This window comes from Aplidium turbinatum, chromosome 15 (assembly GCF_918807975.1).
Source record: "Aplidium turbinatum chromosome 15, kaAplTurb1.1, whole genome shotgun sequence".
NCBI lineage: Eukaryota > Metazoa > Chordata > Ascidiacea > Aplousobranchia > Polyclinidae > Aplidium > Aplidium turbinatum.
In genome coordinates this window covers 1,847,534-1,991,712 of record NC_137486.1, presented here as the reverse complement: position 1 = coordinate 1,991,712, position 144,179 = coordinate 1,847,534, and the positions used below count along the sequence as shown (strand labels likewise).

The 144,179-nt window shown below is 37.9% G+C and overlaps 4 protein-coding genes across 5 annotated transcripts; all 4 read left to right on the top strand.

Annotated features, from left to right (window-relative positions):
* The first annotated feature begins 921 nt into the window (after positions 1-921).
* LOC145784768 (uncharacterized) lies at positions 922-25,374 on the top strand. Its single transcript, XM_082596616.1, has 6 exons — positions 922-1,059; positions 11,570-11,698; positions 11,959-12,884; positions 13,558-13,666; positions 14,215-14,343; positions 24,534-25,374. Exons 4-6 carry the CDS (start codon positions 13,598-13,600, stop codon positions 24,654-24,656), a joined length of 321 nt encoding a protein of 106 aa, XP_082452742.1. The 5' UTR covers positions 922-1,059; positions 11,570-11,698; positions 11,959-12,884; positions 13,558-13,597; the 3' UTR covers positions 24,657-25,374.
* A 17,476-nt stretch (positions 25,375-42,850) lies between these two features.
* LOC145784675 (stabilin-2-like) lies at positions 42,851-63,641 on the top strand. The gene is made up of 14 exons (XM_082596542.1): positions 42,851-42,890; positions 43,370-43,470; positions 44,031-44,208; positions 44,814-44,969; positions 49,173-49,268; positions 50,859-51,047; positions 53,768-53,901; positions 55,271-55,423; positions 59,397-59,521; positions 60,276-60,398; positions 61,431-61,686; positions 61,879-62,076; positions 62,888-63,049; positions 63,630-63,641. The coding sequence occupies exons 1-14, from the start codon at positions 42,851-42,853 to the stop codon at positions 63,639-63,641; spliced, it is 1,923 nt and encodes a 640-aa protein (XP_082452668.1).
* A 5,370-nt stretch (positions 63,642-69,011) lies between these two features.
* Positions 69,012-72,684, top strand: LOC145784672 (stabilin-2-like). Its single transcript, XM_082596540.1, has 6 exons — positions 69,012-69,032; positions 69,304-69,513; positions 69,639-69,769; positions 70,648-70,802; positions 71,546-71,744; positions 72,456-72,684. The coding sequence occupies exons 1-6, from the start codon at positions 69,012-69,014 to the stop codon at positions 72,682-72,684; spliced, it is 945 nt and encodes a 314-aa protein (XP_082452666.1).
* A 275-nt stretch (positions 72,685-72,959) lies between these two features.
* Positions 72,960-103,638, top strand: LOC145784302 (uncharacterized). Of its 2 annotated transcripts, none has more exons than XM_082596093.1 (4): positions 72,960-73,081; positions 76,924-77,095; positions 78,559-78,688; positions 103,551-103,638. In XM_082596093.1, the coding sequence occupies exons 1-4, from the start codon at positions 72,981-72,983 to the stop codon at positions 103,619-103,621; spliced, it is 474 nt and encodes a 157-aa protein (XP_082452219.1). In that variant the 5' UTR covers positions 72,960-72,980; the 3' UTR covers positions 103,622-103,638. The 2 variants fall into 2 exon arrangements, with proteins under 2 accessions (XP_082452219.1, XP_082452218.1); XM_082596092.1 differs by lacking the exon at positions 103,551-103,638 and adding an exon at positions 92,909-93,379.
* The last annotated feature ends 40,541 nt before the right edge of the window (positions 103,639-144,179 follow it).

Sequence of the window (144,179 nt, the reverse complement as noted above, 5' to 3'; positions counted from 1 at the left end):
GCAAGAAGAAGATTTATCTTGGAAAAATGCTGCCTAAAATTGTCAACAAAAAATACTGTAAATAACGGCAGGGATCCCGAAAGTAGAGTTTGCTCGACTTTGGCATAAATTTAATCAGACATCTAATAATTCTACACATACAGTAACGGGCTCTCAACGGCTGTAAGATACATAATCAACCTGGTTCTGGGCGGTTTGTGTAACAGCTTATTAGGGGAAGACACTAACTTACTAGAAATGATGTTTTAATTAAGATTTTTCGAACTTTTGTCATGTCGCATTTTGTGCCTCGCACTTATTCACGGATAACTTTTTTATGCAGAAAGCGGAAAAATTATTCTGCCAGATTGATGGTGGTGCCAGAATGACGGTGGTGTCAGAATGACGGTGGTATCAAACTTGGAAGCTATACCGTAGCTTATTGTGCACCTTTCTTTGTATGACTGGTACTTTTAATGTTTTGATGAATAATAACCCACTTTTTCAGTCAGTAGCATGTATATATATTGTGTGAGAGGAAATTTGAGAGAAATTTAGTTTCCAAAACGAGGAAATAATTGCTTGGTGATGAGGAAATAAAAAATGAAGTCGTAGAAGCCCCCTCAAATGTTGTTTTGGTAGACTAGTTTAGGAAAATAGCTGATTGTACGCTCCCCATGGTTGTCGTTAGCAACGTGAGATGTCAGCTTTTTTGAAAGAGGTAAACGTTCTTTTTTAAAGGTAAAAATTATATTTTTTATATTTTTGCATGTGGCTCCATGGTGTTTTGAGGCTGTTAAAGCAAAATTTTCTGAGTCCCTTTCGTGCTCATGTTAGGTTCTTATACTGCAGTAGGCTATTGTGTTGTTGCCTGCACATGGCAAAAGGAATATCTGTGCATTTATTTGAGGATATCAAACTCATGGATGTTTTCTTATGTTCAGTTTGCTGTTGATCAGGTGCAGCTAATCTTACAAAAATTCCTTGTTTACAGTAGGCTACTATATCATAATGTCTAATTTTTTGGACTGCTTACAAAATGATAGAAACTTGGAAAACAACTTGGAGTTATTACAACAGGTTAGTGTCAAGGTACTCTTTCAATTAATGCATTGGTTGATGGGGATGCCACCTGATGGGGTTGACGGGGATGCCACCGATGTCGTCTCCTGAACACGTCGTCCCCCTAATGTCGTCCCATGCCGATGTCATCCCACGTCGATGTCGTCCCTTGAAAGCAGTGTTGCCAGATATTTAATTCTTTTTTGTCCATTCCAGTGGTTCTCAACGGGGGCGGTACCGCCCCCAGGGGGCGTTTTGATTTTTCAGGGGGGCGGTATGATTACCTCGGCTTAAGGGGGGCATTTTGATTATTAGGAGGCATTCTTTAACCTATCTACAGCCCAGCATAACGATTTCGTCAAAGAGCTCGTATCTTTGTGATCTGCGTTTTTTTTTTTGGTCATTTATCGGTCATTGACCGATTTTTTAGCAAAATGTCCGAAAAAAATATAGTCAATTCGGTCAAAATGTCCGAAAAAATATATAGTCAATTGACTATTAATGACCAAAAATGACTAAAAATGATCGAAATAAATAAAAAATGACCGAATTTTTTCAAGTCATTTCGGACAAATGACCGAAAAGTCTCAGCAAAAAAAAAAACCCAGTTTGTGATAACATTTCCTGCCTCATCTGGTGGAAAAGGGATTCAGCTGTGATGTTGTGCTACATACTGTACCAAACAGCGAAACCCACTTGACATATCCATAAGAGGTGATCTTCGAATGTTTCTCACTGGCTTTACACTGGATGTGAAGAAACTGGCACTTTATCACCAAGCACAAGGTTCACACTGACTACTACTAGGCCAATCCTGTTTTTATGCTCGCAAATATATATTTGCTTTTCATCAAATATAGTTACTATAGTCTCTAAAAATCCTTACAGCCTGTTTCGCTCTAACAAGGGGATCATCAGAAGGTCCTTATATTCTAATAGAAATAGAAGTATTTGAATAAGGAGTAAGGACCTTCTGATGATCCACCTTTTAGGGTAAAACGGGCTGTAAGGGCAAGGTGTAAGGATTTTAGAGACTGGTTAGCCTATATTGGATGTAATTCGCTGTGCTTGGCTTGGTGTCTGACGTTTTTTCGTAAACAGTTGTTTGTAAAATTAATTCTTCGTAAAACAATTCTTCATAAAGCATTTCTTCATGCATCCAATTGAGAATTGATGTGTACCAAGAAATGCTTTACGAAGAATTGTTTTAGGGATTTAATTTTACGAACAACTGCTTAAGAACAATTGTTTTACAAACAACTGTTTACGAACAATTGTTTTACGAACAATTGTTTACGAACAATTTACCTATAACCGCTTGGCTTTAAGCTTGGCATTGAGCACTTTTTGTAATATTAATAGTATTTATTGTTTTATATTCGCTTTTCGTAATGAATCGTTATTGTGGGGGGCGGTAAAATTTTGCCAGTTCATGAAGGGGGCGTTGGGCCAAAAAAGGTTGAGAAACACTGATTTAGACGTAGGTAAAAATTAGGGTTCGAAACAAACTTTATTTTGAGCTATTATTTTGGCATGCCATTAGGCCTACATTCTTTGTATGTCTTTGCCTAGACACACCCATGTGCTCTGGAGCGGTGTCGAACCGATACCCTTTCAAACGTCACTCACAAATGTTCTCACCACTTGGCTGTGCACCAGTTGGTGCCTTGGCTTGTTTGTCTCATGAAAAGATCATCCTGTGTTAAGTTTTTGTTGTTTGATTTAATTTTATCAATTGAAAAAGTGCTACTAATGTGGGTCTGCTACTATTCGGTGAGTTCCCTATTCGGTGAGAGCCTTTTTCGGAGAGTTCCCTATTCTGTGATTTTTTGAACTTTTTATTATCGGGTACCGTAGCCTAATTATGATTGCCGCTTTTACATCGTTTTAACGTCGCTAAACGTTGAAATAAGACCCTAATTTCTAACCCTAAAACGGCAATGATACCTAGGCTACGGTACCCAATAATAAAAAAATTCAAAAGATCACCAAATAGAGAACTCTCCGAAAAAGGCTCTCACCGAATAGGGAACTCTCCAAAACGGGCCATTCTGACTAATATAACAGAACTTAGATGGCTCAGAGGTAACTTAATCATTAAAAGTGGCTACATCTACTGTGCCGTAAATGTAGTATCGGTATAGCTTTTGTAGGAATACAACTAAGTTTTCAATTTCAATTGACACAGTGAGCACAAGATGTATAAGAGTGCACTTCGATTTGTTGTTATGGTGTGACCGCTGTCTCTGTCGCTAAAGCCTTTTCCGACCAATTGGATTATGCCTGCCACTACGCAACATTTATTTTAACCATTTTATTCTACATGAAGCTAACCAAAAGAATGAAACAGTAGATAATCAGTGGGACAATCTCAAAACAAGTATTCTAACAGTAGCAGATAAAGTTATACCAAAAGAAACCAGACGAACTAAACAGCCTCACTGGATGACTGAAGAAATAAAAAATCTTATGTCAGAAAGAAGACAGTCAAAAACAAACCGAGAAAAATATAACAAAATTCATCAATCTATTCAAGAAAAGTGCAAATCTGCGAAAGAACGATGGTTAGAAGAAAAGTGTGAAAAAATTGAAAGGCTTAAAGACATCAGCCCGAAGGAACTGTTCAAGGAAATACGCTTAATATCCAAAACCAGTCCTGTATTAACCTCGAAGTGCATTCGATCTTCTGATGGCAAAATTCTCTATGAACCGAAAGATGTGAAGAAACGTTGGGAAGAGTACATTACTGACCTTTTTCAAGATGACAGAGAAAATATGGATCATAATATGATTAATTGTAAAACTGGACCACCAATACTAAAGGAATATCTGTTTGCTAATACGGATTCATGCCTGACAGAGGAACCAGAAATGCACTTTTTGTAGTTCGCATGCTGTGTGAACGTTTAATTCAACACCAACAAGATGTATTTCTGTGTTTCATAGATTATCAGAAAGCTTTTGATAAAGTACGCCATTTCCAGCTTCTTTCATCACTAAAACGAATTGGGATTGATGATAAAGATTTCCGTATGATACACAATCTATACTACAAGCAGCAAGCCGCTGTCATGCTTCCCGATGGAATCACTGAATGGATGGAAATATCAAGAGGTGTTTGACAGGGCTGTGTCATGAGCCCAGATCTCTTCAATTTGTACAGTGAACTCATCCTTAGAGAACTGGAAGATATTGATGAAGGAATTAATATAAACGGAAAACTTATAAATAACATTCGATATGCAGACGACACAGTCTTGCTTGCAACGTCACAATGTGGTTTGCATATTTTACTAGATGCAGTTCAAAGATCCAGTGAAAAATATGGACTAAAAATAAACATTAACAAAACTAAAACTCTGGCAGTCTCGAAATGTCTTCCTGAACCAACAATTTGCGTGTACTGCAATGATAACAAAATTGAACAGGTTCAAAAATTCAATTATTTGGGCTCAATACTGAATCCAAGTACCCGACGTGAAGAAGAAATTAGACGACCCATTCCATTATCAAAGTCGAGTTTCAATACCATGACAAAAATCTTTACAGATCGAAAGCTCTCCAAAACTTTAAAAATTTGTTTGTTAAAATGCTTTGTTTGGTCAATTTTGATGTACAGATGTGAAACCTGGACGCTAACAACAAAAACCCGAAAAAAGCTTGAAGCTGCAGAAATGTGGTTTTACCGAAGAATTCTTAAAATTCCATGGACAGCTTTTCGAACCAACAGAGCAGTTCTCCAACAGATGGGCCAGGAGCAGCAGATAATGAGATCTATAGAAATGCGGCAACTGAAGTTCTTGGGTCACAGCATCAGGAAAGGCGAACTTGAAGATTTATCTTTAAGTGGAAAAATAATAGGAAAACGGTCAAGAGGAGCTCAAAGATTCACATTTTTGCACAATTTTCAACCACAAATCAAAAACCCTACTAAAATTTGGCAAGACGCACGAGATCGATCAAACTGGAACATCATTGTACATCAAGGGCTGTATCAGCCATGATACCTACTGAGAGAGATTCTACATGATTATTGAAGCAACTACATTGACTTGACTTGTAAAAGCTTTTTGCTTGACTCTGGGAACATTTCAACATCGGCATATTCATAGGCGTCGATTTTTTCTTAGAAGAGAGGAATTCTGGGTGGACAAGAGTTTTCAAACAGATGTCATTGAATGTGTATGTTCGCAAATTCGCAATGGTTAATCTTTCTCACAAAGACTGCGTTTAGCGTCGCTGCAGCAATTAAGCTTTAATAGGTTCGATGTTTCTTTCTTGCGCCTTTGACTTTGCTTTATGTTTAACTTTTCAATAATGAAGTGACCATTGTCGGGCGGTGCCCCAATTTATACCCAGCAACAAGTTTGTGAGGAAAGATTTGTAAAAAGCGATTGTTTTAGTACGGTACGTCTTGTATCGGTTATTTTATTGTCATGTTCATTATGATGTCATATTCATATTCCCTTACGCCAGGGGTCACCAACTGGCCGGCCGCATGTGGCCCGCCACTCTGTTATGTGCGGCCCGCGGAAGGTATCAGCGCACAAGTATAACCATAAATACTTTTCTTGAGGAGTTATTCAGTTAAACAGCATGAAGGTAAAAAATACTTTCCAGGAAGCATATTTTCGCTCTGCATATGATTCTACCAACCGACCAATCAGATTGTAGTTCTAGGTAGGGGTCGTTTAAAGTTATTCCAATGGGTAGCCATTTTAACAAGTTGAAATTCTGCCACTAAAAATGACTAGAATGAAACCGCCAACCAATCATAAGCTACGGTTTAAGTGACGTAAAAAATAGCGAAAAGAAGATGATAGAAAGCAAATTAAGTGATGGATTTTCTGTCAACTGGTTGGCTTAGGGGTTCGGAATGGCCGTTTTGGTGAGTCCGATTCCTTAACGGGGGGTTTTTTCAATTTTTTTTTTTTTAATTATTGGGTACCATAGCCTAATTATCATTGCCGTTTTAGGATTAGGGGTTAGAGGTTAGGAACTCACCGAATAGTAGCAGACCCTAGGGGTTAGAGTTAGGGCTAGAAAGTAGTCAATTCATTGATGCGGGTTCGATTCCCCCCACTGCTATTGCTCTTTTTTCTTCTGTAATTACCAAATAAGGTTCAAAACAAGCATTAACTCTCTGGCTGAGTGATAGCGGGGTCACAATTGGACAGTAGCCTCTTATAACATGTTCTGATTGGTTGGCGGTTGCATTGTAGTCATTCGCAGTGGCAGAATTTCGACTTGTTAAAGTGGCTACCATTCCAATGCGATGTTCAGCCACACTGTTCCAGTGGTTGATTATAACATCTGTTTTCGAATTTCGAAATTGTCTGAGCATAGGGTTGCTTATTTTAAGTTTGTAAATGTTCTGTAAGCACCAGTGTTCGTTTCACCGTTATTGGGTTTCACAAGCAGTGTTCCTTTATGCAAGTTTTTGTTGGCAAAATAGGTCGGTGTGCCAACTCAATTTATAGTAAATTGGAATAAAATTATATACTGTATAAATTTAAAGACTTTTTCTGGTATTATGGAAATATTTAGCTTAGTACTGCAGTGCAAAATGTTGTTAATCAACAATTCTTGCCATGCTTATAAGCACTGCAAGTGACATTTGTCTAATAATCAAAGAAAGACGGTTTTATAGACTCTCACAAAAAGGATGAAAAACCAACTCATTGCTTTTTTAGAGGGAACACTACTGTTCATGAGTTACAATAGAAACGTTTTTTCGGTGATTTTCACAAGCGTTTGTTTCATGGTGCCTGATTTGTTTCTCCCTGTTATTGGAGCCTATTTTTCGCTGATATGTTTGCAGGTCACTATTGTTGCCTGTATTGCAATGTGTCAAATATTTTCTTGTTTACTGAAACTGTTAATTGCAAGATATCTTTTGTGAAGCGAAGTGAAAACACCACTCTTTGCTTGGCAATGAATATTCGATGAAACCGCTCGCCTCACTATAAGTGCGCAAAACAAGTGGCCTTGTTTATTAGGTAATGTTAAAGAAGTCAAACGTGTTGTTAAAGGAGTTTGGCCTGGCAGTAGCGTTGTTCGACTAATTTTTTTGCTGCGGTATTCTGAGATAAATATTAACAACAAGTAACGCTGGATACTGGGTACGAAATGATGCGTTCTTTTCTAGCATAAGAGTCAACCTACCTAAAATTTTATTAGTGCGGCCCGCCACAGCTCTCCTAAGTGCCAAAGTGGCCGCATACAAAAAAGGTTGGTGACCTATGCCTTACGCTGACCCGGAACTGAAGTTTGATTGTGACGTAACGAAAGTGAGACCGACCATTCGGAGAAAAGATTAAACGTGACTTTCTCACTAGGAATTGCCAGCCTGTGGCAGTTGCCGTAGCAACAACAATGCAGTGAGTACCGTCTTTTTTTCAATGCAGCGTTGCTGCGGAATTGCTTTGTTCTGTCGCATATCTAGCGAGTAACATAGCGTAAAACAAGAACTTGCGCTGCAGTTGGTTGGATAATCCAGCATTCCAGCGTTTAACAAAAACGGAAATAATTCAAAAACGGAAATAATTGTAACAAACACTTTATAAGTGTCATGAAAACAGGGTGGGCGAAACATATTTTGCCCACCCTATTTCGACGCCTACAGGCATATTTAGTCGTACAGATGTGCAGTAAGTTATTTCACATAAATAAATTTGATAAGCATTAATTTCATGCGGTGAGATGGCGCAGCGGATATTCGGATAAGGCGCTCGCTTTCCAATCATGCAATCCTGGTTCGACTCCCGGCTTATGCTGGTTGTTGACAAACACCGCTCACCTTTACCCAGGGTGTGATAAATTGTGTGGGCGTAGTTGCTGAAGGAAAGGGGGCCGAGAGAAAGGAACTGGCTACCCTACTCTTGTTAGTGCGAAGGCTTAGTGTAATGAGAACCTTATCTTCTCATCCCCCGATGCTTGGATCAAGTATGGGACTTTCCTTTACCTTTTTATTGATTTCATTTATATATACAGTATTCTGATTTACTTTTTTCAAAGAGTTTAAGATAAATTTATGTTTGGCTTACATTTTTGCACCAATAGGCACACATCTTTAATTAGTCGAAGTCTCTGAAGTTTTAAAAGGTAATGAACCAAAACCCAAGCAATATCAGTCACTAACATATTGCTGTGTTTCAAGCCTTGCCTGTTAACCATCGCAAGTTAATGCTGTACAACTCTGCAATCTGCATTATGAACTTATTTCTGTATATAGGCGGAAGAAAGGTGATTAGTTACAGCAGTGGTTTTCAGCCTGGGGTCCGCGAACACCAAGGGGTCCATGAAGCGATTTCAGGTGGTCTGTAAAAGTTTCCAAGTTTTCAGCAAGATTGATAAATAGCAAAATTTAAAAGTTGTTTGTGCTTTGTTTATGTATTAGCATACAGTGATTCTCAAACTGTAAGTCGCAACGCACTGGTGCGTCGTTTGAAATTACGAACATTGCACAAAGGTTTGGTTTCTTAACTAAAAAACATCATATAGATGACTTAAACCTTTTAATAAGGCTATGTTCAACTTAATTCTTTTGAGACAGCAAATTGTTGATCAATGATTTACTTGAAATTGCAAACGTTAGTCAGCAGTTCATTACCACTCACAGTTTTGCCCGGGATTGTGATTATAACGAATAATGTTGATTACAAATGAAAAAAGGGAGAAGTTCTTTGTAACGGTCGCAAATTTTCTATTTAGTAATGATAAAATTTATGGAAAAACATCAATTGAGCGTATAGATTACTGATGTTTGATCCTGTGTGCGAACATATAGCTCATAACATAATTTCGTCAATCTCATCACTCGTCAAGTGCGTTGCGAATTTAGCAAATTCCTCTTAGTGTGTTGCTTCGAAACTTTGTTGTACGCGTCAATGAAATAAATTGACGGCGTCAGCGCGCAAATTGAATTAAAACTTGACGGCGTAAAGTACTGCGTCAGCTCTTAAAGAAGTTGACGGTGTCAGCGCTAATTTCTAGCGTTATTTTTGCGTACAACGTAGATCAAAGCAATGATTAAACTAACGAGAGTGCAAAATTTAGGAGGTAGATTATCACTTATCAGTGACTAATTATTCTACGTTTTTTTTTTTCTGACCCCGACCTGCCGTCTGTAACAACAAAAAAGGCAAACTAATAGCAGCAGGAAAACATAATATTTCGAGCTTGGCTGTCCGTTACTACGTGATAGGGTACCATTGCTGCTCTTTTTTTTAACTAATTGTTACGAATCCATCTATTGTTTTGCTTAATTGTTACGTTATGGAAAGTTACAAAAAAAGTTGCAGCAATATTGATAATTAAGATGCTAATTAAGAAGTGCCATCTTAGATTATATCGGAGAGCCAGATGCCGTCATCAAAAGAGCCAAATATAGCTCGCGAGCCATAGGTCATAGACAAAGGTTCTTTATCGTTGGTGCGCCATTCTTGTGTATTCGACTTCTAACGAGATTGGTTTTTGAGACTGTTTTGAGCTGCGAAAAACGATTTCGTCTTTTCTCGACTCAGATTAACCCAGGTTACGATAAACAAACTTGAAACTGCATAAGAGGCATTCCATTATAATTCAACAAATCCAAATAACCACTAAGTCTTCAATTTTGATGACTAAAACATATGTTATAGTATGTGAAAAATGCATCTCGGCAAAAAAAAAAAATTGAAATTTGGGCAAGTGGTTTTCAAAATATCGCGTTCTGAAGTTTTGTGGCTGCCACAAGGTGGCGCTGTTGATGTGCCCAATGTTTTTTGATTTTAGGGATATATTTGAGGTAGAAAGTCGATTGAAGTGTCTATTCCACCATTTTTCATGATGCAGAATTCAAAAATGATGTCAATTTTAGTCTACAAGCATTAGCTAAGGAGTTGTGTGGCAGTTAAAAAAAATTGGGCGACCAAATGTCAACCCCCAAATTGTCATGTGGGTAACAAGATATCCCAAAAAATATTTTTGTTCTTGAAAGTTTCTTGCATATACTTCATGATAATATAACGTTTATTTATGAGACTTTTGTCCTTCTTGCACAATGCAACCTTTTATCAAAGACTTGCATGAGAAGTTATATGATCTGTTAATGCAATATTTGAATGATGCGTGTTATGACGTCACAATAACAAATTACAGATTTTTCCAAAAAAATGTTTTCATTGTGAAATTTGCCCGGGAAAACCAGTCCTTGTTTCAAAATTGCAGTCAAATTTTGTTTTCCTGGGTACATAATTTTCACAATGAAAAAAAAGTTTTTTTGGGAAATCTGTAATTTACTATTGTGACATCATAAGCAAGCATCATTCAAATACTGCATTAATAGATCATTGATATAAGGTTGCATTGTGCAAAAAGGACAAAAGTCTCATAAAAAATATTGTACTATCATGAAGTATATGCAAGAAACTTTCAAGAACAGAAATTTTTTTTGGGATATCTCGTTACCCACATGACAGTTTGAGGGTTGGCATTTGGTCCCCCAATTTTTTTTAAATGCCCCATAACTCCTTAGCTAATGCTTGTAGACTAAAATTGAGACCATTTTTGAATTCTGCATCATGAAAAATGGTGGAATAGACACTTCAACCAACTTTCTACCCCAAATATAACCATAAAATCAAGAAATATTGGGAACATCAACAGCGCCACCTAGTGACAGCCACAAAATTTCAAAACGCGATATCTCAAAAACCGCTTGTCCGATTTTCAAAATTGTTTTTTTTCAAATTTTCTCAAGTTCAAATTGCTCAAGTTCAAATTTTGAAAACAACAAAATATATCAAAACCAACACCTTTTGAAACCTAGTGGTTACATTTCTTTCTAAAATTTGTTGAATTATAATGGAATGGACTATAATTGGATAGACGAACAGTTGCCACAGAAAAAGATTGTTCATTGCTATCAGTCTGAAAGTCAAAACGTCAAACAAAATTTAACTCTCATTATGAAACGAGATTTTCCATGAAAACGAAAAATGACGCATAGCGTGTGACGCTTAAAATCGGCAAACTAGTTGACGGCGCTATCACTTCCGTCAAGTAAAAAATAAACTGACGGCGCTAGACTCAGCGTCAACGTACAACACTGAATATATGATTCCATAAGAAGACGCGATAGCCTATACCAAAATTTCAAATAGAAGTTTTTAGGGGTCCGCGTGGGTCCGCGACCGCTTCGAAGGCACTAAAAGAGGTCCACCAAGACAAAAAGGTTAAGAACCACTGAGTTACGTTACAGGGTTTTAATTTTTCAGTTCAAAATAAAAACATTTCGATTCAATATTAACGCAAACTTTCATCTTTGTTTCGCATTAAATTAACCACGTTTATGAATCTCACAATACAGAAAACATAAAATGCAATGTTCTAAAAAAAGTTTTCAAAACATCTTTTGTGCTTTTTATGTCACAAATTTCTATGTTTTGCTTTTGTTGAAAAATGCGTTGCTTGAGGAATTAAGTTGGCTTCGACAAAATGAAGTTTGCTGCTCGAGAACTAAATTGTTCCTTTTACGAACTGACAGATTGCTCTGCAACGATACAACGTTCATGGTGACGAGTGCAAGCCTTTCTATACCATGGTAACTTCGTTTCGAATTGCCAATGAGTTCTATCAAAGAGTCAGTGGCCAAAGAAAGATAGCTGACTTGAAGGTAGCGTTGTATTGACATTTATTTTCTGCGACTTTTTCATTGTAATTTATTTTATTTTAGGGTAGATGGTCAGCTTTGTTGCATTGTGCTTTGTTTCGGACAAGGTACTCTATTTAAATTGTAGTAACTTACAAATAAATAGGTGTGGGTTGTTAAGCAGCCTCATTACACAGCTATCGGCAATGTGTCTCTCTTAACTAGATTGATTTACGTTTGTGGAGTTGTGCAAGCAAGAAGTCTTCTTTATTTTAATTTCACAGAAGCAATGCATCGTTAACATCGTTGACTTCATCAACAAGCACCCGCAAGCATCAAGCAACGCTATAAAGGGCGAAGTGGAAAAGCAAATCACTATCTTTGCGACTCGTGTTGCGAGTTTGTGAACCTCTGCGCCAATTTGGATTACAGTCAATCAAAAAGAAAAATCTTAAGTTTCAAACTTCAATTGTAAAAGTTTTCTAATTACCAAGTGTTTTACAGCGCTATGCAGTATGCACATTGCACAGCCACAAAAGCCTCACCACAACGTGCAGTTATGTTTACAATTCAGTAGTAACTTGTGGACCAAGATGTTTTTGTCAACTGTTTTGATTGTCTTCAATGTCAGTGTGCTTCTTGCATTTTAATAGACCATTCATTTTTGTTTTTTTCTTTTTGTCACTTTCTTGTACATTGATTCGACAATACGTACCCAGTGCCTGACTCGATGTGCATAACTTTGTTGTTAAAGATATGTTTTTATATCGCAACTATAAATCAATTAAAAAACATTTAATAAATGATGTGTTGTGAGTTGTGACCAACTCCTACTCGGGGCTAGATGGAGTTCGGTCTTTTGCTTCTCAATGTCTAAGCCATAGTTTAAATTCGTGGGAAGGGAAGTGACAATACGCTCATGACGACTGGTTAGTTGAAAGATCATACTGTGCATGTCACAGAATAGCTTACAGCTAATACCTTAAATAGTAATGCTTGTAATATTTTAATCCTAGTTCTGAAAATGCTAGCCTTATCCACTATGCCCTTTTAAGCGCAGATTTTTTATTATAAAAATGGAATTTTGTCTTTATAGGTGGATATTTTGAGCTGTACTGGTTGTGTAATTGATAATGCGAAATTACTTTCGATCCAGCAAACCGTTGAACTTACATACTTATAAATAACAAAGTACGACTTGTAGACCTAGGTGAGCACTTGTGGCGCTGAGTGATTTCGACGCTATTCCGGGGAAAGTGTTTTTTGTTGAGTTCGTGGTGATTAGGCTTTACATTGTTATCACATTTTGTTTTTATGTATTAGGCTTAGCATCAACGCTTTGGTAAAGCTATTGTCATGATTTTTGTTTGTTTTTCACCTTGGTAGGTCAATGCATTTCGTACGAAAGTTTGTAGTCTATTAAACAATATATATATATATATATATATATACAAAAGCTGTTATCAAGTTATAAAGATCCGTTTTAAATAACCCGATTACGTACAAGACTCTGGTGTAGTGTTTTATTAATTCACTGTGGTTTCGTTTGTTTTTCTCATAACCATTAACCACGCATTGGTGCTGTAACCATTGGTAACCACGCAGTCATTCTGTTTGAATTTCTACTTCATCATTCCCTATGCTGCTGTAGCTGGTGTTCAGTCTAAATGCGACAAGCCAACTTTTTGCTTGGGGTTTGGAAACCACTTCAAGAATTATTTTAATTGAGTGCTTATTGCTAAATACACTCGCAGGTCAAAGTGCAATTAGATGCTCCAATAGGTTGCAGAATGAACATTTAATTTCGATATATTTTCTGAAAAGAGAAATCATCTTTATGGTATGTTGCATTGCATGTTATTAATTGTTTTGAACTGCTTTAGGTTTTATTGATCGCTTAGCTAGTTGTCGTTGCTTGCCGCGATGGACCAATTTGTAGCTTCGCTAACAAAGGACAGAACGCTTGAGAACAACTTGGACTTGCTGCAGCAGGTTGGTCGGAATCTCAAACTTTTACCATGTGGACTGAGACGGAAGCAGCCCAATGTTTCACACCACACAAAATCGTCCATTCCGCGTTTCATGTCTTGAGTGGTGCAACTACTATGTGGCCATACTTTCAGACACAAATCTTACAGCTGGCTGTTTAAAAAGTTGCAGAGTGTTTGAATGCTATTGTTAAAATACCACGAATTGTTATAAATAGCCTATATGTATATATACTACTTGAACGCGGCATTAAAATGATAAAGGGAGAAAAAATTCAATATTGCATTCCATGCTTTACACGATCGACTATAGTCTAATGATAAATCAGCTGAAACTGACTTTGAACTGTCAACCTTAGTGACTTGACCTGGGTGAGAGATCCGGAGCCTCTAAGTGAAACTTCCGTGGGTAAGCTTCGGAAGAGGCGTTCTCCAATCAAAACAAATATTCTACAATCTGTGTTGTTTTTAAATTGTTTCAATGGTTTCTCGTCTCTGCTAGAATGCTAGAAGGAACCCAGCTAAGTTATTGTGTTGTGTGCTTCGCTTTAGATCGCGCTGCGCAACTTCCTGGTGAATGGGGAAGAGTCGAAGCCCTTCTACAACTTGGTGACGTCAGGACGGATCGCGAACGAGATCTATCAGCGCTTAAGTGGAGAGCGACAACTCGCCGATTGCAGGGTGAGTCCGTCGCTTGCCTGTTTGTGATGAGAAATACGTCATTGCCCACGAGCTGCGGCGCTGTCGTTTGAAGGCACGTTTCCACTTTTCGTTGCTATTTAGAGACACAAAGTGTTTTCGAACTGTTCAGGTTGGTAGCTTCTTCTGACAGTGACCCGCACGGACTTCACATTTCAGTGACCAATATTTTCTTTATTTTTCATCTTTCTGGAGGATTATGACTGAATTGAATGGGGCGTGCACTAGGGTGTGTCGTGTGCCCCCAAAAATTTAAAAAATGGTTGAAAGCAAAATTATTTTTTTTTGTGGGTGAGGCTTGACTAAAAAAGCAAAATTACAAAATTTCAAAAAATTTGGTCAAGGTTTAGGTGCTCCACATCCCAATTGCCAGTATCCCCTTGTTGGCTTGACAATAGGGTGGATTGAAAATTTTTTTTTTTTAATTAAAAAAAAGGGGGGTCTAGACCACTGACAAATTGGCTAAAAACAATAACAAAACTGGTTTCAGGGAGTTGTACCACATATTGGCCGTTCTACCCCCCATTTTATGGGGGAATACCCCCCAAAATTCTCAAATCGGATGTAACTTTGGAACTGCTGGTGCTAGGAACATGAGTTTGGTATCAAATAATGCAGATTGCAGAATCATAATGTTTCTATCTGCTCTATGAGGATTTTTTGCCTTAATTTCACTAGAAAAAAAGTTATGACAAAAAGCGTATATTATTTGACAATGTTTTGGACAAAACGGTAGCGCAGGCACAAGGTAATGGGTAAATGTACATGCTGTACTGCATATGTTGATGCAGGTCACAGATGACTTGGATACTTTTGCTTATTGCATTTGCAATAAATATACAGCATGGTATGCATAATATGTCTGCTACTATTCGGTAAGTCCGATTCGGTGAGTCCGATTCGGTGAGTTCCTAACCTCTAACCCCTAACCCCAAACTCCTAACCCTAAAACGGCAATGACAATTAGGCTACGGTACCCAATAATTAAAAAAAAAATTGAAAAAATCTCCCGTTAAGGGATCGGACTTACCGAATCAGACTCACCGAATCGGACTCACCGAATCGGACTCACCGAAATGGGCCATTCCGATGCATAATATACGGTACACACTACACATGATGTAGAGAATACAAGGGTTAATCGAGAGCATGGAGGCAGTGGTCTAACGGTACAGTAGTGTGACTGGAAATACAATATAGTGCTCGTGTCATGTACACACACAGTAGCAAGTAACAACTTTACTGCACGACCTGGGGGTTACTAACTGGACTGTTCAAAGTGTAGGTGCATAAAACAAATACTGTAATTAGTAGACATAATTGGTGATGGGTAGACTGTGATCTGCCATGAAATCATTGTCAAGGAAATACCAGCACACAGATTGATATACTCCATACTGCTGCATGTGCTAGACTACCTGTACTACATTGAGACTTTAGCAACCAGCACAAAAAGGTGAACATGTCAATCTAGTGTGAATTCCTTCTTGCTGTTGAATTCTTTCATAAGTTGACGAGATTGCACCTTCTGACGAATCAGTCCATCCCTTCTTTCAAAACCTACAGCATATAAGCTTGCTTTAACAGTCACTAGCTTAACGTGACACTCCACTGCTTGGTTGTGGCAAGGATAATCCAGCCGCAGAGGTTTGTCGATGACATTGTCAAGCTGTTGATCTGCTAGCGATCTAATGATAGGTGGCTCAGACTTATGAACTGTGCCAAGCTTCACAAGTTGGTGGTATGATTTTGCTTTAGTATTAAGCTGTGGCACAAGAAATCTGCATATTGCAGGTGGCACGGCTGGTGAAATTTCCTTTCTCAGCTTTCGATTTTCATCTTCTGCTTTTTGTGAGGAGCCAACATGATTCTTGCTTTGCTTTTCCTGTGCTTGTGCACCTAAGGAATAGATTTGTTGGCCTGCTGCTCTTCTAACTTGGCAGTCTTCATCACCTAGCATTCCAACAATGACATTTTCAGAGTGAGCGAATAATGCATTGCATTCCAAAACCTTCTTGGAAATCTTTTACTTCTTGGTTTGGGAAGATTTCTTTGCAACATGTTGAAGAAGTTTTTTGACCCATCAGATAATGAATTGTGGTGTTTTATTTCAAATCAAGGTGGGAAGCAAACCTTGATGCAGTACTCAGACAAGTTCATGAAACTTTTGGAAGGGTTGATTGCATGAGTGTATTTACGAAGTAGCCTACAAGCAAGTGTTAGCCACCTTGAATGACATAATTTCCCGACTGACAAAAACTGCAAGTCTTCATCAACATTCAACATGCCCAAGCACAATGCAGGCATAATCCATATATTACACTGGTAAACAAAAAAAGATTTTTTTTTGCTCCATGAACTTTGAAGACTGATTTAGAGTAATTTTGCGGTGCTGAATCCGAATCTAACCTCAGATCACGTCAGGTTTGTGAGATATGATAACAACAAATGGTTACTTTTGTCAAAAGTGGAAGATTTGGCATTGCGTTCACCACCAACATATGCAGTGCTATAACGAATGGTTAGTGTTAGACAGACCAAAACAGCCTAAGTAAGGTTACTGTACAAGCATTGCCACAGGCCTACTTAATCCTTTGTGGTTTCATGCAAACCTTTGACGGGGGGGGGGGGGGGGGGGGTCAGTTATACTTTTAGCTTCCCTTTTAGATTGTTTTTAGTGCATGGTTAATAATGTTGCTTAGAAGACAAATTGGTATCAAAATTATATTTGGTGTATTTCAGCTACTTATGCACGACATGGCCTGGATTTCTGCATATAGCAAAATATGTATGTGCAATAAACGCAACGTCAAATCTTCCACTTTTGACAAAAGTAACAATTTGCTGTCATCATATCTCACATACCTGACGTGATAGGATAAATCTGAGGGCAGATTCGGATTCAGCACCCCAAAATTACTCTAAATCAGTTTTCAAAGTTTATAGAGTAAAAATCGTGTAGACCAGTGTTATGTTAAAACAAGGTATTTATGGAGTAGGCCTATGGGGGTCGAAATTCCTGTATTTTTAACTGCAATGTGGAGCACCTAAATATTAATATTTTTTGCTGAAACTTCATATTATTGTTGTTTCAGTGAAACCTCACCATTGAAAAAAAATAATACAAAAAATATGAACATTGGGGCACACGACGCACCCTAGCGTGCACTGAATATAAATAACCACTTAAATTGTCATTCTGAAAAGTTCTCGTTACGCAGAAACTGTTTGACTGGTGTGTTAAGCAGCCACTGTAGGTGGGTCAAGTGGTTGTGAAATGGCAACATCTAGAAATGATTTTGAACAATATATCATATTAGATCAGGAGGAATAAAAACGTTTAATTCCTTCCAATACTTTCATAGTCAGGTTCAAGTAATGATAAACTACTTTTTCATTATTAAATATATCATACCAAAAAGTAACGTATAAATCGCACGTTAGAACTGTCTTATCCATTCCTTTGATCCGTTGAATCACATCATATTACACTCGCCTTCCTGTGGTTTTCTTGTTCGACGCCTCTTAACCTGAAAGTTTTTCCCTCTTATGGAAAGCAATCCTGGTGACCGATTTAGCTGGCTGTAGTTACTGGATGTACTATTACGTATATTCCAGAGACTTATGCCAGGTCATACACAAACTGAGCCCACCGTGCGATGCTTCATCTTGTTGCTTGTATTTGTGGGCACACACAATCACACATGGTCGTAACCGGTGATTTCAATGCCTGCAGACTTGGAGAGGCTACTGCAGTTTGAAAAAAATTTTTTTTTAGAGTTATTTCAGTCCAGCAGGCCATAACCCTAAGAAGGGTTGTAGCCTAAGCATTTCTCTCTAGAGCAACGTACTGTTTGTAATCATGAGAGAAATCAAGGCCTGTAGTCGAAGGGGCGTCACTCCGCAATCGACTGCACGCCTTTAAGTGTCTTGCCAGAGACGGCCACATGCTTTTAAACGGTGCCGAACCGCGCCCTATCGAAAGTCGAACCAGGGCTCTTACCACTTACCAATATTTCTGTATTTCTGAAGATACTTTTGCATTGCCTGTCAGTTGGCGCGTCAACTGTAAGCGGTAAGTTGCTGACACCCAGGGTTGTCGGTATTTTACCCGACCCAAAAAAAACCGGGTGTTTTTTTTTTCAAAAAACCCACTTAAAAAAAAAAACGTAAAAAAACCAGAGCATCATATTTGTCCAATTTTTATCAGAAAATTGAAAAAATGAACCAAAGTACTACAAGGTACTTAAAACAAACTTCAAATTAGGACTTAAGGATGTGATTGTGAAGGAAATTTCCAAGGATAAACTGAAAACACAGTGGATATTTCTGTACACAAAAATCAAGTAATGCCACTTTGTACTACAGTGCCGGCAAAAAAAATCTTTACATTCAGTCCTCGAAATTAGCGGCGGCACACGGCAATTGCCGTGGTAAATGCCGCCGCAAACGTCATAATGGCCATTCTGCTACGGCAATAAAAATGCCGTCGCAAAATGAGCATTTAATTCCGACAAAAATTGTTCAAAATTTCTTCCTGTTTGATTTACTCGCAGCGGGAGTTTAATCAGCAGAAACGTCGTACCAAGACCTCACCTCGGACTATTTTACTTGCTGTGAATACTCAGTCTTCAAAATTAACATACTTTTACTTCGCAAAAACGTTGACGAGGCCAAACGGCAAAAGTTGAAATTGCCTCGGCAATTGCTGTGAACGTTTATTACGAAAAAATTGTTTCAAAACATGTAAAACGAGAAGAGAAAAAAAATAATCGAATAGCCTAGCACGACCGCACTGTTTGATTTGTTGTGATGTAATAATACCAAAAGTAACGATAAAGCGATCAACGCGATACGCACGCTGTTACGGTGATTCACGTTATAACTCATTGGGGGGAAAGTAAGTTAATTTTGGGTTGATTCAACGTTCGAGTCAGCACAAATCGATTTAATTTTCCCGCAAGTTATATCGCGTAACAACAATGCCCAATAAGAAATTTACTATGTTGTTTGTTCACATTAGAGCTTCGGTAGAGAGTTTGTCTTGTTGAATCATAGGCATACGAAGCCGAGCAACGTGATCAAGTTTAACATCTTCAAGTTTATTACATTTACATAAACATAAAACTACGCAACAAATTAAGTATCGAACGTTTTCGACATCACAAGATGTCCTCTTCAGGAATAATATACATACAAATTAACTACAGACGTAGTTAATATTTTTTCAGATGTAGTTAATTTGTATGTATATTATTCCTGAAGAGAACATCTTGTGATGTCGAAAACGTTCGATACTTAATTTGTTGCGTTGTTCACATTAATTCAACATCTAGCGACGTTAAATTATCATGAAATAACGTTAATTGCTTAATCAGGTACCGATAACAAATCAATAGCTCCCTGCGAGAAGATTGCCTCGATTTACGTATACAGTACACTGTACACTAACATAATTTCGGCACAATTAGGATACTGCGAGCAACACAAAGTCTGTTGGATAAAGAACTAGTCAGAATCGGAATCATCGGAGGATGAGGTTGTCGCGTCGTCACTGGAATACTTGAAGACGCACAACTGCCCGTGCATGAACGCGCGATGCCATATGGTCGGAAGCATTACTTTTCTTTACTGCCGAAGAACCATTTATCAGTCTTCGAAATTAGCATATTTTTACTTCGGCAAAAACGTTGCCGAGGCCAAATGGCAAAAGTTGAAATTGCCTCGGCAATTGCTGTGAACGTTTATTACGAAAAAATTGTAGGCTACCACAACATGTAAAACGAGAAGCGAAAAATATACTAAAGTAGTCTATCAAGACCGCATTGTTTGATTTGTTGTGATGTAATAATACCAAAAGTAGCAATAAAGCGAGCAACGCGATACGCACGCTGTTACGATAATTCATGTTAAATAACTCACGGGGGGGGGGGGGGGGAATATGTTAATTTTGGGTTGATTCAACGTTCGCGTCAGCACAAATCGATTTAATTTTCCCGACCGGTTGTATTTACGTATTGCGTAACAACAACGCCCAATAAGAAATTTACATTAGTTTTACATTAATTCGACATCTAGCGACGTTGAATTATCATAAACTAGCGTTAATTCCTCAACCAGGTGCCGGTAACAAATTAATAGCTCCCTGCGAGAAGATTGCCTCGATTTACGTTTACACTAACATGATTTCGGCACAATTGGAATACTGCGAGCAACTCAAATACTGTTTGATAAGAACTAGTCAGAATCGGAATCATCAGATGCTGCATCGGAGGATGAGGTTGTCTCGTCAATGCATAACATTAAAAGCAAATGATCGCCTACTTCTGCCTTTTGCAAGTTGAACGCGGCCTTGTTCACGCTGGCTCTATCGGACCCAATGCCTATCAGTCGGCTGTTTTTCGGAAATTCGAAGTTCCCCTTCAATACGCTTCGTCGAATGCATCCTTCAAATCTTTCGCATTACGGTCCTCTGGTTCCTCGACAGATAGCACGTGACAGGTAGGTTTTCCCAAAGAACACGTCTTAATGACGAAAACTTCTTTTTGTCCATAGTTTTGGCATTTGACGACCCATCGTACAAAATACTGAAATATTGCTTGCTTTTACTGTTTAAAGGCACAGTAACCTCGTCTTGCATTAATGCGTTGGATAAAAAATGAATGATTTCTCTACAAGCCTTATCAGTAGAGTATCCAATTCTCAAGTCAGCATTAAAAACGTTTTTTTTTTCAAATTTATATAGTTCTTTGTAAAATTTGAAAGATTTATTGTTCAAAGCCAAGAAATGGGCCATTTGGAACTTTTTCATGAGTTGGTCCCGTTGCTGCAAATTTTGTACTACTTTTTTAACTTGGCCCCGTAGCTTTTCTAATTCCGATTTGTTTCCGTCATAAAATTCTTTACAAATTTTGCAAAATACTACACTAACTTTTCCCTCGGTCCCCTCTGTTTCATAACATAAACTAAATTCCACTTTTTAACTGTATCTTCCTTTACCACAATTTATATTGGCAATGACACTGGTAAAGAACAAGCATTCGATGAAACAATAACTTTTGCGTAACAATTAAGCCAGTATTTATAAGGTTGCCAACTTTTTTTATAGTTCACATGAGCATTGTTAGCGCATAAAATTGCACCTGTTGTTGTTATGCAATCAGACATGGACTTCTAAATAGTAGTATATTTAGAAGTCCATGAACCAGACATCTATCACAAACCGCAATTAACAAAGCTCACTCTAAAGGTTAACGCGTTAACCTATTACTTACATGTATTCGACGTCTGTTGATGTTGTGTGGTTCGTTGTGAAAGCGGCGCGATCGTTTCTGATACAGCTGGACGAGATAACGGAAGGCGAAGCGCGATAAGGAGTAAATGCTTACAATAATTTGACGTCTACTGGCGTTGAATCAATGCAAATAGGGTGATATTTCTATGAAAGATTCAATTTTCCCAGCTGGGCACGTGTCTAAGCGCCGGCGAAGTAGAAAGTAACCCAAATAAAAACATCAAGCAATAGTAAGATTGAATCAACCTCCTACTCTGGTGTGGTCTAAGAAAATTAGGGTTATTTTTGTAATCTTGTGGTCCTTACAAGCGCTCGTGTGGCCTCGGCATTTTTATTGCCGAGGCTAATGTGCCATTCATGCATCTGCCTCGGCAATTGCCGATTGCCGAGGCTAATTTCGAAGACTGATTTATCCAATTTTGTACCACTTTTTATATTCGCAACGATACCGGTCAAAAATAAGCATTCGATGAAAGAATAAGTTTCGCGTAACAATTAAGCCAGCATTTATAAGGTTGCAAACTTTTTACAGCTCACAAGAGCATTGTCAGCGCTTAAAATAGCTTGCGTGATGCTCTGGGCTACCGCCGTGTGACACACGATGAAGAAGAAGCGCATAAAATTTCGTTTGATTAAAGCATACAGCAATTGCCACCGTAATCCAGGGTTTGTTCATTTGGCGACGGCAATGTTTTTGCCGTCGTAGATGAAAGCTAATTTCGAGGGCTGACATTCATCATCATCATCATCATCGGCCATGCCTGAATAAGGTGTCGGCTACCGTGAGTCTCCACAACGATCGATTGTCCATACTTCTAATTAGGTTTTCAAAATTTTGCTGTTGAAAGATTTTTGAAGATTTCCAAACGTGGACGTCCCCGGTGTCTCTGACCAGGAAATCGCCCCATCATTACCGAGTGTTCAATTCCGCGTTTGCGGTAGACATGCTCGATAAATGTCATTTGCCTTTTTTTGATAGTTGTGATGAGGACGCCAGGGGTGCACCCAGAGCGTCTCCACACTTCTTCGTTAGTGATTTTATCCGTCCAGTTAATTCCCATCATTCTACGAATGAACCAAATTTCAGCACTGTTGATCTTCTCTATCTTCGGGCATACAGTCCAGGATTCTAGGCCATATAGCAGAACTGACCAAATGTACAGATGTAAAATTCTTATTCTAGTGTTTAGAGAGATTGAATTAGATTTCAGTATTTTGTCCATTTTGATGAAAGCTTGTTTGGATTGTGCAATTCTTGATTTTACGTCGCTCCAGCATCGACCATTCGAAGTGACCATAGAACCCAGATAGTTGAAACTATTTACTTGTGAGACTGTTGTATTTTGTATTTTGATAGTGCATACTGGAGTTATTTCTTTTGATGAGATGGTCATGCAGAAGGTTTTTGTTGCCTTCAAATTAAGTCTAAGGTTCTCACTTTGCTGACTATGTCGAGTAAATTTTGTAAACTGGAGTTTGATGTGGCGATTAGTACTGTGTCGTCTGCGTATCTTATGTTGTTGAAGTGTTGTCCATTCAGTCGGCAAAAAAAAACTTTACATGTAAAATCTGCACAAGTTCTTAGCTTACTGTTCCCGCCAAAAGCATTGCGTCACAAAAACGCTTATAGTTACATCATTAGCTACTCTCTGGCAACACTTCACCGTAAAGCCATTGCTCTGCGTGCCTAGTGTTGCTTTCTAGCTTCGTGAATTAGTAAGGGGGGTGAAATCGCACAATATTTTTCATTTTTTCAAAGTTTCGAGGTCTTGCAAAAAAAAATTTAAAAACTAAAATGGGTCGAAAAAAGAAGCAAATGGAAGAAAAATCTCGTGCCTTGACTTTGTGAGAGAAGGGAGATTCTGTGATTGCTGTAGCCAGATATATTGGGGTCTCCAGAGAGGCAATGTATCAACTAAAATCTTTACAATGAGTGAATATGTCACCTTTTTAATTGATACATCGCCTCTCTTGAGACCCCAATATCTCTGGCTACAGCAATCAAAGAATCTCCCTTCTCTAACAAAGTCAAGGCACAAGGTTTTTTTTTTTCATTTGCTTCTTCTTTCGACCCATTTTAATTTTTGAAAAAAAATTTGCAAGACCTGGAAACTTTGAGAAAATGAAAACTATTGTGCGATTTCACCCCCTTTACTATTCACGAAGCTGGAAAGCAACACTAGGCATGCAGAGCAATGGCTTTACGGTGAAGTGTTGCCAGAGTGTAGCTGATGATGTAACTATAAGCGTTTTTGTGACGCAATGCCTTTGGCGGGAACAATAAGCTAAGAACTTGTGCAGATTTTACATGTAAAGTTTTTTTTTGCCTACTGAATGTAAAGATTTTTTTTGCCGGCACTGTACACTAAAACCCATTTATGCAAGAAGGCCTCATAGTTAAACAGCCCTAGTGCATTATTTTATTGAGTTATGCCAGCATGTACTGTGAGTGAGAGGCACTTCATTGGTAAAAAGTAGTATTTGAGGTGAAATAAGCATAAATCTACCTTTTTTGCATCTTTTTTAAATAAAACCCCAAAAAAAAACTTTTTAAAAAAAAAACATGCGGGTTGGGCTTTTTAAAAAAAAACGGGTTTTTCTCAACCCCGCTGACATCGTTAACAAACCGCACTCTTTTTTGGGCCATATATACGTGCTAATGATTCTAAACACATTGTAAAGTGTTTCAATCAAAACTCACACACATAACGAAGTTTTCTTTAAGTAACTTGAAAGTACCTTAATGTGGCTTGCAAGCACCGCTTTTCTTTATAGAGCCGCTATTGTGATGCAGCTAGTGATGTCATCATTGTAGTCACTGTGTACCAAGCAAGATCTGGCTTGTTCGCGACTGTTCTTATTGTCATCTTGTTTACAGAAGCAATGCATCGGTAACATCGTCGATTTCATCAACAAGCACCCGCAAGCATCAAGCAGCGCTATAAAGGGCGAAGTGGAAAAGCAAATCACCATCTTTGCGACTCGTGTTGCGAGTTTGTGAACCTCTGCTTGGGAGGATTGGCTATAAGTCTCAAAGATATTCAGGTTGTTCAACTGCAACTATATTGACTGGCAACTAACATAGCCTTTCCGTTTATGATGCTTTCACTACTATGAGTCGGATCACTCTGTCTACTATCGCCAAAATGAGAGCTTTATTTTATGATCTTTTATTAAAAACCTCACTTTGGAATATCAGTTCATCTTTTTTCGGCTTTTTCTTGACAAGGAGTTGCCACCTATGATCTGCTTTTTAACTTTTTTCGAGTAAATCAAATCTATTTGTTGGATTTACTGATTAGTTTAAGTAGCTCCTAGTGTTACCTTATTTGCATGTTCATTTATAATGTCTTGTGTATTATATTGCATAAACTTGTGGTGTATGTAGCCATTGAACCTGTGTTTAACTTTGCGACATATTGCTTGGTGATCTTTTGCTGTAGCTGCACTGCACTTATTACACACCTCCTTCGTTACCTGATGGGGCAATGCGTTGAGATATATCATCCCACAACACAATCATGTCATTAACCCACGATTTTATAACCACTTTTGAATGATGGTCGTCCGATGTTGCTACCGACATTTCAGTAAAAGCGCTTCCAACATCCCTAAACCTCGTTCAACGATAGATTTTATTAGCATGTCCTACATCGTTACTGATTGGTTTGGTTGATTGATTAGATGTGGTTTTCTTATATTAAAGAACTTTCAATGTGGCTGCTTGTTGTGGATGGTAGACCGCCATGTGTTAAAACTGACCGCTTGGGAGCGCTGTAGGTTAGGCATTCTATTGACTGGACTTGTAAAAACAGAACAAGAACAAACTTTTGAAACTACTGTAATTGAGACGACGACATCAGTGAAAACAATATTTTGTTTTAGGTATAATTTGCCTAGTTCCTCACCTCAAGGAGAATAGATAGAAAGTAAATAACGCAGCATCTGCATGGCCGAGTTGTGGGAGCCCGTGTTTGACGCCCGAATGGCCGCCAGTTCGATAATGTTAAATCGAAGAGCACATAACTGTGTCCTCAGCAAAATATCTTGAAAGCGCGTAGATTGGCTTTTTGGACCTCAGAGGTTGGGTATTAGGTATTAGGGTATTGGGTATTAGCATTAGGTTGGGTAAAAAAAAACTTTCTTCCAAAACATGGCGGTAAGGGTAACCCCCTCAGATTATGAGGTTGGTTCGAGAAACCCCCCCAAAAAAAAGCTTGATCAGGTTTGTTCAAGTATTCGCCAAGCAATGGCCCTTTTAAATTTTCAGTACAGGAACATGATAGGCCATATGGGAAAACGCATTGTAAAAAAAATTTTTTTGGGAGGGCTTTTAAGGGGTTTCTTTATCTCTATGGCCTTGCTAACGTCTAAAATAATCATTTCTGACTGAAATCACCACATATCTGGTATCAATCGATGTTTAAAAGATACAAGAAAAGTTCAATTGGATAAAAAAAAATAGTAGTAATATTATGCCTATTTTTGTAAGGGCAATCTTAGTTGAATGCCTGAACACCGCGTTAAAGTGCCTCTGACAGGTAAATAAATTCGCTAAATTTACCTAAGATACCAAAAAGATTACACCAACAAACTTCCCTGACCAGCAAATCGTAAAAAATATCAACAGGCTACTAAGCATTGCATCAACACGCTTGCAAACTTTCGTTGACATCGGCGAATCTGGCACTCATTTAATTGCGAAAATAAAAACGGCAACACCGCTGTGACGTCACAGTAAGCGGGAAGGATGCATTCTTTCTCTGTGATGACTTGGTAAAGTATGGTACGACTACCGCAAAACGTGAATGTGTGGGGCTCTGTTGGTCTAAAGCATGTGCAAATTAGGAATTACCGAAATGAAAAAGTGAAGTTATTATTACGATCAGGTTTCGATCAAATAGGTTGAGTTTACTTTTATCAAACAGCATCTCAATTCAATTAAAATTGCAGTTTCATAGGGCTACAATTTTCATACTTTTTTCCTTGTCCTAATCTGGCTATAGCCATTTGCACTGTAACAACAGTATCTCACAAACAGTACCTTTAATTTATGGTTGAGGCAATGCCTACAAATTGCTGTTTATTTGACATTGTCAGTGACAAAGACCGGGTACTTTCTTTTCACACTTTCCCACAAAACAAGGTGCTGAGAAGAAAATGGTCAAAGTTTTCTTCAAGTATTCGAAAGTGGGATGGGCCATACAAATCTAGTCGTATATGTTCTCTTCACTTCACTGAAGATGATTTTGTTAATACCACTCAAGTAAAAATGCCTACAGGCATGTGTTGGAGTGGATACTCCAAGGTGATGCTCTCGGAAGCAACAATCGGATTGTGATGCCGTCATGCATTGTTTGGCGAATCCGAAACAATTTTCTAGATCCAGATGGCCGTTACACCGGATTTCAATGGCCAACTGAAGACACATTATGAGAGAGAGAGAACTTTTATTTATTTTTGAATAGTGATGATGAATTAAATATGAATGATGATTCGTACGATTTCTTCATTTTTCACTTCAAGTATATTTAGGTTTTGTAGGAACGTATCAGTAGGCCTACAGTTTTATTAAACTGCAAAAAACAATAAATCTTCGAAAAAAGCAACCGCTTGTACCAACTCCGACCAAACTGTGATCCACCAATTACATCTAGGAAACGTTTGTTTCATCCGTTGCTAACAACGCCCACTTAGGATGACGTAATACCACCAAAGTCGTCCCAGAGCAGTGAAATATGGAGTTTCGCCTGTGGTGGCACTGCGGAGCAGTCGTTTGATTAAATTACGCCCTATCCAGTCGAGCTACGAGGTTAAGATTAAAAAGTTCGCTAAGTATAATTCTGCGCTAAGAAATGCTTTAAAAAGTTACTATACTTGGATCCAACCTGTCAGGGGCACTTTAAGGTGTCGCCCGTCATCCAGATTTCTCTTATTTGCTGTTAGTTCAGGCAAGGAAATCCTTTTTACCGTTAACATATAATTGGGGTGATGAGGCAAACGAAACTGAAATAAACTTCCAATACGTCGATAATTACATCTTGGAGGATGAAAATGTGGCTTTTTTGAAATCTGGATAATCCCGCCGTGCTCTTTCTACACAATGAATAATTACATTTCTTTCTTCTGCATCATGGGTTAAAATCCCTTTGTAGCCTACTCTTAAATAATTCTCACTCCTGGTCCTGCCGCATCGTTCACAACTTTAATACTCTTTATCACATTTTCTCATCTTTTATAATTCTGAAACTCCGGCCATCTTTCTACTGTGGTAACATTTATTTTACATACGGTAACTTATAAAAATGGTTTTATTGCGATTTTATACGTTAATTGGCTGTCTAATGAAATTCTGTCTGTCTAACGGATATTCTAGCTAATTTGACTATCTGACTCCATTATCTATTTCCACACAATTGTTATTCGAATTATAATTTTTAGTTATCAGAAGGTGTTCATATTATATTGTAGGTTTACAGTGATGTAACGCGCATACAAAAAATATTGACGCCGTCAGCGCAGGGGCGCCGGAAGCGGGGGGGCAGGGGGGGCGAATGCCCCCCTGCCCTTAAATTTTCTGCAGATGGAGGGGCAGGGGGGGGCAATGGTGCCCTTTTAAAGTCATGTAAGCCACTGCACATTTTGCAATATAACAATTTCTGCTATTCGCTTTTAGCCTAATTATAATCTTTCATTTTTGCCTCAAAATAATATTTACGGCACAAAATTTTGCAACACAGTACAGGCCTTAAAACTCGTTTTTTTTCGACAGCCATCGTGGCCTAACGGGAGCTCCTTCTCGGCGGCCAAATCTGAGTGCTTGGAGGCCAAAATACAAAATAAAAATAACGATAGCACAAGTAAATAGAATTAAACTTGCAACAATGCTAAAATGATCACTTAGCGTTGTTGAAGCCTGGGCGACGTCCTACAATAGAATCGCTGCACCACGCAATAACTGCTTTATCGGGATTGTAATCCAGTAGCCTACTATTCAAACGACACTCGCACGAGAGTCTCCAATGTGGCTGATTTTATAAAAGTTCGCTACTCTCCTAGAATTCTTTTTAGCAACGAAAAACAACATTCGACATGTGTTGACGATGACGGCAAGGTAATAAAATAAGTATTTCAATGATTAAAACATTACTTGTAGGCTTTAACTGCCCTTTATCAGAACTGACGATGCACTAGCAAGTGCGAAATATTTTTTCTGTTAAATCTACTGACATCTTATCCTGTTGCCTTAGCAATTGAGGTTTTAGCTATTTCAATAATGTACATTACTAAAAGACATTACTAAAAGAAGCATAATTTTTGCAAAATATGATCAAAAAATGTTTTCCCATTGATGTCAACTAACTTTGTTCTCCTTTTTAACAACGGTTCAATGTCCGACAACATCGAATCGACATAAAAACGACAATATTGCCAGCCGATGTAAATTAGCAATTCGGATTAAGACTTTGTTAAAATAAACGTCGGGAATTACAAACAAGACTTACAGCGCTGGCGATCGCAGATAGATATTCCATCAATAACAAATATTCCCCACACAATGCAACAGTGGCGATTATGACGCGCTGATCTAACTTTGCGTCACTCTTTGATACTGCATGTTTTCGACAGTTAATCCACGATCATTGTATTGCGAAATTAAATAATTGGCTAGGAGAGACCGGCGGCCAAACTTGGCCGATTGAGGAGGTAGCACCGGCGGTTCATTCAAGCACTACTTAGCGGCCATGGCCGCAGGCTGCTTTAAGGCTTGACAGTAGGTTACATCATTATAAAATAGCATGATGCCCTTCTTTGTATACCGGACACTTGTAGGCTATCATTACTCAATACATAGTGAGCTGATAGATTAGCATTATCGCTATGTCTTATCTTAAAACTTGAAAAAAAATTGGCCTTTTAGTAAACAAAAGTGCCCTTTTTTCGTAATCTTGCCCCCCCAGTCAAAAATCGTTCCTGCGCCCCTGCGTCAGCGTTAACGCAAACGTTCGAAAAAACATACGCCGTATGTGTCAACGTAACTTGTAAAAAAAAATTGTCAACGTCAGCGCATACACTAGCGTAAACTAATTTTGTTTGCTAGGTGCCAAACATTCACAAGGTATAAACCACTCGAAACAAACAAGTTTTATTTTGAATTTCCACGAAGAAACACAAGCATCTGAAAGTGTTCATCTGCCATTTTGCTGTGTTTTGATTCCAATAGGCTATGTCTTTGCCCATTGAAAACATTCTTTCAACTGCAGCGCTGGAAGGTATTGGCGTGTTGTAGCGAAAAAAAAGACGTTAAAAAGTATGCGTTGACGCTATGCGCTAAAAAACCGCAAAAACTTTATGGCGTAGCCTCAAGCGCAAACTATCCAAAAAAATGTGGCGCAAGCGTTAGCGTAAACAAAAAGTCTACGCCGCAAGTATGCGGCGTAGACTTTTTGCTATTGCTATCTCTGTAGGTTTATGACAAAAGTTGAAATTGAACATTACAGGATAGCGAAACTACAGGACAGTGAAACATCATCACGAATTATTATATTTTAACAGTCGTCCAAATTGTTACATAAAAGTAGGCTACACGATCAATTTGGTGTTTTCTAAGCGGGTCTGACTGAATGTGTTCAAAAGGCGAATGTGAACAGTTTTATTTTCTGTCCTCTTTTTTTCTATTTAAATTAAGTTAGCTTAGGCTATAAGGAAAAATACAAAATCTTTGGAAGATGACGTGTGGGTTAAAATGGTTCACTTGTTAGGAAGTAAAACTTAGTCTATCTGACGCAATAATGGATCGCTACACTAAATGTTTTATACAGGGGAACAATAACACTGCTAAAGTTCAATTTAATAAAAGTAGACATATTCTTGACAAAACGTTTGGATTCTTTACCAATAAGAGGGACAGTGAGAAAGTTTTTTAATTCGCGTTCACATTCCTCTGTCTGAGCATAGTTAATGAATATACCATTAACTATGGTCTGAGAGTCAGTAGAAGTTGAATCCAAAAACCTTCTTAGCACTACATTAAAAAACCACGAGGGATAGTCGCTAGCATTGAAGTAAGAACGTAATCAATAGACTTCATTATTAAAACTATTGGAAGCCACAATGGTGCAGGATGAGGCCTAGCCTTTTTTTTTCATTTTTTGCAACAGAAAGAAAGCTTATGATTGCCACCGTGATATTCAATTTTAATTGATCCACTGATATTCCTGTACTATTTTTGTAATTTTAACAAAGGCTATCAAGTTGGGTATTTGCGACAGCAATGTCGCTTCACTATTAAGCTAAATGTGTTTCTGATGAACAAATGACTGGCTGATGTTGATGCAATGTAACTGTCAGATCATTATTGACAAAAATTGTTGTTGTGATAGAAGGTAGTTGTTGTTCTGACCAATAAATCAAGTAGCCTACGCTCTTGTGCGTGTTTCATAGGGAAAAACTTTTTGACGTTTAAGCTCTTTCGGCAGCTTAGCTAATTTTACCTTTTTTCCAAAAAATTTTCGCAACGTTCCTCCAACCGAACTGCTTCATTTGCGTGTGAAGAAAACGATGTTGACAGACCAGAACGATTAGGGACACTTTCATAGGTAGGCTATATTGCTGTATATAGCCTATGCTAGCAAATTTTTGAAAATTGAAGAGCCTATACATTTTCTTTCATCCTCTTGTTTGTCAATTGTGAGGTTTCTATTTTTGTTTTGCTTGAACTGTGATCAGTAGGCTGAAAATGCATTGAACAAAGTCGAGAGAAGGCTACTTTGTTGGAGTAAAGTGTTTTCTTATCTAAACTGCTTCAAACAGAAAACTGCTTCAAATCACATTTCGCCAACAATTTTACAACATTGTTACATGCCATAAGTTATTGATGGTTGTGATGTAACAGCTTATGCAAGACCCAGTATGGCAACCACAACATCTTAGTTATTGTTGACAGAAGTGGTTAGGATAGGATACTGCTTTAAAGTAAGTTCTTCAATCGATTTTGTAAGATATGGAATGCCAAAGTCGCTTGTTAATATTACTTACTTAAAACGTTCATTGAGATCTTTTCAAGTAAAACGCAAAATGTATGGATTTCAAGCAACTCATGTGTTTTAGATGTCCATGCAATGTGTTTTTACCTTGTTTCTCTTCATATCATGTTTGTAGCTTATCCAAGGTATAATTTTGTCAAAATTGTGCAACTCAAATGCTTCCGCTTCGGGGAAATTGCTTCCGAAACCTGGTTATTTTAAGCTTGATTTGTCCACAGAGATCAAGCCTCAGGTTGTCTTGATTAACAATTGGTGACGCCAACTTTGCGTGAAACTGATGCAAAAGTTTATGACGCGTTGCTCCAACTGCGTGGCATTACAATTTCACTTCATGGTTCTTCATTGCAATTTCAGGGGAGTGACCAGGCAATTTCACATTGATACAGCTTGCATAGAAGTCATAGGGTTAATAGGCACTATGCTGTAGATGGTGTTCCATCAGAAGTGAAAGCTACTACTAAAGTATCCCATTGCAGTCATGAAGCCACTACAATTGTTGGTGGTTGGGGGAGGCTTGTTTGGGATTAGGCACATTAACTAACAACTTTAGTAACGTTAGACTAAAATAACTCTAAGAACGCAGAACGCAATATTATGGAATGATCAATAGAATTATGTAAGTGCCTTACAAATCCATCAAGCTCACGTGAAGCTATAAAACGTTTTGCGCTGACCATGTGCATGTTCGACCGTATTAGCTGAGCACAACGAGTAGAAGTTTACCTTGAAAATCTTATACGTTTTTTCATTGTTGACAACAACCAGCGACCTGGTGAGAGCAATTCAAGTGACGTAGTCTACAGAAGGATTTTTTGAAACATGGAACACAAACCTGAAAACTGGTGACGTCCAGTTACTCACAAATTATTTTTTTTATGAAAGAAATGTCTATTTATTAATATTAATCAGCGCAGATAACCAGCTATAGGTTTACACAAATATCCATTTTGTGTTCACAGTACCAACTCACGAGTTTAAAAGACCTAAGGTCCGTCGGATTGATTTTGCAGTCTTGTTTCGTTTGAGACAGGGTTGTTCAGATTTCAGGGCAGGTGATGGAAAGCCAGGTGAGTGTAGCTTCGGCGAGTGCTGCTATGCCATGCGTTCCATTTCACGCCTTGTAACTTCAAGAACGACATAGTTAGCAGTTTGTTCTTCCACGCCGCACTTGCAGGCCGATGAAAGAGCCAGACCCCACTTGTACATATTGGAATGGAATTTTGTTGGAATTTAACTTCGACTCCTGTTGGAATTTTGTTGAGCTTGACCGTTTTGAAGTTTTTCCACAACTTTGTGGAATGGTAAATTGCTAGGTCGTCCGCATATGCATATTTTTGCGGAGACCATGCTTGGCAGGTTGTGGGTGTAGATGTTAAAGAGAAGTGGAGTCAGGACTGATCCTTGTGGAAAACCATTTTTCAGGCGTCTCAGTCTGCTTTGCCATGAATTGCTGGTGGTGAGGGTAAAGCTTCAATTCCTGACAAGTTCCATAATTATATGGACCATATGTCGGTCTGGAAACAGGTGAAGCAGCTTGCAAGTAAGGCCATACAGTGTCATAGGCAGCTGTGAGATCTAGAAGGACAGCGCAGCCTTCTTTTTTGCCTCAAAGCAATCCTAAATGTCTTTGGTCAAAAGTGTGACCTGATCTTCGGTGGATTTTCCGCGCCGAAACCCAGCTTGCTCCTTTGAGAGGAGTGGGTCGATGATTGGATTGATGCAGGCATAGATCAGCCTTTCCAAGATTTTGAAAGGAACACAGAGGAGGGATATCGGACTATAACTCCTTGAGTCCTCTGGTGGCTTGTGAGGCTTAGGAATCGCAACCACCAAATCTCTTCTCCAGATTTTTGGGATTGTGAGGTGGTGCAAGCAGAAAGAAAGGAATCTACGTAGCCAGGACGAGGGTAGGGCCAGCATGGAGCACAAACTCAGGGCAGATCTTATCCGGCCCTGGAGACTTGTGTGGTTTCACTAGGCGGAGGGCGGTGGCGAATTCCTCTGGAGTGAAATCTCCAGAGATTGTTTCTTCTTGTGATGTTTCCACTCGCCACAGAGCAGATACTTCCTTGGCAACAAGGCGGGATGCCTTGCGGTCCTTTGTCTTGTAGACCCCGTTCTGCACTAGCTGAGAAGCGATGGCATTTGCAAAAACTGGACACTGGCGAGAGGGGAGTTTGCTGAACGCCCAGTGAGGTTGTTGATGATGCTTCATTGAACCATCTACTTCATCTTACCGTGATAACCCATAACTTAATGTGTTACTTATGAGATCAATTTAAGGTGAAGCTTTGTTTTCGTATATGTCGACACAAACGAACAAGCAGTAGGTAACTTTTGTATCTAAATTTGCTGCCTAAACGCCCAGTGAGGTTGTTGATGATGCTTCATGTTTGGGTGACGATAAAAGTGTTCATGATCGTCTAGCAGTGGAATAAAATACTTTAGTCTTGTGTTACTCTGCAACAGGCAGTTGGATTATTATATGATCAATTGAACATAAATGCCCACATGGTCATTTAGAGCTCTAAAAAGGGATGTTTCTGCCTGATAGGGTTTTCAGACCCTCATAAGATCTCTGTTAATAGCAACACAACTCTCAAACTTGATTTGGTAGGAACAAAGTTTTCAAGTATTACAAATAATCATGCTTTAGAGTTTAGACAAATATTCTGATTGGTTTAGGTGTCAAAAGCATTTAAAAATTGAAAAAAAAAACACCTTTACGGGGCAAAATATTTGGATTTTCTTGACCCACCTAATAACCATGCATCACAAAATGTTGTTTTTTATTGTTGAATTATGTAGTATAGTGTATAATGAGCTAGCATAGAAAATTTTAATTTTCCATTATATTTGCAATTGCAATAGAATTTATGGGGCCATGAAATGGCAAAAATTGCCATGCGCTACCTCCACAGGTCAAAAATGAAGGTGGTACTCGAAATTCAAATGGCCGCCATGGACAAACCCTTTGAGATATTGATCTAAAAGTTAGAATTCTTTCGTTTGGTAGCCTAAGACATAGCATGACAACTTTTCAGCAAAATCTGAGAGGTATCGTATTCGAGACATCTTCATATTTGCTGTTTTCATCTGGAATGACCCTATTTTTCATTTTTTCAAGCTCGTAGTAGACCCGGTACAGTTCATTCAAATTTGGTCATATTTTACACAATCGCTTTTTTGTAAGGGTAGTACAACTTTAATATACAGCCATGAGAAAATGTTTTCATGAAGGAGTTTAATGCACCTTACTGAATGGGTCGTGCACTAAATATGAATAACCACTTTTGTCATTCTGAAAATTTCTCGTTACGCAGAAACTGTTTGACTCGTATGTTAAGCAGCGACTGTAGGTGGGTCAAGTGGTAGTGAAATGGCAACATCTAGAAATGATTTTGATAAATATATCATATTAGATTCAGGACGAATAAAAACGTTTAATTCCTTCCAATACTTTCATAGTCAGGTTGAAGCAATGTAGGCTTTATAGTTTGAGCATTTTTTTAGCTGTTAAAGTTGTTTTGTAAGTACTTCTCCTCTACGAAATCGGAGTGTCTAGGGAACTGACTTTGTTCAGCCCCCATCTTATGGAGATGCCTCAACGCGGTGTAGAGGTGAACCCAGGCTAAAAACTAAGCTAAAAGAGGACAGTGTCTGACGGGCTGGCATCCTGTAAGGCGGGCCTCAATGAACAGAGCACCCGGCAGCCCGTTGCAACCGGTTCCTCTGAATCTGCACGTTCCAATCTTATTGGACCGCAGTGGACATGGAGCTGGCCAAGAGTGTGTGTGCGTAGCCCTCGCGTAGTCACGACCACCTTAAACAACCACACAAGCGAATGGCCTTTGTCTCAATTTGGACCAGGACCGAAACAAAGCCCAATGGCGATGATATTACGGGTAACGGGGGCAGGCTTGGTAGAGCTGGAAGCCTCCAGTCCGGTCTCACACATTGGCGGCGGATCTATTCACCATCCAAAACCAAATTCAATTTGAAGACAAAACCAATGCTCGGACACGAGCTGGAGCCGACGACGACCCATGCTTTTAAATGGTTATTATTTGGGCATGTTTACAATATCGTTACGGGGTTGTTGCTGTTAAATAATCTCCTTGGGCTGACAAGTTAGGCTGCAACTTACTCATAAAATGTTTCTTAAATAATTTTGAAAATCCATTCTAGCACTAAAATACAAACACTGTAATCAAATTCTTTTTGTATTTCTTATAAGCATGCTACCGGTATCATGGTTATTATTAATCGACGATGCGTTTTTGTAGTGAGTGCAAGAACCTGAGCTATTCTACTTAAAGTGCTTCATCAAATCAATTTTCTCTTACTGAATTTATTTGCATCAAAACCTATCTCATTCACCTTTTTTTGTTCATTGCTGATATTTGCTGAATTGCTGATAATAAAGCGCTGGTCCAATCCAATTCAAGGTAGTAGGCTACAGGAGTGCGTTGCATAACTTTGTGCTGATTTAAGCGCGGAAGTTACATGTGTTTCTAATTTTACATTGATTGAACGTAATCTAATGAAACAGACCCTGCATAGAGTATTCACACAGTCAATGAATGGACCACACATGATCTGACAGGGAAACTGCTCGATGTGGTTTGTACTCAGTGAATGACGTCAAACCGTAACCTCCTGTAAAAAAGGTTTATTATGAGAAGGTTCTACCTTTGTGGCTACAGTTCGCTTAGTAGTAACCAAAATCATGGTGAAATTTACTATGATGATATAAGCTCCAGTGCTTACGATTTCAAACGTCACAGACATGAATGTATAGCATTAGTTTGATTTTCGCTTAGTCACTTACTTAGGAACTTAATCAGTCGTTTGCAGCGTCATCCTGATATTCCAAGTCGTTTAAAGTGAGATTATGCTTCTGTGAAGATTTGAAAGCATGATGCAGATGACAGCAGAACCACTGCTGGACGTAAAGATCTTACTTCGATGATGCTATAGAAGCGAGGTATCCCAATTTTTTTTATTTTTGTGGGTTCAGATTATTTGACAGAAAACGAATAAGCATAAGAATGTACGACGCTTACTATAAAATTTGGGCTATAGTCTACCAGTCAAATCTAAACGCACTTTAGTCCAATTTAAAGTAGCGTGGTTTAAGCAGGACAGCAACCAAAACTAAATTATCTTGTTGCATATTCCAACATGGTGTCCAATACCCAAGAACTTATAAGACGAATTAAGACTTTATTAGGTTATGTCCTTGATCTTAATCTACAGGGTCATCAATAATTAAAGTTACAACTTCAAAGAACTGTATTTAACATGAATATTTAACCTTACAATGTTAATAAATTGAATATTTCTCGATTTTATATTTTTTAAGCCTAGATTTTATAGGCCATGAATGAAAATCTGAATAAAAGAATAGCTATTGTAGAGTTCAAATCGGGCAAGTCAAGGAGTGATATTTGCAAGGACTTAAAAATTAACAGAATGTTGGTCTGGAGAACTCTCAAAAGGCACAAAGAAACTGGAAATGTCAAAAATCGACTTGGCCAAGGTCGCCCTCGAAGAGCCAGAACTTCAAATTGATTAAAGCAACTAGAGAAAGGGTGCAAAGAAATCCCAAAAGATCCTTTCAATAACTGGCAAAGGAGGCAAACGTGGCCTATGGAACCATGTTCACAGTTCTCAAGAAGGATTTGAAAATGAGCCCATTCAAACACATGAAGAAGCAGTTGCTAAAAGTCACTCCGAGACAAGGGGCGGCATCAGTGAAGGTGTGGGCCGCAGTCAACGAATCAGGAAGGAGTCCATTGATTTTTGAGGACCAAGAAGTGAAATTGAGCCAAGAAAACTACCAAAATGATATTCTTGAGGGTTCATTGTTGGCTTGGGCAAAGAAACACTTCAAAAAACGTAATTGGTTATTTCAACAAGATTCTGCCCTTTACATGGACGTAAGAGAACGCAAAACTGGCTTTCAGCCAATGTGCCGTTCTTCATTTCCAAGGAAGAATGGCTTTCTTCATCTCCTTAACCCCCTAACCCTTAACCCCTTAACTCCTAGACTTTGGCATCTGGTCTTACCTGGAGAGCAAGATTTCGACTAAACACCACCAAATTTTGGAAGCGCTGAAGGCTAATCTGAAAAAAGAATGATCCAAAATACCTCAAAGAGTTATTCGTGACTCTCGCAGGTCCTTTTCGAAGCGTTTACGACTTGATATCGACGCAAATGGCGGACACACTGAATAAAACTTGTTTTTCCTAAATATTTATTTATTTGACAATAATATTATGTGTATATTTCTCAAAAATTGTCTACCATTTGTTAAATACAGTTGTTTGAAGTTATAACGTTAATTACTGATGACTAGGCGGTGCCAAAAATGGGGTAAAAATTTATTTTTTGAGATAAGATCTTTTAACTTTCCTAAAAGTTGTAGTAGACTATTAAAAACATAAATGTGAAAAAAAATTGAAAATATTGACGTCACACGGTCGCGATGGGCGTTTCTATGGTAACCGATAGCCGTTTTTACTAAACTCGCCATATTTTGATAACAGCTTGAGATAGAAAGTGAAAACGCACATTTAATCTGCAGAAACATCATGTTTATACATGCTCTCAAAGCACTTTTCACTGTGAAAAGTCTAGAAAAATAGTTATTAGCAAAAAACGAATATTAGTCACAAATTGCGTAAAAAGAACAGTATAAAACAGTCCAATATAACATTTTTTTGAAAAGCAAAACATTTTACTTTTCACGTCTTGCAGGCAATACGGATTAGATCAGACATTCTTACAGTTAAGATTGCGGGTTTTCGTAAGCATATAGCATAGTCCAAAAACAGAATCAAGAGTAACTGAACCATGACCCAAAAAGACATGCCAAAACTTTTAAGATAAAGGACAGTCCAAAATAATTATAAACTATTCGACATGCGAATTGCATAATTTGTCACATTAACACGTAAATAATTTGACTTCAAATACCATGTAAAGAATACGCTTTTACATTCACTCTCTATTGAAACTGCGTGCTTAGCTAATCAAGTGATTATTCAACAGCATGGCCTATAAAGTAGGCCTAAAGAGCTTGCAATTGCAAGATTTTAGCACTGACAACAATGTTTTTCGTTTTATGTTTGTCCATAAAGAGTCTACAACTTTACATGAAGCAATGCTTCGAAAATGTGTCTTTGGCATTTGTCACCTCAACTCCAGTTATGATCAACAACGGCAATGGCTTTTTTAGTAACCTGCTCTGATGATATCGCCAAACTTCCAAGCTTTTCTCTCACACCGTTCACACCTTGGAACTCAATCCTTGAAGGACCTATTAAAACAATAACGTCCAGGACCTATTATAAAATGAGTTAAGGCACTTGAAGAATTAACTTTTGTACGTTTTAAAAATAAAGCTTCCTTTTCTAGTAACACTTTTCAAAATATGACAGTTTTTATGAAAATGAGTACAGTACTGGTAACCATAAACGCCCAGCGCGGCCTTGTGACGTCATTACTTTCTTTTTTTTACGTTTGTGTTTGTAAAAGTCCACTACAACTATTCAGAAAGTTAAGGAAAAATCCATGAACCTCGCCATTTTTGGCACGGCCTACTTATGACCCTGTATCTTTATTTTAGAAATACGTCAACCTCGCAAAATGATGAAAAGACAAAAATCAAGACAAATAATTTGTTACTTAAAAAGTCTGTTATCTAACGTTGCACGAGTGATTCTTCAGTAGATTCTATATCCCTTTGATAGCTTATGTACTGTCAAGATTATTTGTGGTATTAGGCAAAAAGAATGTTGCCCAAAGTAATCAAAGTAGAAATTTCAGATATGGCTTCATTTGCTGCTACTGAACGAGGTGGTTTTTTTATCTCATCATCGTCACGGGATAATCGGCTTTTGTTTTCGTCAACTAGCCACTACATCTAGCGTTAATTAATTATTATTTTAGCTTCACTCTTAATAATCCGGTTCATCAATTTTCAATGCTATCAGTTTAGCGCATTTGTCGTCATTGCAAAGAAGCCACCCTGTTTCTTTCTAGTGGGGCCATAAATTCGAAACACTTGATCCTCTCAAGACTCAATGAGATTGCAAGTAAAAACTTCGGCTATTGACATCAAGACACCAATTTGCATAAGCCGCACAACCCCCGATGAAAAGTGATGAAGACTAATCCATTAGTGCGCAACCTGCGCAGACCACCAATGGAGCTTAGAGAAGTAAAACTCCACTAAAATTTTATACTTCATCTCTGACAGTGGCTCCCACCCAACCGGAAGACTACTACAAAGAAAGGCCTGGGTGCGGCCTAGGGACAGTAGATACCGGGATGCGTAACTACATCCGCTTTTTCGTTCATCTGCAACATTAGAAGGGTAATTTTTTTTTTATTTACAAAATAGTGTATTTTTTATGGGTTATATAAAAAGAGTGAAGTTGGTTTTGAAGTAATTTAAACTATTTAGTTGAAAGCAAGCCTGCAGCAAAGCGTGAAAAAAATGTCAAATTGGCAATTTACCCTTCTAATGTTGGCGCGTCCCGGTATCTACTGTCCCTAGTGCGGCCCAACCACTTGCGCACTGACGTCGGGCTATTGGGCTCAAACATGCGCAAATGAAGGATGGCACCTTCCACGATCTGTGAGTGCTCAAATGAAGGATGGCACCTTCCACGATCTGTGAGTGCGCAAATGAAGGATGGCACCTTCCACGATCTGTGAGTGCGCAGATGAAGGATGGCACTTTCCACGATCTGTGAGTGCGCAAATGAAGGATGGTACCTTCCACGATCTGTGAGTGCGCAGATGAAGGATGGCACTTTCCACGATCTGTAAGTGCGCAAATGAAGGATGGCACCTTCCACGATCTGTGAGTGCGCAGATGAAGGATGGTACCTTCCACAATTTGTGAGTGCGCAAATGAAGGATGGCACCTTCCACGATCTGTGAGTGCGCAGATGAAGGATGGCACCTTCCACGATCTGTGAGTGCGCAGATGAAGGATGGCACTTTCCACGATCTGTGAGTGCGCAAATGAAGGATGGTACCTTCCACGATTTGTGAGTGCGCAGATGAAGGATGGCACTTTCCACGATCTGTGAGTGCTCAAGGAGGAAGATACCGCAAACACCAACTGTTATTGCGTCATTTGAATCAATCAATCAATTTGTCATGCGCCAAATTGTCTACTAAAAGCAAGCAATTTGTTCCAAAACTTTTATAAATAGCAGGGCTTTCGAATTAATGTGGGAAAAACGAAAAAATAAATCCGTTTCCTGCAATTTGTGTCCGATGGCGGGACTATATTCCGTAAACTTTTAGTTTACAAAATTTTTTTTTATTAATTTTAGAACAAAATTGAACAAGAGGTTACGATTTTGAAAACTATAAATGTATAATCTTTGCAATTGACTCAAGGAGTACATGGACTCATCTGGACGTTTCAAAACCAGGTGATTTTCACGAGTCCAAAATCGCCATTGAACAATTTCGAATATTATTATTTGGGTTAAGATAGTTTTATCGTTGATTCTATTGAGATGAGCGGGTGAAGTCTCTTAGCTCCAGGTATGACACTATCTGCTGTTTCAAAATTCCAAGTAATACTAAAATGGATCGGTTTTCAGTTATTTCTTTTCACGTGAAGCTACAATGGCTCACGTGAATAACATTTATTCAAAGATTGGCAAATATAATAAGATGTTTACAACAGCGTGGCCATCGTTTCAAGTCGCTGCAAGCACAGGAACGCTAAGAATTCACAGCTGATCACAATGACTAAGCAGGATTAAAAACACGACTTTTCAGAAGTAACATCAGACCAACACTTGCATTATTTCTTCTTCTTCTCTTCTTCTTCTTCTTCTTCTTCTTCTTCTTCTTCTTCTTCTTCTTCTTCTACTTCTTCTTCTTCTTCTTCTTCTTCTTCTTCTTCTTCTTCTTCTTCTTCTTCTTCTTCTTCTTCTTCTTCTTCTTCTTCTTCTTCTAGATTATAGAGAGTCGCTCCTGAGCAAAAAACGTACAAAATTCTTAAACAGCCCAAACCGATTTTATATCCTTTTATTGCTTCCTTATTCAATGAGCTTACGAAAGTTTTGCATCATTTTCTCTGGTAGATTCTCAGTTGATGATTTCTATTTAAATCTCTCCAAATGATTTGAAGCATAGCCCGCTGATAACAAGCCGTTCGATATTTCAGACTTGCTTTTTTCCCCACCAACTTGAAACCATGCTTGATAAATTAGTGAAACTTACTCATGGAATAAATATTTTCTGGGACGAGCGATGCCAGGCAGCCCCATGGGAAAGCCAATCGTGCTAACTGATGGACGTCGGAAACTAATTTTCACGTTTATTACGTCACAACCTTGAATTAGGAGATTGCAAAAATATTTTAAATCTATGTTTATGCAATCACGCAACCAGACAGGTTTTCATTAGATGCAACGGTTAGAAAGATTTAAAATTGAAGCTGTGTTTAGTGCTATTATACAACTTGTTTACCTTTTAGAAAATAAAGTGTGCTATTAACAACGCTTATATCATCAGATTGGATTGAAGGTTGTAGGAAAGTGGTGTTTTAGCTGTTAACAAAGAATGAAACCTTGCCTGTGGCTCGTTCTGCTGGCGGTGACAGGTGAGAATGATCAGTGAATGAAAGCAGTAGATGCACTCACCTCTCAATGAATGAAGTCTTAAATGCCGACTGAATAATTAATCAAGTTTGTAATTGAAACTGACGAAAGCAAATGAAATTGCAAGCAATCTAACTGACCTTGCTTTGTTTTTGTGAGCAGCCTGTTCATGTTTTTCTCGGCAGTCAAGTGTAGCAAGACGGCGACAGGCTAGACACGTGTTTCGTTCATGAGGCTGGGCATTAGTATCGCATCACTAATTCTCGACCGCTGCTTTTGTCAGTCAATTGAATTCTTACCTTTGTGGATGCCACCAGACTCTATTCGTTCATCTCCGACGCCGACTAACGCCCCATCGCTCTAACACTACCAAGACAGGCATGGGTGCGCCTTAACCGTCTCCGTACGGGCGTCGGGCTTTTCCGCTCAACCATGCACCAATGGGGAATGGCCTTTTCCTCCTCCTGTGAATGTGGTGCCGAGGAACAGACCGCAGACCACATCATCAATGACTGCTCCATCTTCAAGCCACGGAGTGGAAGTGGAAGGTCTGCGTGGAAGGTCTGTCACTGGAAGGTCTTCCACTCACTAACGGAGTGGAAGGTCTGCGTGTCATGGATGATGAAACCAAAGACTGGCTGCTCTCTAGTAGCCTTCCAGTGTAGTCCGGGAACATCGTAAATCTGGGGTGGTAAAAGGATAGACCCTCGGCCTCAGACGCTCACACGACGACGACGACGACGACGACGACATTTGTGGAAAGAAAACAACTAAACTAACTGTCGCCAAGGATATGCACTGTTGAGAAGGAGCGATCTTCCTGGCGTCAGAACTAGGTGATGCTGACGCCAGGATCGCTCCATCTCAACAACCTGTTCATGTTACCCACGCCAACAATTCAAACTCAAATACAAAAGCAGCAAAAAGTGGCAAATTAGAATGGTCTGAGCGCAAGACAAAAGAAGCTAATACCTGAAGGCCACACACTGGGCTATTGGTTTGTTGGTTACTATTTTTGTTGTTGCAGTTTTGTCGACGTTATCCCAAACTAGCCAACCAAACAGATGCGATATCAGCAGATCAAATGTTGTAAGAACTGGTTGTACTAATTGCAGAGCAAACATTAAAGTAAGTTTCCACAAATGTGAATATTTAAATGCAGATGACGTATACGTTTTTGATTTAATTTTGAATTTTGCAAGGCAATGCTTTCGTTTGTGTCAACTTAGCTATTGCGCATTGTGAAATGCACAAGCTTATCAGTTGAAGTGCTTCAGTAGTCTCCCTGGAAAAAGCTACAAAAAAAATAAGGTTTTTGCTGCGGAAAAGAACGTTGCCCATGTTTGGGAGCTACCATTACAGGTGATAAGAAACCTACAGACAATTTTCAATGACCACTAAATAAATTGCCGATAAAGAAGTAATATTTTGTGTGGGAGATGATTGGTTTTGTTGAATCACCAAGCCTGTATTTTCAAACCTTGAGTGAGACTATCCCTACGTACCTAATACATACCTGATCTTCAACTATTTCTTGACCATGTGGTGACCCTGAAAGCATAAAAGCATGAGGTGCTGTAAACGATAGCCAGCTATTTGCTTTCACGCTAATTCATAGAAATTGTTCAAACTCCTTTTATATGGTCACACTCGTGTTGATTCACGAATAATAAATTGTCTTCTGTCAGGTGAAGTGCCCAGCGGGTTATCGCAAAACCACCAGCGGAAGAGGAAAGAAAGGCTGCCGGTACAGAATACCAGGCAGGGGAGGTCGCTTTCGAGTAGCGCGTGGTTGCCAGCACAGCTGCTTGGCGATGAGAACCGAACCAAGATGCTGTGAAGGATTCTGGGGACGGGATTGTCAAGGTGCGCTTGATCTCGAAACTTAAGAAAAAGATTGCGCCATGAAAAGTTCAGCAAACTGTCTTGAAATAGAAACATATTTATTGAAAAATATATTAAATACCTACAAAAAAACTTTATATGGGCCACAGTAGTTTCATTTGTTTACGCACAAGTAATTATTGAACCATCTACTTCATCTTACCGTGATAACCCATAACTTAATGTGTTAATGTAATAACCCATAAATTAATGTGTTACTTATGAGATCAATGTAAGGTGAAGTTTTGTTTTCGTATATGTCGATACAAACGAACAAGCAGTAGGTAACTTTTGTATCTAAATTTGCTTTAACAGCCGAGTTTATCAAAACCCAAAATACTTTGTTTAGCCAAGTCCATTTTATGATAGTTAGATTTTTACAGCTGTTCTACTGTAACACTAATGTCTCGTGTGGTATGAGAAACTCAAATTTAGTTTCAATGGATAAAAGCTTCCGGCCGGAATGAATAAACATCTTGTTTATTCGTCAAGACATTAGTTTGTCTCAGCAGTTAAGATTTTGCTTGAAAAGTCAACAAGTATTCTGAAGATATGATTTGTGACAATAAAACTATTTTCACTTACAGAGTGCCCGAAATTGAACATGTATGTCTGTGGCGGTAAGGGTGTGTGCTTTGATGGAATTCAAGGGAATGGGACTTGCAAATGTAACGGAAACGTAGCTGGGAGTGCCTGCGAAAAGTGCGCATCTCCATACCAGTTTGGATCTTACTGCGAAAATAGTAAGATTCTTTTTTTCTATGAGTTGTACTACAATTAAGGGATTCTTCTAGGACGTCGCCAGCCGAAAAAGAATAGAAAAATATGCCATGTCTTGTTTCAAAAAGTAGATAGTCTAGTTGAGTTGTAACGTGTTTGCTACTTTCAAAGATAGCAAGGTCATGAAAACCTGCTAGATTGAAACAAGCAAATGATGACCCAATCTTGGATCCAACGATTGACTTCGTATCAGTCACCAAGTCAAAAAATAAGACAAATATGTGCAAAGTAAAGTAATAGGTTTTAATAATTAGAAACATTTTTAAATGGCAAGCAAAACCTCTGCTGTCAGTGTCGAAAACCTACAGGCTACAAATAGTCTACAGCAGGGCTTCCCAAACTGGAGGCTGCGACCTCGCAAGGGATCGCGTAACAAATTTCAAGATTTGCAAAGAATATAGTAATTTTACATAAAGTACTGCATATTATCCTATGGTACTTTTCAGACGTTCATTTCAAAACGCAGTTGTGGAAACTTATGTAACTGTTTAAAACATTATTCTTATCTGAGCTATAAATCTGCGAACTGCATGCGGCTAGACAGCTAAATATTGAAAAAGTAAAACTAATTGAACCAATGGATAACTGGTTAAAACAATCGAACGGTGACAGTAATTTAGACCATTTTTTCATGAAAGTGGAGCTATTTTGGAAGGACTGCTGTGTTGGTATGTAAGCTATGTGTAGGCTACTGAGGGAGCTGCTGCAATGACAGGACATACACCTGAATTTCATGCAAAAGTGCAATTTGCAAGTGATATTCATATTGCATTTATGCACTATAGACCATGATTTATTGCGAGATCTTAATAGCTAGAAAAATATCTCATTAAAATGCTATTGTGCAAAATGTGAAATTATTAACTTAAAATATTAATTTTAAATCTTTTTTACTATACTTCAATAATAGAATATACAGAGAATACTTCAATTAATTTGAAGTATTCTCATCTACTGAAGAGTTTTGACTAACAATGATGTGGAACCAATGTTATTAAGCCTGTGGGTATCGATCATTTTTCAAATCTGTTGAAATGATTTAAGAAATATTTTCTTCCAGAATTTGACAATGTGCCAAATTAGATTAGATCCAACACCCATTTGTAATACAAAAACAAAATAGACCTACCGAGCACCGAGCACCTTTTTTCCAAATTTCAGGAATAATTTGCTGATCTATTTTACAACTTTAAGTTGGGGGATGAATTTTCTGGAAGAAAGCTTCACACTTTTGGGCACGTTAGAGCGTAATATCTATAATTATCCCACTCAACAGTAACCGCACTCCTGTCGTTTGTCTGGTTTTCAAAGTCGACAGCAAACGCAAGAAAATACCGTTCCAGACTAAGCAACATTGAAACCGCCTTAACACCAGGTCCAGCAGTAACAAACATTGAGCAACGGCTGAACTTACTTTGTAGCAGAAAGCAGTCGCACCCATCACACTGAATAAATGTGTTTTCGGTTTGATTTCCAATAGGCTACTTGTAAAATAGCAGGTTCCGAGTACCGGCAACTTGTTTTTACTGTAGTTTCGTCCGAATTAAGCCTTTTAATAAGTATCATCCAGGGATATCTAAAGAAAGGGATACGAAGAATTTTATTACGTCTGACAATAGAACGGTTTCTGTTTATCGTAAAATGGCCATTGCCACTGAAAGTAGTTTAATACACCTTGTTATGATAACCTGCTTGTTATGATTATCATCAGGCATGGATATTCACCGAATGCTCATAATTAGGGGAAGAGAAGGTAATTTGATACGGGTGGTAATTTGATACATCCCCCTTACAGAAATGTACAAAAACTATTAGTCGAAAATACTGTCATCAAGTGGAAGATCTGTGAAAATAATGCCATGCAGCTAACTCGTGCTTAAAATTGGCTAACTTTGTGGCATTAAATTGGAAAAATGTGTTTTTGAGTATTTTTGTAAGGCTTTTAACTTATGCTTATTTTCGTCTGGAAAATTGAAGAAGAGTTCCACAGAAATGAAACCAAACTCATTTGACAGTTCATCGATAAGGCTTCAAGGGCACGACACGTTTTTTTTTGCAATTTGCATCCAAGCATACAAAATCAGAATTTAAAAATTATTAAAATAAGTTGTTCTTCTTTAACTAGACCTGCTAGGCCTACTTTGGGAAACAGCCATTATATAGGTTTTTGTAGCCCTACACCCGACCTGCTGTAATAAAAAAAACGAGAACAGCGTAGGACCCGAACCCTGAATAAGAACTCCAGCTAATCATCCTTCCCATGTCCATCCTGCAGCAGAAGCTTTGCCGCATACATGGACCTCAACAGTCATCTTTGCACCCAAGCACGCTAACCACATATTAAATTTTAATTTATTGCTTTACTGTAAAAGGAGATTTCTGTATTAGTTTTACTGTATCAAATTACTTTCCGGATTGCCGTATTTAAAATTTCAATTTAAAAAAGTAACAAAAATAGAAAAGTGAAAATGTTTTTAAAAAGTGTGTGAGGGATCAGACATTCATTTCAGCCTAAAATCAATCGTTTGTGTCATGTAATTTTCAAATAACAGGCAAAAGTGTTAGAAATGTATCAAATTACCTTTCCTTCCCCTACTTGTTAATTCAAATACCCATTGGGGAGACCGGGGTTGTTACAAGGGAGGGTTGTTAAAGTCCTTTTAACTTTTAAATTAGTTCACATCAACCGCTGGAATTAAATTTTTTTTATTCAGGTTTTTAGTTTCCATGTGCAAACGAAGCTTCAGCCATTTTGAAGGCTGCAGTAGAAAATTATTGATGAAAAACAATTTTAGAATATGAAAAGTAACTTTTTGCTTTGTCAAAGAAAATGTTATTGCTACAAAACTATGAGTGATATTTAACTGACTTCAAAGTTAAATCAGACTTGAAGTGCAATACCTTTGATTCGTTATAAACATTTTAAAGCTGAATGTCACATGTTTGACATATGTTGATCTTATTCAGCCAACTACTATTGGGGTGAGTTGTTACACAGTGTAATGCTTGCTCATCCCAACTGGAAAAAGTACTGAATTTGGTACTCAGATAACAAACTTTGTATTATTTAAAATAATTGATTACATTTTTAAGTTCTACTAATATCTGTTGTTGCTGTATCTGTACCTAAACATGCCAAAAACTAATAAAGGGTACCTTATTGAGGCCAAATACCATGAATGGTTGAATGGAGATCATGTGTTTGCAATCCTGGTGACAATGCATTGTTAATAATGATGTTACTTGCTTGTTCATGATTTTTTCTATTGAATTTGGATGTTCAATAAATTCAAGAATGCTGTGTCAACGTATTCCATCAGTTTTAGGTATTTTAGTAAGAAAAATCAGTTAATAGAACAGCCTATTTGAAATTGTAACATTTTACCCCATACTGTGTAACAAGTCACTCCGATACTGGGGTGACTTGTTACAACTGACTCATTGATATATTAATGCAAATATTTTCCTGTAAACATAACTTTTTTAAATTTTGAAGTTGTATTTATAACAACTGGTCATGTGGCAAGATTACATAAAATTTTCAGCAACTTTGTGCAAATATTGAAAGAGAAATCTTAGATTTACTGAAAATTGTAACAACCCTCCCCGGTCTCCCTTATACTTGCCTTACACCCAGCCTACTGCAAAGGCTTTGTTAAGAACAACAGCTTACTGGTAACTTTTCAACTGTCTTTCCAAACAAATATTATTTAAATATGCTCTACGTAACATTTGCTCACTGTAGTCTGTAGCTGACTGTATCAGCTGCACCACAAAAATTAACGCGGTATCAACTACCGGCCTTCTAGTGTCGTGAGAACAAGACAATTCCTGTAAACGTTCGTTTCCCCTTCATTAGATATCCCTGATGTCACCGTTACGGCTAGCTATGTCATATTTTGTGAGCTATTTCAAAAGGCCTACTTTTGTTTCTTGATCTTTTCAAAAGTAAAGAGTTGTAGTGTTTGTTGAGGTTACTAACAGTTTGGGAAACTTGTTGTCGTTGTTTCAGTTTTGTTTGTAGGCATTTTGGAAACTGCTCACAAAATTTAATTTCAGAGGAATGTTAATTAAAATATGGAGGATTGCTTATTTTTGCATGTAACACAATGCAGCAACTACTGTACTTCCATAGTCAATCACTCACTAACTTTACTTGTATGCAGATTGCACTTGTGTTCATGGACTGTGCGACAGCGGTGTGGACCGGCCCGGGCGGTGTGAGTGCAAGAGCGGGTTCGGAGGGGCAAGTTGCGATATTGGTAACACAAAAATATTCTTAAGCTTGTTCATGGCTACTTGGAAGTGCGGCCTGATTTGTCACATTTAGCAGAGTTTAACTACCGCTACTGTTACGGCCTGACTAAAATTTTCGAATATTTTTTTACTTTTTGCTTACTCGCAATGATAAAAAGCTTTTTTTTGCCTTGAAGAAGCGATAAAAAGCAAGTTGAAAAACATATAATCAGACTGTTAGCAAGTAATTAACAGTCTGACTCAAATTTTCGGAATCAAATTGCCTTTGCTTTTTAAAGCCTGCTGAATGTTAAAATCTAATTAATCACCTAGGGCAGGGGTCCCCAACCACCGGATCGCGAAAAGGTTGCTACGGGTCGCGAAAACTCGAGTCCAAAATGGCTGTAGAGAGTGCTAGTTAGTTGAAAGCATCCTTAGCTTATGTCCTTAGCCATAGAATAAATTGATTACAGAGAAATCAATCGCAGCCATGCACTGAATAGGCCACGTACGCATGAGTATTATCTCTAGATTGTTGTATATCAAAGCAATAGCGGATCCAAGGAGAGGTGCTTGGTCACGTACCTCCACCCAAAATCGAAAAAAAAAACATGTAACCGACATTTTTGTAAAATTTTCTCGCTCGTTTCGCTCACTCAATCTCATGTCATTAACCCGACCGGTGGTATTAGAAACGCATGGGTTGCAGGTTGCAGCAGTGAACTTAAAAGATTAGTACAGGTCAAGTTTTAAGGCCCTTCAAAATCCAAAACACCGGTACTAATGAAATATTTCAAAGTAATCATCTTGCTCAATAACTGCCTAACAATTAAATTGATCTATTTCAGGTAAGAGGTGAAATGTGCCTTGTATAAGCTATATACTAAAGGTGAGAGCACCTCGGATTTTAAAAGTAACTTCAGTTTAAAATTAAAACTTGTTATTTAAACTTCCGAAGAAATTCAATTTTAATTTGATAATATTTGTCAAGTACAAGGTGCGCCTTGTTTAAAAAATCATTATTGGGCTTTAACTTGCACCAAAAGCGTTCAAACGACGTTAAGTTGGTAAAAATTTTCCAGGTGGCAATTCTCTCAGACCCCAGGCTAAATAGCTTCCTTTTCCAATCGCGACTTCTACAGTATCTGTTTTATTTTCTGAATCCTGTTTATGGTGGGTTTAAATTGCTACCCAGTATAAAAAAAATATACCAATAAGTAGCATGTCAAGCTTCGTTTTTCTACCGCCGGTCCGCGAAGCTATTTTCATTTCAAAACTAGTCTTTGATAGAAAAAAATTTGGGGACCGCTGGTCTTGGAAAGACAGTATAAAATATGTTGAAATATTATTTTTAGAAAATTTTATTTGGACAGTTACTAAAAGTTGGCAAATCTGGAGAAGTCTGCAGAATGTGACAAATTAGGCGTATCTCTATGTAGTCTTGGCGTAGGCCTACTGTTATTTTAAAATATAACTCTTATTGTATTATATTCTGTATAAAGATATTAATCTTTGTGAATTGACTATTGCGATTATTGTAGGCTACAAACGAATTTTTGTTGATAATAAAACTTAAATTTTTTGTACTTTCACGAAAATTTATTTTTTTATTTTAGCACTTTCTGATTGTGCCACAATGAATTGTCACGAACACGCGCGATGCCTGGGTAGCGCGACGTCGTTAGCTTGCCTCTGCAACTCAGGTTATGTTGGGAATGGAACAGATTGTCAAGAAATCAACCCTTGCGCAGATAACAGCACAAACAGGTGTCACACTTTCGCCAGGTGTCTGCAAAACGGCCCAGGTGAGTTTTGCAGCAAGTGACAACGCCATGCTCGGCGACTATTGACGTCACAGAGCCGATATAATGTTCCTGAAGCCATCGTGTTGCATAGCCTACTTCATGGAATAAATATTGCTGTACAAAGAAATATATCAGACAGAGTCTTAAACCAGGATACTTTATTTAAAACAATGGTTTGATTTTCTATTTATTGCTTTATAACATGTAGTATTGCAAAAGCAGATGAGATAGATTTTACACTAATCTATGACAACAACTGCTTAACCATAAAAAACGTGCATACTTTAGGCTTGAAATGTTCTCCATTCTTGTCAGTTCTTCGTTTCACCTTGCAGCACCAGAGGCAATATTCAATAAAACTCTCCATTTAGACGCAGACCCCAAAAAGAATTCGTCTATACCTAAGAAGTCTGAAATAATAATCTGATAACAATCTGATCTGATATTAATCTGAAATCTTATCCCAAGCTGATCAAACAACATTTACTTTCTCTTTTTCTTTTCCTTCTATCTACATTGATTTACTGTAGGTTTACATCATTCTAAAAAAACAGCTCAGTAACCGATTGGTAATCGCCTTCGACTCTGGTGCTGGTAGATCTGAGATCGATTCCAGGTCTGGTCAAGCCGAAGACTTTAAAAACGGTAGCGATTGTATTTTTTCTTGCATAACGCAGTTAGAATTAAGTCGGGTAATAATGTGATGACATCGTAAACCTGATATAAAATGAAAAATGAGCCATGTCGCTAAAAAAAACTTTGCAGCTGTAAAGCGACAATTAGATAAACGATAACATTATTATTGTATTACTATTCTGACGACAAACTCCTGAAGAGAGTCAGAAGAAAAGTACTACAGCTGCGACCAGTAGCGTAGCGTCTAAGAAGGAAACACGTGCTCCCCAATCATTTTGACCTTACAGTAATTTTTTTGTTTTTTGGAATAAAAAACTTTTTATACGGTTGGTTTGAAAATTTTCTGAACTATATAAGTATCAGGGGTGTGGGGGTCACCATGACTAAAATTGCGCAATTCATGCACTTTAAGATTTTCTGTTTTGAAAATTCGAATGCAAAACAAAAAATAGCAATTAATGGACTTGGTGTTTTTTAAAACATTGTGGCCAATTATTTCTATTCCCACACCGTAGTCAACATTTCTGACTAAACCAAAAAAATTTCACGAATTTCTTAAACAAAAAGCTAAACTTTACTGAACAATCTTACAGCTCCGATGATGAGAGGCCATAATTGGCCCACAAAACTAAATTTTTTAACTTTTCATAAGCCCAGATTTGTTTCTTCAGTAAAAAGTGGTTGCTCATGGTTCTACTGCATTTAAGTGTTAACGTAATTTACCTCAAGGCAATTTATTTTCAACTTCCTATTAGCCTACCGTTGAAAATTTTTGTGCAGTCTGTGCCACTGATTTAAAATCGTTTTTTTTTCAATGTTTATGGCATACATAAGCCTACTGACGAGTGGGTTACCCACTACCCAGTACTACATCTTGGTTTGGTTGGTTTTGAATCTTAATCTTTATCCTCGGACTGATAGGTTATTTCTGGCAGTTCCGCATACTTGTAGAGCAGCGTTTCTTAACGAGGGTGCTGGAATAGACTGTAGGGGATGGTAAATGCATGCAGTATAATATAAAAAAAATGCGATTTTACTTTTCTGCATTTTTGTTGGAAATTTATATGGCATTGGAAAATAAACAAAATGATCAATTTGTACACCGCTTTCCTTTCAATAGTGCAGGCGAAGGTTTAATGGAGGCGCCGAAACTTTGAAATGCTTGCAGATCGCTGGCAATATATTTTGTAATGAAGTCTCTTTTCGTCTAACACACTGTGCTGTTGTTGAGAGTTGATTCACTTACATATGGTTATAATTGAATTTCTGTTGGTGAATGAAAGTCAAATACCAAATCCTGAATCAACTTCGTTAAAACAACTGCCCAGTTTGTTTGACGACAAGAGACTTAATACGAAACCAAGGAAGTTTGCAAAATATTTGATAAAACTACCAATCAACGTTTTATAGGCAGAGAAAACTTTTTCTCGAACCGTTGAAAATTTCATGATCAGATCACCGCTTCAATGCGTGATGGAAATCTACAAATAAATCTGCATCAGGCATTGCAGAGTGGTAGGCACTTTAACATCACCCACTCGTCGAAGAGTGCCTGCTTTTCAATGTGAAATTGCTTTGTGTTTTAGTGACAATTTTCCTTATAAATCTGCATCAGGCATTGCAGAGTGCAAAAAACAGTGTTGCAGAACGCGTTTTCGAATATTAACTTCTCATCAGTGCAACTACGTTTATGAATGCAATAACAACGGCCAAATTTAAACTCAATACAATACATTACAAAGATTATAAGGACATATTCTCATTGTTCAATTGAATATTAATAAATCCAGAGACATCAGAAAATCACTTCCCGCATGCAATTCCAGACCGACATTACTCGCTTAAGGTTTTTTGTTAAAGCAGACTTAAGCGAGTAATGTCGGTCTGGAATTGCATATACCTTCTCTTTGCTATGATTAAGTTCTACAAATTAAATATAATTAAGAATTGTTCATAACATTATATCGTTGCTTTGGGTAAGTGCAGAAGAAATCACAAACTCTGAAAAAGCAAACACTCGACAATGGGCAGAAACATCAGATTCACTACGCCAATAGTAAGCAACTGGATGCTTATGTTTGCAGCAATGTACGATTGTAATTGTCTGGATGGCTATACAGGAGATGGAACATATTGCTACCCCATTGACCCTTGTCAGAGCAACAACGGTGGTTGCCACACCCGCTCCATGTCATGTCAGTACAGGAGCCCAGGAAAGGTACAGAGTGTCATCAATTCTGGTTGTGTTTCATCAGATAAGGGAGTTTTTAAAAACTTTTGAATAAACGCATTGAATAAACTAATTTAATCAATATTTCATGCTTATATCAAAATTATAAAGTCAGTGAGGAAGATTAGTCGTAATATGTTGGTGTAGCTGATGAATTTGCAACTAGTTAAGTTCTTCTTATTGAAAGGTATTTATTGATCAATAACCGTTTCATTAAGACCTTGGTAGCTGAAGTGTTTTGAAGGAAAAAATTTTTGTACCACTCTTTGTTTTTTTCAATATTAACATCAACATACTTCCTGCTTTTTGGGGGACCATCGAGAAATGAAACAATTTCTGTTTTTCCACTACCGAGCTCCAATCCTACTTGCACCAAACAACACAAAGTTTACGCTTGGAAAGCGATTACAAGTTCTTGAGTAATTTATCAACTCTAGAGAAGCCTAATAGTTGATGTGCTGGCATTTCATGACAAGCTTTTTTGCAAACTAGATTGCTAGAACATTATGCCTGAAAATTGGACACACTGGTAATTTCAAGCTTATTAATGCTATTAAAGCTCAACCGTAGGTCTTTTAGGTAGATCTGTAACGCATTGTCTCTGCAAACATATGATGCCCCTCTTCGACACCCTGATTGAAAATCGCTGGTCCAATCGATGAAACTCAGAAATTAAAAGATTTTAATTGTCGTCTTTTGTATAATTGATGCACTTTTACTTTTTAGCATAGGCGTTGAAACCAGGGGTGCAGGAGGTGCAAACACACCCCCAAACTTTTCAATTAGTCAAAACCTAAGGCAAATTTGAAAGAAATTAGGGCAGAAAATATCCAGATGTTTACAAAGTTTATATAAAGTATTTTCCAATCTAGTGCTCCAATATTGAATGTAGCCTAATGCTTCAAACTAATAACTTACAATATCAAAATGCTCAGCTGAGAATGTAACAAGTTTAGTTTTTAAAATTTTATAAATAATTTTTAACTTGTTAAGATTTTAGATCATTGTGACAATTTGTATTTTGAAGTACATGCAAGTTTATTACTATCTTATTGATGTGAAATGTTTTTTTCTGTATTAAGTTATTTGTATTGTTATGGTGATGTCTCATTATAGGGCATAAGCTAGTTGACAAATTATATTTACAGTTTATATCAGACTATAGGTAGCAGTATAGAATGTTTAATCAGATGGTTTATGATTTATCGCAAAAAACATTTGGGCGCAATTAATTATATGTAGGCAAAATGTTTTTCGCACACGCAAAAACTAACGTCCCCCAAGTCTATGCTTTTTGATAGCCAGTTAGGGCCAGAACGAAAAAATGTTTTGTTACATCCACTTAAATATGTTTCAGGCCGATTGTATCTGCAAGAACGGATATAGCAATTTGACTGCAAGCGGATGTACTTTGATTGGTATCTGCAACTTGTACCCGAACAGTACATGTGACCCTGCTGCAAGTTGCACTACAACTGATGAAAATGATATAATTTCCGTCAAATGTGAAGTAAGTTGGTTTGATATCTGACTGAATGCACACAAAGATTGAAAACATTTCGGTGCATTTTCTTGATTGTGAGGTATCTGATAATTGTTTTTTGACTGTTTTGTAGTTTAGTTTATCACACTTTACCTCATCCTATGTTTCTCAAACTATCTGCGATGTGATTTTCAGATGAGTGAAAATTTTTAGAATCTTGAAAAATAATTCAATTCAAGCAAACTTCTCTTACAAATAGTCAAAAGAAAAAAATTGAAGTATTTCGGACACACAATAAGGCAAAACTCGTTACAAAGATCAATAATAGAAGGGAAGGTAAACGGAAAAAAGAAATAAAGGCAGACTAAGAATGCGTTTTGGACAACAAACATCACTAAATGGACAAAATTAACTTACGAAAATGCAGTACGCACAGCTCATGGTCGAGAACAAAGGCGCATTGTATCCAACCCTCAATACGAGGAAGGAACATAATGATGATGATGATGAAAAATAAGCTCTTTGCACCATTAATAGATGGGTGGGCGTAATTCATGTGGAGTCAATAAAGCAAGCAACCTTACTACCTAAAAAGAGCAGCTAAATCATTTATGAAATAAGTCGTTTTTCAAGCACAGTCTTCCACAAACTCCTTGGTTAAGCGTTGGCTATCCATTTAAAAACCTTATTTAACGATCAGTGCTAAAGAGAACACAATAATTTTGCTACTTGCATATTCATGGACCTGTGAATATGGATTTTCTGCTCGGAAAAAAATTAGAAGCAAAAAACTGGAAGCTTCTCGAAATTGGCAATGAAATACGCCTGTGCTCTGTAGCGAGGTTCAATTATATTTGCTCACAAACACAAGTATCGCATTGAATTTTACAGAATACATTTTTGTAAAATGCAGCATTCTATTTCCAAAGCTTTGCCTGCGTTGCGAGAACACGAAGCACTTGCAGTCTATTCATCTAGATACCAGAATATTACATTAAATTTGGGTGGTTTCAATGTTGTTGGCACTCTAAAGCTCAGTAGCTGAACATTGGACCTTTACCAATACCAATGCTTTTGGTGTTTTTTATGCAATTTATTCTTCTTCTTTGTGTACAATGCCTGTTCCAGGCTTTGGCGTTCATGTATAGTTCTTTCCAGTCATCCCGGTAAATAAAGACTGTATGAAGTGCATCTCCTGCACTGTTATAACAGGAACTTTGCGAATTTAATTTTAATTTTCTCAAGTATGATGAGGCCTGATAGTTTTGTCCCATTGCACAGCACTGTGTTTCCTGGATTATGCTTTAGGCTACTCGATATAATCTTTGCTTGACGTGGCCGGGGATGGGGGATCATGCGTTTCATCATTCAAGAGAAGATGCGCAAGCCAAAACCATAGTATACTAAGTGGCCACCAGAAATCAGCCTAACTTTAGTCATTCAAATACAATCTTTACCTGATGGGAAAACAAGTGAAGACCAGTGTTGTACGTTGACGCCGTCAATTTGACGGCGTCATTTGACGGCGTCAACTTTTTGTTGACGCTGAGGCTAGCGCCGTCAATTTATTTTTCAGTTTACGGAAGTGATAGCGCCGTCAACTATTTTGCCGATTTTAAGCGTCAAGCGCTAAGCGTCATTTTTTGTTTTCATGGAAAATCTCGTTTCACAATAAGAGTTTCACAATGTATTCTGGACAGCGCGACTCATCCGAATTACCGGCTTTTGCGTTGGTTGGAATGGCTCCCTGGAATACATGCGGAAGATGTTCGCCAAATGGTGATCACCCTTGTATTGAGAACGAGGGATCAGAGACAGAAAGCGAAAAATCCATGAATGGCATCGCGGACGTTGAATATACTTTATTTCAAGAGCTCTATGCTCCTGAAAAGACAGATGTTGGTGCAGTGGACCTCGTTAAAAGAGTTATTAATGCTAAACTATCACAGCACGCTTGGAACAGTGATACCTTTCCGACTAAACGTTTTCAACTTGTTTTTGAAGTACAACACACCAATACCAACTAGCGCTGCTGTGGCACACATGTTTTCACTTGGAAAGGACAATATGCGCAGGGCGCCGGAAGCGGGGGGGGGAGCAGGGGAAGCGGATGCCCCCCTGCCCTCACATTTCTGTGGATGGGGAGGGAGGATGGGGAGGGAAGAGGGGGCAATGGTGCCCTTTTAAGGTCATGTAAGCTACTGCACACTTTGCAATATGCTATTCGCTTTTAGCCTAATTATAATGTTCTATTTTTGCCTCAAAATAATATTCACGACACAAAATTTTCCATCACAGTAAGTTATATTACATCATTATAAAATAGCATGATGCCCTTTCGTGCCATTGTTCTTTGTATAGCGGACACTTGTATCATTACTCGATAATAGCTGATAGATGAGCATTATCGCTATATCTTATCTTAAACCTTACAAAAGAAATTGGCCTTTCAGCAGCAAAAGTGCCCTTTTTTCATACTCCTGCCCATCCAGTCAAAAATCGCTCCGGCGCCCCTGAATATGCGTCCCAAACGCAGCAGATTGTCAGACAAACGTTTTGAAATGCTTGTTTTTCTGCAAGGAAATAACTAATAGGCTGAGCAGCTAATTACAATACAGTCTCAAAACATAATACCTGCTCTTTATTTATAGCTATTGTTAGCCTGAACTTGGTTGAAATATTTTCGTTTTATGAGACGCTGGCAAAAAATAGCGCTAGAAATTAGCGCTGACGCTGACGCCGTCAATTTCTTTAAGAGCTTACGCAGTCCTTTACGCCGTAAAGTTTTTAGGCAATTCGCGCTGACGCTGACGCCGTCAAACTATTTCAATGACGCGTACAACACTGGTGAAGACACAATCAATCATAAATATTGTAAGTGAAATTTCACAATAAAAATTAAAAATCAAAAGAAAACTCTCCTTAGAAGCAATATGATAAAAGAAAACAATCAAGGGGTCGGCCATACCTCTGTAAATTAAAAACTCTTTCGAAAATAAGAAAAGCCATAAATCAGTTTTGATACTAATCTGATAGACTCATGGTTGATGCACTGATATAGCCACTTCATGCTTGGTATACTTATATATTTACTTTTAAGTTTCGTTGCCAATTCCGCCATGTCGAGCGCGGAAGCATCATCTGACTAGATAGATAACGTATAGCCGTTAGAGTGGAAGCGGGTATCCAGTGAGTACTTGTGCACCAGGGCCCGGAATTGTTACAAGTATCCGGAAGCTTGTTGAAAAGCCTGAGATATTTTTATAAGTATCCCATTGCTGCACTCCAATGGCTGAAATGTCCTTCCTTATAAAACAAACACCTAATTTTTTCTCGGAAAAAAACTTTTTAGAAAATGCCCAGAATTACGCTTGGTACCAGGCTCGACCTTTTCTTTGAAAGATCCTGATCGTAACTACAGTAAACCATCAAGTTTATCCTAAAGCATTATACAGTAGAGCGTAGGCTACAAATGATTTGTTATTAGCTCAGTGGACGAGCGTTATCGCCTTCCGCTCTGGTCCTGTTAAATCTGAGATCGATTCCAGGTTGGGTACAATCGAAGAGTACGGTACCGATTGTGTTCTTTCTTGCACAGCGCAGTGAGAATAAGTCGGATAATAATGTGATAAAATCGTCTGTAAACCTGATATAAAATTAAAATTGAGTCCTGTCGCTGAAAGACCTTAGCTGTTGTAAAGCGACAATAAATAAAACCATAACGTTATTATTACAACGTTTTGATATGTTTCAGCTCAAACTTTGCTCTGCGTTTGCCACGGATAATAGAAAAGTAAAATTTGCAAAGCAATGAAGCATTTGGTATAGCACCTATAGTATAAAACTATCATAAATGGTGGTTTGATAGTTTTAAAATAATTAAATGACACTATCATAAATGTTGAGAATGGTGTAGCTGTTGCTGTTAGTTCACAGCTCAGCATATCCTACTTTTTACTTTTGATCTTTGCATCACGTTTACTTAGCACTCTGTTTTCAGTGCCCATTGGGAAGTATTGTGAGAGGATTAAATTGCTACTCCGATCTTTTAACAGAGATTATTAATTTAAATAATAAAACTGGACCTTTTCAAAACCAACTTGGAAAGGCTATTTCTATGTTTAGGTAAGTGATGAAGTTATTTGAAGGTTTTGAAGGTTATTTGAAGTTATTTGATGAAGGTACATTTGGTTTAAAACGTTTAAAAATCGTATTCAAGAAAAGAAGAGAGAGATAGCATGCAAAGAGAGATAGCATGCAGGGCTATTCAACTGGCGGACCTCGGTCCGAATCCGGACCTTCTGAGAGGAAGCAATTTTTACTGTGATTAACCCAGTTGCTGGGGGGCTTCGACTCCCAAACTCCCCAACACTTTCTCAAAAATCCGATTCGAGTTACATTTTACCTAAAAAAGTGGCTTGGTACAGATAGTTTAACTTTTATGGTTGCGTGCGAAATAACTTAATTACCGGACCGCTAAAAATATTCAACTTGTCAAACTGGACCTTTGTTAACATTAATTGAGTTACCCTGCTGGCATGTAGTAAAGTGACTTCATTTAGACGTCAAGCTAAATCGGTTTGTCGCTACAGAATTATTGTTTGCATTTCTTACGTAATAAATTGGAATACAAAAAAATTGTTAAACAAAGCATTTCACCTAAGTTGTAGGATGCAAATGAATGCTATTCAACTTTTCAAAAAACCTTTTCTGTCTTGTGAAATGCTATATTTGGATAAAAATCACCTGTTTCATTATCGGTGATTTCACAATACACCATTTGCTATCATCTGCAAACTGAACGTTACTGTTTGTCTATGTTATGGAAAGTAAAATTCTACACAAACAGTTTGATACATTTGCTAAATTATTTTTGTAGCTTAACTTTCTTCCATGAGCTTTCTTTCTTGGGGTTATTTACTGTTCTCGTACCTCGCGATGACGCCTTTGACACAGAGCTTGGAGATCCAGATGACGACATTTTATGGAAAACAAGAGCGAGGTACATTAATAATCCCCGATTCTACCAAAATAATATTATTCTTTGTAGAACAGTTCCACATGCGCCATGAAGGTTTTTGTCATAAAGTAGCCTACATTGGTCATTGTGGGTTCATTGTTGTGAAATACTGCACTGATAGTGACCTTATTGACGTTTTCTGAACAGATTCTTCACACTTTTTTACTCACACCAAGGTAGAGTAGCTTTACATTGAAAAATACACTCTATCGTTTTTATAAATACAATAGGCCTAAGTGTTTTTATGTTTACCAGATTTTTCAAAAAGCACTGCTGTCACTGAAAAACACTGCACTCGATTTATTGACCATTGGAATGTAGACAAAATTATTTGTTAATGGAAAGTGAACAAAAGTTGATATGTTGTGTTAACAAAAATTATATCAAAACTTTTGGTTTTTGTTCAGGGGCTGGACGTCCCAGCTTGAATAAGTCACTTTGTTTGATGGCAACTCTGACCGGAGGTTGGAGTTACAGGCTGGGATTATTTCTAGCCTACTCCTTCCTCCTAACGTATAAACAAAAAGTACTTTTTTCGTATATTTTGGACTTCAAGAACTAATTTAAGGCAATTTCAGGATGCTAAATCCGAATCTAGCTTCCGGTTTCTTCTATCAGACCAAGTTTTTGACATATGATAACAAAAGTTTGTTGTTTGTAAAAGCTGCACAATTGACTTTACATTTGCTGCTTCAATATGCAATGCCAAGTGTAAAGATTACTGGGCACAATTGTGCTTTAACTTTTGAGATTTCTTGCTGAAGATTAGCAAAGTTTTGGCTTGCCACTCTCCATTTGTAAATAAATATTTGCGTTAAAAACAATTCGGCATGAAAATTACAGTCAACGGATGTATTTCAGTTATTTTTGCTCTTCTTGACGCAAATTCCTCGATACACCACGAAATGTATGTGTAGTGCTGCAACGTAAATTATGAAATGTTTGGCTAAAATACGAAAACACAGTATGCAATCGCTAGAAATGACTCAAACCATCAGTTTTATTATATTCCAGAACTCATATCGTTGCTGGAGCTGTTGAGGTGGATTTCTCTCAGCAAACAGCTAGTTCCATGTTTCCACTTTTGGGTTACAATACTTCGATACAAGCTCTTCGCCCAATCCAAGCTGTTGGCGATAGGCCCGAAAGCTTTGCCGTTCTAAAGTTTAACCAGATGTCGAATGGAAACATCTTGCAACCAGGGAAGTGGGCTTCCAATGGAATGTTCTATATCACAGATACATTTTTGAAACCGCCAACGTTTTCTTTGGTAAGACAAAGCTATATGAGTAGTTGTAATTGTTGCAGTGGTTGTAAACTACAATTTAATTTTATATGAAACAACTCACTTTATAGCATCTGGAATAACAAAAGCATTTCTATAAGATGTGATCTTGTTATTCACAACTTAAAGCGGGAATTTATTGAAGATTTACTTAAAAATCATAATATATTTTTGAAGAACTACGACGCCCGGAACATGACGCTAATGCAATCCCTCCGAGCTATACCGGAAGCATCACAGTTTCTCGTCTTGTTGAAAACCAGTTTGGTGTGGAGGAGGTGGATAAAGCAGTCAAGGTTTACTTTGTTTGTCCCAACGAACGACGCCATCGAATCACTCTCTTCAGAAGAATTAAAATTTCTTAATAGTCCAGACGTAAGGCCAATTATTATTTATTGAACAGATTTACTGTGCACTGGTAGCCAGCTTTTTCAGCAACTTATTATGCAAATCTAGACTATTTTTTAGTTTATTCTAATGAATGCTAGGGTGGATGCTACACCGTTATGGTTTGCGAATCGCAATTTCTCGCTGTTCTAGTAAGCAGGCTACTCATCCTTGTGCTGACAACCAGGAAGAATGCTCATTTCTACACAGTGCCCAGCGTTTGTTGGAGCAGTTCCATGAGCAACTTCAGTTTTTTGGTTGAACGTTTCTAAAACAAATACTGGTTTTATTTGATGAAGAATAATTCTTTTGTCTTCTTTTATTTCGAGATCTCAGCAATTTGGTTTTCCTATGCTCTTGAAGAAATATGAAATGCTAATTCATGAGAATCGTAGACCTACTACGCAAAAAGCGAAGCGCAAAGAGGAATGAAGATTTTTTTATCTTCTTTGACCTAATTTATTCTGTCATAAAGTAAAAGCAATTCACTACAACGAGTATATTTTGAAATAGCGATTTGCCACGTGGTGCAATTTTAACAAACTCACAGGAAAAAAGTCTTCTTACTCCACAGGAAAAAGCGGCCAAAAATCTCATGAAAGATTTGTGGACAGTGGATTGCGTTCATAATTTGCATTTCTCCTTAACCAACAAATTTATGAATTGATACAAACTATAAAGTCACACACAAAATTTTTTAAAGATTATAGCAAACCGATTTTGTGTGGCCTCAGGTGTCCCGCTAGAATGAAATACCACTCCGTCAGTTGAGTAATGCTCTTTGTTCTTGCTAATTTAGGGTCTGAATTCCTTACAAATTCTCATGCTTGAGCACATGTCGCCAAATCAAGTCAATGTGAAGGACTTGGTTTTTGATTCTAGCGTTGAGACAACGCGGGGACCATTGTCTGTCAACATTTCAGAAAATGGCGTCATAAAGATTGGAAAGCAACAAGCGAAGGTAACATTTTGTTGTCTTTTCCGTATCTTTATCAAAGCATTTTTAAATGTACATCGATTTGCAATGAAGCATATTTTTGCTTAAAGTGGTCAACTGGTCATTTGTCTGCATAATTGACGATTTTTCATCCAGATTTTTAAGTATTTTGCATAGCCTTGAGTCAATGATTAATTTTTTTGGTTGATGTTTGGGCAATTTTCACACAGAATTTTGCGTTGTCGATCATTATGTTATGCATTGTGACACATTGTTACATCGTTGCTGTAGATTACTACGACAAATTTGTAACATATGGTATTATTGCAATGCAGTTACATAACTAAGATCATGGATTTCAAGAAGTAGGGATGTTCGATGTCTTTTACATCGGATGTTTAAATGTTTCATTGTAGGCCCTATAGAGGCATAGTAGCCTACATGCAAAACTGAAAATTTGAATCAAATCAACGAAAAAAAGAAATCACAGGTTTGGGCAGTGGACACATAAAAGTATAACCCTTATGTATAATTCGGGTTTTCCTAAACTTTAATAGCTGCAAATTCGTTGTACAACATTTCATCAACGTGTTAATCCTATCAGATTCAGTCATGAATGTTACTTTATAAATTTTGTTGCAAGCTAATATCACTATACAATTTTGGTATAGAGGTGACTTTCTTCAACCACAGACAGATAAAACCAAGCAACCACATTAAAATCAGTTATTTTTTGTTACTTGAAAAGGGTAACATGTGTATGGCCGAAAACGTTCGTAGTTTATAGCTTATGTTCACTTTAATGTATTATTTTAAATGCCGTGTGATTGCTTAGTTTTATCAGTCTAATATGATTATATAAAGTTTTCATATTATTTTTTTGTTAGTTTTAAGTAAACAAATATTGGGCGACCACTCTTTTGAGACAGAAGTGGGCAGTAATGCTGCTACTTTTTAGATAGCGATAGCAGTAGCGGCGCTAAATTTTTGTTAGAGTAGCAGCTGCAGAAGCAACACTACTTTTTCTCTATGTAACTGTAGCGGATAGGCGCTAAATTTTCTTCAGACTTACTTCCGCTACCTGCTACCCAGATGAATTAAAAAAAAAAATTTACCAAGAAAGTGTCAACAACGTTGAAAGGATACTTTAAAGTTTAAGCGAATGCGGTTGCCCACTGAAACGTGGTATTATTTGTTTTCAAGGCCATTTGAATTCTCAAAGGTACTTGAACAGAGGTTTTCATAGTCAGCTTAAGATAAAAAGTAGCGTGTAGAAGTACAGTACATAGAGGGCGCGCTACTTTTGATCAGAGTAGCGGGGTTGGTAGCACGTTGCTTTGTATCGATTGGTATTTTATTGGTAAAAAATTAGGACGATTTGCTTTCTAACATGAATGATCACAAATATACATGCTCGGTTTTTGTTGATCTAAGTAAAGCCTTCGATACAGTTTATCATGACATAATTTTAACAAAAACATGACATTATGGCTTCAGAGGCAAGCTTTTAAAAGTTTTAACATCTTATCTAACAAATAGAATGCAGAGTAAAAAAAATTAACCGTAAGAACTCTAATTTCAATGTTGTTAAATGTGGTGTCTCACAGGGGTCAATCCAAGGTCCTTTGCTTTTCTTCTATATGTGAATGATCTTCCAATTGCATTCTTTTTTTAAACTACATTCTTTACTGATGATTTAACCCATTCATGGCCGGTGTCCTTTTAAAAGGACATCGTTTTGAATGCATCAGTATTGCATCATCTTATTTTGATTGAATCATTTTGGACTTGCTAGGCCTAGTAGTTGTTTAGGGTCTGTTTTGGAAGGTGTTGATAAATATTTGCGAACAACGTACTTTTTCTGAATTTTGTGAAAGTTTGAAAATTGTTGAAAAATGAGAAGAGCCCGATAAAGTGAAGTGAGGAGGAACATGCATGTTTTATTGCCTATTGGTAATAGATATGAATTATGTTTCTTCATAGTTTGACACTCTGTAATATTGTGCTTCCTACTACACTCTAATTTGTGTAAGGTTTTGCTTCTTTTATTTGTTTATTTTGCTTTATATTTATTGTTGCCTTTTAAAAGGACACCGGCCACATGGCCACATTTTTTTGCTTGTTTGTAACACTGTCAAAGAATATTGAACATCGTGTAAAAGCAGCACATTGTGCCTATGGAAGACTTAACCATCGTGTTTTCAACAACCATGCTATATTTATCCGCACAAAAATTATGGTCCTCCGGGCAGTCGTTCTATCCACTCTTCTCTATGCTTGTGAAACCTGGACATTATACCGCCGTTACATCAAACGTCTTGAAAATTTTCAGCAGAGGAAACTGGGTCAAATGCTAGACACTCGTTGGGAAGATTGTCTCACCAACTATGCAATCCTTGATCGCGCTAGGTTGCCCAGTTCAGAAGCCACCATATTGCAACACTGCCTTCGCTGGACAGGACATGTCATGAGAAGGAACAACGAGGAGGGACAACTAGAGACAGGAAACTCCCCCCTCCAGAAGACCAAGAATGAGATACAAAGATCAGCTGAAAGTCTCCCTCAACCATGCAAACATTGATCTGGATTCATGGGAAAACCTTGCTAGTGACAGATTACTCTGGAACAAAAGATCTAAGGAAGGCACGGAAATTTTCGAAAAAAAAGGATACAAAAAGCCCAAGAAAAACGAACACTAGAAAAGTTAAAACTACCACGTCCATCCCTCCATACAATCCTTACCCCCCATACAATGTGACTTTTGCCCACGTCTTTTCCATCATATACTGGCCTCCAAAGCCATATATGACATCCACATCCAAAGCCAAATTCGATTTGATGACAAAACCAATGCTCGGTCACGAGCTGGAGCCGACGACTGTCGTGGCGTATCGCTATGGTTTGTGCCGCCCGCGGCGGACCATGATTTTGCACCCCTGAACGCGTGAAGTAGGAACCAGCAAATAGAATAGGAGCCAAATCCATTTCAAAAAAAATTTTGACTATGCTTTTTCGTTAACGTTTAAAAATATTCTACTGCCACAAGCTTCCGACCGAGGGGGAGACTGCCAACTGGGGGGGACACCCCCCCCCCACTAGCTACGCCGATGGTTACCGTGAATATAATATGTTCATACAATAACTTTGAAACGTCCTTCAAGAAAGATCTGACAAATTTTTACCGAAACAAACACCTTCTTATGTTAAGGTATCGCGAGATTTACATTTGACTATGTGGCCGGTGTCCTTTTAAAAGGCAAACAAAAAATGCATCAAAAAAGCAAAAATGATCAAATTTTTTTAAACTAATTCAAAAGTTATGACAATACAACTTTGTGGCTGAAATATTTCCTAAAAAGAGCAACGGGAACTTGTGGCGGCTTTTAATGGGTTAAACTTTCATATGTCAGATAAATGCTTGTCATCTCTTCAAAAAATGTCAATAGCAAAATAGAAAAAATTGATGTGTGGATAAAATCCAATAAGCTGTCATTAAGTTATACTAAAATTTCTTGTATGATTCTCTGCAATAAAAAAAGTGCAGCAGAAAATTCTAGTTTGTCAATCAATGGCTGAAGTATTGAAAGGAAGAAAAGTATAAACTGTCTTGGTATAACTTTAGATCAAAGATTGCAATGGAATAGTCATATTATTAATCTTAAAAAGCAGCTTGCAAAGGTCTGTAGTGTAGCATTTAACCAAAGATACATTGCTCCATTAACAATACTACAAACTCTATATTACGCTTTGTTTCAATCCAAGATTCCATAATCGTTTATGAACTGGGGAAGGACAAACTCTACACTAGTTGCTCCAATTTGAGTGTTACAAAACAAGTTTGTCCCATCGTGTCCATTTTTGCCAAGATCAACAAATACAACTATTCTTTATCATAAATTTAATGTGCTCAAAATTAAAGATATTATTAAATTAAAGACTGCAAAGTTCATGTACAAAATATGTGTGTAGAAAATGCTGCCACGAGTCTTTGCTGGCTGCTTTGCTCTTGCAAATGAAGTTCACCATTATAGCAGCCGTCAAAACAAAAGGAATAAGTTTTAGTTTTTATTTACCATCTGCAACATCAAACTTTGTTAAAAAGATGCTATGTTTCAATAGAGTGTTACTATGGAATGTAATACCAAAAGAAATAAAAGAAAGATCTCACAGTACTTTTAAATTTAAATATAAATGTTTTTCAAAGAATTTGTACAGTATCATTCTCACAATATATCATTTGTTTATCTCCTTGCACATAGTCTTTGTGTTTAATGTTGCTTTGCTTTTGTTACTTCGCCGTTATGTACTATATAAGCACCGGTATTGTGTTCCTAAGTTTTGGTGTTTTGTTTACACTTTTTGGGTGGCAGCTAAGTATAGTGACATTTTGATCTTTTACTGCCATCCTTGTTGCGCGAATTATTTGTGTGTATTGTGCTTTGTATATTTTGTTTGTTTGCCAGCAGAAAAACAATAAACTGAACTGAACTGCTCGCAAGTAGCGGAACGCCGCTTGTTTTGCATGCAGCGGTAGCAATTACGCGCTACTTTTCAAGTAGCGGATGCCCACCTTTTCTAGAAAATAGCGTTTTTGTTTAAAAGTTTAAAAAAACATCTGGCGACACTTTTTAATCACCATTCTCGTGACAAGTATCTTAGGCTTTATTGGTCAACTTCCTTCTAAAATCAATCAATTTTAGTCACTCTTCAGCTCAGTTTGCACCAGTATAATGTATCATGTTACTAAATGAACACCATCGTTCAATTTCTAATATTTCTAAAACTTGACAAAAACTGGTTTTAAAACATTGCTTATTTATATATTTTGTAAAAAGCTATGCTATTACTTTGTGGTTAGGCCAGACACTTGATAACATGCTGGGAAGTAGACACGAGGGTTGGTTTCCATGCGCCTCCTTATTACAGATCATCAACAGCTATTTATGGAACAGCAACGTTTTAAATCTCAGTTGCTTTGAAGTAGGTTTTTTATAAAATTTCAGGTTTCTCATTCCTTGTTAACTTTCAGGAAGTAAGTCATTGATATCTCAATAATCATCGGAACAGAACTTTACGATTTGACAAGGTTAACGTTTATGTCGTTACTACCAGCTCGTTGCTAGTCAACTGAAAAGCCAAGTCGTGAGAGCCATGGTTCATCAGCTGCTTCATTTCACATTCCTTATTAAAATGGATTTGTTAAACAAACAAGAAGATGCTTTCGATACTAGAGGATTTAAAAACCCAAAAATAACATCTTGGGCTCAAGAAAACGGCCTCTCAACTTTTTGTAGTACTGTTATGCTGTCTATTTTATTAAAAAATAAGACCACTTCAGAATCATTTTAACGAAACTGATTTTTGGGGTTTGATAAATCTTTTGAAATATTTCAGTTTAACCTTATTCGGACCAAGCTGTTTTTTGAAGCGAATGGCCTGACGTGTGGACTTATTCCATCCACATTTTCATTTTTCAATATCTTTAGATATAAAAACGTTACGAGGTTGCTTTTTTCGCAAAGTTATTGACAAACTGGTTAAAATTTGGACAAAGTGGACACACATACTTTACCAGTTTTTGTTATTGCTTTTTTGCTAAAAATGGTCAATTTTTTCTTAAATTTGTGTGATGTCTCCGCCATAATCTCCTTGAAATCGGTAATTTGTTCGTTGGAGACACGTACGGTCCAGTCATACTTTCTTGACATGACCTACTTTCTTCTGACAACTGCTGACGTAAAATCCAGCGGTGGAGTAAATCCCTATTAATCCCTCTTCAATTTCACGCTGATTAATGCTTTACTGATTTTACGGACAATTTTGGGAGTAGGGTGTCAAAAACTGCTGATAACTAAAAAAACTATACCACACAAAAATGTCATTTTATTACTAAACCAAAGATAAATATTTTTTAGGAAAAATCATAAAACTTCAGCTAATTTGAGCCAGTAGGTTTTATGTTATCGATGAAAGTATTACTGTAGTTATGGACGGAACCCGTCCACTCGTCAGTCTGAATAGGGTTAAAAGCAAGCACTGTGAAAAACTGAGTAATAATCCAAGTTCTATTAATCAATAAGGATTTTCAACATGGGTAAAAATTCAAATTTGTACGAACAAATTTGATTAACAAAACATACCTACAAAAACTGAACATGTTAATTTTTGTACATGAAAAAACTTTATGCACCTTGAAATATAGGCTACGCATTTGCTGATTTAGTACAATGTGTCAGTGTTTGATCAATGTCAACGTTTGATAATTTTATTGATTGTAGGTTTTAATATCCGAGATTCCTATAAAAAGTGGAAGTTACATCTATTTGATCGACAAACTTCTTATCCCTGACTCAATACTGCTGATGGTGAAGAACGTGTGTCTAACAACGACGATCGTGAACGCGTATGGCCCGTGTGGGGATTGCACCCGCACAGAGCGTCGTTGCTCTCCTGGTGATGAACTGGTTAATGTAGTTCAACCACATCCGGTTAGTTGAAGTTTTGAGTCGATTCGCTTGATGGTAAAAGTTTCGCTTTCTTTGTGAGTGAACAATTGAAGGGATTTTTAATCTTTGATTTTTTCATCAGGCTTGATATAAACCTAATTTTTTAGACCAGCTGTATCTATACCACTACTAGTGGCGACAACGCGTTCGGCCAGCGATTGGGGTGCCGCTACATGTGCAGAAGCAACGTGACATCACGTGTATGCTGTGATGGTTTTTTCGGACCAGATTGTTGGAGGTGCGGATCAATTAGTTTCATTAAGTGACACCGTTTTTTTTTTATCGAAGTCAGCAACGTGCAGGCTGCGTTTTGTATCTACTAAATTTTGAAGCCAATAAAGGGTCATTTGCATTGTTGGTTTTCCGAGGGGCGATACGTTTCAACCAAGAGTGCGAAACTACGACCTTCCTGCTGCAAGATACTGTGACATGTTTGCAGCTTTGTCCAGTCCATTTCAAATTTCTGTGGAGAGCAGGGGGTTGTGAATTTGTGTGTCGAACTAGAAAAAACTTTAATCTACTACGAACAATGTTAAAGAATTCAAATGAAGATTGTCACGAAGGACAAATAATTTAGAATGTGATCTTCATTTGCGCACTTTGTAAAACCAGATACTGCAAGTCTTAATTTCTTTATTGCTTTTGCATCTGAATGTTATGTGGACACAAGCACAACAAGGAACGTACAAGAAATGCCCTAAATTTCAGCTGAAAAAGTAATAATTACCTTTAAACCTTGTACGAGTTGATTGAATAGGTTCTAATCACAATGCATCCCGTTCTTGTTAAGATAATACTATTTGTTTATTTTGGGTTTAATCTTAATTTTACAGCGATTTTTTATTGTAACGTGTGATCACGCAAAGAAAACTTTGACAAAGGAGTCGGTTTGTTTTGTTGTATTCATAATGCAACTCTGTTAGGACTATAAGCTTTTTATTATATTTTCCTTATACTGAGGTAGGGCATGTTGACTTAAATAAATAGTTGGGTAGCTTGTTAAAACATAATCTTGCCACGACTGCTCATACCTGGCAGATGACTCAACCTTTACCAGGTTAACATATAACAGAACACATTCAGTTTTTTTCATTGACGAATTTGTTTTGTTGAAAGTTGCCCAGGTCCCACTCATCGTCCTTGCAACGACAATGGGATTTGTGTTGACGGTAAGATGGGCAGTGGAAGGTGTGAATGCGAGAACGGTTTCACTGGGGAGGATTGCTCCATATGCAACTCAACCCTTCTTTTTGGAAAAGATTGTATTCAAAGTAAGGGCACAGTTGATGTGTTACATCAGTGCGTAGATATTTATGATAGTAAAAACAGGTAGCCTACATTGGCGGTAACAGCTCTTTCAAAAGTTCTGTAAACAAAAGCTCAAACGACAATTAAATTCATCTTGATATAATATTGTTACCGTGCCAGATTTGATAAGTATTTCAGGAAGCACTGTGAAAAGTTTACATAAACTACAAATTCTACTGAGGTACTGAACATGTTAAGGTATTCATCTCACTGCCTGGTGTAGAATGCGATAAATAAAAGTGTTTTTAAATTTACTGGCAGCACTTACACCCCGAGAAGGAGTCACAGGTTTGTCAGCAGTTGCATTAACACTTCACGCTTCCTGTGCTTCTACTTTTTATTGGAATTTCGTTGCTTTTAAACTTTTACTCTGGTGACGCATAATAGAGACGTTGGACGTTGCTTTTACAAATGAGCTCCATCTTCATAGTTTTCTCATCGAAATGTTTACTTTTAAAAGTGCTTAACCAGATGTAGTTTTGAGAAAAAGGTTTTAGTAATTTTCTTTTGATGTCGTTTTTAGTTGTGGGACAAATAAGCTACAAAAGAGCTGAACACTTGCAATGAAAACATTCCCGCTGGTCACTTCAAATCGATCGCAGACACTATCCTATCTACACACTTCAATTGTCTTTCAACATTTAATGAAAAACTTAATTTTGTGCGTTACGTTTTAGGAGCTTTTCTAAACACGTCACGCTTTCAGATTGCACCTGCGTTCACGGTTCCTGCGATGCAAGCATCACCTCCCGAGGCGTGTGTCTGACCAGGACATGTGACCCAGGGTGGGCAGGTGAAAACTGCGACAGGAGAGTTTATCAGTGTGGACCGGAAAGTATAATCTGCCACCAGCATGCCACTTGTGTCAGCAATGTGTCAACAAACAGCAATGGTGGCTTTGAAAGGTGAACACCCAAGTGGTGTTACATTCCAGTCATGAGCGACTACAAAACTGTTACTCGTGACTTGACTTGTAATTAAATTATGAGCATTAAAAAGTCTAATTCTTAAAAACATTCGTAGGTTGAGAGCAAATGTGAGATTTTCTGTTATTTTTCGTGCGTGTCAAGCTGAATTTTTTTATCCCGAGCTACGGTAACAGAAGAGAAAAGGAAACATTTGATTCTTGACAACATGCTTAGGTTGCGAGAGCGACTGCTGGAAATCTCTCAGTCGCAAATGATTTCTGTATTAAGACGGTTATATATATATATATTTAAAATAATATAAATCACAACCAGGGTCTTTGTAATGTGCCAGACTGGTAAAACCCAGCCCGAGTTGCAGAGTCACTATTAATTCCATTCATTTTCGTTGGCATTGTACCAATCTCGGCTACACTTACCATGTTTCCAAACTTTGTTCACCACCGACATTTATAACTTACTGTCGTTTTGGTTACCGCTACTTAAAATAAATATCACGAAAAATTGAAGGGCGCATAGCCTATTTGCGCAGCCTACCTGTAATCATAAATGATTGGGATCGACTACGTTACTGACTAATAGTTTAATTTTGCTCATTGTCCAAGTGACACATTTAGTTAAACCAATTGTTATACAGGGAAATGTTTACTGCAAATGTTATAATACTTGCTTTGTGACTCACACACCCAGATGCGAGTGCGACGCTGGATATCAAGGGAGCGGCATTGATTGCGTCGAGTTCAATCCTTGCGTGGACTCAGATAACGCGGCAGATTGTGACGTCAATGCTGAGTGCTGGTACCTCGGTAAAGGAAACTATTCATGCCAATGTACAGGGTTTTACACAGGTTGGTTACCGACCACATACGAGCAACAATTTTGTCTGAAGCTGCAATCGATAGTAGCTGCACTCAAGTAGTTTAGAGATTTCATTAATTTACCGCCAAATATATGTTTTCGCAGTGATTTCGCAGGTTTGGTCAAATCGTAGGCCTATCTTTGACTTGCTTAATACTTTTTGGGGGTAGCTATTTTTATTCACATCTCAGGCCATACACATAATCAAAACTGACGATCGAAAAGACGAAAACCACTCAAGCATAAACAGCTCACTTTTCAGGAGATGGCACCATATGCGATCCAATAAACCCATGCCAGTCCGCCTATAGCGGTTGCCATGCCAACGCAGATTGCATATTCACTGGTCCTGGCCAAATGGAATGTGCTTGTCATCATGGCTACAGAGGGAACGGGTATCTTTGTGAAGGAATAAATGCGTGCTTAGATAACAATGGAGGCTGCCACTACAGAGCTAGGTGCGTTTATTTTGGTTTTAAGTTTTAGTTTTCACAAATTGAAAATTATACTATATAGACTAACTCTATAATATAGAGTATAGTGTGCAAATTAGAATGTTGTTTGGTCTTATTTCAAATTTTTGTATTCTTGGAGATTTCTTAATCTTTGACACCCCTTCTACAAAACTGAACCATCTTCGATAAATATTACATCAGAGTGGCAGAAATTTTGAAAAAACAAAATTCCTCCCGGTGGAGAAGTAATCAACGATACAACAAAAGCTGTCCGAGGCTTGGACAAGGCTACCACAAATTTTGATCCTCTGCAAACCGCATCAGAGCAAAACAGATTAAAACAAGACACAGCCTTTGAACCGGTGGTTTTGAACTTTTAAAACACAGTTTTTTATTTCGCAAAAATTTCATCCGCACAAACTAAAAATACTGAGTTTACTGTTATTTGTTTTCCCTTTTTGTGTAATAACAACGTAAGGCAGGGGTCGGCACCTACGGCAACCTCCGAGAAAAGACTGATTTGAACGTAAAAGCAGGGATTTCTGAGCAAAGTATTTGAAAATGAATCTTGGCGGTTTTCATAGAAGATATCTCAACGCAGATAACTTTCTGCATTCCAAAAAAAATTATGGCTTCATAAATGGCTCTTTTTGGCTCAACGTATTGGTGCAAACAATTTTTTTCTAAAATGGGCGTCATGAAATGTCCTTATCGATCGGTTCTGACAGACGAACACTTGGAATATGGACTCCTAATTGCGAGAACTTCCATTAAAGCAAATTTGGAAAGAGTTGTCGGGAAAAGAAGCCAGCTGCAAATTTCTCACTGAATTATTTTAAAGTCAGGTGACAATAAATTTGAATAACAGATTTCTTCAGAAGTTTATGCGTCTTAACTTATTATTTCAGCAAGGAGATCTCCTGTAATAATGCCTTTAGATCAATAACAAAAAGAAGCTATTTTTTGTGACTGCAACTACTAGAAATCACATGTTAAATAAACGTGCGGCCCGTGGTTTTACCCAGTTATTTATATCTGGCCCTCCTGTGTTAAAGGTTGCACACCCCTGGTTTATGTTGTAATGGATTGATCTGATTTACTTCGCTTGCTACTTCTTTCTGTGAGAAGGCCTTGTAATGTAAGAAACATGAATAAAATTTTATTTTAGTAACACAATTGGTTAGTGGTTTGAGTGCTCGCCCTTGCATCAGTCGACGTGAGTTTGATTCCACATCGGGTCGTACCAAAGATCTTTTTAAACCACCGCTGAGCACTCTGCTTACCGTGTGGGGAGATAGGCCTGCTACCAGGGCCTTGTGAGCACCATATTACACCTCCCCCCCACCCCGAAATCTACTAGTGGGCCCTTACGTTTGTAATAGCTTACGTTTGTAATAGGCTAGCTGTCATGGCTGTATATTAAAGCTGTACAATGTACAACCCTTACAAAAAATTAATTGTGTAATATATTACCAAACTTGGATGAAAACTACCGGGTCCACATCGACCTTGAAAAAATCAAAAATAGGGTCATTCTACATGAAAACAACAAATATGATGATATCTCGAATACGATACCTCTCAGATTTTGCTGAAAAGTTGTCATGCTATGCTTTAGGTTACCAAACGAAAAAATTTCAAGTTATAGATCAATATCTCAAAGGGTTTCTCCGTGGCGGTCATTTGAATTTCGAATACCACCCCCATTTTTGACTTGTTGGGGTAGCGTATAGCAGTTTTTGCCGTTTTCAGAGCCCAATAACTTCTATTGTAAATGTAATGGAAATTTAAAATAAATTTGCTATGCTAGCTCATTATAAACTATAATACATTATTCAACAATAAAAACAACATTTTTTGATGGATGGTAATAGGTAGGTCACCAAACTCTTAATATTTTGGTTCAGTAATTTTCATCCAAAAGTTATAATATTTCTCACCATTGATTTTTTCTAGGGATAGTACAATTTTAATATGCAGCCATGAGAAATTGTTTTCATGAGGGGGGGTTTTGATGCACCCTAGTAATCGTGGAAACACCACAACAGAATTACGCAATAAAATAATCCACCCATTCTAGAACAAAAATTTAGCCTACCGCCGGACCACGCATATCGATGCGGCACATGTCTACCTTGGTATCTACTGCTAAACATAGAAGCCTTCCCATCGAATTGCGTTCCATTCAGAACTGAAAAAATTAGCCTTTGTGGGTTATGTTTTTCACAACTGCAGCTTCAGAACCTAAGTTGCAGATTTTGTTTCTGCGTATTGGCTTGTTGAACAATATAAGGAGATTTAAAGTGGCAGGAACCACTGCTTTTCCTGTACTAATATTGAACAGAGAGGATACATCAAAGCTTGCACTAAATGGATTAACTGATATTAGGAAACAATTGCACAAGAAAAATGGCACTGGAACAATAGCACAACAAAAATGGCACAATGACATTTTCTTGCTCAGTTTGGAATTCCAGGAGACACGTCATTGACTGCAGACAGTTGTGTAGTGACCAGGTCGTATATGACACACATGAACTCTTGCTTGCATTTATCTGCTATTTGCAAAGATCTTCTCATTGTTTCAGCAACCACTTCCAGCCTGATGGAAGACCGGTTGATCTGCAGAAGGTACGAGATCTTCTGTTTTGGGAAGTTATCTTTGAATAATTTTGCATTCCATCCGACCCACATAGGTGTCCTTGGAATAACCAAGTCAAGAGACACCATTCACAACAAATCTATCGTAGGAAAGTTTCGCAAAGCCTTGGACGTTGGAATTCTCTTTTTATCTAGAAAGCCAGAAAATCGAGCTCTGTTATCCGCTTCTGCATGGTTGAAGATCTACAGTAGCCTACAACATCAGCTGCCGGTGACCTCTACTTCGCGGATGTCTGTCTACAATGAGTTGGCCTACCCATCTCATGACATCAATCTCATCACAATAGATAAATGTAACAACGCGAAGATGAAAATTGAATGAGGCTGTTTATCAGGCACTTAGTTAAATAACATGATACGTTCTACTGGTGCAAATTAAAATATCATAAGATGTGTTATATGTGTAAGGTAATAATCTGGATCTATTTTGACGTTTTATCAATCAGACACGACTGACTTCTTCAGGGGGCTAGATCAAGTAGTGACCACCTGTTTGCACCAGTAGAACGCATTGTGTTATTTACTGTATTGTAGAACTCAAAGCTATATCGCACATCCTGGCAGTTTCATTATTTTGTAGTGAACACTTTTTTCTTTCTTTTCTTTAGAAATCACTTGTTATTCCCATAAGTCCTCTCAGATGTTTAAGTGAGACCGCATAGTGTAATTTGTTTCTGCTCAGTGTTCAGTCTGAGAGAAACAATAAACGTACGGCAGTCTACGTACAACATCCCTATTTATAATGCTGTATTTTAAACTACCTACAATGTCATACGACGTAAATGTTGCAGCCTACATGCTTTGTTGACAGAATATTTGTAGTAGCCTGTATTAATTAACTAGAGCTTATAAATTAACAAAAATGTTGTTGCAGAAATGTCATTTGGAGGAAATTTAGCACCCAATTTCAGCTTTTGTGCTAGGATAAATTGCCAGCTGAAACAAACAAATTTTGAGGTTTCGAAATCTGCAAGAAAAATATTGCCACTTACGCTTGGTTTCATCCATGTACCTCATGATGTTGATTTTGTGATTTTGGGGAGTTATACCCCAAAAATGAGGTTAAGCCCCACCTTGGGGCCGTAAAAATAGTTATTTCGAACTCGTTTGGTGGTAATGCTTATTTCAAAAATTATCTTGAGCACTTGAACTTCTTCATAAAGAATTGTGCGTTATATGCGAAGGTGTCAATCTACCACGCCTGGGGAACGGTCTTGTACATGCGTCAATGGTTACCAAGGCGATGGAATACAGTGTGTTGGATACCTTTTGATGGAAGTGTACGAAAATCCTCGGTTAACTTTTGTCAAAAACTGGGTCGATACATTACCAAGTGTCAGGGATTTTTTCACATCGGTAAAGAATATAACCAAGTTGATTGAGCTACGAAATGTTTATTTACAATTTTTTTCAACTTGTCGAAATGCCTCTTTCTTTGAATTTAAAACATTATGTTAACTGTCTACTCCAGTGGTTCCATAAGTATGGGTGGCGACCCAAACTTGGGTCACAAAAGGGTAAAAAAAATGGATTGCAAACAGATGACGCAAATCTTCCATAGTGAGACTGTTGCAAATTAATTCGTGAATGAACCTTGCTCTTTTTTATTAAGTTGTTTCAATTCCAACATAAACTGAAGTATCAAACTGGTTTGTTTGACTTGATTTTGCTGAACTGAATCATTACATCATAAGAAGTTTAATTGGTTTTGAATTCTCAGCCTCGGATTGGGAAAATTACTTCTGGTAGTTTCGCATACTTGTAGAGGCTTTGAACCACTGACACAGGCTCGGTCACCGAGATTGACAGAATGAAGTTGTTGTTGGTGTTGTCGAATAATTGTTTTTTTCCATTTGGTGCGACTGAATGGAAAGCAATCCTGATGTTGCTCAAGCGCACACCCTGAGAGTTGAACCAGCGCCGCTTGATTTTGAGTCGGGCGCGTAACCACTGAGCTATCGGCTGACTACAGTTATGTCACTTTCTTCAATAAGTCAGTGCTAGTTGATTTATCAGATCACAAATTCTCTATGCATTTTGAAGGCTGACTAAGCGTTAATTCCTACAAGCCAGAATTTCTGTATTAGGGATTCCCGTTCATCAGCGATTGTGATGCTGTGAAACCGCAATGTGTGCTGCAAAATGTTCTAAAACAAATTTCTGAAGGAGAACAAATTAAAGAGACAAATAGAGAAGCGCCCAGAACATGTAATAAATTAACGCATTTTTTGCACCCAGAAGCGGCTCTTAAGGGATGCCGGTTTGACTCAGCAATCAATCCAGCGCTTTTACCTTTCAAGCAAGTCAAGTCATAATAGAGTTTCCTAGCCCAACATTTAGCCTAAAACTGGTTGCTTGTGAACCACTGGTCTACTCCGATAACTCATTCAGTAAAGCATTCGACTCTGTGAACGAGATCAAACGGTGCTGGTTTGACTTTCGTGGTGTGCGCTTCATCAACATACAACATACTTCAAAGACAGACCTCCATTCAGCAGCATCTAATAGACAGAACATTTTTTAAAAAACCTCAATAAGCAAACACTCCAGTTTGTCAAGTCTCGGTGTCCGGGCTTGAGTCAATGGTTTTGATCGTTCACACGTATGTGGTAACTGCGGGGATTAAGATTGAACAGAGGCTTTTCGATCTGTAATTGAAGCTCCCATAACAAATTAATCAACAGCTTTAGTAAAAAGTACAGTTTGGGAACACTAAAGTTAACTTACATTTTTCATTTGTCTACGTTTTATTGGCTTGGTTTGATTGACACTATCATTGGTGTTAGCAACTTTATAACTTCGAGACTTAAACGATTCAGGTTCAATTTTCCCAACTCACTGCTTTCCTTCCACGCGATGGGGCTTGGAGAAGGCTCAGTCTTGACGACTTCCACTTTTGGGCAAATGAAGCTCACTTACCGTTTCTCTTGCGGCATCATCTTGTGGGCGGTGAGTTTAAGCGATCGCCATGAATACATTATTATACTCGAGACTTCGTGTGGATCTAACCGCGACCCCTTTTTCTTTCCAGATAAACAATTGCTCGGTTTCAACAATTTTAGGTTATAAAGCAATTGAAAAATAATCTGTTGGTCGTACAAATTTTGAGTTTAAGCAAGTAATTTGTCCAAGTACGCATCATGAAGATACTTACAGTAGTAGCCTACCATCAGCAAAACTATTTTAGGATTCAGCACGTTCGGCTTGATTCATGATTTAGATTTACCTTACAACACGAATAATAATTGCTTGTCCAAAAGTTCTTATTGGTTTTCTTCTTCATCTAGCTTTATTCCCACTTTAAGTGAGGCCACCGATGCAGATTGCAGTCCTCCATATCACTCTATCAGCAGCATCGTTCTACTTCACTCCTACTATTTTCATATCTTCTGCCACACACTCTCCATCTTTTTTGGTTTCGCTTTCCAACGTTCAACTTTTGTATTATTCTTCTGACATAATCTTCGTCTTTTTTTACAACTTGTCCAAACCAACTGAGACGTGTCTCTCAATTTATGTTTTATCTCTCCGTCTTTCAATCGTTTTCTGATTATTTCATTTCTTACTCTATCAACTTTGTCAATTTTAGAAATGATTGCAGCACTTTCATTTTATCCACTTTAATTTTCCCTTTATTTGTCTTCGTCAGGGCTACCGTCTGTTGTATCCCATACAGTATTGCTGCCTGCTGGTCTTCTTTTATATAGTTTCCCTTCAGCTTATTTGCCACTTTTCTATCACACATGACTCTTGTGATTTTCTTCCATGCTCCCCATCCTGCCTGACATCTTTATCGCTTGTTTCCCCTCATGGACTTTCGAACCAAGATATTTAAACTTTTCTATTCGTTTCACAATAAAATTTCAAAATGAAAAACGTACACCAAAATCTATGTATAATGCAAGTTTATGCACTAACTTCAGACTCTACAAATGAGGAGATCACTTGTTTCTACAAAGATATGAATGAAGTCTTGAAAAAATGTAAACATAATGAGTTGGAAATAATTATGGGAGACTTTACAGTAATACGAAAGTCGGCAAAATCGATATCGATCAAAAGTGTGCAGGACATTTGGACTCGGTTAACAAATGAGAGAGGGAAAACCTTAACCCTATCTGTAGCGACACGGGGTTTTATGAGGATGCCCCACTCTAGTAGTGAAATATTTCACAGAAGGAAATATTCTAGAAATGTGAAATTTCTTGAATTTTAGTTTTTATTCTTTGCGAATTTTCTAAACCTAAACTGGTCATTTTTCTACCTTCCTGCCTTTCACAATAAGCGCTTTGTCTCAGGTGGCTACACATTTTCGTGCAATGCTAGTTATGTATTGAAATTTCCGATTATAATATTATAATTAATATTTGTTAATGTTAGTGCAATATAAAGGTTAGTGCAATTACTTCGAAATGTAAAAACGTCCAAAAACGGCTTATATTTATGAGCAAAGGTAATTTTTTGATTAGTTTAGCATTACTCTATGTTATAATTCAAAATTTAAATTTTGAAGCTATTTTCGGAAGATTAAAATAAAAAACAACATTCTGACGTTTTTTCATCTGAAACAATTTATTTCAATAAATTTGTTAGGTAAAAACTTAATTTCTATACACACAATACACATGTAGCTAACTGCTCTTGGCTGATGCTGAGCTGCGTCGGAGTCTGCCTCGCTTTCTGACCTAGTCTTATTCTGAAACGATCCCTGTTCCATATCTAGAAAGCTAAAACCTCAATTGCTAAGGTAATAGGGATCAGTTGTCAGTAGATGTTACAGAAAATATATTTCGCACTTATTCAGTGCATCGTCAGTTCTGATAAAAGGCAGTTAAAACCTACAAGTAATGTTTTAAACAACATTACAGTGACGCAATAATGTCAAAACATGAGCGTAAAAAATTGAAAAAACATAAGCGTAAATATTGAAAAAATGCTGAATGAAAACTAAACCAAGCCGGCAGTAAAGTAAATTACGTATCAAATATAAATTATAAACTAGAATTGATAAAAGAGCGATGAGCAAAGCCTGCAAATGTAGCGTTGTGACAAATTACGGCAAAGAAAATAAAGCATATGCGGAACACGGCAGTCAAAGGCAGTGATAAACAAACTAAGTACAGCGATAAATAATTAAATGGAGCGTCTTGGAAAACACAAAATGTAGCGTTGTGGAAAAAAGAGTAGGCAAAGACGGCAGTGAATAATAAGGCAGTAAAATATTGAAAAAATACCAAAAATGTAGTGGAGCGTCAAAAAATTAAACTTGTGGCAGAATTAATTTTTGGATATTTATTTTGGCATGTATCCTATGTATCCATTTATCTTCACAAGCATCTAGATTATCAATATTGGGTTGTTCAACAAATGTGACATTGTAGCATTGGGAAAGTTGTGGTTCAGTACTTAGATCATGAAATACAGCAAAATGTTTCAATAACGCAGCCCTGTCATTATTAGAAGAAAAATCGAAAGTGTTCCAAGTTGCACGATGGCCTGACCAGCGAACCGAAAATTTATTAACCGTTTGTCCAACATATTGTTCATGGCAAAGTAAACATGTTGCTACATAAATCCCATAATTGCTGCAATTGAGTTCCTGTTTTAACTTAAAAAGTCTTTGCGGAGTGCTCAATGTCGTTGTACGTGAAACCATTGACAAACGATGATGACCATGGTTACCACACAACGCACAGCGACCACAAGGGGCAGAATAACCTCTTTGTAGAACAGAAGATTGGATTTTTTTTTGATAGATCTTTGTAGTTTGTAACATAATTTCCAATTGTTTTTGGCCTTGTGTATGTGACCATGACATCAGGTTTAAGTTTCTTTTCTTTTTCACTCATTTTTAATAGAGCTGGGAAAGCAGTAGCCCACACAGTCTTGCTGTTTTTCTTTTGAGGTTTTGGTGGCCTAAGTCTGTCAGTCCAAGTTGAAGCAATTCCAATCATGTCATTTGTCATCGCGATAGGGAAATCTGACCTAGTAGCTTTTTCTTTGAGTCTTGACAAGCTGGAAATGTAATGTTCATGGCACTCATTCAGAAGACGCATTCGAATGGCTTCTCCGTATAATATGGATTTGAAGGTGGATATAGGGTGGTGCGACTTTCCGTTTATGAAGCAACGATCTTTTGCTGTAGCTTTGACAAAATCTTCAGTGGTAAATTTAAACTTGTTACCATGGGTGATGCAATGATTGACATCTAAAAATTCCACTGCGCCTGTCTCTTGAGAAGTATCAACCTGCCTGAATGTTAATTCAAGTCCAAATTTGGCGAAATTATCAATAAGCGCTAATTTTATATTATTAGTTGTTTCGAGTCCAAATAAAAGCCAAATGATGTCGTCGATGAATCTTTTGAAAATGCATGCTTGGTTAATAACTGTATACAGAGATTGCAGAATGAAATGCATAGTTATATTAGCAAGTGAAACTGAGTTGTTATCTCCAGTTATAATACCATCAGTTTGAGTGAAAAAATGCTCTTGATATTGAGTCACAACATTGTTCATACAGAAATTATTTAAATCAACAATTGTTTTCTTAGCTTCAGCAGAAAATGTGGTGTGTGTGTTCAAAGCACTATACAAGGCAACATCAACGACTGAACGTTTAAGAGAAGGATAAAGTGATTTCACATCCGCCGCTACAATGTATAAAGGCGATTTCTTCAAAACGTTATCAATTGTACTTGAATTTGTACTCTGCCAGGACAATAGCTCCTCAATATAGTTTCTGCTATCCCTGCAGTATTCGTTCAGATTGGATTGGCAAAATTTGATGCTGATGGGTGCCAATAGTTTTTCAAGGAAAGCGGTGATGCGGGATGTAGTAATCATTCCAGCAGATTGAAGTAGACGTACTGGAATGTCTTTGACATTGACAGCGGATAAATTTTCCGAAATCAGTTTGTGCGTTTTGAAGAGAGGGTAACAGTAGGCTGGTTGATTATCCCGAAAATGTTTGGCATTTTTACCTGTCTCTCGATAGTAGGATGAACCTTTTAGTTTAAATCCGGTTGTATGGTATAGCAGATTGTCGTCAACGACACCCAATTTATGCAATCTCAAGACAAAATCCTCGCAGTGCTTTCTAATTTGATCCATGTGTTTGTTGATGGTGGTGGGATTGTAGGGCAACGTTTGAAACTGCTTAAGTTGTTCTTGCAAAATTTGGTCATAATCCTGGTAATCAAGTAAAACAATTTTGCCGTCTTTGTCTGATTTGCAAATCACAATTTTTTTCTCTCAGACACCAATTTTCGAATTTTGTTAAGGCTGTTGCGCTGTGCAGTAGTGAGGTTATTGTGTTTGCGATAGCCTTGTTTGACCGCTGTTCCCAAATTTCTAAGTTTACTAAATGCCATGTTTACATACACTTTGGTTTTCTGGTGAATTTGATCTAACTGAGGTCTGGAAGTTTTAGTTATTTTGAGTTTTTTCGGTATAGCTGTTTGTTCAGTACTATCATCAAAGAAAACGTCTTTCCACTCAACTCGCCTGATGTGTTGGTAGGCATTATACCATTCAGTGTTTTCAACTGTCTCTGTCCAGTTTGGGGTCGGTGCAAAATTTAAACCATTCATAAGTAAAAGTTTATCTTGATCATTTAGGCTAAGAGACGATTTATTCAAGATCAGATGATTGGCTCTATTCATGGCTTCCTGCATTGCCTTAAATTTGCAACGTGCACGGTATCTCTTTCTGTCATTGGCATTCTTGGAACTTTTAGTTTTTCTTACACTATTCCGGGTCAAAGCTTGTATGGTTGAATTTTGTTTAGACACCAACCAGTTGAATTTACGAATAAAACGATTCTTTTCTTTGAGACGTTTCTCATTGATTAGAAAGCGCTGGGATTCCGATAATGCACTCCATAAGCCTATGTCGCTTTTAGCCTGTATTTTAAGGGTTGCGAGCTCTTTAGAAAATTTTCGATTTTGCTGCTGTATTAAAAGATCAAAATCCATACCTTGACGGTGGTTCGACGGAAGTAAAACGTTGCGGCTTGCACATCTCTTCAAAAAGATCAGTTTTTCTTTTGCATGCGCACACTTTAGGCAAACTGCGAATACTTGGTCAACATAACGAGGGACTCTTCTACCTTGTCTTCTGTAGCTAACTGCTCTTGGCTGATGCTGAGCTGCGTCGGAGTCTGCCTCGCTTTCTGACCTAGTCTTATTCTGAAACGATCCCTGTTCCATATCTAGAAAGCTAAAACCTCAATTGCTAAGGTAACAGGGATCAGTTGTCAGTAGATGTTACAGAAAATATATTTCGCACTTATTCAGTGCATCGTCAGTTCTCTGACGATGAAGAGAACTGACGATGCACTGAATAAGTGCGAAATATATTTTCTGTAACATCTACTGACAACTGATCCCTGTTACCTTAGCAATTGAGGTTTTAGCTTAGCTCCCGTTATTAACGATTAATTAACACGGGGCTGAGATAGCCCGTGACCTGCTTTCCGCGTACGAAAACAGCTCGTACTAAGAATGGTTAATTGAATGGTTAATTGAATGGTGCCAAGAAAATAAACTATGCATAACAAACACTTGCTTCGAAAAACATCAAGGAAAATTCGGACATGGAAAAGCTCAAATGACCAAACACGTAATCAAATTGACTACGTCATCGTACCAGAGAAATTTAGAACATCGATTTTAGATATAAATGCCATCGGCAGACACTGCGATAGTGATCAATCCTGTTGTTGCAAAATTCAGATTGAGACTAGAAAAACGAAAAAGGAAGAAAAGAACTATTCACTTCAACTGGAACGCATGTAGAGAAGACAAAACCATTAAAGAGAAATTCCAACAAGATTTCACATTGCAAATGACAAGCAGTAATACCGAAAACAAAACTGAAACGACGACCACGGAAGAACATTTTAACATTATCAAAGATTCGATTTATAAAGCCAATGAAATAGTTCCTAAAATGAAATACCAACGCCATATAAACTGGATGACAGAAAAAATCTTAGAGATGATGGAAAAAAGAAGACAAAAAAACACAATAAAAGTGAATACCAAAAGTCGAACAAGCAAAGAAAGAAAGCATGTAACAAAGCCTGTGAAAAATACTTGAATGACGAGTGCACATCAATTGTAAAATTGTATAATCTCAGTCCAAGAGAAACACATCAAAGAGTCAAGACATTAACTGCAAAGCACAATTCTACGTTAGTCAGGACTTTTGAAGAGTAAAACAGGTGAAATAGCCTACTAATGGAAGAAAACAAAATACAAAAAAAGGTGGCAAGAGTATTTGTCTGATTTATATGACGATCCAGATCGAACTGTAAAACCTTTCAAATTCATTGAACCATTGTCAGGACTAAAGGTTCTAAAAAGTGAAATTGAACATGCCATAAAACAAACTAAATTGATTAAGGCTGTGGGACCAGACGAGATTAGTACTGGGATGCTAAAAACACTGGAACATGTAGGTGTGGATGCATTGCATGAACTCTTCAAAAACATATATGATTCAGAAGAGATGCCCAGCGATATGAAGAAATCAATTTTTATAGCATTACCTATAAAACCGGGAGCAAAGGAATGTGAAAACCACCGCACAATCAGCTTGACATCACATATTACAAAAATTTTACTACGCATTATCATGAACCGAATCAAGAACAAAATCAACCATGAAATTGCTGAAGAACAGTACGGATTCATGCCAGATCGCGGCACAAGAAATGCTGTATTTGTATTAAAACATTTCGCTCAAAGATCAATTGAAATGAAGAAAGATCTGTACATCGCTTTCGTTGATTATAAGAAAGCTTTCGACCGAGTAAAACATACCAAATTACTGGAGATGCTAGATAACATTGGAATTGACGACAAGGATCTACGTATTATTCAAAACCTTTACTTTAATCAAATTGCAGCAATAAAGATCAATCACAACATCAGCGATTAGATATGGATATCATCAGCGATTAGATATGGATATTAGATATCGATTGGATATCAGCGATTAGATATCAATCAAGAGAGGCGTTTGACAAGAATGTGTGCTCTCTCCATGCCTTTTTACTTTATACAGTGAGATCATCTTCCGATGTGTTGATGATGAAGCTGGCGTAAATGTTGGGGGAACTAACTTTAATAACCTGAGGTATGATGATGACACTGTCTTGGTGGCTGATTCGGAAGCAAAACTACAAAATTTGTTAAACAAAGGATTTGGAATGGAAATGAATGAAAATAAAACGGAAACGATGGTAATCACAGATATCTCAAACACCAGAGGTCAACAAAAGATAATGATCAAGAACGTGGGACAGAAATACAACTGCAAGGAAAACGGTGAAACAAGTTTCAGAAATCAAATACATTGGATCGATAGTTCATGAGATCGGAACAAGTGACAGTGAGGTGACAAAAGGATGGCAGACAGGATAGAGAGCGTAAAAGAAAATCAGGAGTTATGTGTGACAGAAAGATGCCAGAAAGTCTGAAAGAGAAACTTAACTCTATTCGGACTAACGGGTGGACGGGTTCCATCCATACCTATAACTTTCATCGATTACATAAAAGCTATTGGCTCAAATTAACTGAAATTTTATGACTTTTCCTAAAAATTATTCATCTTTGATTTAGTAAAAGAATGACATTTTTGTGTAAAACTTTTTTGAGAATTATTAAAATAAAGTTCAACCAGCCTCATGTAAAGAATATATATTTCGCTACATAATAATGAGCATCTTCAGTTCTTATTCAAATAGAATATTCAAATAGAATTCAATTCTATTTGAATAAGAACTGAAGATGCTCATTATTATGTAGCGAAATATATATTCTTTTTAAACATGAGGCTGGTTGAACTTTATTTTAATAATTCTCAAAAAAGTTTTTCGATGTGATCAAGTCAACCGCTTCTTGCTGACGGCGTGCCAGGGTTAGGTCTCGGTGTCTCTGAAGACATTCACTTTATCATTTTTGTGTAATATAGTTTTTTAGTTATCAGCAGTTTTTGACACCCTACTCCCAAAATTATCTGCAAAACTAGTAAAAAATTAATCAGCATGAAATTGAAGAGGGATTAAGAGGGATTAACTCCACTGCTGGATTTTGCGTCAGCAGTTGTCGAAAGAAAATAGGTCACGACGTCAAATCTTCGCTCTGCTTGATATCAGATGTGTTGCAATGTATTGTTCAGAAAAATCAGTGAACCATGACAAGTAGACTGGCATTTATGAACAAATGCAGTTGATCTCGTAGGACATGTGTTTTCGCAAACAAAAGTGCATGAAGTTTAAAACTCAACTTTGTCACAATTTTGTAATCGGTTTCTAGCAACAATTTCCCTATGTAAAAAATTAAGCTATGGAACAAAAAAACCTCCAAATTTTATGATAAACAACATGGTTGATAAATAATAAAAAAATGTAAAGAAATATAACGTTGGTATAATAAATAAATACAAAGATTAAATGTAACCATAATTTTACTGCATACTTTTAGTTTATTTTTATGGCTTTACGAAGGTCAAAAAGAAGACTTTTATGTCATGTCAAACTTGTCATTTTTGTGACTTGTCTTCAAGTATGCTCTGTACATTTTAGTTTACACAAAAACAGAAAAAGTTAGTTTCATTAGCTGTTAGAGCTTTTTTCACCAAAAATGACAGAGGTTCCCAGACAACGAAATCTGTCATTTTTACGTTGATTCAACGTCTGTCGACGTTGAATCAATTTAAAAATGACGGATTTTGCTGCCTGGGTTGAAACTTTAATAGAAGTTTGAGGTTACAATTGTGTCTAATGCTAATAGGTTATCTAATATATAAATTTGCAAATTACAAACACTGAATAGAACGGTTTTTTTTTTGGTTTTTTTTGTGCAAGCAGGATTGCAGCCTAACGTAATAAAGTTTCATGAAATAGTAACATCAAGCTGTACAAAATAACCCAATCGAGATTAGTCAACATCGCTTTGTTTTGTAATCTTGGAACTTCACTCTTTATTGTTCTGCACGCAAAACAGCAGTTTGAACAAAATAAAATTGTTACAAAGTCTCCTCAGAAATGATTTAGAACAAACATCCAGGATAAAATTAGGTTAGGTAAAAGAAACGCTCAAGCTGCTGTGCAAACATCGCTGTTTTCAGAACATATTGATTGCATTCATTCCTTTGTCTGTGCTATAACAATGCCAGCAAAGTTACAATTGTTTCTAGGCTAATTGTTTTTTACAAACAGTATGGTGCAACCAATTTCCACATAAATACTCAGAAAACCCAACATGTACATTCATTTGTGAGAAAAATTTGTGCATGACATACAACCACACTTCAAAAGCGCAACATGGCTCGACAACAATTTTCTGCAAGCAACTGGAAAATTCTTTTGAGGAAAATATTAACGATGTGCTAATGTCTGATTCTGATGAAGAAATAGATTATGAGCCGTCGACAGAAGTGCTTATTTTAGAGCAAAATAATGTGGAATCAAATGCTGGTAGTAGAAGAGTAACTGTAGCAGTTTCTAAACGACGAGTTCACGATATTACTTCGGCCTTGAATGAGGAAAACTATGATGACGTGAATGTACTTAGAGCTCATAAATCGTACGTAGGAATATTAGAAAAAGGAAACAAAAGCAAAAAAGATAAGGAAATTGGCTGGACAACTAAGTCACCGCAACAAACTGGTCGCCAAGCGAGGTCATGTGTTATTGTGAGAAGACAGCCAGGACTCAAAGACACTGCAACGCATGCAGACAATTGTGAGAAGGCATGGAAGCTATTGTTTTCTCAACCAATTATTGACTTGATAGTTGATAGCACAAACAACCGAATACGTTGCATGAATTTAGGCAGAGACGATGATGATCTCAGAGAAACCAATGAAACCGAACTATTGGCATATATTGGTTTGGTTTATATGCGAGGTATGCTGGGTCTCAACGGTCATGAAATAAACCAATTATTCGCACCTGTAGTAGGACCGCCAGGGTTTGGAGCAACAATGAGCAAAAATCGCTTCAAGTTTCTCCATGCTTGCTTGACATTTGATGATCAAGCCACTCGCCAGACAAGATGGAAGCATGACAGATTTGCTGCTATTCGCACACTGTTTGAAATGTTCAATGATAACTGTTCCAAACATATTATTCCAGCAGAGTTTCTGGCATTGGATGAAACATTGTATCCAATGAGAAATCGTATTGGTTTCAAGCAATACAACCCAAGCAAGCCAGCTAAATATGGAATGCTCTTCAAATCGATTAACGCAACTAACTACAGTTACACTTTTACCACCTATCCTTATTGTGGAAAGCCGCTGGAAAATCCCACCGAGTATTATGTTTGTGGAACGGAAGAAACTGTAAAATACCTTGTAAATAAGCTACAGCTCAGTCATGATTTACAAAGACGAAACCTATCATATGACAGGCTCTATTCAAGTATTCCACTTGCTCAGTGGCTATTGAGTCTAAATATAACTTGCGTCGGGACATTGCAAAGCAACAGAAAGGAATCCCTGCCGAAATTAAAGATGTCGGTCAGCGAGAGGAATTGTCTTATCAGTGTTATTGGGAGAGTTCTGAAAAGAAGTTAGTGCTACATTCCTATATAGTAAAGACTAAAAGTTCAGGAAAACGCAATGTTCTGTTGCTGTCAACAATGCAACCTCTCATTGGAACTACAAAAGAAGACCCAAAGAAAAAGCCAGCAATGTACAAGCTTTACGACTTCACGAAAGGTGGAACAGATGTCGTAGATCAAAGGATTGGCTTTTATTCTTGCAAAACAAAGTCACGATGATGCAAGCACAATTTTAGCTATGCAAAAAGGAATTGATCACAAAACTCAAAATTCTTTTGATTTTGGTTGGGAACTTGCAATGATGCTGACCAAACCACACATACAAATGCGGTCACGGTGCGGTCTTGAAAAATCCGTTCTCAGCAAAATAGTTACTATTCTTGGATGCGAAGATCAAACTGATGTTGCTTCAACATCTTCCAACAACTTGTTTCAAAAGAAGCAATTTCCTACAAAATCAGACAAAGACAGACGTTGCTATTTTTGCAGCCCTCCAATCACTGGCTCACCAGCAAAGAGGAAAAAAAGCAATTTGTCTAAAACAGGCCCGTAATTATACATTTTAGCTTGGGGGGGGCTCAAAAGCTGTTGCGAAGTAAAAGGCTATGCACATAACATTTGTAGTTGCAATGAGTCTAATTTGCGGTTTTTCTGGCAAAGGCACGGCATATGTTATAAAGTCACAAGGTGCTAGATAGCAGTAATTTCGAATGATTGAGATAATTCCAGCCAAAACATGGGTAATTCCAGCCAAAATGATTGCAGAATAGAATAGATGCAATATTTTTAACACACAACTTTGTCAGGAATGACCCTCGTGACTTTGTCTGGTACAGGTCTCCACCAAACCAATTTATCGCCTTTGGGGTGTAATATTCGGCAGTAAACGTCAAAAATCTATGCCCGCGTCAACCCAATCATCGACCCGCTCCTTCCAAAAGAGCAAGCTGGGTTTCGGCGCGGAAAATCCACCATAGATCAGGTCTATGCCCGCGTCAACCCAATCATCGACCCGCTCCTTCCAAAAGAGCAAGCTGGGTTTCGGCGCGGAAAATCCACCATAGATCAGGTCACACTGCTGACCCAAGACATCGAGGACTGCTTTGAGGCAAAAAAGAAGGCCGGCGCTGTCTTTCTAGATCTCACAGCTGCCTACGATACTGTGTGGCATCGCGGCCTTACTTACAAACTGCTTCGCCTGCTTCCTGACCGACATATGGTCCATATGATTATGGAACTTGTCAGGAATCGAAGCTTCACCCTCACCACCGGCAATCCACGGCGAAGCAGACTGAGACGCCTGAAAAACGGCGTCCCACAGGGGTCGGTCCTGGCTCCACTTCTTTTCAACATCTACACCCACGACCTACCAACCACGGTCTCCACAAAATACGCTTATGCGGACGATCTGGCAATTCTCCACTCCACAAAGTCGTGGGAAAATCTAGAAGACACCTTGAGCCAGGACATGCAAACCATCTCAGCTTATCTCCAGAACTGGCGACTGAAACTCAGCGAAACTAAAAGTGTGGCAGCAGCTTTCCACCTACACAATCGGGAAGCTGATCGTGAGATACATGTCCACAACAACGGAAAACCTCTGTCCTTCTGCCCCGAGCCAAGGTATCTTGGGGTGACACTAGACAGATCGCTCACATACCGCCACCATTTGGTGTCACTGCGCAAGAAACTGACATCCCGCGCTGCACTACTGAAGCGCCTGGCAGGCTCTAGCTGGGGGCGAGGGCTGACACTTTGCGAATAGCAGCCTGAGCCCTTGTCTACTCTTCTGCAGAGTACTGTGCACCTGTCTGGTGCCGCAGTGCTCACTGCCACAACATCGACACTGCCATAAACAGCGCCCTGCGCACAGTGACCGGATGCCTGCTTCCCACACCATTGGACAATCTCCCCATTCTCGCTGGCATCCAACCTGCTGAGCTTCGTCGCGAAGAAGCCACTCTGTCCCTCGGTCGACGGGCACTGGAGCCTAACTATCTTCTCCACCACAAGATCTCTGCCTTCCCAAACGGGCACCCCCGCCGACTGAAATCAAGACACCCATTCGTGCCAGCCGCTCGGCTTCTGATCAACGAAGCTGATGAACAAGACATCTCTGCGGCTACTTGGGCGGACCATAAATGGAATTTTGAATAGAGGTCAAGCACCACCAGACTCCATTCATTCATCCCCGACGCAGACACACGCCCCCATCGGCCTGACATTACAGAGACAGGCATGGGTGCGCTTCAACCGTCTCCGTACGGGCGTCGGGCTTTTCCGCTCAACAATGCACCAATGGGGAATGGCTTCTTCCTCCTCCTGTGAATGTGGTGCCCAGGAACAGACCGCAGACCACATCATCAATGACTGTACCATCTTCAAGCCACCTAACGGAGTGGAAGGTCTGCGCGTCATGGATGATGAGACTAAAGACTGGCTGCTCTCTAGCAGCCTTCCAGTGTAGTCCGGGAACATCGTGAATCTGGGGTGGTAAAAGGATAGACCCTCGGCCCCAGAAGCTCAGACGACGACGACGAACAGCTATCCAAACTGATACCAATACCAATGTTGATGGATTTGTTTTTAAGAGATATTCATGAACAATATTTCCAAAACCAGCATCTTACTCCATTGTAATTGCTTTTACCTGAGATGCCTTGCCAAAAAAACTCATCCAAATTTAAAAATCATTATCGTGCAATCTGTCTGGAATAACCCTATAACTATTACCCTACCAGTACATAACAGCTACAAAATTACAAGCAATATAATTGTACAAAGTGACATATGAGAATCAAAACAAATTAAATATAGAAAGTCTTGGGTCTGGGATTACTCATTTGGAAAACCAAATGTAGCTTGCCTGGCAGAGTTTGCATTGATGAAGTCCCTTGATATATCGTTTACTCTTAGCTACTCATCCTAATGTGTAGTCACTAAGCATACTCGTCATGACAACCTACTCCTAGGGACAAGGGAAGAATTGAAGTAAACGTTTTAGCTCAGTCTACAATATGTATCTCTTACTTTGAGCTTGGGGGGGCATTGCCCCCCAAGCCCCCCCGGCAATTACGGGCCTGGTCTCAAAGTAAAAACCAGTGCCAGCTGTGTGGTAAAGCTGTCTGTGCTATTCATGTGACGCAGGTTCGTCCAGAGTGTGCAATAAACATTGATGTTGAAGAGTAATGGAATGGATGCAAAGTTTTAATTTATGCTCAATTGTTTGCAACAAAAATATTGTATGTTGTTCACATTCCATTTTGAATGTATTTTGATTTAGAATGATTTGTGAAAAAAAGCTTTTGTAGCCAACTATAACATTTTGGCACCGGTTCTACCACTCAGAAAGTTATACTCTATTTTTTGTTATTGTTTATTATCCTTTCATAACTGTTTGATGCAATGACCAAAGTTCTTCCTAATCCTAGTATTTCCATCAAAGATGCTACAGCTTTTCTTCATAAAGTTTCCATAATTTATCGGAGTTAGTTCAGCAATGTAAATTTTTTGTTTGTTTTTTTTTTGTGGCGCCCAGTTTATCAATAGGCCTACATATGCTCATAGATTGACCGTTTAATTTTGTTTGCTAGCTACTGTCGGCATGTCCGTACTCAACCGGGAAGTTACCGCAGTCTGCAAATGCAATAAAGCAACTTTCACCAACGGGGCAGTAGCTCACTGTTCTCAAAACCAGACAACTACAGTTGAAATTTTGAAGCACCATCAAGTTAGAAACTGTTTTCAGAATAATTTGGAGCACAATGAACTCTTAGTGATTTGAATATGAAAACCACACAAATGCAATAAAGCTTGACATGCAAAATGAACTTGTAATACTTGCAATGCTGTAACTACATAAGATTTTGCTCATTTATAATCAAAAATCTTTGAAATGGATGTAGGCTACTCACTTCCTTTTGTAGCGCACTAATATTCTATATGTAATAATATCTTTTTAATATAGCACTTCTCTTATTTTCAAACTCTTGTCAAGCCCAAATTCAAATAACATAGGTTTGCTTGCAATAAAGCAACATTTAGCAAAGTTGAATCAATATGAACTATAATAATAAGCACTTGTTTGATCTCGATCGGCGTCATAGATAAATTTAGTTGAATTTCTCTCAATCCATCGACAACACCAGAAACGATATATGCCAAAACTTTCTTTTGATGGAATTAATTTTGAGAAGAAAATATTTTCTCTAAGCTAATATCATCTCTAAACTAACATCAGCTTTATGTTCAAAAACCAATGCAATTGCTTTGGCTGGGAAAGTTTTGGTTTATTCGCCATCACAATTTGTTACCGAATTTATTTTATTGCTAAATCAATCTCACCTTAAATTTCCAAACATTAACATAGGCCTATACTGTATTATATAGGCCTAAATATAATTACGAAAAGCGCGATTGGAACACACCAATGGAGAAGGTTTAGGAGTAATGATTGACTGCAGACTTTTACACTGTTCAGTCAACTAAAACATCATCAAGGAGAGAATACTTTTATTGCCACAGCAGATTGGCTACATTTAGCAACGTCGTATAAACTATCAAATGACAAATATTCAAATAATCTTGCATAGCAATAGATAGAGTTTCGCTTTTAGCAGCATGATCGTTGATTTCTTCTTCACAAATATATTTGCATTTGGAGTTCTTGCATAGACTACTCTAAAATAAATTTGGTTTGAACAAAAGATGATTTTTCTGCATTTGCGTTTTTTAGTTTCGAATACATCACTACGTGTTTTCAATTGTTATATTTGTTGGTAAATCATATATTCAGTGGTTTATGGTAGCCTACAACAACATACAACTTTTAAAAAGTGCGATAAGCCAGCTTTCGACTTTGTTTTGATCGACAATCTACAAAGGGACAGAGAGCACATTACTAAGTTTAGAAGTAGGCCTATGCACTATACACTACAGCCTACTTGTTTTGAACTTTTGCAAAAAACAAAGTTTTTGAAATAACAGGGACATTTTCGATGTTATTTCTACAATTTTCAAACTAATAAAAACCCAAATTCAGATAAATTTAAAAGTTTTTTTTGCTGAATAACATTTAACAACGCTGAACCAACATGAAGTAAACTTTCTAACAAATACGTTTATTTTTATTTTTGCCATTTAGCGATAATGCAAAAAAAGATTAAAAATATGGATCCAAAACTAAACAAATTTACATCGATGGAACCAAGTTCTTTTTGACTAATAGTTTTGCTAAAGCAACATTGTTTTGCGTTGAAAGACCGTCTCAAACTGTTGTCGTACTGATTGCTTCAGGCTATGGAAAGTTTACATAATTCATTCATCACCAATTTCTTAATTTGATTTTGTGCTTTTGTTACCACACAAATCTATGCTTCAAATTTGAAGTAAGTTTCATTGTGAAGCATGTATTGAACTAAACTGCTCGAAAAGTCTTTTGAGAGATTTTAGACTGCATCCTTCCACAGTATTCAGTCAACCGAAACACCCTTATTGTCTTCATGTGCTTGAGACATTTCGTTTTATTCACAAAGCAGATTAGATACATTGAAACGTCGTATAAACAATGGAATGATGAGCATTTTAGTATGAACGCAAAAACTGATAATTACTCACAGAAACCCTCAAAATCAGTAATTTACTACGAAACCGTATCAATTAAATTCAAAATAATAATTCGGTTGAATAGTTATCGAGACGTTTGTTGGTATGCTTGCGCTGTAATTTCTGACGACTTTCTTCATAATTCATACATGTTCCAACGCAAGTCTAAAACAATTCCATTTCAAGTAACTTATTCCTTTCAAAGTCACAAGCAGATTGAAGTCACAAGGAAATCAATAGCCAACGCAATAACTAAGCATTATCTGAAAATTGAAATATTACTTGTAAATGCAGCGTAGTGATTAATGTTTTATAATAAACGACAAATGTTTTTGGAAGCATAATATTGATTGGTGAGAAGTTTTGCGCTGGTTATCTGGAAAACTTTATCTTCTTGTACAAGCAAGTTAGCAAACATTTATATTGTTTTGTGCGTTCCAAGATTTACTGCGTGACCTACATGCTGACTAGTGACCATTTCGGATTACATGCATGGCTGGACCGTGCGTGCCTTCAACGAAGAGATTAGCGATTTCAAGGAGATTATGGCGGAGACATCAGACAAATTTTAAAAAAATTGACTTTTTTTAGCAAAAAAGCAATAGCAAAAAACTGGTAGAGTATGTGTGTCCACTTAAATTTTAACCAGTTTGTCAATAATTTTGCTCTAACTTTGCGAAAAAAGCAACCTCGTAACGTTTTTATATCAAAAGTTATTAGACAATGAAAGTGTGGATGGAATAAGTCCACACGTCAGGCCATTACCTCACAAAAATCGCCTAGTCCAAATGGGGTTAATAAAACGATGGTAAGACCAGCGATGTTGCATGGGATGGAGGCGGTAGCCCTGACGAAAACACAGGAAGATAAAATGCAAGTGGCAGAAATGAAAATTTTGCGATAGTCTCTGGGGTTGACAAAGCAGGACAGAGTAAGAAACGAAATCATCAGAGAAGGAATGTAAGTCGGAAAGCTGGAAGACAAGCTGGGAGAGACACGCCTTAAATGGTTGGGTCACGTTGCAAGGAGAGACAAAGATTGCGCCAGAAGAAGAATAGGACATTTGGAAGTTGGTAAAAGAAAGCAAGGAAGGCTAAAAAGACGATGGAGAGATTGTGTGACGGAAGATATGGAAATAGTGGGAGTGAAGAAGGCAGATGCTGCTGACAGAGTGATGTGGAGGACTGCAATCTGTACCGGCGACTCTAGAAGTGGGAACAAAGCCAGAAGAAGAAGAAGGTGTGCTTTTTTTCGATATAAAACTAAGCTGCTGTTTGAGATATGTTGGTCATACATCAATGTAAATACATCAAATTTATGTTTCCCTGTGTATTTATGACCTTTAACTTAAAAATCAACATCATCTTCTACAAAGCACTCTTTGGATGTAGCAGAGTGTATTCTAATATGTGGGAGGCGAGGAATATTAAGTTATTCACAAACTCAAAGGTTTGTAGAGATGTTGGCCTGATCATTCATATTCATGCATGCGAGAAATTAAAGGATACACCAGAGTCAGGCTTTCCGTTCCAACCTTTTATGCCTCTAAAAACTTCTCAAATAGGTCAGTTGGACAAAGTTCCTGATACAGAAGTTCTCTGTAGAGCAAACATGCCAAGCACCTGTGGCAGCTGAAGGGCTTCGCCTTCTTGACTCCGCAACTCCAAGCTGCGTTCTCGGATGCATAGTTCACATGCAGAACTTTGTTATTTTAATGTTTCCAACTTTTTCCACGACAGCATCAACGTTCATTTGAAATCCGCGATGAAAATATTGTTTGAGTTTTGCTTGCAGTCTCATAAAATAATTTGTCAGTGTATTGATGTGCTGGAGCGTAGCCAGTACAAAATTTCGGGGAGGGAGCAAATAGACATTACCACACATGTCATTGAACCCGACAAAGAGTTGACGATGGCGAAGCACTCTGAGCTGGATCTGGGGGCGCTCCCAGAAAATTTGAAAAAAAATACCTGTAAGTTGCGCATTCTGAGAATACTTTCAGCCTAAAAATCAACAACAAAAATCTGTCAAGTGATGTTGTATCAGAGAGTAAAATTTTTATTTAAAATATTTCCGGGGGGAAGGAGTAGATTCATTTCTTACATGAACACTTTCTTAATTTTTTTGTGGTGTCTCTAGACCTTCATCTTGTTCTCAAATTATTTGATCCGGCATTGGTACACGAGATAATTTTGTATTTTATCGACTGTGATTTTCACGAAAAGAAGAAATTCGAACTTCTGAATCATCACGCCTTTTTTTTGCAGAATATGCAAAATTGTGTTTATGCCAATATTTCTACTTTTTGCTTCATTTTACAGTTTTTTTTTTTGTAGTTTCAAATATTTTATGTTCTTTCGTTTTCAAACAAAATTATTTGTCTGGAGTTTGTTTCGATTCGTTCATAAACAATACTGCCCGCGTCTCTGATAAACAAACGAATAATGACTGACTGCTGTGCAGAAGGCCTAGGAAGTCGAAATTTGTGGCAGCAAATAAGTGCGAACAAAACTAACCGATATGTTTGTGATTCAACAGGATAGTTTTTATTTGTTCGATAATCACGTCTATCACGTCAAATCTGTTTTAACCCCCAAGGAACAATGCTAAACCAATAAGCTATACTTATTGGTTTAGAAACACATGAATATGAAACACATGAATATTATCATCCATCAAGTAAATTACAACCGTTCAACAAGACGAATACAAAGAAAAACGCAATTTAATTTACAGTCCATTGCAATAAGCTTACATTGATGCAACGTCAAAAGGAATAAAGTGTGAATGGGCATGGTTGAATAATCTACAGCACAGGGGTCAGAGGTTGCTGATGGCATGGGATAACATTATATTATATCAATTTTATTTTTTAAACACTGCATCAGTTATCAGACGCATAGGTCTGTCCGAAGGTTTTTCATTTTTGTTTGTCAGCGAAAGGAAACTGAGTGCGTCATTATGACGTGTGTAGTATTGATTAATATTTTTTGCTGATATTTGTAAAGACGTATTTCTTTTACTTGCATAGGATTAATTCCATCAAGAAGCCTGAAATCGACTCGAACATTAGCAAGCATGTTGCCCTCTGCCCCCATCGTTGTCACCAACGTCACTGATGAAACGGTCATCACGGTAGGTCACCAAAGTCACTGATGAAACGGTCATCACGGTATGTCACCAAAGTCACTGATGAAACGGTCATCACGGTAGGTCACCAACGTCACTAATGAAACGGTCATCACGGTAGGTCACCAACGTCACTAATGAAACGGTCATCACGGTAGGTCACCAACGTCACTAATGAAACGGTCATCACGGTAGGTCACCAACGTCACTAATGAAACGGTCATCACGGTAGGTTTCCAACTGCGATTTTCATGAATTCAGCCCATGGCTTCTTTATTGATACGTGTCGCAAAGTACAAAAGCGCTGATTGCCATTTGGGGATTGTCGTCATCGAAAATTCTAAAAATCACCCTCTAACTTTCCAAATCATGTTTGCGCAGTGAGACGTTACCCATGTCCCGATAAAAGTGTTGAAGCAAGGTAGAAACAATTTGCACCAGATTATATTCTTTTTGTATCTGTCGATAAAGTTTGAAATAACTTTAACTGGTTAGCTTGATATGCAAATAGACACAAATATTAGAAAAATTAGAATTTTAAGAACTTTAATGTTGATAACTTTTAAAATTTTTGATTTAGTTTATCTCCCAAAACAAACCAAGCGAAAATAAATAACTAACATTGAAGTGATTTTTAACCGCTTTTCCGCAAGAAAGTCCCGCCTCTCATATGACAACACAATGTTATCACAGTCAGGCTTAATTACTCAATAATGATTCCAAGGAAGGCTTGAGGTTGTGACTGGTAAAGTAATGTTGTTTGAGTTTGGTACAAAACCATCCCAGATATCACACCGAAACACAGATCAATAAACTGTGATTATTAATTTGCTACCACTGAATTGAAACTTGCTACTGAATTGAAATTGAAATTGAAATAGCCTACGCCTTGTCCCAATGATGGTAGCTTCACGACGATTTAAAGTGCAGCTTCTACTATAGCAAACTGCAAATTATCCAAATCAAGCTCACTCATAATGTGATTACTTTGATCGTACATTTTCGTCTCTTCGAAATCTTTGTAATTTCGTTTAGGAAATTTAAACTTTTACTGTTTTGATCAAATAAAAAAGGGTTTTCTTATTTAGGCACAATAGGCATCCATGAGAGCTGTTCAGCTTGCTGACCGATGTTCTTCAGTCACTGAGTTTAACTTTTTGTTGCCCCTGGACTTTGCCACCAGCCAGATAATAATAGAACTTGACAATACTACTACTACTTGCAAGTGATTTTGCTTCACCCTCTGAATACATCTCAAATTTTCTCAGGATATTCAAAACAACATGACGATATCTCACTTTATTCCAACGCTTGGCCCTAAGTTCGCCAAGATAACCGAACCTGACATTCCGATCTTCAACGGGATCGTTCACATCCTCGATGACGTTCTCTTGCCACCGCGTGACGTCGTCGAAGATCATCCCTACTTGAAAGATGCCATTCTTGTACGTGATAATGAAATTAGAATGTAATTATAGCAAAACAGCTGGATTCATTAGTACTGTGCAGTAGCGTAGCCAGGAATTTTGAAAGGGGGGGTTTTGACCACCCAACGGCGGGGGGTCTGGGGGGCCTCCCCCATAAAATTTTGAAAAATTACTTTGAATTTGGTGCATTCTGAGAGCATTTTCAACAAAAATGTGGGTACGAATATTTCTGTAAAATGGTGCTGTCCGGTAGCATAGCAAAAGGATAAGATCATATTTTCTTTGGCATTTTTCGAAAAAAAAAGCTAAGTCTCTATGTTTTCTTGTTGCTAATTCCTGGCTGAGATGTTTGAATGTTTGGTATTGGCAAAACTCGCTCTTTTAATGCAATTTTGTTTAAAATTAGGCAATTTTTTTTTAGACTGAAAGCATCATTCTCAATATCGTGACGTCACAAGCGTGCCAAAAGGGGGGGTTGTAACTCCCAAACCCCCCCCCTTTGGCTACGCCACTGGTACTGTGGGCAATGAGAGCGGCTCCTTTAGGAATCGGGGCTAAAGTAATCTCTTACATGTGATTATCAGGCAATTTAGTTTTGCGTTTAGTTTTATTTACCAAAATAAACAATGGAGAGCTTCTCCTAATGGAAGAACAAATCAGTTTTTCAAATCAAAGCATATCAGAAGGTTATCACAATGCACTGTGTGGTCTGTGTTTGACCTCCGTTGGAGCCATACAAGTTTTAATGCTGGAAACATAATATATTTATTGAATTTAGACTTTTTCTTGTAAACAGAATTCCACCGGGACTAAATTTGCGCAATATTCCACCTTTCTGTCGTATTTGAACAGCACCGGAGTATTATCTGTATTAGAAGAGAATGCTGAACCGTACACGATTTTTGTTTTGTCCAACAATTTGATCAAGTGAGTTGCTAGAAGGTTGCGTAGATAATCGTTGTTGCACTAATTAACTGATTCATGTAGCCAAGGAAGGTCAACCTTCTTTGCATGCCGGCCACTTTGAAACTAAGGAAAGCTGTGGTGGAACGCACTAATAAAATTTTATATAGGTCGACTCTTTATTCTTATGCTAGAAAAGAATGCATTTTGTGTCCAGTACCCAACGCAATATGATGTTAATAATTAATGTATTTTAGTATACCACAACAACAAAAAATAATCAAACTACGCTACTGCCAATCCAAATTCATTTTTTTTTCTTTGTGGTGTGAGCCTCTGGGGCTGAGGGTCGCACCCACGCCTGTCTCGTTAGGGTCAGTCCATTTGAACAGAAGTCGGTGTCGAGAACGAACGAACGGAGTCTGGTGGTGCTTGATTTCCATTCAGATTTCCATTTATGGTCCGCCCAAATACCTGTTGCAACTTGCAGGTTGTTTCAATAGCACAGAGCAGGATGCCAGTTTCTTGCTTAGTGACACCGAGTGATGGCGGTATGTGAGCGAGCTGTCTAATGTAACCCCGAGGTACTTTGTCTCCAAACAGTACGAAAGAGATTGTCTATGACATGACGCTCCGATCACTATTAGCTTGTCCGTTATATAGATGGAAAAATGCTGCCACAGCTTTGGTTTTGCTGAGTTTCAGTCGTCATTTCTGGATATAAACTGAGAGGTTTTTATGACTTGGCTCAGAGGGTCTTCTAAGTTTTTCTACAACTTTATGAAGTGACGAATTTCCAGATCGTCCGCTTATTTAGCAGAGATGGTGCTTGGTAGGTCGTGGATATAGATGTTAAAAAGAAGTGAAGCAAGGCCTGATCTTTGTGAGACCACCTGGATACTGTAGCTAGATATGGTATTTGAATATTAACTTTAACCTTCTGTTGTATATATTAACCCATACAAGACATGAAAAATAAAGATGCTTAAAAATTCGTGAAATTTACATATCATCTTAAATAGTGTGTAAAGGAATGATAATTGCCAAAAAAAAAATTAAATTTTTTTGATTTATTGAAATATTTGCAAAAATCGAACGTTGCGAAAACGCATCGTTTGTCACCCCGCCGGCACTGGATGTTGCGAAAACGCAAAGTTTGTCACCACGCATGCTATTGCTGTTGTCGCGATTGATTCGTACAGACTTAAAACTTATGTGTAGGCTATGTCTGTCTAATCTCTTGATCTTCCTAGCTATTATCTTCATCCGTTTAGTTGCATGCATATCAGTTTATGATCTGTCTCCAGTGTTTTTTCTGAAATATTGTAATATTTAGTACACTAAGTCAGCTTGGCAGTTTGCAAGATTTATTGCTGAAAAAACCGTTACATTATCATGTACTCACTCGTAAAAACGTATTCACTGTTAGTGGTAATGTTGAGAGCATTTCAAATGTAAAGGAACATCGCATTTCTTGCAGACATATACTGTTTGGCTCTGGCATTGTCTGCATCTTCGGCAGCTTTTGGGTTCACTTGGAACGATATCATGAGCAATTTCATCAAACCGCATCTCTGCATTGATCGCATTTGTTAGCGACTGTTGTCTTCCTGTTTTTTTGCAGAGGGACTCCACATTTTTTAAGCCAGATTTGTACCAGTGATCTGGTAAAGGTGAGCATGTCTTGGCTGTAACCACCTTCACTCGCAAACAGCCAAGCGTTGTTCACACATACATTCAACATGTAGGAGAGGATTGAAAAGTACCATTTCTTGCCTCGAATATTTATCCTGTATTGTGAGACTGAAGGGGCGGGGCCTTGCCACAATAGCTTCAGCCGTAAGCTGATCACGCGGTAAATTGCCCAGGTGCACATTTCCTTCGTCACCTGAATCTTCATCAGTGATATTTCCATCATCCGGTGGAGCGATAAACACTCTAATTTCTTCAGACGTTTGAACGACAGTGATATTATCATCATTTTCTTCTTCAGAACTTTCTTTGACAGAGAATCTTTCAAGTTCTTTCAACTCTTCATCCAATCTCTTTTTCCTAACAATGGAGACAAAAATAATTAACCACACGTGTGGGAAAACTATAGTTAGAAAAGTAGAACAACAATGTAATTTGCTTTCGACAACAATCACTAAATAAGGCCAACAGTTAGCACAAATTATGATATGGAAGATAAGTCGGGCTTGTGGGGTATTACTTGAAAACCTTCAACAGATCTTTGAAACACATTGTAGAATTTTAATAATTAATATATAATTCTTAATTGACAAATGAATTCTAACTTAGATAGCGGTTAAATATTTTTTCATGAGTTTTTCGTTATACTTTAATTATGTACGAAACTAATGTAATATGTTATAAAACATTCAAAGACAGATAGCAGATGGATTGAGTTGGGTCAGATTATAGTTTGTAAAGAAAACTTTATTTACAGATTAGCATATTTCATTATCAACAGCAATCAATCCATAATAAAATGCAGAGCGGTCGCACATCGAAACCTCATGGTATGACAAACGTTGCGAAAACGCATCGTTCAGCGCATATGTGATGACAAACGTTGCGAAAACGCAACAAAAATAGCCACGCATTTTGAACACGAAAACACTTCTACTTAGAATCCAGCTAGATTTTATATAAGTGAACCAAGCAATACCTAATACATTAAATTAAGATACACACTAAAAAAAATTGTAAATTCGTAATATAAAAATGCAACTTACCTAATATTTCTTGCAGCCATCGTATTCCAAAAAATTGTCGAAATTCAGAACTATGTTAAAACTTCAGTAAGGGTAATAAACAGATAAGCCAACTTGTTTCTGACTCTTACAGTACTAAACTAACCAATGAAACTGGACTGACCTCAAAATCTCAACCAGTTCGACCTAGAGATGGAAAAAAGCGCGACCTACTTGTCTGTTGCGAAAACGCAACGTTTGTCTTATATGGGTTAACTTTAACTGTAACCTTCTGTTGTAGAACTACAATCTGATCAAGGGAATGTAGGAATTGGTTAAGGGCCCGATCCAACAAAAATGAAAGACGCCATTGAAACTCGAGTATACGATTCAAGTTCCCTTGCCCATAACGTATTGCAATCTATTGTGCTGGAAAAGTTAGTTTTCCTTTTTATGACGTATAACCTTGTTTTCAGGACAGCTGATATTGACCAAAATAATAAAGCTACTCTGCAATTCAAATATCACGTCATTCCAGGAAAGTTGATTAGGCTGGAGTCCACCAAAAGCGGGCAGCACGAAACGACAATGGCAGGAAATGGTTATCAGGTAATTCTCACTCCACCGTGTGCTTTGTTGATTGAATTGTGTTCTTAGCTTTTTGATCTGCCGACACTAGTTCTGCTGCAGGTTTGAAGCCAATTTTCACATCGTTTCATGTTGAACTGTCCATGATCGCAGGATCAGTATGGACTTGCATCTGTTCATGAGCGACCGAGTTGCACAAGTGAGCGATGCAGTTTATAGCACCCAGTCAGCCAGAAGTTCTCCGTCGCTTGGTAGCATATTTATTGCAGTCCCAGTGGATGTACAATATTGAGAGTAAAAGTGTCCAGCGTAGAGACCTCGGTAAGGAAAAGTTGGGTGAAAGAAAAGCAATTATCACCATTTGCCAGATGGGGGTTGTAGTCAATAACCCAAGTACATTTAGTCAATCTTGGAATTAGATTGATCGACGAAAGTGCACAGGTTGTCATGCAGAAACAGAAAACCTGTCCTCAAGGCAGGTCGGCTGGTACCAGCTGGTCAATGTACATACATGGGGTTTCTTTTTCAGTTCAATTTTGTGGAATTTTGCATAATGTGTTCGTAGGAATCTTGCATAATGTGTTCAAAATAATACATAATGTATTATTTTGCATAATTTTGCAACAATGCTGCTTTGTCACCGAATTTATCAGAGTAATTAAAGCTGTTCCAAATAGATTTATGTGTGGCCCAACGTGTGGAAAACTTTGTCATGGTTTGTCCTACATAGTGTTCGTGACATATATTGCACGTTGCAATGTATATCCCGTAATTTTGGAAAGTTAATTTATGTTTGAGACTGAAATTTTTGTTGGGTTTGCATTTAATAGAGGTGCATTCTTTTATCATAGGCTTATGCGCTCCATGGTTACCGCACAGTGCACATTTACCGCATGGTTTAGAGTAGCCATTGGTTGGTGTTTCTGAATTCAGGGCAATTTTTTTGTGTTTTGTAAGCAAATTTCCCAGCGTGCTTGGCTTTTTATATGTAACCATTTGATTGGGCTGTAGTTTTTTTCTGCGTTGGTGGTCTTGAGTAAACTAGGAAATGATGTGGGCCAGATTACTCTGTTGGCTTTGGTTGCATTTTTTTCTGTGGGTTTAGGTATTCATTCTGTCCATTTTTCAGCAAGTTGAATTTTTTCTTCGGTAAGTTTTTGGCGAACGTTTGATTTTAAAGCTTTGTTTTTAAGTTGTTCAAGTGCTGTAGTGTAGTCGTGTTGCGTTTCATTCAATCTCCTGAGTCGTAATGCTTCTCCATGTATGATTGCCTTGAATGTAGATGTGGGGTGATGTGATTTAACATTGAGGTACAAGCGGTCTATAGCTGTTTCTTTGGTGTAGTTGGTGGTCACAAATTTGAAGTTCGAAGTTTTACAAATGCGATGGTTAACATCTAGAATCTCAACATTTTTATCAGTTTGGAAGATGTTGATTTCTCTGAAAGTAAGTTTAAAGTCTTGACTTTGAAATTCTGTAATTAAACTGTGTTTTATCAATTCTGTGGTCTTTTGGCCAAGTGATATCCAAATCATGTCATTTACAAATTGCTTGAATATTTCTGCTTGTTTCAGTGTGTTGGAAGTTGTTTTGATGACGTGGTGCATGGCAATGTTGGCGATCGATACAGAATGGTTGTCACCTGTTATTATACCCTGTGCTTGCTTCCTCTTCAGTATACCTCTATATTACATCCTCTTGAATGATTTCTTTATCACCACTATAACATTTGTTAATCTCAAAATCACCGGTGTAGGAGTTTTGACACATTATGACCTTGATGGAGGACTCAGCATTCAATTTCGTTTCAACAAAACTTCAGTTTAGCATGTAAGAGATGGTTTGTTTGTTTGTTGTTTTTTATTTTTTTATTAAAAGTAATAAAACAATAAGCCAACAAAGTTCAATCAGACAAACCTGGTTACTTTGTAAACAAAAAGCAAACCAAACCAAATCAAAAGTGGGAAAAACTAACCGGAAAAGGCGATCTGGTACTATGACACTTCCTCAAATGGGCGATCAACCTAATACACGAGGAGGTTGACAACATGGCTTGGGACTCATGTTGTCAACCTCCTCGTGGTGAGTCCCGGTAACTGCACAAAACAGGCTAATGACAACAAACAGAGGCACATCAGGGCGTCTCTGGGGTGGTAAAAGGATAAACCCTCGGCCCCAGAGTTCGAAGAAAGAAGCCAGAAGTCCCAACATCCTACAGCTTAACGTTGAAGGCCTTACGACTGCTAAAATCGACGTCGTACAAAGAATAGCTCAACGACAAAAGGCCCTTATCATCATCCTCCAGGAGACCCACTGCCACAGCGCAGATAGGCTAGTGATCCCAAATTACTCACTAGCTGGGTCAATCCTAAGCAGGACACACGGCTTAGCCACATTTGTCCACGAGAAGCTGAACTGGAGACTGGTTGAACAATCCCCTTCAGACTCAGAGATTGAATGGCTAAGTGTGGACGTCAACGGCTACAAAATCGTAAACATCTACAAGCCACCTCCCTCGCCATTCACTCCGACGGCCATCCCAGTGTACCCCCACCCCTGCCTCTATGCTGGCGATTTTAATTGCCAGCACGTCGACTGGGGATACCGCATCACCAGCCCTTCTGGTGCATGTCTGGCTAACTGGGCATCAAATAACAACTATGCCCCACTGTACAACCCCAAAGACGAACCGAGCTTTACATCCGGGCGATGGGGCACTGGAACAAACCCAGACATGGCCTTTTCTAGCACTGGCAACGACAATCAGCTTCCGGACAGACGTGTGCTACAGAAGTTCCCTCGGTCCCAACACCGACCTTCTCTCATAACCGCAATACCGCTCAAGACACCAATTCCGAGTGAACCAGTCAAGCGGTGGAACTTCCGTAAAGCCGACTGGAATCGCTTTAGCCTCCTTACCAACAAGTTCACAAACGAGTTACCTCCACCTAACTGTCACAATGTGGACGAGGCCTACCAGGACTTTTGCAACACCATCTTAACATGTGCCAAACAAGCCATCCCTCGAGGTCGTAGAAGTAACTACACTCCATGCTGGGATGCAGAGTGCGAGCGCCTCTACCAATCTTTTGTTAGCTCTTCAGATGGTCAAACAACACCCTCAGCCGCCAAGGCTCTTCTGGAAAGACTCGATGCAAAAAGAAAAGAACGCTGGACAGAGACTATCCAATCTATCGATCTCTCGCACTCAAGCCGTACAGCGTGGAGCACACTCAATAACCTTACGGGACGATCAAGACAATCACCCCGACAATGTCCCATTCCTGCTAATAAGATCGCATCGCAGGTAATAAAAAATGGGATATATAAGCCGTGTGATCGTACCTCCGATCGATTTGTTACCAAAGAAGTGAAAAAGCAATGGAAGATCAACACACCAGACCAGGAGAGCATTTCTAGCTCCCTCTCACGGAGCGAATTTAATGCTGCCCTCAAGCACCTAAAACCTGGTAAGGCCCCTGGTCCAGATAGGATATGTCCAGAGCTTATCATGCACGCTGGTTATGTTCTAAAGTCCTGGTTATGCGATTTCCTGTCGTCCTGCCTGCGCCGCCTCAAGATTCCTAAAATATGGAGAAGATCTCTGGTCGTCGCGATCCCTAAGCCAAACAAACCACTAGACGATGCAAAGAGCTATCGCCCCATCTCCTTGCTCTGCATCCCATTCAAGATCCTTGAGAGACTGATCTACGCTCGTGTCGAACCAATAATTGACCCACTGCTTCCCAAAGAACAAGCTGGATTCCGACACGGGAGGTCAACTGTAGACTAAGTCACACTACTAACTCAGGATATTGAGGAGAGTTTCTCGGCAAAAAAAAAATCGGGGGCTGTCTTTATCGACCTAACAGCAGCCTATGACACTGTTTGGCACCGTGGCCTAGTCTACAAACTACTCTGCCTACTCCCTGACAGGCACATGGTCAAAATGATCATGGAACTGATCCACAACAGGAGTTTTACCCTTACCACCGGAAGCGGAAAACCAAGTAGACTGCGGCGACTCAAAAACGGTGTCCCACAGGGATCAGTCTTGGCTCCCCTCCTTTTCAATGTCTATATGCATGACCTACCATCAACAACATCTGACAAATATGCATATGCTGATGACTTGGCCATCTTGCACTCTGCGAAAGACTGGCAATCATTAGAAATGACGTTGAGCCAAGACATGACGACCATATCTGGATACCTTCACCAATGGAAACTGAAGCTCAGCGAAAGTAAAACTGTGACGGCAGCCTTCCATCTCAACAACAGGGAGGCAAAACGTGACCTAAAAGTGACCGTTAACCGCAAAATTTTGCCTCCTTGCCCAGAACCTACATACCTTGGGGTTACACTTGACAGGTCACTCACATACCGTCACCATTTACAGTCACTACGCAAAAAGCTGACATCTCGCGTCGCCCTGCTGAGACGTTTGGCAGGCACAACTTGGGGTGCAGGTGCTGACACCTTGCGCACTGCAACCCTGGCGTTGATCCACTCCACTGCTGAATACTGCGCCCCTGCCTGGTGCCGCAGTGCCCACACCCGTCTCATCGACAGCCCAATCAACGACGCATTGCGAACTGTAACTGGATGCCTGCGCCCAACTCCAACAGAGTATTTACCAATCCTCGCAGGCATCCAACCTGCTGAGCATCGCCGAAAGGAGCCCTTATACACCTGGCTCGCCGGGCGGGGGATCCTAACCACTTGCTTCATGCAAAACTCAACATCCCACCTCAGGAATCTCCCCGGCAATTAAAGTCAAGACACCCCTTTGTGCCAGCTGCTGTTGAATTACTACATCCGTTCAGCGATCATGCCATCAGCGCAGCACACTTCATGGAAGACAATTGGAATGCAGCGTGGTGTGCCACCGACACGAAACTACATCGTTTTATACCTCACCCGGTGGCGCGCCCCCCTGGTATGGACCTGCCTCGGCCGACTTGGGTCAAGCTCAACAGAACCCGAACCGGAGTCGGTCGCTTCCATTCCAACATGCACAAGTGGGGTTTGGCTCCCTCACCGGCCTGCGAATGCGGCGCGGAGGAACAAACTGCTGACCATGTCGTTCTCGAATGTCCAATCTATAAGGCACCAAATGTAACGCATGGTATAGCAACGCTGGACGAAGCTACACTCACCTGGCTCTCCATCACTTGCCCTGAAATTTGATTTGATCTAGTCTCAAACGAAAGAAGAAGAAGAACCTAATACAGAAAGTAATCACTAAGAAAACAAATCAATAGCTTTTTATCCCTAAAAGTCTGAACCTTAAAACATTTGCCCAGGCTAACACTCACGATAGTATTTCAGTAAAATATAATTAAATTTATGTTGTGGAACCGGTTTTCGTTCATTAGAACTCTTCAGCACAACTGGATCGAAACAAAAATTATTTGAAACAAAATTAGCCTATACAATATAAATAGATTTCAGCACTAGTGGACCAAAACGAACAAAAAATTACATACGGTAATAATTAGATAAAATGTTCATGACCTCCACGTTCTTTACTTTTGTTCCTTCTTTTCTTCATTGTTTTAGCAAAACCGCAACTATCGAATACTATAAATTGACCAGGCTCGAGGAAGTAACGGCAAACAGTTGAAAACTCAAATAAAATTTACTAATCAGGAGGATACAGAAATGCTATTACACTGAAATCTAGAACAAACGCTTCTGAGAAATTAATGATAATAATATAAGAATAATAATAAGAAAAATAATAATGATATAAGAATTGCGTTTGTTCTAGATTTCACCGTAATAGCATTTCTGTATCCTCCTGATTAGTAAATTTTATTTGAGTTTTCAACTGTTTGCCGTTACTTCCTCAAGCCTGGTCAAAATATAGTATTCGATAGTTGCGGTTTTGCTAAAACAATGAAGAAAAGAAGGAAAAAAAGTAAAGAACATGGAGGTCATGAACATTTTATCTAATTAATACCGTATGTAATTTTTCGTTCGTTTTGGTCCACTAGTGCTGAAATCTATTTATATTGTAGGCTAATTTTGTTTCAAATAATTTTTGTTTCGATCCAGTTGTGCTGAAGAGTTGTAATGAACGAAAACCGGTTCCACAACATAAATTTAATTATATTTTATTGAAATACTATCGTGAGTGTTAGCCTGGTCAAATGTTTTAAGGTTCAGACTTTTAGGGAAAAAAAGCTATTGATTTGTTTTCCAAACCAAATCATAAGCAACTAAGTTATTGGTGAAAAACTAATTGAAAACATCTAGCATCAACAAACAATTTACACTAACAAAGCTTTAACTAGGATAGATATTGACTTTAATTTTAGATCAGTTTAGTCAATAAAAACTTGCCTCAAGACTGTAACTAATTGAAAAATCATTTCACTCTGTTGGATCTATGGTGTGGTGCTGTCGAGGGTGACTGTGAGAGCTAGTCATGGTTCATAACTTTGTGAACGAAGAAGCTTCAAGATCAAGCGACACTAATTCGACTTTCGGGGTGTGCGCTTGAGCAAGGCATTCTAAGGACTGCTCCCCATTCAGTGACACCTAATGGATGAAATAATTCCCCGGCAACATCATTTCAACAATCGGAAACTTCACAACAAAACTTCACTCTGCCATTCTCGGTAGCCTAATCGGCCCTGCGTTAAAGGCCTCAACAAATATGCGAAACTACCAGGAATAACCTATCAAGGTTTTGTCAGTCCGAGAATAAAGATTCAAAATCCACCCTCCAACACCCCTGATCTACCTTGCTAGAATTTCTTATTTCTGTGCAATTAATCTGTTCTTGAATGCTTGAATGTTTGAATACCAGTTATACTGTATATACTGTAAGCGAAAACCTTTGCATTTTTTGTCATTATTTCGTATCATAATGAATGTCGTGTTGTTACTTGTTCTCGTTTTCTTATGACTTTACTTTTGATTTTGCCAAAGAATGTTAAAAAAGTAAAAGTGAAAAAAAGTGATTATAAGAATGGCTTTCTGCTTGATGCTTGTCTCTTCCAATTCGACCAGCTTTAATGAACATCTCAATTTATCTGCACCAATAAGCATTTGTAACCAGCTTAAGATACCGGCTCAAGTAACCATTTTGTGGCCAGCTTGTGGCCAGCACATTATGAAGAGATGGATGGCAGTCCAAGTGATTAGGACAAAAACCATTTCAAAATACCAGTACAAGAATCACTCCGAGCAACCATGACAAGAACCAATCCAAGTGACCAGTACAAGAACCACTCCGAGCAACCATGACAAGAACCATTCCAAGTGACCATGACAAGAACCACTCCGAGCAACCATGACATGAACCAATCCAATTTACCATGACAAGAACCAATCCAAGTGCCATGACAAGAACAATCCAAGTGACCATGACAAGAACCACTCCGAGTAATGAGGATAAGAACCATTCCAAGTGACCACAACAAGAACCATTCCAAGTGACCATGACAAGAACCAATCCAAGTGACCATGACAAGAACTTTTATCTATTCCTGATGTTCAACCAACTCATTTACATTGAACATAGCCGCTTCACTCATCATCTGCAATAAGCAAAATTTTAAATTTAGACTTAATTGAAAAATAAAATTTTAAATAAAATTTTTGGTGAGGTTTGAGCAGAAGAGAATATTTTATGATACCATTTGGAAAGTTGCTTCCCAACGCGTAAGCCAGTTTTTGTTTCCAGGTTACGTTTATTCGAAGGCACAGTCAGTATCTCGTCAACAACCAAGAAATTATCGATCCAGACATCCGCACACAACGCGGGGTCGTACATGGCTTGAGATCTCAGCTGCTTGTCCCAATCAAACAAAACTGCGATCAAAAGGTGGTCCAACTGCAGACGCGAGAGTGCAGACCATGTTCTTCCTACACGTCTTGTCCCAACGGAGCTTTACGTTTAAGCAAGGTAATGAATATTATTCAATGATAGAAATCGATTGGATGCAGAGCATTCTAGGCGTTTAGCACTGTGTGTTGTTCAGCCACGATTTCGAATACTTGAAGTTAGCTCAGTGGTAGCGTTCGCCCCGTTAGCTCAGTGGTAACGCACCTGGCTCAAGATCAGTCCGAGGATAAAGATTCAAAACCAAACCAAGGTAAATAAGATTAATAAAAAGTTTTTATTTTATGTTATTTCCATATGCGCCGCCTCAAATTTATTTCATTGGCAGTTACATTAGCAGATCGATGTATTAAGCGATTTGGTCGCGGAAAAAAGACTGAAAAACAAAGTTTCAAAGTCCTTAAAGCAGTGGTTCTTAAACTGGAGGGCGCGCTCCCCTTGGGGGCGTGAAAATTCTCTAAGGAGAACGCAAAGATGGCACGATATTGCACTGACATGCTACTGTATTGTATAAGTCGTGAACAGAAATCTGGGTAGCCTAACAACTTATCTTGTGTCACGATTATTGACAGGCAATGTTCTTCAGCAGATTCTTCTTCAGCAGATTGATCATGTTTGATCAGCTGTGATCTCCCTTATGAACTGCCTCCATTTTGTTCTGTCTTTTGTTTTCATTAGGGCTTCCGGCATGCTTTTCATTCCCGTAATTTGCTTAATATTGTCAAAATATTTCATTTTGGTCGTGCCTTGCACCATCCCAGTCAACATTGAATTTTTCAACGAGTTGCTTCTTGCTATGAGTCCGAAATATCTCAGTTTTCTGAGGTTAATATTATTAATCAGACTCCATCTATCGTTTATTTGTTGGGAAACAAATTCATTTGTTTTTCTTTCCATCCAGCTGATGCGTAGGCCAAATAGCCTTCTGTGGCACCACATTTCAAAACTTTTTAACTTTTTAATGTCACGTTTTGTGCATGTCCAAATTTCACATCCATATGTAGCAATTGAGAAAACGAGAGTTCACAGCAATCTTAATTTCATGTTTTTACCAATTGACCTCTGTTTCCACACCGTTGTAACTGATGTCACAGCTGTTTTTGCCATAGCAATTCGCCTTGTAATTTCCGTGCTATCATCGTAAGTGTCAGTTATGACACTGCCAAGATAGCAGAAATTACTTACATTTTCAACAACATTTTTGAGAATTATTAAAATAAAGTTCAACCAGCCTCATGTTTTAAAAGAATAGATATTTCGCTACATAATAATGAGCATCTTCAGTTCTTATTCAAATAGTTCTTATTCAATTCAAATAGAAAGAACTGAAGATGCTCATTATTATGTAGCAAAATATATATTCTTTTAAAACATGAGGCTGGTTGAACTTTATTTTAATAATTCTCAAAAAAGTTTTTCGATGTGATCAAGTCAACCGCTTCTTGCTGACGGCGTGCCAGGGTTAGGTCTCGGTGTCTCTGAAGACATTCACTTTATTTTCAACAACATTATCACCAATGTATAAGCTTGGACAAATTTCATCATTTTTACTTATGGCCATCACTTTTGTTTTTGTGGGATGTAATTGCAAACCATATTCTTCACTTCTTGACTTGACCCTATTCAAAAGTTCTTGCAGTTCCGTTAAACTTCCACCGACCAACCCTATGTCGTCAGCATATCGAAAGTTGGTTACCATTTTTCCTCAAATTTTCACAAAGCCATGAAAATTCTCCAAAACTTACTCATTATGTGTTCAGTATATAGATTGAAAAGATATGGTGACAATATGCATCCCTGCCTGACACCTTTTCCAAAGGAAAACCACTCGGTGAATTCACTTCCAGTTCTTACTGCTGCTTTATGAGCAGTATACACATACAGGCTTCGGATTAGATTGATCAGATGTGTAGGAAAGCCATAACCTTTCAGAATTGTCCACAATTGTTGGTGCTTCACTGAATCAAAAGCCTTTCGATAGTCTAGAAAACATAAATGAGTTGAAAGGTTGCGTTCTCTTCGTTTCTCTATCAGCATTTTAAGATTGAATATTGCGTCTTTTGTTTCTTTGTGGGGTCTATAACCAGCCTGTTCAGGAGCTAATTCGTGTTCAATTTTGTTTTCTAGTCTCTTTTTAATTATTGTTAACATTTCCTTGCTGGCATGACCAATTAAGGCAATTGTTCGCTTGTTGCTGCATTCCGTTATATAGCGTTTTTTGGTAATTGGACAAATATTGACTTTACCCAATCATCTGGCCAAATGTTGGTCTCCCATATTCTGAAACAAAGTTTACGAATTGTTCTCACAATATTTTCTCCAATATATTTCAATAGTTCGATGGGTATATCATCAGATCCGGGACTTTTTTTGTTTTTAATAGTGTTTAAAGCATTTTCTACTTCACTCAGCAGTGGTCGTGGCTCTGTATCATTTTCATCTTTGCATTGTGTAATTGGATTTGTTTGTACATCAATAGGATCTTTTTCTTTGTATAATTCTTCGCAACATTCTTTTCATGTTTTTTTTACCTCATCTTTCTGTCACAAAACTTCACCATCTTTACTTTTTATGTTGTCTAGTTTTGATTGGAACTTATTGGTTATGCTTTTTATCGCTTTGTGTAAATCACGACATGAGTTATTGGATGCGTGTTTTTCGATTTTACAACTTTGTTGTTCTATATCAGGGGTCATCAAACTACGGCCCGCGGGCCAGAACCGGCCCGCGAACTGATTTCTTCCCGCCCGCCACGTGCTGCGGAAATAACAGCTGCACTACAACCGTTAAGGAAAAAAGTTACCAAACTTTTTGTAAAGGACTGACGTTGCTGTTGAGCTACACGCAACCTAATAATGATTGGCAAATAGCAATATTAGTTGCCTATGCCTATCACAAATTATTGTAGATTCTAAAACTAAAATAAGAATTGTTTTTATAATAATACTTTTCTATAATACTGCCACCGGTAATAGAAAAACTGCCAGACATTATTATAAATTCTGTACATGTGCTTCCCTTGGCATTAGCAACCGTCTTTGGCTTTGCCTTTTTTTGTAATAGAGACTTCTTTGTTAAAATTGTTCGTTCTTATAGTTCGTTGTTGTATTTTGAATTTGTACATTTTTCCACCAGACAGCCTACATGTTGGTGTTCTGTTTTTATCATTAGGCCACCACAAATGGGGACAGCCTAGGCCAAATTTGGAAAGATGTAATGTTTTTTCAGGAGCACGATGCCCTGTACTGTATCACAGCAGGGGATAACTTTTCCAGCAACTTTTCGATTTTCATCACAACTTTGCTATTCCACCGCTGACTTTGTTATTTATTGTGCTTAATTCAAGTCAATGGAGGTTCTAAATAGTTGTATATCTTTTCGCAATTTGCATCCGGCCCGCAGCTGTTAATCTCGCAGCAATCCGGCCCTCAGAGAAAGAAGTTTGGTGACCACTGTTCTATATTGTCTCGTTTGTCTTTTCTCATTGCCTTTTGTACCTCGCTATTGACCTGAGCGTACTCTTGTCTGTCCTCTTCTGAATGGGAAATTTATTCTTTCAATTTTTCCGTTGTTTTATTTTCATTAATGTCTCTTCTCTAATCCAGTTCTTTTGTTTCCTGTTTTTCATTGGTAGGCTAATGCTCTTGGCTGATTTTAAAATTGTTTCCTTTGTGTTATTCCAAAGCTTCTGAGGTGATGATTCTCCGTCTATACCTAAGAACACCTTAAATCTGTTACTTGTTTCAATGGAATAATCTTCTGTCATATTGTCGTAGTCGAATTGAAGTGGGGGCAAAGAGGGTGTCATCTTTTGTAGCCGAAGCTTTATTGCTGCTTTTAGCAGTTGGTGATCGGTACCACAGTCAGCTCCAGGATAGTTTTTTCGCTTTTTTAATGCTGCTTCTTCATTTTTGTGATATCATGATATAAACAGTGATATAAACAATTTGATTTCGTGTTTTTCCATCGGGTGATGTCTAGGTACTGTATACAGTCGACGAGGATGCTGTGCAAATGATGTATTTGTTACTACAAGCTTGTTGTTTTCAAAAAAACTGTGTTAGTTTTTCTCCTTGTGCATTCAGTTGACCAAGTGCATGGATTCCATGTGTAGCCTACTGGATGCACAATTCACTTTTCCTATTTTTGAATTTGTGTCTCCCATAACTACTAAAATATCTCTTTTTGGAATGTTGTCCATTGTATCTTGTAATGAATCATAAAATTCTTCGATAACAGAATTTTCTGCTGATGTAATCGGCGCATATATTTGTATAACTGTGATGTTGCAAGGCTTTGCTTTGATTCTTATCATTAAAACTCTGTCATTTACTGGGAGATATCCCATAAGACTGTTCGAAGTATTCCTTTCCAACAACACCAACACCATGGCAGTATCCATCTCCATCCTCCTTCCCCGAGTAAATAAGCAAATTGTTATCAGCTGTTCTGAAAGTACCTTTCCCTTTCAATCTTGTTTCATTGAGCCCAAGCATTTTTATTTTTTGTTGTTTCATTTTATCACTAACTACTTTTAATTTTCCAGGTTGTATTAAGCTTCTTACGTTCCATGTTCCAAACATTAAATCTTTTCTTAGTCTCACACGTTCATCAGTTACATTTTCCGTGACTAGACTTCCAGAAGGATTTAATCTAGCCACATCATGAATGGCATGCTCTGCATCACCATGTAAACCAATTTCACCAGTGTGGATCTCTTTCCCAGTCGCTTTTACAGAGCTGGCCGACAGCCTGGGGGGCCTACTATCTGACCAACTAAAGTTTGTTTTCTTATTTAGCTTGTTCATATTAGAAAATAGTCTAGATGTATGAAAAATTATGGTGGTAGAGCCTCCAAAGTTCTTTCCACCATCGCAGTATCTCGCTAACTGAGATTTTTTATCTTTGTCGTTGTCCACATGTAGGGATTTTCCGCCAAAACATCTTATTTTGACCTCATCGTTGACTCATCTTGGAGCACTTCCGGTGAGACAAGAAATCCATCGCCCTGCTACCAGCAATTTCGACAATTTTTTTCGAGTTGGCTTCTCTAGATCCGCCCAGATCAGCATAGCAGGCTCTCCTTGTGCAGGTTTTAGCTGGGACGGTCTTGCTACACAGACAGAGGCTGAAGTTCCCTTCAACATGTCCTTTCGCCTGGGTTGTGAGGACCAGTAATAGACGAGAGGCTTTGTATCGCGCATCAGACAGTGAAATGTTCTACCTCTCCATAGCCCTTGAGCCCGGTGTAGCCCTTAAGCCTCTCCATAGCCAATGTGACCTACCAGTAGTTTAACTGTAGTTCTTAGCGCTTATTCTTGCGGTTGTTGTTTAATTATTGTTCGCTAACAATCGCTGTTTGTAACGTTATTTTGTGTGAAAGTGACTTTTCTGCACTTGCAAGTGATAAAAAACGTTTATTTCATTTGTTGCGAGAATAGTACAGCACAATTATACACATTACGAATAAAATAGCACCATAGCAATCTAGATATCACAACAGACAGGAAGCAGCGAAAGACTGTATCAGTCATCGAGTCAGCTGCTTCCCTGTTCTTGATGTGACAAATGTTAAGCTTCGGCGAATTACGTTGAAACAAGACAGGCTGATAGTAAAAATGAAAGAAAAAAAAAGAAGTCATGTGCTTCTGCGATCCTCAAGTGAAGTCCTGCGGTTTTATTTAAATATAAACTTTATTTCGGCTGTTTAAAAATTAATAGAATAAAAAGAAAACTTTTGAAATCAATAAACTCTTGTAGCAAGGGGGTTTAAACTTCAGTGCAACCAATAAGAGTTAAAGCCAATAAATAGCACAAGCAAAAACATTTTCGATAAAGTATTTCAAAAATAATCACAGTTTAAACAATAAATAGGCTACAACATGTAAAACAATTAAGACTTATTGTTGCTTTTTGATAAATTTTGTACTGTACTTCAATTGCTTCAGTGGCTAATAATTTTAATTTTCTCATCCCGATTCTTTCATATCTGAGGCTGGGGAGTCAATTGCTTGTTTGCTACATGCAGCAACCGCAGAGTTGGATTGTTGATACTATAATTTCTCTTCAAATTCTTGATCAATTTTAAAAATCTTGGTATTATAATGTTCGTAATCAAATTATCTTCTTCATTTTAATAAACTTAGTTTATTTCCAGGTCTCAATTTATAGTGAATCTAGTTTTTAGATTTAGACCTAGAGAGCGAAAACAAATGTAAAAGGTCTGGTGGGCGAAGCTCCCTAGAAGTTGGATTGACTTTGACAGCTGCGCCTCTGGGCCCACCTACTATACTTAATGGTTCCTCATTGCCTGTGTATGGTTTTATAAGTCGTGTCATAATCACAAAAGCTCACACCAGTGAGCAGTAGTTCTATTAAAGTCAACACTTTGGTTTTACAAGAACACTATGCCAACATTATGTGGCAGATTTCATGTCGACTACCAATCCTCCCGACCGGTCCATTACTCAACCCAGCTGGATGCAAACTTCTCTGTCTGTCCCAGCAAACAATCCCACGGTGTTGTCCTGGTTTTTACGGTCCTGGCTGCGATCCTTGTCAAGGAGGGGTGGGAAATGTGTGTTTCAACCAAGGAACATGCTTTGATGGCATCAAAGGAAACGGTAAGATTAATTATTGCATGCCATGACTACAGACGTGTATCCTACCAACCAAACTAATTAAATTATCATAAGGTTTTGCCAAGTTTTCCAGTTCCTTAAAATCGCGTGTCATTTATCATAACCAACAAAATCATAAAACATGTCAACCATTTCGGCTACAGGCTACAAGATTGAACTTATTTTTGATTTTTTCCTCAAATAATCAAAATTATACCAGACTATCGAGGGCAGTGTAGATTTTTTAATCAGGTGGTCTATGCTTGATCGTAAAAATATTTCGGCCCATTTAATTATATTTGGGCAAGAATTTTTTTGCGCCCCCAAAAACTAACTTTTTCCTGCGTTTATAATCTACCACAAACCTCGAACTAGACTGATCCATGTATTGGAATCAAAACGTCAGTTTCATCTTTCACGTTAACACAGCCGTGTTTTACAAAGTGTCTGGATGTGCTAATTTCTGGTGGAAAGGAAAATAACTTATACAGTATACAGTCTTATCATAAAATACTTAAATCTGCATATTGCTTGGTAGCATGAAAATTACATTAAATAATACAATGTTGCAATACGTGCATCTTAACGCAAAACAAAATTGTCAGAAGCCGTTGACCCGCGGGCACTTCCGCATTATCAAATCTGGCCAGCCAGGGAAAAAGTTTGGACTCGTATCTGTCTCGTTAACTCAGTGGAGACGTGCTAGACTCAAGATCACGCGGCGCTGGTTGGACTCTCGGGGTGTGCGCTTGAGCAGCGCATTTCAGAACTGCTGTCCAAACTCCAGACGAATCATACAATCTTGTTGCATTCGCAAATCGGGATAAAATTCAATTTGAGAACATTTGCAAAATGAACAACTCATGAAAAACTTTGAGTTTATTTAGTTTTTTGTTTCCACTTTGGGTATGATGTTTGATAAAGCCAGTTTCACATTACTTGACATAAATACTTCCCGGTCGCAACTTTCCAAAAGGTAGGCTACTATAAAAATTCCCTACTTTGAAATTTGACCAACCAGAATCGCGCTGATTAGTGGAGCGTGATATGTGTTCCAATTCACTTTTCAACTTAAATAGACCAGGCGTAAGTGTTGTCAAATTGTTTGCTTTTTTTCTTGCTTCACAAAAATTATGCTGTTGTTTGAAATATTAAGGACTTTTGATTGGTCATTTTAGAAAGAACGTTTAAAAGTGTTATTAACGGTTTGCGTTCATGAAAAGAAATATTATTTAGTCAAAACTAATTAAACATTTGAATTTTGTTTTGTAGAGCTGTTTTTGCCTGATTTGTAACCAAACTGTGACTAAAACTAAAGGCTGCCAGTTCCACGGTTTTAGGTTGGTTTTGTTTTGGAGTCACACAAAAATTTGAACAGTTACATTTCAACTTTCATAGATTAAATGCCATTATCACCATTTTTTTATTGCTGTTGCAGCTAATGTCGCAGCAGTAAACAACTTTTTGTTTACATTTTTAAGGAACTCAAGCCTGTCTTGTTTGCAACGTAATGCCGATGCTTTACATTTGTCACATTAAAAACACAGGAAGCAGCTGACTCGATGACTAATATAGTCTTTCGCTGCTTCCTGTATGTTGTTGAATATATTTGTACCGGTTTATATTTGTACCGTAGCCTACACTATTTTTCGCAACAGACAAAATAACAGGTTTCTCTCTCTCTCTCTCTGAATATTTCTCGCAAATTTGTCACTTTTTGGGCTTGTTTCGACAAAAAGTTCTTGTAATTAAGTCAAAATAAAATGATGATGACTTGTGGCGATTAGGTTGCTTTTTAATAGCAATTATGCTGAAAATTTTAAAAACTTTTGGTAACTTTGCTAAAGCCTGATAACACTCACCAAATGGGTGGGTCCATGCCGTATAAAACTTAGGGCTTGTTTTATTTAATCATAAAACATATTTACGCTCATAATAATTTAATGTTAAAAATATGCTACTTTGTTTAAAACAAAATTTTGTTCAATAATGTCTAACACGACCTTTCAATGTAGTTTGTGGAGTATCAAAGTTTGATTTAATATTAGTCGTTATGCTTTTCATTTGACCTGCAAGCAAACTTCAGAGTAATTACAAATCAGTTTATTATTGTATAGAATTACTGGTTAAAAAATAGTCTATTTAGCAATCTTGTTTTCACATGACTTCCAGGTAAGCTTTAAGTCAATCACACTCAACAAACCAAATTTTTTAGGGGTTTAATTAAGCTAGAATTAAACCCAAAATATCATGAACAATCAAGAAACACAAGTTCGTTTTATAAAATTAAACTTTTACTTCTTAAAAAAACAACTGTAAACAATATTGCATTGTCATGCTGGCAAGCACTTGATTTTAAAACAAATATGTTGACCATGATCATCACCTCATGAGTGAGGCCCTAAATTCACTTCAATGTTTGCTCGCGGCTTGACGCATCACAGGATGCCACGTATAGTAACTTAGGTAAATGTTTCGCAGTATGGCAAGTTTTGGCGTGGAAGCATCTCTTTTATTCATTCCTGATTTTCAACCAACTCATTCACATTGAACATGGCCGCTTCACTCATCTGCAACAACAAAAAATATTACTTTGCATTTGTTTCAAGCTAGAAAAAATACTGTAGTGGGCCTATATTTTACGTTGCATTGATTCAACATCGGCAAACACGAAAAAACCAAGTCTCTAATTAGGTTGTGACAACCTGAAAAACAATAGTAGCCTATAAAATGCAAGATAAAAATATAACTAGGTCTAACTCTATATTACATCCTCTTGAATGATTTCTTTATCACCACTATAGCATTTGTTGACCTCAAAATCACCGGTGTAGGAGTTTTGACACATTATGACCTTGATGGAGGACTCAGCAGTCAATTTGTTTCAACAAAAATTCAGCTTAGCATGTAACAGATAGCTTCTTTGTTTTATTGTTTTGTTTTTTTCTATTAACACTAGAATTTTTTTACTACCTAAAATGCCCAACGGTAGTCATTTTGACTACTTTCGTTACTTTGAAATAAAACAAACAATTATTGTGTTATTTGCTGGTATGTAACTTGTAATTTTCTAATAAAAGTTAAATCTACTGTCAACTTATTTATATGAGAGTTTCACTTGCATGTTGGTGCTATACTTGTAGGTAGTAGAACTGAGGAATGAAATTTTTTATGCTAACTTCAAATTTTTGTCTTCCAGTTTTATTTTATGTAAATTGTCCACGCTCATAATGACACATACAAACATTTATTTTCTAGCACATTACAGTTTAACTGAAAATGTAGATAAAACTGAACTTGACTATACAGTGCACGTTTTGCAGACACGCTGTAGCTTACTAGTTTCACATAAAGATCTTCTACTCACAGTGAACGCACACGCCAACAGAGCGTTTCTCTTGTACAAAATCTTCACTTGACAGAATTATTTATGCTGCTTTTTGTCTTCATTGCTGGTGGCGAATGATGCTTGTCCTGTAACGCATTTTGCTTCTGCGCTTGTGGCTCAGCCAACTCCTCCTCTCGCACCTGTACTTTGCTTCATTGTAGGAAGCAACTGTTTCCGATGTATTTTGCATTAATAGCTATTGTAATGTCTTTGTGGATTGTACTAAGTATCAGACCATGTTTTTCACCTTTCCCTGGTACACAGTTGAGTAATATCTCCTAATGCATAAGCTTGCAAGAATGAAGTTCTTCTTTCATCTTTTTCAAAGACAATAGCACTTATCTCTTGATTTTGTTTACTTTCCCCAAAAGACTCGTCTGCTTTTCTTTCAGTTGAGAGGCTAATTTCACAGAAGTAAAATAATTATCAGTTGTTACATTTCTTCTATTTTATTCTATTCTCTATTCTCAGCAGCATTATAAACATATGGAGAAGGAAGTTCACTTTGTGAAGTGTCAAGTGCCAATATTCTGATCTATTTCCTCTTCATTGTGACTTACATTTACTGCAGAATCAATACCATCTATCACATGAAGAGCTTCGGTTGCTACAGGTTGATTTTGAATCCGACGTCGTTTAGGAGGGTGAACAGGTAAACGAGGGCCAGAATTGAAACTCCATGATGAGCCTTGGTCAGATTCGTCACTGGAAGTAAAATCTAAGTGTAGCTCAGGAATATGTGAGTCGTCAAATGCAGACCTACGTATCGTAGACCTACGTATCTGATGACGTATCTGAGTCTTCACACTCAGATACATCATCAGGAATATTATGCAAATATTCAAGAAGTTCGTTTTCTTTTCAACACAACAGTATTGCACTAGAATGTCTACTGATGCTAGTTAAGAAAATGCAGAATGAATGAAAAAGCGATAGCCAGTACTTTGGGACATAAACAGAAAAAATGAGCAGTTAAATAGAGAAAAATATCTGGTGATAATGGTTGCTGCCACAAAAGCTTAGCAGGTAGTCAATATGACTACATTGGGCATTGAAGAAAATTTGGGTCATATGACCCTCAAACAAATAAATTTCAAAGTGTTAATTCGAAATCCAATTAAAGTTCACCGATTGATTAAAAGTCACAGCTGGCCAGTGACTTGAATATAACAGCAAAAAAGATGTGCGAACTTTAACATCGTCAAGTAGTCATTTTGACTACCGTGGGCATTCTACAGTAGTTTTAAAAGTAATAAAACAATAAGTCAACAAAGTTCAACCGGACAAACCTGGTTACTTTGTAAACAAAAAGCAAACCAAATCAAATCACAAGCAACTAAGTTATTGGTGAAAAACTAATTGAAAACATGCAGCATCTACAAACGATTTACACTAACAAAAATTTAACTAGGATAGACATTGACTTTAATTTTAGATCAGTTTAGTCAATAAGAACTTGTCTCAGTAACGTAACAAATGTTAAATATAAATCTTTGAAAAATCATTTCACTCTGCTGGATTAATGGTGCTGTCAAGGGTGAACATGAGAGCTAGTCATGGTTAACGCTGAGCTACGTGTCCATGTCGTAAAAATTTGGCATCATGCATCATCCTGATATCTCAATTGGTTAGCGCCTGACTTCGTGAACGAAAAAGCTTCAAGATCAAGCTGCGCTGGTTCGACTATCGGGGTGTGCGCTTGAGCAACGCATTCTAAGGACTGCTCCCCATTCAGTGGCACCTAATAGATGAAATAATTCCCCGGCAACAACATTTCAACAATCGGAAAACTTTACTCTGTCAATCTCGGTAACTGGCCCTGCGTCAAAAACCTCTACAAGTAGGTATGCGAAACTATCAAGGCTTTGTCAGTCCGAGAATAAAGATTCAAAATCCACCCACCAACACCCCTGATCTACCTTGCCAGCATTTCTTATTTTTGTGCAACTAATCTGTTCTTGAATGCTTGAATGTTTGAATACCAGTTATATAGTGTAGGTGGAAACCATTGCATTTTTTGTTATCTTTTCGTATCATAATGAATGTCGTGTTGTTACTTGTTCTCGTTTTCTTATGGCTTTACTTTTGATTTTGCCAAAAAATGTTAAAAAATAAAAGTGAAAAAAAAGTGATTATAAAAATGACTTTATGCTTGATGCTTGTCTCTTTCAATTCGATCAGGTTCAATGGACATCTCAATTTATCTGCACCAATAAGCCTTTGTAACCAGCTTAAGATACCGGCTCAAGTAACCATTTTGTGGCCAGCTTGTGGCCACCACATTATGACGAGATGGATGGCAGTCCAAGTGATTAGGACAAGAACCATTCAAGTTACCAGTACAAGAACCACTCCGAGCAACCATAACAAGAACCAATCCAAGTGACCATGGCAATAACCAATCCAAGTGATTATGACAAGAACCAATCTAAGTGACCATGACAAAAACCAATCCAAGTGATCATGACAAGAACCAATTCAAGTGGTCATGGCAAGAACCAATCCAAGTGACTATGACAAGAACCAATCCAAGTGACCATGACAAGAACCAATCCATGTGACCATGACAAGAACCAATCCAAGTGAACATGACAAGAACCAATATAAGTGACCATGGCAAGAACCAATCCAAGTGATTATGACAAGAACCAATCTATGTGACCATGACAAGAACCAATCTAAGTGATCATGGCAAGAACCAATCCAAGTGACCATGACAAGAACCAATATAAGTGATCATGACAAGAACCAATCTAAGTGATCATGACAAGAACCAATCCAAGTGACCATGACAAGAACCAATCCAAGTGATCATGCCCAGAACCAATCCAAGTGACCATGACAAGAACCACTCCTAGCAACCATGACAAGAATCAATCCAAGTGACCATGACAAGAACCAATCCAAGTGACCATGGCAAGAACCAATCCAAGTGACCATGACAAGAACCAATCCGAGTGACCATGGCAAGAACCAATCCAAGTGATCATGACAAGAACCAATCCAAGTGACCATGACAAGAAGCAATCTAAGAGATCATGACAAGAACCAATCCAAGTGATTATGACAAGAACCAATCCAAGTGACCATGACAAGAACCAATCTCAGTGAACATGACAAGAACCATTTAAGTGACTATGACAAAAACCAATCCAAGTGACAAGGACAAAGACAAAATCAAATTTCCAGCTTATACAGTAGGCTAATGACTAATCTGTAATCAGCCTAAGCGACCAACTTAACGTTGCAAGTGGTTAGCTTAAGCCGATCGTTCAAAAGTGTACAGGACATTTGGACTCGGTCAACAAAATGAGAGAGGGACAACCTTAACCCTATCTGTTGCGACACGGGGCTTTATGAGGACGCCCCACTCTATTAGTGAAATATTGCACAGAAGGAAATATGCTAGAAATGTAAAATTTCTTGATACTTCGTTTTTATTCATTGCAAATTTTCTAAACCTAAACTGGTCATTTTTCTACCTTCCTGCCTTTCACAATAAGCATTTCGTCTCGGGTGGCTAGACATTTTCGTGCAGTGGTAGTTATATGTTAATATGTTAACGTTAACATATATATGTAAATGTTAGTGCAATATAAAGGTTAGTGCAATTACTTTGAAATGTAAAAACGCCCAAAAATGCCTTATATTAATGAGCACAAGTAATTTTTTGTTTAGTTTAGTTATAATTCAAAAATTTCAATTTTGAAGCTATTTTCGGAAAATTAGAATTGTTGCTGATGAATGCCTGGATGTGTATGGTTCCTGCTGCTCATTTATTGATCGTAATTTGCTTCGTATGTTAAGGAAGTTGCAACTGCACCAATGAGCGGTTCTCTGGGATCGCTTGTGATGAGTGCGCACCGAACCTGTTCGGAAGCGATTGTCATGTTCAGTGCAAATGTGTCAATGGAATCTGTCTCGACGGGATAGCTGGGACTGGCCAGTGTGTCTGTGATAAAGGTAATATAACTTTATTTATGAACATGGCGTTTTGCGCCTGTGCTAGTTACAAACAAATAGCCTACCCGTACTATATGAACAACTATTCAGGCACGTCTAAAACCTTTTAAGGTTTTGCCACCTTTTCCCGTTCATTGGAGTGCCAGTATATGGACTATTGTGGCTAGTAACATCTTTTTCGTTCCGGACGCGTTAATGGCGAAAGAATAAACGATGATGAAGATTACAATAAATACCTGTACCGGTAATAAATAAGAACAGAAAAAAAGTCCATTTTGAAACAAACTTAAACTAGGGTTAGAATAGTTGCAGAAATGGATTCAAACAAAAATGAACCAACCCGTTATTCGCTGACACAATTAATTTGATTTGAACGGTCCTTTTCAAAAGTACGCAACATGCTCCTACAGCGCACTGTCTCGACGCAGAGCTCTGGTTTTGGCATTTGCTGCCGTCGGGTAGCGCACTTTAGCGAGTGACCAAAAGTGACCAAAGCTACAAAGTGCCTGATGGCTTGTTTCAAGGTGTTGCCACCGTGCCATATTTTAAACTGTTTTGGTATCAAGCACATTATAACGTCTGCGTTTTGTCGCTTCTACCTTTTTGTAGACCTGTGCTATGTTTAGCATAAGCAGGGACAGTAGAATACCTAAGCATAACTAATATTGTTTTTCGTTGTGATGATCAGAAATACACACAAACTGAACTGAACATCGCTCAACAACTTACCAGAGTGTTTCAAGTGCCACAATGTTTCAAACCTTCTTTTGAAGTAGGCTACAATTGTGGAGACACCGTTGCGTCAGTTCAAACGATTCTCTTCATTACATCCTCCTCTCGTGCTTCTCTTGCGACTGTTTCTTACGCTTAGTGAGATAATTTGGAAAACTTTGTATGTCCTGATTTATGCCAGATTTGAATTAGTCCCATGAAATGACTCAGCCCTCCACGGCTTACAACTGTTTGAAAGGAACTGAATAACAAAGACAAATAGTTTCACACCTTTTTCCTTTGTCAAACAGTAGATTATTCCTTGGCGGATTGTCGCATTTGCTAATCGCAGTTCAAGAATAACCATACAACGCAGTAAACTTAGCAACTTATACAACAAATTAGCAGTGCAATGAATGTAGCCTACTAACTTAGGCTAAATACGGTTAGCTACTTCCTTATTGAAAATAGGGTCTTTAGCAACCCAATATATGGTTGAAAAAAATCCAGAAATATTAATTGGGAATTGGTACAAAATGTAGATTAATTGAAGCTCGAAAGCATGAATGTAACCTAATCCATTGACGTCTGCTCCAGAAACGCAAGAGAACTTTAGGAAAGTTACGTTGTAACACTTTAGATAGACGCACAATAAAGTTAGAAAGCTACAATACAATGTGCAAGTCATGAAGGGCAGCTGATTTATTTCGTTTGGGAAGTAGGCGATGTTCCAACAAAACCCTCCCTGCATGTAGTAGATGGAGACTTTGGTCCGAAAATATTATGGAAGCCAGTGTCGTGCTGGCCATTACAAACTTTCGCATGTTTGAGTGATCTAGCTCAACGATACTCAACATGGCAATTGAAAGGTGTTTGCATGTAAACTTTGGGATACGTCCAACGTTCTAAACCTGAGACAATTCCCTGTATAGGTTATTGGGGAAAATTTTGCGATAAAGTTAAAGACCCGAATGACTCTTGCGGAGGTTCCTGCGATTCCTCTTCTGTGTGCGTGTCCGGGATCTGTCGTTGTGACGTGGGCTACACAGGAACCGACTCGTGCACTCCAATTAATCCTTGTGACCATTACGGATCTGCGAACTGCAATGCATTTGCCACATGCAAGTAAGATCAACCAGACTTAAATTTTGAGTGCAAAGGCATCCCGTTCGTTCACTCGTCATTTGGCTTAGATGCGTAACAATGCACAGAAGAGACGTATCTAGGCTAGACACTCCTTGGTATTATTTTCTGACTAGAGGTAGCCTATGCAAAATGCATTTTACATAAGCATGAAATATAACTTATATAATTTTACTTTACAAAAGGAAGCTTGATTCTGGGAGCTTTGTGCTAAATAAAACAACGACGACGGAAACATTTGCGTCAGATCATATTATAACAATCTTTTTGAAATATAACAGATTCGGAAGAACAGAACGTCCAACTCGTCTATTTCAATGCCAAGAGAAGGGCGTTCACAAGTGCTGCCAGATAGTTTCCGATTTTAAACAGAAATGCTATTTGAAAGCAGTGATGTGACCGTGGCTCTTCAAAACTATTTCAAAATTTGAGGTTGCACAAAATAAACAAATTTGTTTTCAACTCATTTTTTGATATTATTAAAATTATGTACAGAATTTATCTAAAAAGAAATCACGGGTTTACAAAATATTCGTTTCGGCATTTCGAACTAAGAAAATTGAAGAAAACTCAAAGTGCACCTAAAAGGGATAAACAGCGTCATGTGCCAAGTGATAAATTTTATAATTTGTTTGGTGGCATGTTTCACTATTACTTTTACTATTAGTTTGTATGTAGGTTAACTCTATCTGTAGCGACACGGGGTTTTATGAGGACGTCACACTCTAGTAGTGACATATTTCACAGAAGGAAATATGCTAAAAGTGTGAAATTTCTTGACTTTTAGTTTTCTTTCAAATTTTTTAAACCTAAACTGGTCATTTTTCTACCTTCCTTCCCTTCACGATAAGCATTTCGTCTCAGGTGGCTAGACATTTTCATGAAACTGCCTACATAATAGCTAGTGTTATAATGTAGTGCATTATAGCTATCAAATGTTAGTGCAATTACTTTGAAATGTAAAAACGCCCAAAAATGCCTTATATTTATGAGCAAAGGTAATTTTTTGTTTAGTTTAGAATTACTCTATGTTATAATTCAAAAATATGCGTTCGAACAGTCAATTTTGAAGCTATTTTCAAAAAATTAGAATAAAAACCGACTTTCTGACGTTTTTTTCATCTCAAACACTTCATTCAATAAATTTGTTGGAAAAAATGTAATTTCTATACGCACAATGCACATGGCTATTATCTTGTAAAATGTTTTGGCTCTGTGATTTTCATAGCTCCCGTTATTAGCGATTAACTAGCACGTGGCTAAAATAACCCGTGACGTACTTCCGCTTACGAAAACAGCTCGTACTAAGATAGGGTTAAAGTTGCAAACACTGCTATGCGTTGATCAGTTAAAAACAAATTGCTTTGGTTTAATTTTGGGCTAGATTTAATTAGAAAGTCTTGGATTACCACTTTAGATATCACTTGGGCAAAAAACAATAGAAACAGATTGAAACATTTGAAACGCGCCTTTCTCTTAGCACGTTGTTGGCATCCCATACTTCTAACAATTCATGTGAGAAAGTGCTTTCTATTTTCTCATTAAGCCGAGCTTTTTCCTGTGCCATGTTTGTGACATCGTATCAAAACTGAACCTCTAACGATTGTAGGTTCAATTAACCAAAATTAAAAGTGAACATTTCTGCAGGTATGATGGACCAGGGCGCCACAGCTGTAAATGCAAGGATGGTTACCAAGGCGACGGCACATACTGTTCCGAGATTAACCCTTGTCTTCAAACGACAGGGAACTCCCCTTGTGATGTAAATGCTGATTGCATGCACGTCGGGCCGGCACAAAGCAACTGTTTGTGTAGAGATGGCTACACTGGCGACGGGAAGACCTGCGACCCAACCAACGCATGCGATTCACGTAACATTGTTAATAAGAACATATATTGGTATAGAAAACGTGCACGGTGATGTTTCGTTTATGACAGTGGTTCTCAACCTTTTGTCTTAGTGGATCCCTTTTAGCGCACTCAAAGCGATCACGGACCCCCAAAAACATCTGAAATTTTAGTATTTTGCCTCTCTCAATGACGAAAACAAACGTCTCATAAGTTCGGAAGAGACATTCTTGCAAGAATTTTCTGAATTCGCAAACAAAAACTGATAATGTAAATCCTGATTTGAAGTTTTTCTAATTTTCGAAAATTAATAAAAATTTTGCGACCTTTACAAAGAATTTCCTCCTTTCTCATTCGCAAATGATCAATATTTTATTGTATTCACAGTCATAGCTGTGCGTGCTCTGTATAAAGAAGCCAGTTCCGCGGCTTTTTAGGCTAATTTTGTTTTAGAGTCGCGAGAAAATGTGCGACTAGAACAGTTGAGTTTTTTTTTGTTCTATTTTCCTCAAAACTTTTTTGATTTTGACTATATTTTGCGCAAGATAGATCATACTTTGGACAATTTTTAGGCTACTTTTCAGCAGTAATTGGGATGGAAATTTTAAAAACATCTGGCCAACTTGGCTAGCAGCCAAAAATGCCTTCCATATTTTCATCATCCAAAGTTTCGTAAACAAGTAGCCTACAATGCAAATAAATTCTTGCTCTTGAAGAACTTTCTTTTTAATTTTCAGCAAAAAAACAAAACAAAGTTATTAGTCAAATTCAACCCATGAGCATTTTTTGTGTTTTTTGTTAATTTTTTTCAATAAGGAAGGATCAACTTTAACGAGATTATAAAATTGCTTCCACGGAATATGATTGAAATTGTTCACTGTTAAGATGAGCGGACTCGACTTGTCCCTTTTATTACGCTGGTGAGGCTGCATCATAGAAACAATGTTTTTCAGTTTGTTTTTATATTTTTATGTTTGTATGTCAACACTATGTTTATAATATGGTTATCCGATCAACAGAGAAGCCAGTGAAGTATTACAAATGCAAACATTCTCAATAGATTGATTTTCACTGCCCAGCTTGTTGAAGTCTATGATCCAACAGCATCTGGCTTTGCTTCAGCATATTTCCATGACTACCAGTTATACTGGCAAGTTGCACAAACACTTGAACTTTTGACATAGCCCATTACAACAAATTTGTAAATTGAATTGTTTTTACAGGCTTTAACTAAACAAAATTTTATATCAGATCATATCATTGTGCTGTTTGCTACTATTTCGATTATTATTTGAATGGTAATATTCGACCCGATCGTTGTCGGCTCATGTTTACGACACAGCAACGTCCCATGTTTTTATGCAGAAAACGGTGGATGCCACATGTTTGCACAATGTACCACTACTGGACCAGGCACCAGAGACTGTATTTGTTTTGACGACTACGTTGGAGATGGAGTAGAAAACTGCACAGGTAGCCTGCCACGTCATCAGATTTGAGACACCTCACAAATCACCCCAAAGACTAGTTTGGGCACTACAAAACATGAACTTTTGAACTAAAAAAATCTATTACCCTGCAGTTGTTCATTTCAGGAAGACTTTGAAAAATAAAATAAAAATATTTGGATCTAGTATGTAACAAGATTATGAGAGTTAAAACGAAAGATTTGAAGTCAAATAGTGGTATAGAGGTAATGTTAACGTCTGGTTATTTTGTTCATGTGTTTAAGATAATTACTACTAGCTAGAATGAATGCCTATTGGTTTTACCCATAGGAACCATGTATATTGAGCTGTTGGGGATTCCAGCATATAATGCGCTGTTTGGTGCCGGAGAAGACCAAATCTCCCGGAGAGTGTTGTCGTCTCCGTCTCCTAAAACCTTGTTTCTTCCTCCTCCTACCAACTCAGACTTGTTTACAAAACAAACTTCTTTTCTTGAGGTAACATCAAATATCTAGCTAAACTTATTTTATCGGACAATTGAAGTGATTTTTGTAATTATGTTTCAAGATTCTTGACAACTTGTGCTGAAAAGATCCCACATGCTTCTCACCAGAAACGTTGATGAATGTTGCTTATTAAAGCTGAGCTTGATCCTATTTTCTGACGAAAAAGTTTCCGCTATCATTAAAATCCAAAAATGCAAAGACATCTGCACTCATTTGCTCGCTTAGGTAGGACCACACAAATAGCCTTCCGGGTGACAAGCAACCAGACAAGGAGATCTCAATGTTCTTTTTAAGTGTTCTGTCTGAGTTCGTTTTGAGTGTTCTGTCTGAGTGTTTTGTCCGAGTGTTCTGTCTGAGTGTTCTTTTTAAATATTCTGTCTGAGTGTTCTTCCACAACATTAGCAAATTGCATAAAGTGTGTCTTCAGCACTGCTACAGTCCTGGTAAAATTGCGGGATTATGAATCTACAAGCCACAGGTATTTAAAGCGTAATGATGTCGCGAACAACAGTTTTGTTGTTAGTTGTCCTTAATAATTTATAAACGAGGAACTTGCTGTACAGCGTCAGTGGTCGTTGATGAGTCACATCGTGCCGTGCGAGAGCCTTACAATTGCCCGGATGGAATCTTTGACTGACCTGCGTTCTATGGTGGGAAGTAGAATCGATCTTTCTACCGACGGTAGATCTATTTTTCTGAATGGGAACATAAGGTAGAACTTAATTTACGTTGCTTACTTTACACATTTGTGCATAAGAACGCTTTGTGTTAAGCAAACTGAATAAAATTACCCGAGTATCTTCTATGCTGTTTTAGTCACTATTTGTCACATTTAAGTTTTTCTTAAATATTATATTTTTAGCTCATGGATTTAATAATTGCAGTACAGTTCCGACAATGCATTTGTAAGCTCAGGTTTCAGTAATTGATTATAAAAATATTATTTCAAAAAGATATCAAGCTACCACATACCAAGCATTTTCAAACTAATGGTCATGTTAATGCTTATAAATTATGTAAAACCAAGAAAAAGCATCGTTTTTTGAAATAACCAACTGCACCGCAAAAATATCCTTTATGTACCGGTCGGGCACTAATCCGACTGCCTTTCTTTTTCGTACTTGTTTGATGATGAATTGCGATCTTTAATTAATGTCCACTGAAGTCGGGGTTGAGGCGACTATAACCACATTGCTGGTGCAATTTTCCACCTCAGCATCATCTACTCTCAGGCTGTCTAAATTTCCATCCAGATTTAGAATTGGTTTTGTTTTTTATCTTAATTACTTGAGGTATAAATTTCCACAGCATAACGCAGACCAGTTTTTAACCCTATCTGTAGCGACAGGGGATTTTATGAGAACGCCCCACTTTAGTAGTGAAATATTTGTCAGAAGGAAATATGCTAGAAATGTGAAATTTCTTGACTTTTAAGTTTTATTCTTTGCGAATTTCCTAAACCTACACTGGTCATTTTTCTACCTTCCTGCTCTTCACAATAAGCATTTCGTCTCAGATAGCTGGACATTTCGTGCAATGCTAGGTATAAATAATTTAATGTAAGTGCAATATAAATGTTATTAGTGCAATTACTTTGAAATGTAAAAACGCCCAAAAATGCCTTATATTTATGAAAAAAAGTAATTTTTTGTTTAGTTTAGCATTACTCTATGTCAGTGGTCTCCAACCTGTGGGTCGCGACCCCAGGTGGGGTCGCCTTAACTTTTCCTGGGCTCGTCACAACTCACCATATTCTATTTGTTACCGTTTAAATTCATTACCGAAAAAAAAGGTCAATACTTTTTTGTTCTAGTTCGCAACCTTTGCCTGTGTTTTGGAGTACAACTTTCTACCTCGTGTCACAAATAAACCATTGTGGTGCAATAATCAAAAACGGAATACTTGCGACAAGTAGGATAGAGCAAAAGCATTCGCGATGCTAGTTTAGACTAACTTTTCATTATTCAAGGTGCCTCCAGAACGAGCGAATAGTTATTTATGCGTGTGTAGGCTACTGTGTAGTGTGCAGACATTTCACCGGCTATTTACGGTTTGCTTTGCAGCTAGTAGTGGTAATTTGTAGCTAGTAAGCATAGCTAAATCTTATACAAAAATAGCAGCAAAAATACCAGAAAAAGATCATATGACGAGGCTTTTTAAAAACTTGGTTTCACTGAATTTAATGGCAAACCAAAGTGTGTAATCTGTCTTAAAGTTTAACGGGTTTAACATATTGTATTAAACACAAAACAAAATACAGGGTGGTCCACAAAAATGTGACATATTTTGTTTATCTGTCATTTCCATAAAAATTAATTCTACCTCTTGATTTTCAGGTTATTTATAGAGTACAGCTATAAGTTTTATGTGTAGCAGTATGGAGCCGGGATATCAATTTTCAGTGGCTGAGCGGACAAAAATCATTGAACATTACTTTTCGACAAAAAATTGTAATCTTGACCCAGAGACATTTTTGTCATGACTTTCCTGGAAGAAAAGCACCGTCTCGGAATACTATCAAACGCTTGTTGGAGAAGTTCAGAGACACTGGCAGTGTGACTAACAACAATAAGAACCATAGTGGTCCACCTTCCACCGCAAGAACCCCCGAAAAAGTTCACGATGTTCGAACTCGTGTGGAGAAGTCTCCACGGAAATCCACCAGAAGACTTTCTCAGGAAGTGGGGATTTCAAGATCTTCTGTCAATAGAACTATTCATGCTGACTTGCAACTTTTCCCATACAAAATTCAGCTTCTTCAGACTCAAAGTCAAGCCAACAAGGATGAACGATTTGAAATTGGTCAGCAAATCAGTGAACGGATTGAGAACAATCCCGGTCTTTTGAATGTGCTTCTCTTTAGCGACGAGGCCCACTTCCATTTGAGTGGCCATGTGAACAAACAAAATATGAGATTTTGGGCAGAAGCACAGCCTCATGCGCATGTGCAAGCACCCTTGAGTGTAACAAAAGTCACAGTTTGGTGTGCAATAGGACGTAATGGCATTTTTGGTCCCTACTTTTTTGAGGACGACGAGGGATGCCAGGTGACTGTTAACACTGAACGTTACATCAAATTGATCAGACGACAATTCATTCCAGCAGTAAGGAGGAGAAGGAGGACCGACTTGAATACAGCTGTATTCCAGCAAGACGGTGCCCCATCGCATTGTTCCAATCGTACCCTTGAGTATCTGCATCAGAACTTTCCTGGGGATCGATTGATTTCAAGGAGGACCAACAACCCCTGGCCGCCATATTCACCTGATCTTAACCCTCCTGACCACTTCCTCTGGGGATATCTGAAGGATAGAGTCTACCAGGACAATCCTGATACCATTGACAGACTGAAGGAAAACATTAGAAGAGAAATTAGAAGAATTCCAAGGGACATGTTAGGGAGAGTAATGGACAATTTCAATGTGAGAGTGGCAGCGATGATTCAGCAGCGAGGAGCATGGATCGAACATATTATCAAATATTAAAATAACTCAGAAACCGGTTCGTTTTTTCAAATGTTCTTTTGAGGGCAAAAACTTATAGCTATGACCCATCTCCGGCTGAAAGGATTTTAAAAAATGTTCAGATTTGTAGAAATTATGAACAAACGAAATGTGTCACATTTTTGTGGACCACCCTGTATATAACATAATAACTCAAACGTTTTCGACACGTACGTGTGTCCTCATCAGGGATTCAATCTGCAATATACATCAATGAAAAATTGTAACATAAAAAATTTGACTTTGCACTACAACTGTAACGACACTCTGGACTGAAAAGCACCTTTTCAGTCCAGAGTGTCGTTACAGTTACAGACAGTGCAAAGTCAAATTTATCTTACAATTTTGGGAAAAACAAAATGGGGTGGTTGAAAATCATTTTCATTTAAATTGGGGTCGCTTTTTAAAAAGGTTGGAGACCACTGCTCTACGTTATAATTCAAAAATTTCAATTTTGAAGCTATTTTTGGGAAAGTAGAATAAAAACCGACTTTCTGACGTCTTTTCATCTCAAACACTTGATTTCAATAAATTTGTTGGGTAAAATTTAATTTCTATACACACAAAACACATGGCTATTATCTTGTAAAATATTTTGACTCTGTGATGTTCATAGCTCCGTTATTAGCGATTAATTAACAGGAGACTAAGATAGCCAATGACGTGCTTTCGGCTTACGAAAACAGCTCGTATTAAGATAGGGTTAATGCTAAAATCTCTTGTTTCTGATTTTTTTTGTGCTTTCTTCCTAACAATCCGCCTGGTGCGTGAAAACTTGTTGAAGCGCAAATACCATGAGAAACTTTATGCATTGAAACAATCTTGCAAAATACCAAACTAAATTTTATAATAGGCTAATATTTACTTTTAGTTATTCTCATTACGATAACTGGGCCTGTTTGGAAGAGCACAATGTTGAATTTCTTGAAACTTTGATTTTCGACCGATTTTCCATGAAACACAAGTCTAACTAATCAAATTTCTTGTAAAACTTCCGAAACACTATAGTAAACTGCGAAACACCTGCTAAAAATCACTGAATTACACCACTGCCAAATTGTTACGGTATTCAAAACTGGTTTATAATGCTTGCACAAGTGTGCTAATAAGCAATAACAACGGAAATATCTAACAACTAATTTAAAAGTTGCAAAGTTTTGGCAAATTCTTTGGGAAAGCTTAATTGCTTAGCTACATTTGAAAGCAATTTTTTCCTAAAATTACAGTTATTTAAAATTTTATTTACCTATCATTTTAAATACGTGGGCGTAACAGAACAAAACACTTCGGGTGCAACAAAAATTGGCTTTAGCAAAAAGAACATTTCAACACTTTTACCAAGTGGTAATTATGTTTTGCATGGTAGGTTTAAACCACTCCATTGTAAGCTCATGCACAAATAAACCTACCTGACTGCCAAATGCTACAGGGGCACAAAAATTAGCACTGGGCTACCGATTTCACACCAACACTGTACCATCTGTGCTTGCTAACATAAAACCATTCTATCATCATCATCAGTAGTTTGCTTCAAGTGACTGCACCAAACAATTACGAAAAAACATTCACCGAACCAAACTAACACCACCAAACCACCAAACAAAAACAATACTAGAGAATACTGAAAGCAAAGAATGTGCATGCTTTAGCTAACTAAAGCTATGTACTAACATTGTGCCGAACTACAAACATTGACTAAAGAGCCAAAAGACCATTGACTAAAAAAACATTAACTAACAACCACACTCCTAACACCACCAAACAAAAAGAATACTGGTACTAAAGAATAGAGAAATAAAATATAGTAACTTTAGCGGGTTTAGCATACTTTATTTCACACAAAATATAACATAATTAAATAAAATGTGTGAAATAAAGTATGCTAAACCCGCTAAAGTTACTATGTTTTATTTCTTTATGGTTCAACAAAGCAAACTCTCTACCAAAGCTTTACTAAAGAATAATCTACAAGACAAACTCAAAGCACAGAATACATATTTTAAAGCTAACTACTAACATTGTACCGAACCACTAACATTAAATGAAGAGCCGAAAGATCTTCATAAAACATTGACGAACAACTGAAAAACATTGACGAACAACCACACCCCTAACACCACTGATCGAAAAGAATTCTTGAGAATGGCCTACTAAAGAAAACTCAAAGCACAGAATATATATTCTAAAGCTAACTACTAACATTGTACCGAACTACAAACATTGACTAAAGAGCCAAAAGACCATTGACTAAAAAACATTAATGAACTATCACACTCCTAACACCAGCAAACAAAAAGAATACTGGTACTAAAGAATAACCTACAAGACAAACTCAAAGCACAAAATATATATTCCAAAGCTAACCACTAACATTAAATGAAGAGCCGAAAGATCATTGACTGAAAAACATTGACTAACAACCATACACCTGACACCACTGATCGAAAAGAATTCTAGAAAATATCGAGAGCAAAACACGTGCATGCTAAAACCACGAACCAATACTGTACCATCTGTCATGCTAACATTGCTAGCACACAACCACTCCATTCAAATCAATGGTTTACTACAAGCGACTCTGCACCAAACAATTTACAAAAAAAAAAATTAACCGAACCACACTCCTATCAGAATTAAAGTTTAAAACAGTACAGTAAACATGTTATTACCGAAGCATAAAAGTATGTTGTCTGTGGGCCTCCTGAGATGATGAGCCCGGGGGCTGGCCCCCTCTTTGGCTCTTTTTGACGCAGCACTGCTTACCACTTTTTCGAAATATGTGAACAAATTCCTGGTTGGTGGAACAATCCACTCTTTTCCTTCGTTCCACCCTTGCTGCCTGAAATAATCATCATTTACAGCAGTAATTTCCGACAACCTATCTACCCTCTCGATTAACTGCGTGTGTATTTCCACCGCTTAGGGTGGAATAATTTATAAAGCTGGGAATATCCATCATTCGTTTCGCTGTCCACCCTTGCCGCAAAGGATTTCTACCCATGAAAGTTTCCACCCCAGGCTTTCCACCTTTTTAATTAACAGTGTACCACAGGTGCCTTGGTTGGATGAGTCGTCAAAATTGCCAGTGAATGAGCTGAAGCGTGCCAGCGCCTTATTTTGCAAAAAAATATTTTAAAAAATGCGATATTTATAATCACTGATGATACATTTATTGAGTTCCATTAAGGATAGGGGATCTCCTGACTCCGAAGCAGCAGGCCAGCGATTCTCTATCAAGTATCAGTTCAGTATTTTTTATTAAAAATGCATGGAGAATGATTCTATTTGAATAAGGTACTAATGATGCTCTACAGTAGTAGAGCGAAATGCATATGTAGGGGTTTTAACTATCTTAAGTCTCCTAAGTGTAGGGTTTTGCCTATCTTAACTTGTCAGCGTAGAGTTTGGCTGTCTAATTGTCGTATTTTTGTTTATAAAAAGGAAATAAAAAGGAGAATTTAGGCTTCTGGCTGTCTAGTCTAGGGGTATGACTTCCTACGAAAAAGCAAACGAATTAAATAGAATTAATCATTTTTTATTAAATCAAAGTTACAAATTTGCTATTCGGGAATTGAAAAATATCTCTAATCAATATAATTTATTGCGACCGGTGTCAGAAGAGCGACATTCCCCAGTCGTGAATTTAACCTTCTCATTCTAAAGTTCAGTCCGTTCGCTTGCAAGTCTAATTTCGAATGCCTGTCTTTTTCAATTCCCCGCTTACTTCATAATATACCGGTAGAGCCTTTTCATCAATAATGGCTATCGTAAGAATCAAGGGAAAAGCTATACCGGTTTCATAGTTATGTCGCATTAGAAATACAGATGTGTTGAGCTAGATTCTGTGTGAGTGGCGTTTGTCAACAGGAAGCTTGACTTATGTTCTGTGAGAACGTTAGGTTTTGAATTTGCAGCATTGAAATGCATTTTGCAATAATGATAAATTTCGGTCAAATGTTAAAATATAAATTTGTTAGTTAAAAACATGGTACATGTTACACACTTCCCTCCTTACGGCAAAATAACAGATAAATAATATTACAATAACTCGGTTATACGTGATGCAAGAATATATAGGTGTGTGGTTATAAGATATGTAGCTACTTTACAAAGAAATTTGACAATTGTAGGCTAACAATTGCTAGGGGAAGACACATGACCCCTCTCCTTTCGTGGGATGAGGAGATTGGACGCACACATAAGTTAACAAGTAGTCGATAACGTGATTGCAAGGATAACAGTCGTTTATCATAAGAGATAAGGCGATGTCTTAAGTTCCCTGGGAGCCATTTTGGCTTATTTGGCAAGGCAGCAGTGGCTTAACTAATGGGTTGGGTACAGTTTTACCTCTTGTCCAGGAGGGATGCAGTTTCACCTCATGCTCAGGAGGATCTATGAGTTGGGTACAGTTTTACCTCTTGTCCAGGAGGGATGCAGTTTTACCTCATGCTCAGGAGGATCTATGGGTTGGGTACAGTTTTACCTCTTGTCCAGGAAGGATGCAGTTTCACCTCATGCTCAGGAGGATCTATGAGTTGGGTACAGTTTTACCTCTTGTCCAGGAGGGATGCAGTGTCAGTGAATGAGCAAAGTCGTTGAGAACAAATAGCTTAATTAACGTAGGCAAGGTGAAATGATGAGCACCTAAAATTGTAATTAAAATGCAGTGAAAAACAGGTGTTGATACGATATATCAGTGAATGAACAATGTCAATGAGACATGGCTTAGCTTGAAGTACGATGTGTAAAAGCGGTAAATAATAGCATAGGATAATGGGAATACTACGTAATATGACGGTGTCATGGCGTAGGCTAAGCTTACGGCTAATAGAATTATGTAACAGGAAAAAGCAATGGTTCAATAGAACATACCGAGATAAAATCGGTAGGCATAAAACTTCTAGCATGTTTTGTAATGGTTAATCAACGTTTGAACGACGTGGGATGAATGGTGCTGTTTAATCGATTTCAGAACGTGGCAGCGCTTCTGCCTTATCAAGAAACAAAAGAAATTACATGGCCAAATGCCAACCAAGCTTTTACACACAAAGTTCCATATTCACTATTCAGGGTAAATAACTGTGCATATACTGCAATTCCAAACAAAAGAAAAACAGCTGCTAAAATAACTAAACAAAGTTTCTCAAATCATGTTAGCTCCTAATAATACTAAAAAAAAATGGAGGGAACGATAACAACCTTATGTGTCCAGGCGGTTTCGCATGATTTCCCCATGACGCACCATTCCCCATTCCCGGACGAGCCCCCAGTGTAGGGATTTTAACTATCTTAAGTCTCCTAAGTGTAGGGTTTTGCCTATCTTAACTTGTCAGCGTAGAGTTTGGCTGTCTAATTGTCGTATTTTTGTTTATAAAAAGGAAATAAAAAGGAGAATTTAGGCTTCTGGCTGTCTAGTCTAGGGGTATGACTTCCTACGAAAAAGCAAACGAATTAAATAGAATTAATCATTTTTTATTAAATCAAAGTTACAAATTTGCTATTCGGGAATTGAAAAATATCTCTAATCAATATAATTTATTGCGACCGGTGTCAGAAGAGCGACATTCCCCAGTCGTGAATTTAACCTTCTCATTCTAAAGTTCAGTCCGTTCGCTTGCAAGTCTAATTTCGAATGCCTGTCTTTTTCAATTCCCCGCTTACTTCATAATATACCGGTAGAGCCTTTTCATCAATAATGGCTATCGTAAGAATCAAGGGAAAAGCTATACCGGTTTCATAGTTATGTCGCATTAGAAATACAGATGTGTTGAGCTAGATTCTGTGTGAGTGGCGTTTGTCAACAGGAAGCTTGACTTATGTTCTGTGAGAACGTTAGGTTTTGAATTTGCAGCATTGAAATGCATTTTGCAATAATGATAAATTTCGGTCAAATGTTAAAATATAAATTTGTTAGTTAAAAACATGGTACATGTTACACATATGCCATAAATAGGGTTCTGCTGATTCTCCATACATTTTCAATAAAAAATACTCATCACTGATGATTAAGATTAATCGTCAACACTCATGGTAGTGTGGCACGTAAGGAGACCTTCAAACGTTGCACTATAATGAGTTTACTGAATTGGTTTCGTTCATGACATCATATCTATTGCAATTACTAAACAAATTTGGTATTGAATAGTGTGGAAGAAAGCAAAGTGACGTCAAACGGAATGATTTACTTCATCAACGGAAGTTTGAGCGTTCCTTCCGAGATGAGAATAATGTCTGATTTACTGACAAGCACCGAAGACATAATTAAAGCTTATGGAAGCAAACAATTCTTTCAGGTTTGGATTCAAATGTTGTTCAATCTCGATTGTTTTCAATGTCGCGACTGAAGCGATGCCCAACGCCAACGTGTTTTCTTTCGAAATGTTTAGTCAAAGTCGGATATGTTTGGTCTAGTGTCACTGATCTGTTTGCTGAGATCTTTATTGTGCATTCTTGTGTTTAAAGAAACCGTGTCAGGCAGCAGATTAAGTCTCCATTTGAAATATCTTCGTTTTAATCAGAGGTGTCCAACCCTTGGCCGGCGCGGTATTTTTTGAAATTACTTATAATAATAATAATGCTTGTTTTTATATAGCGCTGTATCCATCGGAGAATACGTTGCTCTTCAGCGCTTTACTAAGCAGACAGTGTCAATACAGTTGTATACTGTAGAGGCGTAACTGAGTACATTATAACCCGAATCCATTCCATTGCTCAGTGCCAAGCAGGAATTAGATTCAGTACCATTTTTATAAAGTTTTGGTATGACCCGACAGGGTATCGTACCCATGCCTACCGATTCAGAGGCGGGCGCACTAACCATTATGTCACCAAGCCTCCGCAATTTATGGCGAACCTACATTCTGAGAAATTGGCATTTATTTTTGGCTTTCTTTGTTTATTACTCTACTGCAAAAGTATCAAACACGCGTCCCGCGGTTCGCATGCGACCGGTGGGAACTTTTGGTGCGGCTGCGATGCATTTTTAAACTTTGAAACAATTAACAATTGCAGTACATATTTTTGCCATAAATTTAGAGATAAAATGCACTCTAAAAGTGGTCAAAAAGGCCCATCAAACTTCACACAACCTTTTAGCACTAGCCTACTTTCGCATTATTTTATTCCATGCTAGTAACTCGTATTGTTGCATCACAATCACATTGTATAGTCACTTATTGTGTCATTATCCACAAAACCCAGTTCAGTTCACTTCAGTTGTTTTTTTATTTCTGACCATCATATCAAAACAATACACATCAACATAGCAAAGGTCAAGAAAAAGGGAGAAGCGACAAAAAAAAATTGTTTAACCCCTCCAAAAACAAAAAATTGTTTATTCTTTAACCCCTCCAAAAACAGCAAAAGTATAACGAAAACAAACAGAAGCACGAACAGGTTTATTGTGGCCCTCGGGTTAATTTACAAGCGTTCATTTGGCCTTCAAAGCAATTTGAGTTTGAGACCCTTGATATACTGAATAGTTTCTAGTGCAGGGGTGCGCAACTGTTTAAATTTTATTGCATCACAATGCACATTGTTACGTCCACATCCTTTCCACACAATTGTACTCGTGCTTCAAGAGTCAGTCCTCTTGAGTAACCACCAGAGTAACCACCAAAGCAGCGGTTAAAATCAAGAAAGCCATTTGTACGCGCTGCACAAGATCTTCTGGCAGCCTCTGGTGGAAGCCCTAGCAAACAGTGGTGCCACGCGGCATGGTGTGAACAATTATGGTCAAGCAGCACATCCCCACTTCGCCAAGTATTCAGATCCCCGCCCGAGAACCAGCTGGGACATGGCCTTTCTAGACTTGCCTCATCAAGGCGTAACCGTTTGCTCACTGGTGTTGGACGCTATGGTGCAGACATGTTGCGCTGGAGCTTGGCAGAGAATGCTGCTTGTGAGTGTGGTGAAATGCAAACGGCAGCACACATTATCAAGGATTGCCGGCTATACAGACCACCTCATGGTATGAAAGGTCTAGTTTCCATCGATGACGACACCAGGCTGTGGCTAACCAACGGATGCCCTGACATATAGCGACAACACGAAAGAAGAAGAGTCAGTCAGTAAGATTTTTTGCTTCATTGAGGTATATCTGATATCAGAGACTCGCGCAAAACGCATTTGGCAGTGAAATATCTTCTGCACTCTGCAGTGATATGAAAAATATGTCTTCAAACAAAAATGTCAGAGGATTTACTGATTGGCAGTTTTCGTGACATTATTCGGCAGCACTCACTCGTGCGACCAGGTTTTTTCACGGATGAACCATATCCATTCCCCTGTGAGATCACTAATTTCTGACAGTCTTGTGGAAAACTCGCTTCGAATTGTTTCATAATCCACCTGACCAAGTATTGCTAAACTTGTTAGAGAAAAACAGTACCAAACTTCACATTAAAATGTCGACTTGTAGTAAAAATTTCGTTGACTTTACTACAGTAGGCCTATATCTTGGCATGTCTATTGATCTTATAATTGTAAAAGAGTATAATACATATTTCTAAGATTAAAATGTTGGTGTGAGGGTTTTAAATTAGAAATTATAAAACAGCAGTGTCTAAGATTATAAGTTAGCGGTAAACACTCAAGTGGCCCGCGCAATCATTTGTACACCGCATGTGGCCCTTAGGCCAAAAAGATTGGACATCCCTGTTTTTAATCCTTCCGGTTCAAGACAATACTTGAGTTATAGAGCGAATGATTGTATTTGTGCCTCCACACTATATCACGTTCATTTTGAAATGGTTTTATTCTTCTTCTCATTGGCGAAAACTTTGATTTTCAAAAACTAGCTGTAATATTTCAAAAAACCTGTGTAAAACTTGTGAAGAAAGGCAGAAAAGGATCCAGAAAGATCGTGTGTCTATCGCAAAGCAAGTACAGGGTGCGGCAGAAAAACCTACCACATTTCAAATTGTTATTGTACCAAAGCTGTTGCAGTCTGACAGGAGGTTGAATTGAAATTTTGCAGAAAAGGACTTACCATTTGTGTTTCAGGTTTTAGTTTTTATAAGTAAATAATGTTTTGTTCAAATTTTTAAAATTTTGTATCTGTATGTAAAATGACCTGGACTGGCGAACACTGTGCATTTAGTGTGGAAGATTTCATTAGAATTGGAGAATCTGTGACTCGAACGCTAAGAAATTTAATTTTAAGACTCTGGGTCAAAAAAATTCAGAGCTACGGGTTTAGCACAAAGCGAAAGCCACCTGGAAGGCCTCGAAGTGTTCGAATTCTAACAAACATCCTTGCTGTAAAAGAGTCAATTTTGCAATCTCTTAGTCATTCAGCTCGCAAGCTCGGCATTGAGGCTTTTGAGTGAAATGAGCGAAATACATCAAATGGTAACCTTTTGACTTTGAAATGAGACAATAAATGTTTTGATTGCTTATAAATTTTGTCTTTTTTTTCTAGTTTGAAATGTGGTAGGTTTTTCTGCCGCACCCTGTACAATTAATCAGCTTGGCATGCGCAATAACTTCTCTAGCAAATGGAAGATCAAAATAAATCAACACAAATTACTTG

Bases quoted from the DNA above. Each gene is read 5' to 3' on its own strand.
- LOC145784675 (XM_082596542.1), top strand. From the start codon at position 42,851: ATGACTGCTCCATCTTCAAGCCACGGAGTGGAAGTGGAAG. The intron at 55,424-59,396 runs GTAAGTTGGTTT...CTCTGTTTTCAG, and splicing joins TAATTTCCGTCAAATGTGAA to TGCCCATTGGGAAGTATTGT. The intron at 59,522-60,275 runs GTAAGTGATGAA...TTATTTTTGTAG, and splicing joins AAGGCTATTTCTATGTTTAG to CTTAACTTTCTTCCATGAGC.
- LOC145784672 (XM_082596540.1), top strand. From the start codon at position 69,012: ATGGACGGAACCCGTCCACTC. The intron at 69,033-69,303 runs GTCAGTCTGAAT...TATTGATTGTAG, and splicing joins TGGACGGAACCCGTCCACTC to GTTTTAATATCCGAGATTCC. The intron at 69,770-70,647 runs GTGCGGATCAAT...TTTTGTTGAAAG, and splicing joins TTCGGACCAGATTGTTGGAG to TTGCCCAGGTCCCACTCATC.
- LOC145784768 (XM_082596616.1), top strand. From the start codon at position 13,598: ATGGACCAATTTGTAGCTTCGCTAACAAAGGACAGAACGCTTGAGAAC. The intron at 13,667-14,214 runs GTTGGTCGGAAT...GCTTCGCTTTAG, and splicing joins ACTTGGACTTGCTGCAGCAG to ATCGCGCTGCGCAACTTCCT. The intron at 14,344-24,533 runs GTGAGTCCGTCG...TCTTGTTTACAG, and splicing joins GACAACTCGCCGATTGCAGG to AAGCAATGCATCGGTAACAT.
- LOC145784302 (XM_082596092.1), top strand. From the start codon at position 72,981: ATGGAATGTGCTTGTCATCATGGCTACAGAGGGAACGGGTATCTTTGT. The intron at 77,096-78,558 runs GTAAAGAATATA...TAAACGATTCAG, and splicing joins TCAGGGATTTTTTCACATCG to GTTCAATTTTCCCAACTCAC. The intron at 78,689-92,908 runs GTGAGTTTAAGC...TTTGTTTGCTAG, and splicing joins GCGGCATCATCTTGTGGGCG to CTACTGTCGGCATGTCCGTA.